Source organism: Somniosus microcephalus, chromosome 14 (genome assembly GCF_052327205.1).
Source record: "Somniosus microcephalus isolate GS21.2 chromosome 14, FLI_Smic_1.0, whole genome shotgun sequence".
Classification (NCBI taxonomy): domain Eukaryota; kingdom Metazoa; phylum Chordata; class Chondrichthyes; order Squaliformes; family Somniosidae; genus Somniosus; species Somniosus microcephalus.
The window spans coordinates 112837971-112945154 of NC_141000.1; the positions used below are offsets into that span (position 1 = coordinate 112837971).

General features: G+C 47.8%; 1 protein-coding gene across 1 annotated transcript; it reads right to left on the reverse strand.

Annotated features, from left to right (window-relative positions):
• Positions 1 to 37222: 37222 nt before the first annotated feature.
• ripk4 (receptor-interacting serine-threonine kinase 4) lies at positions 37223 to 98798 on the reverse strand. The gene is made up of 8 exons (XM_086007214.1): positions 98504 to 98798; positions 55547 to 55838; positions 53607 to 53752; positions 52336 to 52385; positions 49877 to 50035; positions 47318 to 47427; positions 44460 to 44718; positions 37223 to 42417 (listed from the first exon to the last, which is right to left on the reverse strand). The coding sequence occupies exons 1-8, from the start codon at positions 98683 to 98685 to the stop codon at positions 41213 to 41215; spliced, it is 2403 nt and encodes an 800-aa protein (XP_085863340.1). The 5' UTR covers positions 98686 to 98798; the 3' UTR covers positions 37223 to 41212.
• Positions 98799 to 107184: the final 8386 nt, after the last annotated feature.

The following is a 107184-nucleotide window of genomic DNA, read 5'->3' on the forward strand; positions in this document are numbered from 1 at the left end:
GGAATAAATGCTGGAAACACTCAGCCGGTCAGGCAGCCTCTGTGGAGAGAGAAACAGAGTTAACGTTTCAGGTCGATGACCTTGTGGTAAACCACTGTTATTGTTGTTCACCGTTGTTGTTGTTGTTGCACACTGTTGTATCTATGCATGCCTCAGCTGGCTCCGCCCCTGGCTCCACCCACATGCCCAGGTACAAAGGTGACTGCTCTGCAGCCCCCTGCCTTCTTAGAAACCAGTCAACCACGAGAGGCATGCTCTGTTCTTTGCTAATAAAAGCCTTTTTGTTACTCTCCTAACTCTCCGTCTTTTATGAGTAATTGATAGCGCATCAGACCTGTCGCCAGTTGTTGTTTTCGCAAGTGGTTGTTAAACAAACGTTAGGCCCTTCATTAGCTTTGGCAAAGGGGCCCAACACCTGTTTCAGGCGGCTGCCAGGGATGCCTGAATAACGCTTAAGCCAATATCTGATGTACCTCAGGGGCCCTTGGGACGCAGGATCATAGCCCCGCAATTGGATTTTATTTCACCCCCCTCCCCTGTTTTGGGCCCAAAAAACATGCAACGAGTTCCAATTTCTACCCCTATAGATATACAGTGATCAAGTGAAAGATTTAAAGAATGTGTGACCCCATTTAAATGCTCCCAATAAAATGAACATTAAACAGACCGGCATGTATATAATTGTTCTGGTATGTTAATATCACTAACATCAAGGGACATATTCCAGATAACAAATTCTCAGTCAGTAACATTATTAGCACTCTGTGTACATTCCTCTGAGGACGGACACGCCCTGATAAACTTTGTATTTTTACATGAGAGTTCAGAGCAGTGAATAGCCCCGCTGCTGGTTAAATACCTAAGCGTCCAGTCAGCAGTTGTAGAGCAGCTGATGGGCGAAGAATTTTCTGACCAAAAATGGGTCACAGAATCATCCCACTTCTTTTTATGCTTCCGGGACACTAATCCTGCTATCTTCCAGTTGCGCCCAAGGCTTTTCACAGAAGCGTTATCAAACAAAATTTGACACCGAGCCACATGAGGAGATATTAGGACGGGTGACCGAAACCTTGGTCAAGGAGGTTTTAAGGAGCGTCTTAAAGGAGGAGAGAGAGGTAAAGAGGTGGAGAGGTTTAGGGAGGGAATTCCTGAGCTTAGGGCCTTGGCAGCTGAAGGCACGGCCGCCAATGGTGGGGCAATGGAAATCGGGAGGCGCAAGAGGCCAGAATTGGAGGAGCGGAGACATCTCGGAGGGTTGTATTGCTGGAGGGATTTGAAAACAAGGACAAGAATTTTAAAATTGAGTCGTTGCCGGACCGGGAGCCAATGTAGGTCAGCGAGCACAGGAGTGATGGGCGAACAGGACTTGGTGCGAGTTAGGAGACGGGCAGCAGAGTTTTGGATGAGATCAAGTTTATGGAGGGTGGAAGGTGGGAAGCCGGCCAGGTTAGCATTGGAATAGTTAGATCTAGAGGTAATGAAGACATGGATGAGGGTTTCAGCCATGGATGAGCTGAGGCAGGGCGGAGTCGGGCGATGTTACAGAGGTGGAAGTAGGCGGTCTTGGTGAGGACGTGGATATGTGGTCAAAAGCTCACCTCGGGATCAAATACCACACCAAGGCTCAACATTGTATGTGAATAGGGTTGCCAGCCCTCCTGGAGTCTCCAGGAATTGAAGATTAATCTCCAGGAAACTGCCGCAAGCAACTCCGGGAAAAAAATTGTGTTTTATTTTTCTTTGAACATTTTCATTTAGTATTACATCATATATACAGCACAGAAACAGGCCCAACAGGTTCATGCCAGTGTTTATGCTCTACACGAGCCTCCTCCCACCCCTCTTCATCTAACCCCACCAACAAATCCTTCTATTCCTTTCTCCCTCATATGCTTATCTAGCTTCCCCTTAAATACATCTATGCTATTCACCTCAACCACTCCCTGTGGTAGCAAGTTCCACATTCGCACCACTCCCTGAGTAAAGAAGTTTCTTCTGAATTCCCTATTGGATTTACGAGTGACTATCTTTTATTTATGGCCTCTAGTTCTTTTATAACTAATACTTTATTAGTTATAAAAATATTGGAGAGGGGGGAGAAAGAGGCTGTTTCACACAGTGAAAATGAATCCAATTAGGTAACAAAGAGCCCGTTCCTTTTCCAATTGGCCATGGGATGGTAGCGCGCCTGGATGATGGACCAATGGTGGGGGTGTGGGGGAGGGGCGGGGTGGTTTGAAGTGGGCGGTCATGTGATGAGACATCCAGGAATACACCCAACCAGAGATAGCAACCCTATGTGAAGGATAGCATCTCTGCCAATCCTGTAATTCCCCAGTGCTGCATCTATATATATATAATAAAACAGTCTGTCTCTCTGTCTCTCTCTCTGTCTCTCTGTCTCTCTGTCCGGCTATACAATCAAAAGTTATAGAACGTACCTACACGTTATATCAAAAGAAAGCTTATCATTAGGGGACTCTCGTAGGCATATTTACTTTTTCGTCACACAAAAATTGTTATGACAATATACAAAAAAGGCTCAAAAACCCTACCTGTCATTAGCGTTGACGGACGTGCTGCTTGACCAATCCTACAGTTCACTCACCTGATGGTTGACCAGTGCGTCACGGGCGGGTCCTAATCCTCCAGTCTCCCTCAACTTCGCCGCCATTTTTTCCATCCCCACAGGAACAGCAGCACCAAAACAAACCCCCACATTCCGGCTCCCGATCCTGCCCCGCCGGAGCGGCAGGTAAGTTGGGCTCACTCAGGCCGTGCCTCGCAACCGCTCAGCCCGACACACACAGCGGTCGGGGGAGCGGCAGCGGCCGGCCATCAGCCGCGCAATCCGCCGGGGAGCTCAGCTCGGGTCCGTCTCGGCCCGACAGCCCGGCCACGCCTCAACCGCTAGGCCCCGCACGGCCGCTATCACAACGGCACCGGGCCTCAAGCGCTAGGCAGGGAGCGGGGAGGGAGGGGGAGGGGAGGGAGGGAGAGGACAGCACAGGGAGACCAGGAGAGGGACAGAGAGGGGGGACACACAGGGGCACGGAGAGCGCGCGGCCCAAAATTGCCCTGGCAACGCCGGGCTCCCCTGCTAGTGTGCATATATATGCTGACCCCACAGATCCGCCAGCTTCCTGCCCCATTAGCCCAATGTCCAAAATTCTATTTCAGCAGGGGTACGGATGAGTTATCCGTCCGCTACCACCACCCGTCCCTCCCTTACCTCCAGCATCAGCTTGGAGGCGTGTCTTGGGACATTCTTAGCTACCCCAGGCATCGCGCCCGACTCGCCATCCTCAGGCCCAACAGAGCCTACACTTGCTGGGAGCGAGCATGGGTTCCTTACTGGGCCTTCCGGAGGCCCAAAGGTGTTACAGAGCAAAGGTAATCCCAGAGAATGCAGGCTAGGGCTGCCAACCCTCCAAGATTGCCCTGGAGTCCCCAGGAAGTAAAGTTTAATCTCCAGGACACTGCTGTAAACAACTCAGGAGAAAAATCATAGGGGCCGTTAAAAAAAAATGGTGTTTTTAAAATTTTCTTCAAACACTTTTATAAAAATATTGGAGATGGGGAGAAAAAAGGCTGACAGCCAAGATTCATCCAATCAGGCAATGACGAGGGTTCGCTTTCCAATTGCCGTGGGAAGGCGGGCGCCGTGAGAATGGGTGTGTCAGGTGACCAACGGCGGGCGTGATAAGACAGGAGGTCATGTGACGAAACTGCTAAGAATACAGCCAATCAGAGTTGGCAACCCTAAGGCAGGCCCTGGTTTCCCTGCGGTGAATTATTCATATTTTTTCTTTCCCTCATCAGCCCGTTCAGGGTTTCAAGCTTTCTCCCCATTGCCCTTCTGATTTTCGCATTGCAGCTTGAGGCAGGTTCTTCTGTTGCACCTCTCCAGGCACAGGTCGCCTGTCCTGAATATCAATGCGAGCCCATCCCCCGGATTTAGCCGTGGGCTCAACTATCTGGACAGCCGACAGACAGAAGTTCCACCCCCTCAGGCTAATAGAATAGCTTAATCCTGAGCACTATTTCAAGTCAAACTGTGGCTGAGGACAAGGGTCGACAGGTCTATCAACCGACAAGTTCAAGAGCAATGACAGCAAGAACTTCTTCAACACAACAAGGAGCGATCAACACTTGGATGGGATGGTGGAGGAAAAACTTTAGTCCTTCAAAAGGCAGTTCCACGCAGTGATGGGGGGAATCATAGGTTTAGAGGGAAGGATGAGCTACACCGACCACATGGCCTTCCGCATCGCCACTAATCTTTGTGTTGCACTGTGAAGAACAAGGGAGAGCAAACAGGTTCACTGGACGCACATGGTTATGCAACTTGAGCAGCACCGTATCGTGGAAGTCTACATACTTTGATGAGTACGAGCTCCAGCTTAGTACCAAGTGACATGAATCAGTCATTCATGAAAGAAAGACTTATGAAATAATACTGAGCGGCCTACGGGTTGCGCTGTCCAGGGAGAGTATAAATACTCGGGCACGGGCCCAGCTTGTGCAGGACATTCTTAACAGGAACTAGTGAAGGACACAACTAGACCTCCATGTTGTAAAACAGTTGATTAAAGCTTTGTTTAACGCTTAGACCAAGTGCCTAGTAGTTTTCTTACGTCACCAAGAATAATATATATTTTTTTAAACTGCATTACTGACGAAGGGTGCCACCCAAGATTTTAATCTACCTTGATCTTTCAGGTGATGAATGACCTACTGTGCATTTCCAGTATTTTGTTCTTTTACCTCTGATTTCCTGCATTCACATTTTCGCCATTTATCTCTGAATATCTAACTCTGGTTAGTTAGATTGCAAAGAAACAGATATAAGCGGCATGATGGTCCAAACACCTTCACACTCACGTCAATACATTCACAATTACAGTCACGCTGGTGAAGATTTGGCAAAACCTAGGGATTTCCTCACAATGAAGGGAACATTGAGAGCGAGAATCATCCTCAGCCAGCATTAGACAACACCTAAAGGCAGCGTTCCTAGCCGCACTGCTGATGGCCAGCAAAAATATTAGTCTTCAGCCCTCTTGTCAGGTGGCATTTTAGGGAGAAAGACAGAAGAAAGAAAGAACTTGCATTTAAATAGCGCCTTTCACAACCTCAGGATGTCCCAAAGCTCTTTACAACAACAACTTGCATTTATAGAGTGCCTTTAATGAAGGAAAACGTCCCAAGGTGCTTCACAGGAGCGTTATCAAACAACAATTTGACACCGAGCCACGTAAAGAGATATCAGGATGGTGACCAAAAGCTTGGTCAAAGAGGTAGGTTTTTATGAGCACCTTAAAGGAGAGAGAGAAGTAGGGAGGCGGAGAGATTTTAAGGAGGGATTTCCAGAACTTAGGGCCGAGGCAGCTGAAGACACGGCCGCCAATGTTGGGATGATGGAAATCGGGGTGAGCAAGAGGCCAGAATTGGAGGAACGCAGAGATCGCGGGCAGGGGGCTGTTGTAGGACTGGAGGAGATTACAGAGATAGGGAGGGGGCGAGGCTATAGAGAGATTTGAAAACAAGGATGAGAATTTTAAATTTGAGGCTTTGCTGCACCGGAAGCCAATGTAGGTCAGTGATCACAGGGGGGGTGTTTGAACGGGACTTGGCGCGAGTTGGGCAGCAGAGTTTTGGATGACCTCAAGTTTACAGAGGAGGGGAGACCAGCCAGGAGAACATTGGAATAGTCAATTTGGACATAAAAATGGCATGGAGGAGGGTTTCAGCAGCAGATGGGCTGAGGCAGGGGCGGAGTCGGGTGATGGAAGTAGCCGCTCTTGGTGATGGACAGGATATGGGGTCAGGAGCTCAGCTCAGGATCAAACAGGACGGCGAGGTTACAAACAGTCTGGTTCAGCCTCAGATAATGGGAATGGAGTCAGTGGCTAGGGAATGGATGTTGTGGCCAGAACCAAAGACAATGGGGGAAAAATTCAGTTGTTTGCGCCTCCCGTTAGCACCTTAAGAGGGCGCCAATTGGGGCGCAAAGCAACTTGAGGCCGGGCACGGCGATGTTTGTGCCGCTCGCAAAATTAACTAGACATTTTGCGGTGGCGCTAAACACTTCCACCACGATCTCTCTGCGCCGGCAGATCGTGACATCATTCGAGTGTGCAACGCCCGTTAGCGCCCCGGACCGGATATTGAGTGGCACCCCCGCCTTACCGCCTGCCGCTAGCAATGACAGGTTGAGGGGAGCGTTTTGCAGTCAGAAAGGGACTGGGGGAGCGCTATTTAAAGGCGACCGCTTCCTGCCTTTTTTTGTTGGTGACATTTTTGCACCACGCATTCTGAGAGAGAGAGAGAGAGACTTCTGGAGAGATTCAACGCTGTGTGAAAGAGTTTTGAGTACTGAGCAGCACTTTGCAGGTTCATTTTGATTTGCCCTTCCTTGCTTCGCCAACGCTCTGAGGTAGCGCTTCACTCCTCGGCGTTTGTGCCTTAAGACAGGTGTGAAGCACCTGATTTAGTGCTCCAATCACCTCCAGGGGCGATAAAAGCCAAGTTTGCTGTCGGAGGCGATAATTAGCGCCAGGCGCTAAACTTTGCGCACGGCCAATAACGGCGCCCCAAACGGGGCGATACTGAATTTTTCCCCCAATGACTTCAGTCTTGGCAATATTTAATTGGAGGAAATGTTTTCTCACCCTGGGCTGGACATTGGACTAGCAGCATGACAAATCAAAGGCAGTGATGGGGTCAAGAGAGGTAGAGCTGGGTGTCATCAATGTACATGTGGAATCTGACATAATTTTGGATGAAGTCTCCAAGGGGCAGCATGTCGACGAGAACTAGGAGTGGACCAAGGATAGATACTTACGGCAGCCAATTAGCAAACTGTAAGGTTCCACAAACAGCATTGTGATAATGATCAAATAATCTATTTTAGTGATGTTGATTGAGGGGTATATATTGGCCAGGGCACTGGAGGTGCAGAAAAGATTTACAAGAATGGTTCCAGGGGTCAGGGACTTCAGTTAAATGGATAGACTAGAGAAGCTGGGGTTGTTCTCCTTACAGCAGAGAAGGCTGAGAGGAGATTTGATGGAGGTGTTCAAAATCATGAGGTCTCTAGACAGAGTAGATAGAGAGAAACTGTTCCCATTGGCGGAAGGGTCGAGAACCAGAGGACACAGATTTAAGGTGATTGGCAAAAGAACCAAAGGCGACATGAGGAAAAAAAAATGTACACAGTGAGTGGTTAGGATCTGGAATGCACTGCCTGAGAGGGTGGTGGAGGTAGATTCAATCACAGCTTTCAAAAGGGAGTTGGATAAATACCTGAAAGAAAGAAAATTGCACAGCTATGGGGAGAGGGCAGTGGAGTGGGACTAGCAGAGAGCCAGCACGGGCTTGATGGGCCGAATGGCCTCCTTCTGTGCTGTAACCATTCTATGATTCTACAACACCAGGGAGAACTCCCCTGCTCTTCCTTGAATCGCGCCGTGGGATCGTTTACATCCACCTGAGAGAGCAGACATCTCACCTCCGATGGTGCAGCGGAGGCTCCCTCAGGACTGCTCTGAAATGTCAGGCTGAATTTTGTGCGCAGGTCTCAGGAGCAGGACTTGAACCCCCAACTTTCTGACTCAAGAGGCAGAGGGTGTTTCCACTGAGCCGTGGCCGACACCGAATAACTAAAAATAAAAGCGGATATGTTCACAAAAAAAAGGCTGTAGGTGACATAAACAAAACCATACCCCATATCATAGAAATATATGGCACAGAAAGAGGCCATTCTGCCCATCGTGTCTGTGCCGGAAGGTATCTATTGTTCAGTTGTAAACTTGAGGTCATCCAAAACTCGGCTGCCTGTGTCCTAACTCGCACCAAGTCCCGTTCGCCCATCACCCCTGTGCTCGCTGACCTACATTGGCTCCTAGTTGAGCAACGCCTCGATTTCAACATTCTCATCCTTGTTTTCAAATCGCTCCATGGCCTCGCCCCTTCCCAGCTCTGTAATCTTCTCCAGCCCCACAACCCCCTGAGATATCTGTGCTCGTCTAATTCTGCCCTCTTGAGTGCCGTGCCTTCAGCTGCCTAGATCCTAAGCTCTGGAATTCCCTGCCTAAACCTCTCCGCCTCGCTACCTCTCTTTCCTCCTTTAAGACGCTCCTTAAAACCTACCTCTTTGACCAAGCTTTTGATCACCTGCCCAAATTTATCCTTATGTGGATCAGTGTCAAATTTTTTTGTCTTAAAATACCCCCGTGCAGCGCCTTGGGAACGTTTTACTATATTAAAGGCGCTACATAAATACAAGTTGTTGTTGTAGTCTGCTGCTGAAATGGGTGATGTTGGAGCCTTGTTCACTTATTAGTGATGTCTGACATTCATATAACCCCTTTTTCTACTTCAACAAAGGTATGGATGCATACTAAATGATCATAGTTTGAGAATGGGTTTTAAGTTATTGCTCTCTCAGTTTGACAAGCATGGACTAGCTGTGCTTTTTATTTCTTTGTGTTGTGACAGTTGCTACAGGCACTGTCCCCACTTCGCTGATGGATAGCTATGTGAAAGACAAAAAGCTCCCGTCAGTGGGTGGATTTTCTACTTGAACACACACAATGCCACATGTGTGCGCGACAAACGTGCCCCTTCGCTACACCGCCCGAGTTCAGCGAGTACACGCTGCAGCTGAAAACTGACAGGGTCAGAGCTTGTTTTTTGGAAAAAGACGGAAGCACTCTCTGGCTCTGTGGTGTAAAATCCAGTGACATTGTCAACGAGCTTTAATCTGGTCGTAAAAGGAAACATGGATTATTTTGGTCAGATGCAGTCAAATCTTTTTTATTAGAGATTGCCTGAGGGGAAAGGTTGAGACGGACGGTGGGTATAGAGCACCTTCCATGCATCCCAACCTGCCTGCCAGCCTTTTCTTCCCAGCACCTCACACTGGGAGAATCCCCATTGGGGAAATCCATTGATGGCTGTAAATGGTGCTGTGGGGAAAAAAATAAATGAAAACAATTGGCACCAAGACGTTTGAGAACCCATGTTCCAGGAGAATATTTTTTTCCAATTATATAAAATGGGCCAAAAATGGTACTAAAGCTACAAAAAAAAGCTTCCTTTTGATCCTGTAAATTTACTTACCTGCGCTGCTCAGTGTTTAGGCACAATGGGGGAAAAATTCAGTATCGCACCGTTTGAGGCGCCATTATCAGCCGTGCGCAAAGTTTAGCGCCTGGCGCTAATTATCGCCTCCGACAGCAAACTTGGCTTTTATCGCCCCTGGAGGTGATTGGAGCGCTAAATCAGGCGCTTCACACCTGTCTTAAGGTGCAACGGCCTAAGCCGAAGAGCGAGGCGCTACCTCAGAGCGCTGGCGAAGCAAGGAAAGGCAAATCAAAATAAACCTGCGAAGTGCTGCTCAGTACTCAAAACTCCTTCACACAGCGTTGAATCTCTCCAGAAGTCTCTCTCTCTCTCTCTCTCTCTCTCTCAGAATGCGTGGTGCAAAAATGTCACCGACAAAAAATGGCAGGAAGCGGTCACCTTTAAATAGCGCTTCCCTAGTTCCTTTCTGACAGCATAACGCTCCCCTCAACCTGTCGTTGCTAGCGGCAGGCGGTAAGGCAGGGGGCGCCACTCAATATCCAGTCCGGGGCGCTACCGGGGCATTGCGCACTCGACTGACGTCACAATCTGCTGGTGCAGGAGATCGTGGCGGTAGTGTTTAGCGCTGCCGCAAAATGTCTAGTTAATTTCGCGAGCGGCGCAAACATCGCCGCGCCCGGGCGCTAGTTGCTTTGTGCCCCATTAGCGCCCTCTTAAGGCGCTAACGGGAGGCGCAAACAACTGAATTTTCCCCCCATTGATTTCAGGTACTGTAGACGAGTAATTAATGGTGAAAAAAGATGCAGAGGTATCATAACATAACTAGGTGTCCAGTGAAGAGACAGCACAGACATGGGACTCCTGTACTGTAAACTTCCAAAGCACCTCTTGTTCGCTTCAAGCAGGAGTTCCTTCCACCATCTCCACCCTGCTGGCAATATACAGGGTGAAGTCCCAGCATTATTTGGCAAAAGAACCAGAGGCAGCATGAGGAAGCATTTTTTTTACACAGCGAGTTGTTGTGATCTGGAATGCGCTGCCTGAATGGGTGGTGGAAGCAGATTCAATGGGGATTCCCTTTCAAAAGGGAACTGGAAAGATACTTGAAAAGGAAAAATTTGCAGGGCTGTGGGGAAAGAGCTTGGGGAGTGGGACTATTTGAATAGCTCTACCAAAGAGCCGGCACAGGTATGATGGGCCGAATGGCCTCCTTCTGTGCTGTATCATTCTATGATTACAGGTCTCCTTTTATTCCACATTCTAATGTCTCATGAATTGGTGCACACAGGGTATCGGGATGAGGAGAATCAGGCCCTAACAGTCATTTCTAGTCAAGCACTGGACCCATGTTTGGAAAATCAGCTTTAAACATTTCTCTTGGTTCTGATGAAAGACAGCACCCAATATTGTGAACTTAACCTTTCTCTTTCAGATTCGAATTGGCTGTTCATTCCCAGCACTTATTTCAGATTTCAGTCTTCACACTTTATCATCTTGGCCATTTGAATTTGATGACTCATTGTGGATAAGTCGCCTCAGAGGAAGGAGAAGCTGTCAGGGAGATCTGTCCTGATCAAATGGCACAGCTCCCATCAGTTGATGCCAGGTAGCAATGAGGCCACTTCTAGAAAGGTCCACAGCCCAAACATCCTCTTGAGTAGAGAAAAATGAGGAAAGTATTCTTTTTTTATTATTCGTTCATGGTATGTGGGCGTCGCTGGCAAGGCCAGCATTTATTGCCCATCCCTAGTTGCCCTGGAGAAGGGGGTGGTGAGCCGCCTTCTTGAACCGCTGCAGTCCGTGCGGTATTCAAAAAATACAGAGACATGGGCCATGTACAGCAGGCACCTCAAAGCACTGGAGAGGTACCACCAACGCTGCCTCCGCAAGATCCTGCAAATTCATTGGCAGGATAGGCGCACCAACGTCAGTGTTCTTGCTCAGGCCAACATCCCCAGCATCGAAGCTTTGACCACGCTCGATCAGCTCTGATGGACGGGTCACATTGTCCGCATGCCCGATACGAGACTCCCAAAACTAGCGCTCTATTCGGAGCTCCGGCATGGCAAGAGAGCCCCAGGTGGGCAGAGGAAACGCTTCAAGGACACCCTCAAAGCCTCCTTGAAAAAGTGTAACATCCCCACCGACACCTGGGAATCCCTGGCCCAAGACTGCACAACGTGGAGGAGAAGCATCTGGGAAGGCACCGAACACCTCGAGTCTCTTCACCGGGAGCAAGTGGAAGCCAAGCGCAGGCAGCGCAAGTCAACCCAAGCACCTCGCCCATCCGCCCCTTCAACCACCGTCTGCCCCACCTGTGACAGAGACTGTAGGTCCCGCATTGGACTCATCAGTCACCTGAGAACTCATTTTCAGTGTGGAAGCAAGTCATCCTCGGTTCCGAGGGACTGCCTAAGAAGAAGAAGAAGATTCAAAAACATAAAATGCTTTAGCAAAGAACCATCACAACAAGATGTCCTACATTTCTATGGTTTTATGATGAAAACGACACTTTCAAAAATAATGCCAATCACAACCATCTTATTGTGGTACTGAAAATGCTGCGGGGCAGAGGTGAGTTGAACCTTAAGAATGATGGACAAAGTCAGAAACTCCACAAAAGCACATGGGCAGGAAAAGTCCTCGGAACTGCTCCCGGTGCGCCAGCGTAAACCTCTCAATCGGGGAACGGAGCTCGGTATGGAGGGGAGAGGGAAAGAGCTTGACAAACCGCACTTCCATGAGTGAAGGCAGGAGGCGTCCAGCACAGCGACAACAAGAAGCCTGGAGTCACAAAGTGATGACTGCCTACTGGCAGTGCCCTCAAACTAAAGGTGAAGGAAGTCAGGTGTGTGAACCAAACAATTGTTAATACATAGCAGTAAGGAATCTTAAGGAGGCATTGTCAGCTGTTGAAATGTTGCACAAGGTTTGTAAACATCGATAAAGTCGTATTGCCACATCATCCATTTGCCATTTCCTCATCTGTTCCAAGAGCTCAACATGCCTGAATCAAACTCACCTGTATAAGAAAGCACCAGGTTTTTTTTTTAAATTAGAGGCAATTGCCCGGAAGTTCCTGTTCCTGTTCCCACTCCACGGCTGTAACTTTGCCGGAAGTGTGGCGTAAACAGGGTTAAGTTCCCCCCCCACACAGTACCTGGTGTGATGCTACAGTAGAGTGAAGTCCGGTATTCAGTCCTTGGGCTGTGTTGCATTAGATAAACTCAGCTGGGCTGTCAATAGGATGTAGTACAATTGTTGCTGGCTGTTATGGTGGCTCCTGTCCACAACACGGTCAATAACTTCCTTTCCACCCTGTTATTTCTGACCCATAAAAAACACAAAAACTGAATTCTGTGTTTAAGAACTGGTACAATGCAATTGTTTGCTTAACTAATCTATCCGGTGACCTCTTGAACTTCTGCAACGTAATAGAACATAACATAACTTGGAATGATAACATTTATAATTAATTAAATAGAATGTCCAAAATCCAACTAGATGCCACTAGCAACACTTTCCATCCATCTCCAGAATAGAAACATAGAAAAACATAGAAAAATAGGAGCAGGAGTAAGCCATTCGGCCCTTCGAGCCTGCTCCGCCATTCAATATGATCATGGCTGATCCTCTCTCTCAATACCATATTCCCGCTCTCTCCCCATACCCCAAATAGATTCCTCTAATGTTTTTCTTACCAGGCTCCCTCCTTCTGCCCTTCACAAACTCTAATTCAGAAATCCAGTACCCAAATCCTCTCCTGTAGAAAGTCTTATACTCCCTTTACTCCTGTCCTCGCCAAGCTGCGCTGGCTATCTGGTCCCCCAAAAACCAAAAACAAAATTCTGATAGGACTGGACAGACTAGATGCCGGGAGGATGTTCCCAATGGTCGGGGAGTCCAGAACCAGGGGTCACAGTCTAAGGATAAGGGGTAAGCCATTTAGGACAGAAATGAGGAGGAATTTCTTCACCCAGAGAGTGGTGAACCTGTGGAATTCTCTACCACAGAAGGCAGTAGAGGCCAATTCATTAAATATATTCAAGAAGGAGTTGGATATATTTCTTAAGGCTAAAGGGATCAAGGGGTATGGGGAGAAAGCAGGGACCGGGTACTGAATTTGGACGATCAGCCATGATCGCATTGAATGGCGGAGCAGGCTCGAGGGGCCGAATGGCCCACTCCTGCTCCTATCTTCTATGTTTCTATGTTTCTACATCATTCTTCTCTGCAAATACCTTCCAGGACTTACCTGAGCATTCTCCCCCAGCCAACTGCCCCAGCACATATTGTCCACTTCTCGAACCCTGGATTACCACACTTCCCTCACCTCCTCTGTTCCACCATTGGCACTTATTGGTCAGTCACTATTCCCCTGCTAGTTGGAACTCCCTTCCAAGACTACTACATCTCACTAACCCCCCCCTCCCTTCAGTTAAAAGCTTCTTAATATTGTAAGTGTTGCTTTGGGTCCACCTTCCCTTAACCCTACCCATCTTCTACTCTGTCCTCCTTACCCTCTTGTAAAGCGCTGTCAGCTGCTCTAATATTATAAAAAAAGATACAAATTGTTAACGTTAAAAATGGAAACACTCAGCAGGCCAGGCAGCATCTGTGGAGAGAGAGAAACAGAGTTAACGGCCCAGAAATTCGGGTCGGAGGCTTCCCGCGGGTGCAAGCCTCCGACCTGCACTTACCTAGCGCGCTGGCCGTTGTGCTGTGGGCCCATGTGGGATTCCGATCCTGGGCCTCCTCCAACTGCCGGCGCGCAGTGCTTGCGTATCCCAGGGGCGCAGTTAGTTCAATGCGGCCCCTGGGATCACGTGGGCCATGGGGAGCTAATCGGAGCAGGGAATGCTTCATTCATAAGTTTGACAGGAAGGGCTGTCAAACTTATAAATACTACAAGCCCCAAAACATCACTAAATCTTCAAATAAATTTAAAAAAAACATCACCTTTTTTAAATAAACTATAAATTACATGAAATAACTATTTTAAACAATAATTTAAATTTTTGAAAAAATAATTTTATTTTCTAACGGGACTAAAAATAAACTTACCTTTCTTTAAAGTATTTAAAAATAATAAACCTGTAGAAAAAATGTTTTAATTTTAATTAATTCACCACTTACCTTGTAAAAAGCAGGCCTTGCGACTGCTTTTTATATGTGTAACTTCTGGAGACTTACCCTCCCAGGAAAACCTGCAAAGAAAACGTAAGTTCGATGCGCACGCGCAGCCTCTCCTGCACACGCGTTCCACCTCTGAACCCCTTCTTTCAGGGGAACGGAAGTGCCGGTTTCCCGCGCATGCGCAGTGCATGCAGGAAACCGGCACTTCCATTGGGCTTACGGGTGAGTACCCCGTGCGTACTCACCCGTGGAGACCTGAATTTCTGGGCCATTGTTTCAGGTCGATGACCCTTCATCAGAACTCTTATAAGTTTCAGGTCAGGAGTTATAAGTTCTGACAAGAGGTCATCGACCTGAAACGTTAACCCTGTGTTTTTCTCTCTCTCCACAGTCGCTGCCCGAGCTGCTGAGTGTTTCCAGTATTTCCTGTTTTTATTTCAGATTTCCAGCATCTGTGGTATTTTTGCATTCTGCCGAGTTGTTGGTGGCGTTGAGAGGCACTTCTGTCAAACCCGACTGCTGCTGCCTCACAGGCTGGGCAGCATACCTTTGTAAATGCGTATGGTGCAGCTGTTATTTCCAGTAATCAGAACTACAGTGCTTACAGGAAGCAGTGAGTGTGCAATTCTTTTTCTCAATGTCTTTGCTAAGCGCTGCATTTTGTCCTAATTCAACTTATTAAAATATACAAAAAGAAAATACTGCCGATGCTGGAAATCTGAAATAAAAACAGAAAATGCTGGAGATACTCAACAGGTCAGGCAGCATCTGTGAAGAGAGAAACAGTTAACGTTTCAGGTTGATGACCTTTCGTCAGAACTGGAAAAAAGCAGGAAATGGGACAGATTTTTAAGCAAGTGTGGGAGCTGGGAAGAGGGGCAGGGGGTGAATGAACAAAAGGGAAGGTCTGTGATAGGATGGAAGGCGGAAGAGGTTAAGAGACATTAAGAGATATTCAAGGCAAAAGGAGATGGTAACGGGACAGGTAAAGAAACAAAGGATGACGCCAGATGAAGTGTAAATTGCGCTGGCAGAATGAAAGACAGCTGCCATGTGGGGGAGAAGAAAATAAGACACAGACAAAAAGTGTGGATAAAAATATATATATATATGATAGGGGCCGAGGTTATGATCTGAAATTGTTGAACTCTATGTTGAGTCCAGAGGGCTGTAGAGTGCCTAATCGAAAGATGAGGTGCTGTTCCTCGAGCTTACGCTGAGCTTCCGTGGAACAATGCAAGCGGCAGAGGACGGTGAGGTCTGAGTGGGAATGGGGCGGTGAATTAAAGTGACAGGCAACCGGAAGCTCGGGGTCCCCCTTACGGACTGAACGGAGGTGTTCTGCAAAGCGGTCACCCAATCTGCGTTTGGTCTTCCCAATGTAGCGGAGACCACATCGTGAGCAGCGAATACAGTATACTAAATTGCAAGAAGTACAAGTAAATCACTGTTTCACCTGGAAGGGGTGTTTGGGGCCTTGGACAGTGGGAAGGGGGGAGGTATAAGGGCATGTGTTGCATCTCCTGCGCTTGCACGGGAAGATGCCGGGTGAAGAGGAAGGGGTGCTGGGGGTGGTAGAGGAATGGACTAGGGTGTCGCGGAAGGAGCGGTCCCTACACAATGCTGAAAGGGGAGGTGAGGGGAAAATGCGTTTGGTGGTGGGATCACGCTGGAGGTGGCGGAAATGGTGGAGGATGATCCATTGAATGTGGAGGCTGGTGGGGTGAAAGGTGAGGACAACGGGAACTCTGTTGTGGTTCCGGGAGGGAGGGGCAGGGGTGAGAGCAGAAGTGCGGGAGATAGAACGGGCACAGTCAAGGGCCGTGTCAACCACGGTAGAGGGGAAACCTCGGTTGAGGAAAAAGGAAGACATGTCAGAAGCACTGGTATGGAAGGTGGCATTGTCATAGCAGATGCGGCGGAGACAGAGAAACTGGGAGAATGGAATAGAGTCTTTACAGGAGGCGGGGTGGGAGGAAGTGTAGTCCAATTTACACTTCATCTAGAGCCATCCTTTGTTTCTTAACCTGTCCCATTACCATCTCCTTTTGTCTTGAATATCTCTTAATGTCTCTTAACCTCTTCCTGCCTTCTATCCTATCACAGACCTGCCCTTTTGTTCTTTCATCCCCTCCCCCATTTCCCAGCCCCTACCCTTGCTTAAAAATCTGTTCCATTTCCTGCTTTTTTCCAGTTCTGACGAAAGGTCATTGACCTGAAACGTTAACTCTGTTTCTCTCTTCACAGATGCTGCCTGACCTGCTGAGTTTCTCCAGCATTTTCTGTTTTTATTCAAATATACTTGTGGGTTGATTTCATTTTTTGTCCTCACAAGCAGTGAGAGAGACCAGCACTGGAGAAAGAAATAGTTTTCCAACTGTGGCATTGAGCCCCACCCAGGACAGATAGAGCACAGGTTAGATGGAGCGGGTAGTTGTCTTTGCTCTGCTCCAGTGTAATTAAAAAATATAAGCAAACTGGAACAGATAAGCTCAGATAACACATGACTTAAAGCATTATTTTTTTTCCCCCACTGGTTCTCCACTTGCCAGCTCTCTCACTACTGCCGAAATTGTTGGGATTTCCTGTGTTTCTTAATTCGTTAAAAGTTCCAATTTGGAGTTTTGCTGGTCTCGCCAAGACAGTGAAATCTGTAGAACTGTAGCGAGCTCAAGAGTGATTCAGTCTCAGTTCGTCTTGTGTAGTGCAACTGTACCCTGAGGGAGACTGACAAGTCAGTACCGATCTGTGCTGAATTGTGCACAGACTTGAGCCGTGGCCCTGTACCAAAGAGAAGCTGCCTAAACTTGTACTAAGGCCTTTACAGTCATTGTTCGGTGTCAGCCTTGGCTCAGTGATAGCACTCTTACCCCTGAGTCAGATGGTTGTGGGTTCGCATCCCATGCCAGAGACTTGAGCACATAATCTAGGCTGGCACCGCAGTGCAGTACTGAGGGAGTGCTGCGCTATCGGAGGCGCCGTCTTTGGGTGAGATGTTAAACTGAGGCCCCGTCTGCCCTCACAGGTGGACATAAAAGACCCCCTGGTACTATTGAAAGAAGAGCAGGGGCGTTCTCCCTGGTGTGGTGGCCAATATTTTATCCCTCAATCTGCGTTATTAAAACAGAGGGCTCGATTTTAATAGCCCTGAGGAGGCGGGTTAGCAGCGGAAATCGGACAAAATGGCTTCAGACACCCAACCCGCCCTCACGCGATTTTCGTGAGCGTCAGGTCTACCACTCCCAAACTGACTGGACTGGAACCGATGGGGCAGGTAGTGAAGGCAGTTAACAGCCTGTTAACTGCCTTGCTAATCCTATTTTTATAGTGGTTTCCCATTTTCATAGGAACATAAAAAATAAGAGCAGGAGTAGGCCATATGGCCCCTCGAGCCTACTCCGCCATTCAATAAGATCATGGCTGATCATTGACCACAATCCACTTTCCTGCCCGATCTCCATATCCCTTGATTCCCCTAGAGTCCAAAAATCTATTTATCTCAGCCTTGAATATACTCAAAACTTAGCATTCACAGCCCTCTGGGGCAGAGAATTCCAAAGATTCACAACCCTGTGAGTGAAGAAATATCTCATCTCAGCCTACCCCTTATCCTGAGACTATGCCCCCTAGTTCTAGACACTCCAGCCAGGGGAAACAACCTCTCAGCATCTACCCTGTCACTCCCCCTTCAGAATCCTGTTTGTTTCAGTGAGATCACCTCTCATTCTTCTAAACTCCAGAGAGTATAGGCCCATTCTACACAATCCCTCCTCATAGGACAGCACTCTCATCCCAGGAATCAATCTAGTGAACCTTCGCTGCACCGCCTCCAAGGCAAGTATATCCTTCCTTAGGTAAGGAGACCAAAACTGTGCACAGTACTCCAGGTGTGGTCTCACCAAGGCCCTGTACAATTGTAGCAAGACTTCCTTACTCTTATACTCCAATCCCCTTGCAATAAAGACCAACATGCCATTTGCCTTCCTTATTGCTTGCTGTACCTGCATGCTAGCTTTCTGTGTTTCTTGCACGAGGACACCCAAATCTCTCTGAACACCAACCTTTGAAAGTTTCTCACCATTTAAAAAATATCCTGTTTTTCTATTCTTCCTACCAAAGTGAATAACCTCACCTTTCCCTACTTTATACTCCATCTGCCACCTTACTGCCCACTCACTCAGTCTATCTATATCCCTTTGCAGACTCTTTGGGCTCGATTTTCATTGGGCCGTGGAGGCGGGATTGGAGGCGTGTGGGGGGTTAAAATCCCAAAATCGGGGGGCACGAACCCATCCCGCCCCCAACCCGCCTCCATGTCCGTTTTAAAGGAGGCGGATACCCGACCTGTGCTGGGACCCGCCTCCCCGAGACGGGAAGGAGAATAGTGCCAATTAACTGCCTGTTAACAGGTAGTTATCAGGCAGTTTTTAGCCTAATCCCTATTTTTATTCCTGAAGTGTGGGATTCCCGAAGGCTCCAAACCATGCCAAGTTAGCGAGGTGGACCGTCGGGCTGAAAGGCTTGGAGGGTTCGAGATGTCCGGTGTTCAGGTGAGTGATGTGTGCATGAGTGCAGAGGTAAGTGTGTGTAAAGTGTTTAAATAAGTTTTACTTACCTTTACTTACCTTCAGGTCTTGGGAGTCCCTCATCTCACCGGCACAGAAAGCAGAATGGCCGCGAGCTGTCAAAAGTTGCAGCATTCAGCTTTCTGTTCTGGAGAGTTCTCTAAATCAGCCTAAGAAGGAATTAACTTGGAGTACAGATTGTCAGTGTTTGACAGCTTCAAAGAGCTGTCAAACGCTGATATTTCATCTGTCAAATGCTCTTGACAGATGAAATGTCAATCTGTGATGTCACCTGTTGCTGGGTGGCCCTTAATTGGCCTGCTGAGCCCACTGGGTGGGCTCAACAAGGCCAATCAAGTCAAAATCGCCTGGGTTGGCCAAAACTCGATGGAGGTGGGCTACAACCCCAAAAGTTGTAGTCCCGCCTCCTACATCAAAATCCAGCCCTTTGTGTTCTCCTCACAGCTTACTGTCCCACCCAGCTAGGCCATTAATATAGATTGTAAATAGCTGAGGCCCCAACACTGATCCTTGTGGCACCCCACTAGTTTTCATGCTTCTGGCTCCTGTTTCCCATCTTGTCAGAAACAGGCCAGCTGCAAAGAGGCAAGTTGCTGGAGGTCATGATTTGTAGTCATTGGTGCAGCACTTTAAAAAACACTCCTGTAACATGGCTGAAATTCAAATGGAACAACCTTGTTGTTGGAGGTTTGGGATAAGATTTTGCAAATCTCTTCTTCTGAGGCAGTCCCTCGGACTTGCTTCCACGTTAAAAATGAGTTCTCAGGTGACTGATGAGTCCAATGTGGGACCAACAGTCTCTGTCACAGGTGGGGCAGACGGTGGTTGAAAGGGGCGGGTGGATGGGGTGCTTGAGTTGATGTGCGCTCCTTGCGCTGCCTGCGCTTGGCTTCCGCTTGCTCCCGGCGAAGAGACTCGAGGTGTTCGGCACCTTCCCGGATGCTTCTCCTCCACTTTGTGCGGTCTTGGGCCAGGGATTCCCAGGTGTCGATGGGGATGGGGATGTTACACTTTTTCAAGGAGGCTTTGAGGGTGTCATTGAAGCATTTCCTCTGCCCACCTGGGGTTCTCTTGCCGTGCCAGAGCTCCGAGTAGAGCGCTTGTTTTGGGAGTCTCGTATCGGGCATGCGGACAATGTGACCCGTCCATCGGAGCTAATTGAGCGTGGTCAAAGCTTCGATGCTGGGGATGTTGGCCTGAGCAAGAACACTGACGTTGGTGCGCCTATCCTGCCAATGGATTTGCAGGATCTTGCGGAGGCAGCGTTGGTGGTACCTCTCCAGTGCTTTGAGGTGCCTGCTGTACATGGTCCATGTCTCTGAGGCATACAGCAGGGTGGGTATCACTACTGCTCTGTAGACCATGAGCTTAGTGCCGGGTTTGAGGTCCTGGTCTTCAAACACTCCCTTTCTCAGGCGACCGAAGACTGCACTGGCACACTGAAGGCGGTGTTGACAGTAGGCTCCCGAGGTAGAGGACCTTTGTCTTACGGATGTTTAGTGTAAGGCCCATGCTCTCGTACGCTTCGGTGAAGGTGTTGATGATGGTTTGGGGTTCGACCTCCGAGTGAGCGCAGACGCAAATGTCGTCTGCATACTGTAATTCGATGACAGAGGATGGGACGACCTTGGATCTGGACTGGAGGCGACGGAGGTTGAACAGTTTCCCGTTTGTTCTGTAAATTAGCTCCACTCCAGTGGGGAGCTTACTGAGGGTGAGATGGAGCATTGCAGCAAGGAAGATCGAGAAGAGCGTTGGTGCGATGACACAGCCTTGCTTGACCCCGGTTCGTATGTGAATTGGGTCTGTGGTGGCACTGTTGGTCAGGATCACGGCTTGCATGTCATTGTGAAGCAGGCGGAGGATAGTGACAAACTTTTGAGGGCAGCCAAATTTGAGGAGGGCACTCCGTAATCCTTCACGGTTGACAGTGTCAAAGGCCTTTGTGAGATCAAAGAAGGCCATGTACAGCGGTTGGTGCTGTTCCCTGCATTTCTCTTGTAATTGACGTGCGGTGAAGATCATGTCCATTGTGCCCCTTAGTAGGATGACAGCGCAAGTCAACCCAAGCACCCCACCCACCCGCCCCTTCAACCACCGTCTGCCCCACCTGTGACAGAGACTGCAGGTCCCGCATTGGACTCATCAGTCACCTGAGAACTCATTTTTAATGTGGAAGCACGTCATCCTCGGTTCCCGAGGGACTGCCTAAGAAGAGAAGATTTGCGCTCAGTGTCTCCACCAACATTCTACATGGGATTCTCCCTGAGCCCTCACTCTTGAACTTCCAATTCCCAGAACACAGAGGTCACACTTTAGGTGATCTCAGCAGATCATTAAACCTTTAACAGCATGAACCCATGTGCATCTGCACACAGACCTCGAACTCACCTCACACAGGATCTCCACAGTGCAGATAGAGGCCATTTCGGCCCATCGAGCCTGCACCGACACATATCCCACCCTATCCCCGTAACCCCATGTATTTAATCCCCTAACACTAAGGGTCAATTTATCATAGCCAAATCAACCTAACCCGCACATCTTTGGACTGTGGGAGGAAACCGGAGCACCCGGAGGAAACCCACGCAGACACAGGGAGAATGTGCAAACTCCACACAGAGTCCGGATTTGAACCCGGGTCCCTGGCGCTGTGAGGCAACAGTGCTAACCACTGTGCCACCGTGCCTCCTCAGCAATTTGCAGCCAAGCTGCCTTGGTTTGATAAGGAGGCCTCCTCCTTGCATTTCCAGGGAGGAGGACCTCCTGACGTCCTCTAACTCCCTCCACAAGAGCATGGAGGGAGCCCTCATTGAACCTGGGTGCAGCCTTAGCTTTTAGGACTGCCATTCCTGCAGCCGCCAGCACCTTTAAGAGGAAAAACCTAATGCTTTTAAAAGGGGACATGGCCTCTTTAAAATTTTACCTGAAACAACGCGTCATCGGAGGCGAGAATCTGACGCGCTGCAACCAATTGCCTGGTGGAACCCGCCCGGCGGCCGTAACGAGGCCAATCGAGCGATAATGGCAACTGCTGGGAGGCGGCATCTGGGAGCGGGTCCGAAAGCTGCCGAGCAGCGAGCCTGCCCTCAACCCGCCTCCTCTATAAAGATGGCGACCAGATTATCTGATCATTATTTCATTGCTGATTGTGGGACCGCGCTGTGCGCAAATTGGCTGCCGCGTTTCCTTCATTACAACAACGACTACAGCCTATTCAGTACTTTTTGACAACACGGCAAAAAGTACTTAATAGGCTGTAAAGCACTTTGGGACATCCTGAGATCGTGAAAGACGCTACATAAATGCAAAGTCTTTCTTATTGGAGAACGCCGTGACTTTCATCCCATTGAAAGATATCAAGAGGTGAAAGGACATTGTGCTAACCCAGTTCACAACCTCGATTCTCCACTTTGAAACTAGGTTGTTTGTTGTGTTTAATACATTGTCCAAGGGGTAGTGTGATAGGGTGAAGTGTCCTAAAGGTCACTGCATCAGAATGGTAAACAGAAGGGTAATCATTGAAGCAATTACGTCATTTTAATATCCGTTATGTCTGCCCCTTAAGCTAAAATAAAATCACTGACAGTTTTACATTCCTCAACCCTGTAAAATTTAACTTCTTCATGGTTCATTGATTTTCAAGAACCTACCGAGGAAACATAAACAACACATAGTTCTTTGAACAATCTTGAATTGTACTGCTAAACGATTGTAAAACAGGTTCTGAATAATTATGCTTTATACCATAACATACCTTATCTACAATATTCCAATTGTCCTAAAAAGACATTTTTAATAAGCGCACAATCTGTTGCAAGCTTCATAGGATGAGCCTAAATCAATCTTCACCACCACAATGTCACATTTAACAGCAAATAGGATCCTGGGTTATATTGCCAAACCACTTGAGTTCAAAGTCCTTGAGGTTATGCTGAAGCAGTACAGTGCTCTGGTCCAGTTGTTTGACGGAACAGTTTTTAAAGGGGGCGTAAAGGACATCGAGTCAACTGAACTGGCCAAACATTAGAGCAAATGACTTGTTGTAACAAGATATCAGTGGCAAATTTTCAAGAGTTTACATTCCCATGGATTCCCATGTGTCAACTTAGCTCAGCTGGTTGAAGTCTCATTTGTGTCAGAAGGGCGTGGTTTCAAACCCCACTCCAGGATTTGAGTGTGCAACCCAGGCTGATATTTCAACGCAATACTGAGGAAGCGCCGCACTAATGAGGCGTTTAACAGAGGCCCTGTCTATCTGCTCAGGGAAAGATCCCACTGCACTATTCATAGAATAAGCAAGGAATTTCTTCCAGTGTGCTGGCTGAGGTTCTTCTTCAACAATGCCACCAAAAACACAAGGCTCATTGATCTCATTGCTACGTGTGGGATCTTGCTGTGCCCACAACCACAGTAGCCGCACAATGTAATTCATTCCATGTGAAGTGCTTTGGGCTGTCAGAGAAACGCAATAAGCACTGTACAAATCCACAGCTTCCTTTACTCATTGTGTGTGGGGAGATTTGCTGTCCAAAGTCACAATTGTGCGTCAAGCAGTGAAAATGGTGGTTGGGTTTCTGAGCAATAACAAATCACTTCATAACCCTAGTTTTTTTTTTAAAAAGGAGACAACTATAGATTTACCTCAGTCACATTACTTGATGCTGTAGAACTAAAGGAGAGATATACCCTAGAAGCAAATGTTTTTTTTTTGGCTGGAACTCCTCCATCAGGTGATGTGACAGAACATTCCTCTCCAATGAAATCAATGTTTCCCACAATTTACTGTTTCCATAACGAACGTTACAGGAGCGGAACTTTATTATCTCACACGAGGGGACAGGACTAGACAATGTTTTACGGAAGACTTCGGTTTTCCAGCTTGTTATAAAGGACGACCGAGGCAGTGGGAAGTTGAGGATCTCTCCATTGATACCATTGGGTGACAGTGCTATAGAATCCGTTAACACATTGAATTAGGGTCGCCCATTCCCATCAAGTGGAGCAGCTACCCCTCTCCCAAAGAGTCATTTGCCCCCTCATTACTGTGGGCAAATTTCCTCAGGGCCGCCCATCTGACATGAATGGGAGGAAGATTTATTCGTTCTGAGGTGGACGCGTCCAGTATTGGAAGAGGGAGCAATGAAATAAAAGAAATTGACATCAGCAGTGCCTCCCACTTATAAGCACCCCTCATCTGCGAAGATAATTAAATTACAAATCGATCCCAATACTTATATTAGTAATGAATAGTGACACCATGCAGCTGCTTCTGGTTTCGTGGGGGGGGGGGCGTGCAAACACAGCCGTCTGCTCTCTCAGATGGATGTAAAAGATCCCATGGCACTATTTCTTGGCCAATATTTATCCCTCAAACGACATCACTAACACAGATTATCTGGTCATTATCACATTGCTGTTTGTGGGACCTTGCTGTGTGCAAATTGGCTGCTGCATTTCCTACATTACAAGAGGGACTACACCGCAAACTTACTTCATTGACGGTAAAGCGCTTTGGGACATCCTGAGGTCGTGAAAGGTGCTGTATAAGTACAACACTTTCTTTTATACTTCAGCAACCAAGTTTACTTCCTTAAAGCTAACAGTTTGTGTACTGAGTAGAGCTCCACGAGCACCGGCAGCAAGTGGTCATTCTTCAAGTGAGAGTTTCTAGACAGTGAGCGTCAGGCGACTATTTTGAGCATGGAGGACATCGCAGCCAAGCTTGGTCCTGTCCTCACCCGACATCCACATGCCTGAATAAATGATCAGAAGTGGGAACTCCTGGGCCGCGAAATTCGGCTGCTTTGCGCCTGCCGTTAGCGCCTCCGTGGGCTGCTAACGGGGCGCAAATGGGTTTTTGCGAGTTTTTGCGGAGGCGCCGCTTCTGTAGGTATCGCCCCGCTCGGCCGCCCCCAGCAATGATGATGTCATCGCCATGCGCAGCACCCCGTTATCACCCCGAATGCAAAATTCGACCGCGCCCCCTCACTTACCGCCTGCCGCTAACAACGACAGCATCAGCTGTCGAGTTGCAGTCGGGAGTCAGCTCTGCACGGGCTATTTAAAGGTGCCATCTTGGGGAAACTTTTTTGTTGGCCATAACTCTGCTGAAACATTGTCAGACCAGCTGCTGAACATATCGCTGCGATTTTAGCTCCAAGGGCTGTCGTGAGTGTTAACAATTGCTGTATTTAACTCAGTGAATAGTTGTGAAAACAATTTATACACTTTAATGGAGGCTCCGTTGGCAGTCGACGATCTGCTCCATCGTGAACGTCGGAGGCTTCTTAGGAGGAGAGCACTGCAGGGACAAAGGCCTGGAGATATGCAGGGAGAGGAGCCTGGAGATATGCAGGGAGAGGGGCCAGGAGATATGCAGGGAGAGGCGCCTGGAGATATGCAGGGAGAGAGGCCTGGAGATATGCAGGGAGAGGGGCCAGGAGATATGCAGGGAGAGGCGCCTGGAGATATGCAGGGAGAGCAGCCTGGAGATATGCAGGGAGCGAGGCCTGGAGATATGCAGGGAGAGGCGCCTGGAGATATGCAGGGAGAGGGGCCTGGAGATATGCAGGGAGAGGGGCCTGGAGATATGCAGGGAGAGAGGCCTGGAGATATGCAGGGAGAGAGGCCTGGAGATATGCAGGGAGAGAGGCCTGGAGATATGCAGGGAGAGGGGCCTGGAGATATGCAGGGAGAGAGGCCTGGAGATATGCAGGGAGAGGGGCCTGGAGATATGCAGGGAGAGGAGCCTGGAGATATGCAGGGAGAGAGGCCTGGAGATATGCAGGGAGAGGGGCCTGGAGATATGCAGGGAGAGAGACCTGGAGATATGCAGGGAGAGGCGCCTGGAGATATGCAGGGAGAGCGGCCTGGAGATATGCAGGGAGAGAGGCCTGGAGATATGCAGGGAGAGAGGCCTGGAGATATGCCGGGAGAGGGGCCTGGAGATATGCAGGGAGAGAGGCCTGGAGATATGCAGGGAGAGAGGCCTGGAGATATGCAGGGAGAGAGGCCTGGAGATATGCAGGGAGAGGGGCCTGGAGATATGCAGGGAGAGGTGCCTGGAGATATGCAGGGAGAGAGGCCTGGAGATATGCAGGGAGAGGGGCCTGGAGATATGCAGGGAGAGGGGCCTGGAGATATGCAGGGAGAGGGGCCTGGAGATATGCAGGGAGAGAGGCCTGGAGATATGCAGGGAGAGAGGCCTGGAGATATGCAGGGAGAGAGGCCTGGAGATATGCAGGGAGAGGGGCCTGGAGATATGCAGGGAGAGGGGCCTGGAGATATGCAGGGAGAGGGGCCTGGAGATATGCAGGGAGAGAGGCCTGGAGATATGCCGGGAGAGGGGCCTGGAGATATGCAGGGAGAGAGGCCTGGAGATATGCAGGGAGAGAGGCCTGGAGATATGCAGGGAGCGAGGCCTGGAGATATGCAGGGAGAGAGGCCTGGAGATATGCAGGGAGAGGGGCCTGGAGATATGCCGGGAGAGGGGCCTGGAGATATGCAGGGAGAGAGGCCTGGAGATATGCAGGGAGAGAGGCCTGGAGATATGCAGGGAGCGAGGCCTGGAGATATGCAGGGAGAGAGGCCTGGAGATATGCAGGGAGAGAGGCCTGGAGATATGCCGGGAGAGGGGCCTGGAGATATGCAGAGAGAGAGGCCTGGAGATATGCAGGGAGAGGCGCCTGGAGATATGCAGGGAGAGAGGCCTGGAGATATGCAGGGAGACAGGCCTGGAGATATGCAGGGAGAGGCGCCTGGAGATATGCAGGGAGAGGGGCCTGGAGATATGCAGGGACAGAGGCCTGGAGAAAGACAGCAACATGTGGCCAGAGGGAGAAGGCGCAACAGGGCTGGCAGCTGGAAACCTTACCCTCCCAGGGTATTGCGGCAGCAGTTCTCATCCATCCATTTCACTGAGGAGCAGTGTTTGCGAAGGCTGCACTTCAACAAGGAGGTGGGAACAGAGCTCTGCCACCTTCTCCAGCCAGACTCGAGCCTCGGACCAGGGTGAGGACGGCTCTCTTAGCGGCAGCGAAGGTAACCATCGCACTCAACTTCTAAGCCAACAGTTCATTCCAATGTGCAACAGGAGACATTTCCAACATCTCCCAGAATGCCGTGCCTCGCTCCATTCGAGGTGTCATGGATGCACTGTATCGAAGGAGAAGGGGATACGTCTGATGAAAGGGAGGAACTGAAAGAAATCAGTATTTGTAGGGAAATGGTGTTAGGGAAATTGACGGGATTAAAGGCCGATAAATCCCATGGGCCTGATAATCTACATCCTAGGGTACTTAAGGAACTGGCCCTAGAAATAGTAGATGCATTGCTGATCATCTTCCAACATTCGATAGAATCTGGAACAGTTCCCATGGATTGGAGGGTAGCTAATGTTACCCCACTATTTAAAAAAGGTGGTAGAGAGAAAACAGGGAATTACAGACCGGTAAGCCTGACGTCGGTAGTGGGGAAAATGCTAGAGTCCATTATAAAAGATGTAATAGCAGAGCACTTGGAAAACAGTGACCGGATCGGACAAAGTCAACATGGGTTTACAAAAGGTAAATCGTGCTTGACTAATCTGCTGGAATTTTTTGAGGATGTAACTGGTAAAATAGATAAGGGAGAACCAGTGGATGTGGTGTATTTGGACTTTCAAAAAGCTTTCGATAAGGTCCCGCATAAGAGATTAGCGTGTAAAGTTAAGGCACATGGGATTGGGGGCAAGGTATTGACTCGGATAGAGAACTGGTTGGCAGACAGAAAGCAAAGAGTTGGAATAAACGGGTCTTTTTCCGAGTGGCAGGCAGTGACTAGTGGGGTACCGCAGGGATCGGTCCTTGGACCCCAGCTATTCACAATATATATTAATGATCTGGACGAGGGAACTAGATGTAATATCTCCAAGTTTGCAGACGACACAAAGCTGGGTGTGTGTGTGTGCTGTGAGGAGGATGCCGAGAAACTCCAGTATGATTTGGACAGGTTGGGTGATTGGGCAGAAGCATGGCAGATGCAATATAAGTCGGAGTATAAATCAGGAAATAGTTGGGGCTTGTAATAAGGGAACAGCTATAATCATGGGGGATTTTAACTTTCATATTGACTGGAATTGGGCAGGGCAGCCTTGAGGAAGAGTTCATAGAGTGCATTAGGGACGGGTTCCTTGAGCAGTATGTTACTGAACCAACCAGGGGGCAGGCAATCTTAGATCTGGTCCTGTGTAATGAGACAGGATTAATAAAAAATGTCCTAATAAAGGATCCCCTTGGAATGAGTGACCATAACATGGTTGAATTCCAAATTCAGTTGGAGGGTGAGAGAGTTGGATCTCAAACCAGCGTACTAAGCTTAAATAAAGGAGACTATGAAAGTATGAGAGCAGAGTTGACTAAAGTGGACTGGGAAAATAGATTAAAGTGTAAGACGGTACATGAGCAGTGGTGTACATTCAAGGAGATATTTCACAACTTTCAAGAAAAATATATTCCACTGAGGAAAAAGGGGCGTAAAAGAAAAGACAGCCATCCGTGGCTAAGTAAAGTAATAAAGGATAATACCCGACTGAAAACAAGGGCATATAAAGTAGCCAAATCTAGTGGGAGGATAGAAGGTTGGGAAGCATTTAAAAGCCAGCAAAGAATAACTAAAAGATTAATTAAGAAAGGGAAGATAGATTATGAAAGTAAACTAGCAAAAAATATAAAAACAGATAGCAAGAGTTTCTACAGTTATATAAAAAGAAAAAGGGTGGCTAAAGTGAATGTTGGTCCCTTAGAGGACGAGACCGGGAAATTAGTGGTGGGGAACATGGAAATGGCAAAAACGCTGAACAAATATTTTGTATCAGTCTTTACAGTAGAGGACACTAAAAATATCCCAACACTGGACAAACAGGGGGCTATAGGGGGGGAGGAATTAAACACGATTAAAATCACTAAGGAGGTGGTACTCGGTAAGATAATGGGACTAAAAGCGGATAAATCCCCTGGACCTGATGGCTTACATCCTAGGGTCTTGAGAGGAGTAGCGGTAGGGATTGTGGATGCATTAGTGGTAATTTTCCAAAACTCCCTGGATTCAGGAAAGGTCCCAGCAGATTGGAAAACTGCTAATGTAACACCCTTATTTAAAAAGGGAAGTAGACAAAATGCTGGACACTATAGACCAGTTAGCCTAACATCTGTGGTTGGTAAAATGTTGGAGTCCATCATTAAGGAAGCAGTAACAGGGTATTTGGATAAGCATAATTTAATCGGACAGAGTCAGCATGGTTTTATGAAGGGGAAGTCATGTTTGACAAATTTGCTCGAATTCTTGGAGGACGTAACAAACAGGGTGGATAAAGGGGAACCAGTGGATGTGGTGTATTTGGACTTCCAAAAGGCATTTGACAAGGTGCCACACAAAAGATTACTGCACAAGATAAAAAATCACAGGATTGGGGGTAATATACTGGCATGGGTGGAAGATTGGCTATCTAACAGAAAATAGAGAGTTGGGATAAATGGTTCATTCTCAGGTTGGCAATCAGTGACTAGTGGTGTTCCGCAGGGGTCAGTGCTGGGACCCCAACTCTTTACAATCTATATTAACGATTTGGAGGAAGGGACCGAGTGCAACGTATCCAAGTTTGCCGATGATACAAAGATGGGAGGGAAAGCAGTAAGTGAGGAGGACATAAAAAGCCTGCAAAAGGACATAAACAGGCTAAGTGAGTGGGCAGAAATTTGGCAGATGGAATATAATGTTGGAAAGTGTGAGGTTATGCACTTTGGCAGAAAAAATCAAAGAGCAAGTTATTATCTAAATGGAAAGAAACTGCAAAGTGCTACAGTACAAAGGGATCTGGGGGTCCTGGTGCATGAAACATAGAAGGTTAGTATGCAGGTACAGCAGGTGATCAGGAAGGCCAATGGAATCTTGGCTTTTATTGCAAGGGGGATGGAGTATAAAAGCAGGGAAGTCTTGCTGCAGTTATACAGGGTACTGGTGAGGCCACACCTAGAATATTGCATACAGTTTTGGTTTCCATATTTAAGAAAAGATATACTTGCTCTCGAGGCAGTTCAGAGAAGGTTCACTCGGTTGATTCCGGAGATGAGGAGGTTGACTTATGAGGAAAGGTTGAGTAGGTTGGGCCTCTACTCATTGGAATTCAGAAGAATGAGAGGCGATCTTATCAAAACATATAAGATTGTGAGGGGGCTTGATCGGGTGGATGCGGTAAGGATGTTTCCACTGATGGGTGAGACTAGAACTAGGGGGCATAATCTTAGAATAAGGGGCTGCCCCTTTCAAAACTGAGATGAGGAGAAACTTCTTCACTCAGAGGGTAGTAAATCTATGGAATTTGCTACCTCAGAGAGCTGTGGAAGTGGCGACACTAAATAAATTTAAAACAGAGATAGACAGTTTCCTAGCTGATAAAGGGAATTAGGGGTTACGGGGAGCGGGCAGGGAAGTGGACGTGAGTCTAGGTTCAGATCAGCCATGATCCTATTGAATGGCGGAGCAGGTCCGAGGGGCCGTATGGCCTACTCCTGCTCCTACTTCTTATGTTCTTATGAACGTGGATAAATGCGAGGTTATCCACTTTGGCGTCAAAAACAGGAAGGCAGAGTATTATCTGAATGGCAATAGATTGGGAGAAGGGGAAGTGCAATGAGACCTGGGTGTCCTTGTGCACCAGTCGCTGAAGGTAAGCATGCAGGTGCAGCAGGTGGTTAAGAAGGCAAATGGTATGTTGGCCTTCGTAGTGAGAGGGTTTGAGTACAGGAACAAGGATGTCTTGCTGCAGTTGTACAGGGCCTTGGTGAGACCACATCTTGAGTATTGTGTGCAGTTTTGGTCACCTTATCTGAGGAAGGATGTTCTTGCCATGGAGGGAGTGCAGCGAAGATTCACCAGACTGATACCTGGGATGGCAGGAATGACGTATGTAGGATTCGCAAAAATCCAGGAAAATACAGTCTACATTGTAAAACCCCTGAAATGGCCACATTTTATGAACACAAGATGGAGTTGGCAGATCACATGACTCATTTCAGAAGGACATACCACTGCTGTATCTTAAAGAAACCTGAGTCACCACCGATTAGAAGATTCCAGAACTGACTGCAATTGATATGGTAAAATGGTTACAGTAGTAACGAAGTCAAAACAAAAGTATTTACACCTCAAGGTGTGTTAATTGCTAGCAAAACGCAAACCCATCTCTGAAATCGCAGAGCACAGACAAAACCTATTATCTGTACCAAACTCAGAGGGACACAGGACAGATCCCATTAGTTTCATTTACAAGACATTAAAATAAAGTACCCGCTTTTGTCAAAGCAGCCTGCCCATTACTTTAACAAAAGAAAACCCCTGATTTGGCGCCAAGATAAGGGCAAGAAAACAGTATAACTGTTGGGGGAAAAGAGACATTTAAAAAAACAACACACAGTTTCACACAGACACGAGGTCAAAGGCAGAGCGAGTGGAGAGGTTCGATTACGGTTCGAGGAGCACGGAGGGCCTACAAGTTCAAGCAGGAGAGCAGGTTCAGGAGCCGGTCCCATAAGGAAGATTGGAGATCCCGGACGATACAGGAGCACCAAGGTCAAGGACAGTTTTAAAAACCCTGGTGAGCATAGAGGCCCAACTCCACCTAGCTGATCTAGTTGAGGTATACTGTAGAGATGGGAGGGTTTTTAATATTAAGGGCTTTGTAATTCGGGAGTGTTATTCATCCTTCGTTGTGCCGTGCGCTTTCTCCACCCCCGTTTTATTATATCGCTGATCTAGAATTGATGTATTATGATAGTCAAAGTAACTCTTGTGTGTTAAATTTTAGTTCCCATTGAGAGGCGTGTTCATGATTTTTGTCTGCATTGTTTCTTCATTCTCTATGTTTTATTCTCCTTACAAATAAAGATACCTTTGATTTAAAACTTACCTTGTCTCACCTGATCCATTTGTCTTCCGAGTCACAAGTTGGGCCAACACATCAAGGTGGTCTGGCAATAAGCCCAGTGTCTAGAATCGGTGAGGGGGGAGCACTTCGGAACCGCTCACAAGCAGTGTGAAATCAAAAACCGATCTCGCACACCACAAGCTCGTTAAAACGACCCCTTACACGTATGAGGAGAGATTGGGATGATTGGGCTTATACTCGCTGGAGTTTAGAAGAATGAGAGGGGATCTCATTGAAACTTATAAAATTCTAACAGGACTAGACAGACTAGATGCAGGAAGGATGTTCCCGATGGCGAGGGAGTCCAGAACCAGGGGTCACAGTCTAAGGATAAAGGGTAAGCCATTTAGGACAGAGATGAGGAGGAATTTCTTCACCCAGAGAGTGGTGAACCTGTGGAATTCTCTACCACAGAAGGCAGTAGAGGCCAATTCATTCAATATATTCAAGAAGGAGTTGGATATATTTCTTAAGGCTAAAGGGATCAAGGGATATGGGGAGAAAGCAGGGACAGGGTACTGAATTTGGATGATCAGCCATGATCTCATTGAATGGCGGAGCAGGCTCGAGGGGCTGAATGGCCTACTCCTGCTCCTACCTTCTATGTTTCTATCCCCTTCCCTATGATCAGAGAGAAGCAGCACGAGCGTACATGCAGATTTGTCAGGATAGCAGGCTTCCCAATGGTGCAGGGCGCCATTGACTGCACCCACGTTGCCTTGCGGGCATCTCAGAACAATCCAGAGATATTCCACAACCGAAAAGGCTACCACTCGCTGAATGTTCAGTTGGTGTGTGACCACACACACAGATTCCTAACTGTCAATAACCGATATCCTGGAAGTAGCCACGATGCTTTTACCTTATGCCAGACCGGTGTGCCAGATTTTTTCCCGCCACCACATCAAGCTCGCGGATGGCTGCTCGGCGACAAGGCCTATCCGCTCTCCACCTGGCTGATGACTCCCCTACGCAACCCAAACACTCCTGCCCAGCACTCCTACAATGACAGTCATGCCGCCACCAGGAGCGTGATTGAGCAGGCGATAGGAGTGCTGAAACAACGGTTCCGCTGCCTTGACCGCTCGGGGGGATTCCTCCAGTACTCTCCTCATCGGGTCTCACTATGCGTCTGCTGCATGCTCCACAACCTCGCTATTATGAGGGCACAGCCATTGCCACCAGGCAAAGATGCGCCACCTGAGGAGGAGGAGGAGGAGGAGCAAGAGCAGGAGGAGAACGTGGAGGAGGATGAGGAGGCACAGCAGCAGCAGCGACGGAGGAGGCATCCAGTCAATAGGGATTCTGCAAAATCAGTCCGCCACCGTCTCATAGCAGCTCGGTTCAACTGAATGCCATCCCACTCCCATGTTCCTCTGGGCTTCCCCAAGACCACATCAATATGGCCTTCCATAAACAAGCTCCATAAGTTACATGAAACACAACAGTAAACATTTAGCTTTCCAATTTAAATTTATGTTATAACATTTGATTGTATAATAAAAAATGTATTTAAGAATCACCCTTATGCATTTCCTTATATCCCCTCTTTGGCTTAACTATTCTACTGCTCCTCCGCCGTGTCCCCCCTGTGGCTGCAGCATGGCTGGTGGAAGGTTGCTGTGTGTGAGGGCCAGAGACTTCAGATGGCCTTGCATGACGCCCTCAGCCAGCTCTGGGCCTGGAAGGCACGGCTGTAGACTGCACCACCTCAGGCTGGGCGGCGGCAGTCTGGGTGACAGGCAGCGACAAGGGCAATGGCGGAGTGCCAGTGGTGGGATCAGGAATGCTGTCCTCCTGAGAGAGGACTGCAGGTTCCTGCTCCACTGATCTACTGACATTGCCTCGGGGCAGCACCTCAGCATCCCTACCAACCTGCTGGAGCACAGATTGGTGGGCTGCTGGGACACCATGAGATCCGTGGTGGACTGTGGTGGACCCAGCGGCAATGAGAGCAGTCAGAGCACGCGTGGCATCCAGCTGAGACTGGATGGAGCAGTCTGAGACTCGATGTCACCAAACATTGTCTCCATTACAGCACTGAGATGTTGCGTTGCTTCTGCCTGTGCTGCAGTGGAAGCTGCCACATTGCCCGTGACACGTGTCATGAGGTCTGGATCCGCAGTCTCTCTGGGAGTCCACCATCATCTGTAAACTGCAAATGTTGGGCTCCATGGTGTGCGCAGAGCTCTGTGCAATGATGGAGGCGGACTCCTCCACGCTCCTTACCATTGCTGAGAGGCTCTCAGACACCCTTGCCGTTGCACCTATCATCTCGGAGTGCATGGCCATCACTGTTCTTCTAAAGGTCTCCCCATTGAGGTCCTAATCTGAGTCCTGTGCAGCAGAACTTGCGCGCAAACTCTCCCTCCGGGGAGCTGACTCCCGAATGACCCTTTCCCCTTGACCTTGCTGCAGCCTGCTCATCCCCGGTGCATCGCCCAGTGCAGACCCCTGTGCTCAGCTAACCTCTAAGGAACACGTAGTGCCATTCTCTGAGCTGGTGCCTGCAAGTGAGAAATGCAGTGACGCAGCGCTTGATCCTCCTCTTCCTCTCCCTCCTGAGTGTGTTGGGGAGACTCAGGTACAGGCTGCACATCTGCTGGGAGATTATCAGAAAGCATCAATGGCACAAGACTCGTGTTAAGGTGAGGGCAGGGGGGCAGGTACGGAGCAAGGAAGGCAGACAGTATCAGGAGGTGGAAAGTGATAAATGCTTCGGCTTTGACGGGGACGTGGGTTGAGAAAAGGAGAGGGGATAAAGATACCATTGTTGCCCCCAGCTGGGTCGACGTCTCCACTGGCCATGGCGCCCACCACCTGTGAGCCAATGAGCCTTAGCACTCTTTCCTCAAGGGAGGCCTCGCAGTTGAGGTTCTCCCCCTCCAGTCCACTGTTGCTCCCTCGTATTATGTGCCATCGTGGCTTGAAAAAGAAAGTGTGAGTGACAGGCCAGCTATGTCTGCGGAAGATATGCCTGCCGTGGTTGAATAGCTTTGAATGTAGGCAAGGCGTGGGATAAGGATGTGAGTTTGAGTAGATGCAGATGCTCGGTGGTTGAGTGCTGGGGAAGTGGTGGTTTGTACAGTGTGCACAGACAGAGGTTCAGAGGCTGGTATGTAGGAGGCCTGCAAGCTTGTACTTACCTCCACCACCCGACTGAGGTCGTTGGATTTCTTCCGGCACTGTGTACGGGTTCGGTGTATGACCATGCTGGTCGACACCTCCTCGGCCACTTCTCGCCAGATGGCCCTGAGTATCTGTGGCGATGGCCTCCTGCCAGATGAAGGGAACAGCAATTCCCTCCTTCTCTCCACTGCCCCCACCAATGTCTCCAATTCCACATCGCTGAATCGAGTAGCCCTCTCCCTCTCCCTTGCAGCAGCCACGGCACAAAGCTGTCTCAATAGCTGAGAGAGCAGCAATGCTGAGAATGAGCAGCTGCAGCTTAGAAACATAGAAACATAGAGATAGGAACAGGAGTAGGCCATTCGGCCCTTCGAGCCTGCTCCGCCATTCAATGAGATCATGGCTGATCTTCATCTGAGATCTTAGCTGATCTTACCAGTTCAGTACCCCGTCCCCGCCTTTTCTCCGTAACCCTTAATCCCCTTAGCCTTCAGAAATATATCCAATTCTCTCTTGAAAATATTTATTGAATTAGCCTTCACAGCCCTCTGTGGCAGGGAATTCCACAGGCTCACCACTCTTTGAGTGAAGAAATTCTTCCTCATCTCTGTTTTAAATGATTTGCCCGCTATTTTTAGACTGTGGCCCCTGGTTCTGTGCTCCCCTGCCATTGGAAACATTCTCTCTGAATTCAGCCTGTCCAGGCCTGCCATACTTTTATATGTTTCGATGAGATCCCCTCTCAATCTTCTAAACTCCAGTGAGTACAAGCCCAAACTATTCAATCTCTCCTCGTAGGTCATTCCCGCCATTCCAGGTATCAGCCTGGTGAATCGCCGCTGCACTCTTTCCATGGCAAGAACATCCTTCCGCAGATGGGGCGACCAAAACTGTACACAATACTCCAGATGCGGTCTCACCAGCACCTTGTACAGCTGTAGTAAGGTATCCCTATTCCTATACTCGAACCCCCTTGATATGAAGGCCAACATACCATTTGCCTTCTTAATCGCCTGTTGCACCTGCATGCTCTCCTTCAGTGACTGGTGCACAAGAACACCCAGGTCCCTCTGCACTTCCCCATCTCCCAATCTATTGCCATTTAGATAATAATCTACCCTCCTGTTTTTACCCCCAAAGTGGATAACCTCGCATTTATCCACATTATAGTGCATCTGCCACGTATCCGCCCATTCCCCCAACCTGTCCAAATCGCACTGTAGCCTCCTGACATCCTCATCAGAGCCCACCCCTCCTCCTAGTTTAGTGTCGTCAGCGAATTTGGAAATATTGCATCCAATTCCCTGATCCAGATCATTTATATATATTGTGAACAGCTGGGGTCCCAGGACAGATCCTTGCGGCACCCCGCTGGTCACTGCCTGCCACTCCGAAAACGAGCCGTTTATTCCAACTTGAAATGACCTCCCCTTTAAGAGCTGGAATAAGCTGGAGTCAAGGCTTGAAGGCTGATTGCTCAGATTGGGTGGCGCTCTGGCAATAGCGCCCCTGCAGCTCTCCACTGAGACCATCAGCGCCTCATTTACCGCCCGCTTCACTCCTGGGACCAAAACAACTCAATTTTGCAACATTTTTCAATGGATTTCGCCGGGCGCCAACTTTTCAAAAAGTTATAAGTTAGCGGCCATTTCGCGCCCACGATTTATTTCCCCACACCAACCCCCCCCGCCCCCTTGTTCAGTGGCTCTCTTGCCAATTGCAGTGCCCCCCAATGGAACCCTGTGTGAATGCTAACTCAGCTCAGATCTAACCTGGTAGTTTCATGCTTGGCTTCACCAGGGTGCTGCAATGATACTTCATACCAAATAGTGGGGAAAAAGAAAGACTTGCATTTCTATAGCACCTTTCACGACCACCGGACGTCTCAAAGTGCTTTACAGCCAATGAAGTATTTTTGAAGTGGAGTCACTGTTGTAATGTTGGAAATGCGGCAGCCAAGTTGCGCACAGCAAGCTCCCACAAACAGCAATGTGATGATGACCAGATAATCTGCTTTTTTGCGATGTTGATTGAGGGATAAATATTGGCCAGGACACCGGGGATAACTCCCCTGCTCTTTTTCGAAATAGTGCCGTGGGATCTTTTACGTCCACCTGAGAGAGCAGACGGGGCCTCGGTTTAACGTCTCATCCGAAAGACGGCACCTCCGGCAGTGCAGCACTCCCTCAGTAGTGCACTGGAGTGTCAGCCTAGATTTATGTGCTCAAGTCCCTGGAGTGGGACTTGAACCCACAGCCTTCTGACTCAGAGGCGAGTGTGGAAAGAATCGCAATACTTAAATATGGAGCAACAGGAGTGCCATTATTTGTTTATTAGTGAATAACAATGTTAGTTACAATGAGGATAATTAGTAGTCTACGACAGTACAAAACAAAACATTGCCTCTTACAAGATGTACTAAAGCGTACATATTTCCATTAATCGCATAGCAATTAAGATAACTGAAAACTTAAAAGAAAAATGAACAATACCACCTGAGACACTTTAAAATGTTATACAAACAATGGCCCACATACTGATGTGTTGAATTACTATTTACACCTCAAAATAAAGTACCCCCACTTCCTACCCAGCTAATCGCCATCTACACTGGTAAGTGTGAAATAGGAAAGAGTCAGGACTTCACTTACTGTGTTTGACACCTACAGGCAGTAGAGCATTCTAAACAAGTGGCAGCCAAGCAGGAGACCATCGGCCGTGACGAACGGGGATTCCTTTTCCCATTTGCACATGTTAATACAAAGCTACATTTAATTGCCATCCGCTAATGTGGAAACATTCAGACTAAAGTTCACCTGTAAAGAGGCAGAGATGTCCTTTCGACAAGATTTTGGAACAGGCCACATTCCTGATAAAACCCTCCTCCACATTCTTTCAAGACACCAAGAAAAAGAAAGACTTGCATTTCTATAGCGCCTTTCACGACCATCGGATGTCCCAAAGCGCTTTGCAGCCAATGAAGTGCTTTTTTTGAAGTGGAGTCACTGTTGTAATGTGGGAAACACGGCAGCCAAGTTGCGCACAGCAAGCTCCCACAAACAGCAATGTGATAAATGACCAGATAATGTTTTTTTAGTGATGTTGATTGAGGGATAAATACTGGCCCAGGACACCAGGGATAACTCCCCCTGCTCTTCCTCGAAATAGTGCCATGGGACTTTTTACGTCCACCTGATAGAGAGCGGACGGGGCCTTGGTTTAATGTCTCATCCAAAAGACGGCACCTCTGACAGTGCAGCGCTCCTCAGCACTGCACTGGAGTGGCAGCCTAGAATTTTGTGCTCAAGTCCCACTCCTTCTGACTCAGAGGCGAGAGTGCTACCCACTGAGCCACAGCTGACACTACAAGTGATCCACAATGTCTTATTCTGCTGCTAAGGCAGGGCTGTGTATAGCCGGTGGAGGGGGAAGGGGAAAAGGGGGCTTGTTCCTTTAAGGCTATAGGGCTAAAAATTGAGTAGGCGTAGCGCCCCGGAAAAATTAGTGTCCCTGTGCCGGAAATTAAGTGGTTGCGCCCCAAGAGGGAAGCGGGGCACTACTGGAGGTGCCCCGCATCCCTCTTGGGGCTCTGTGAGTCAATATTGCGGCGTTATGTGCCACAGCGCCACACGCTGCGGCACGTCGCGCCGCGGTATTGCAGGCCTTCCTCCCCTTCTTAAAGGGGAGGGGCCTTGTGCAGCACGACCTGGGGCCCAGCTGGGCCCCCGGGGATCGGGAGTGCAGGCAAAAGAGCCCGGCACTCAAGAGAAGTGCCGGGCTCTTGGAGCGCAGCTGGCACTCCGCGTGGGGGGGTGGGAGGGGGCGTTTCAGGAGGTCTAGGACAGGAGCGTAGGCAGGTGGCCAGCAACAAAAATGGCCGCCCCGCACCTCGCCTTTAAATTGCGCCTCCCCAGCCGCAGGTACGCCCCCCTGACCCCGTCGGACATAGCGTCCGGCGGTAAGTCAGGGGGCATTCCCAAAGATCGTGGCCGGGGCATGAGCGGGGCGCTGCACACACCAATGACGTCATCGCCAGCGGCGCAGCGCCGCAGCGCGCTACCGGTTAGCGCCACCACTAACCTCCCGCTGAATTTTGCGGGAGGCGTGGGCAGTGCCGCGCCCAGGCGTTAGTTGGTTTGCATCCCGTTAGCGCCCTCTTAAGGCGCTAACGGGAGGCGCAACCAACTGAATTTTTCCCCCATAAAGTCTTATTGACGAATGTAAACATCCCACTGGTCAAGTTACAGGTTAATTGCTGCTGGTGAGGGAAATTTACAAATTGGCAGGTGCTTGTAAATTTCTGGCTCCAGGTTAGAAGAAGCAGGCCTGAATTTAAAAAGAAAATACTTCTGGCGATCTAAAGTTTGACGTACACACTGGAAACCTTTGCATACACTGTCACACTGGCCACTGGGGGAAGTTTGCAGTGACTCAGGTGCGATCTGTTGTTATTTCACGGCCTTGTGGTTTATACAGAACTGTAATCATTTTTTTTAAATGAGGCATTTTCCTTCTTGCACACAATGCTATTCTTAGCCCGGTTACTGGGGTGCAGTTCCACAGGGCTGGTAGCATTCCAGTACCTCGCCCAGGTGGCTAGTCATTACATGTAAAGCTGGGGACGGCAAGATATTTGACCGTTGAGGCCATCACATCCAAGACCAATCCTGTCCTCACTCCATCGTCTGCAGATCTACACTTTCTAGCGAGGGTCGCTGCAGAACACTCGGGCGTGGTAACCTGGGCTGATTTCTCCCCTTTCCCTGGTCTGAGGTCAATTGTAGAAACCCCCTTGCTCTCCCAGATAAAAACTCTTAAAGGGCCATTGATGCAAAAAAAGAACTGGCGAGTTAATAGTTCATGCAATCTTCAGAAAAGGTTTCTTTTCAAAGACGACCTCTACAGTAACTGTGTGACAAGCAGAACGCTAGCTGCCCAGTTTCATTACCAAACTCGACACAGGGTTCCCGCTTTGGGGTCATTTTCCTTTATAACACTTACCAAAGATAAAATTCCTGAAAATTACATTACTTGCAAGCAAAAATGCCAAATATCATGTCAAAGGGAAAGGTTGGAATTGAAGTCCAATCGTACATGACCAGTAAGGCTAGTAATACAGTTCTGGCAATATGGCATTTGAATTCATGACCCCTTGGCACTAATGTAAGGTTAGATAGTTGAAGGTCTTTATATACAATAGACTTGCTTGTTACATAATAATTGGTCCAAGGAACATAAATCATTCCTCACGTGCACGCTACCACATAAGTAATTTCCTTATGGTGCAAGGGAAAACATCTAATTGTATTTAGACTCAGTAAAGCGAGTTCCTGCACATCCAGGGTCAAGCACAACAATGCTACAACTAAGAAATCACAAAACTAGTATAAATGTGTGTAATGGAGGGATGACAAAATAGTTATCCCACATAATGTCTCTCTGCTATATAGCACGTGAAGGCGACCGATCAAATGTTGCTGTTCATTTTTGTCTTAGAGATTTAGTAGACAAACCTCCTCACTTAATCATAGAATCATAGAATAGTACAGCACAGAAGGAGGCCATTCGGCCCATCGAGTCTCTATCGAAGACAAATCAGACGCAAAAATGAATCTGACAACAGTTTGTTGTCCAGCATAGAGGCAACATTTCTTGTGGCACAAACCATGACGCTCAGTGATATTGCTAAGCAATTGCAGGTTAGCGTCTTTGGAGATCTGCTTTTTAGCGATCCCACCGAGTAATATTGTGAGCAAGGTGCAGTATATAAATGATTAACGCCCCTCATTCGAAGTGCAGCAGATAATGGCTTCTCCACACCACGGGCCCCAGTAGGATTAGGCACTGTCAGTAAATACCTGCAGTGCACAGGGGGATGGATGGCTGCCATCAGAGAGGTGGTTGGTGTGAGAGCGGCAGTTCGGAATTGATAGCACATCACCGATCGGCATGCTGTCCATTCAGCAGCTGTGTGAACAGTGATAAAGATTACAGAGTGCAAGGAAGATGCTCCGTCCACTAAAGCTCACTATTGTTTCGGAGAGTGTAGAGGGGTTTAGCAATGCTGAGGCACACTGTACAACTTCTAAGTTTTGAAATCGGAGTAGGAGCCACCTTGTCCTTCACAATCTCAAGACGCTGATGGAAAGTCCTCAGCTAATTTCCTGTTACATTAAATGGAGGATCAACAACAAGAAGGTAAAATAGTCTTCAGTTCAAGCAGTTCTCCACCTCAGGTAGTCTCGGGCAATAACTCAGCAGGATTTGAGGTTTTCTTTGTTGCCAACTGTCTCGTGTTGTAGCCGCCTCACAATATTTCTACATCCGAATGTGTCAGGCACTGAAGGGCATCAATGACTAAGCTGTTCCCAGTTCCTTGAGCCAGGCTTAACGGAGTCTGAAACTTTTTGCAGCGTAAGTTATTATCCGCGCCATGAGCAAGGAGGATCTCAACACATTTCAGATGTCCACACTTTGCCGCCAAATGCAGAGGCGTCAGCCCTTCGTCATCTTTGGCGTTTATATTATCCGTGCTGCCGAGAAGCTCCCTGAGCACTTCACTGTGCCCTTTGTCTGCAGCTAGATGGAGGGCTGTCCTCTGGAGAGAACCCCCGGCCTCAACGTCGGCCCTCTCATCCACCAACATTTTCACCGTCGGCAGATGCCCACGGCCGGAGGCTAGGTGAAGAGAGGTCCAGCCTTCCCCTGTCGCTGCGTTGATGTCCCCGCCGTGCTTGACCAGGAGCCTGGAAGTGCTGGTGTGCCCGGCCTCGGCAGCCAGGTGAAGAGGCGTGTGCCGGCTCAAGCTCTTCCCATTCACGGTGGCCTTGAATTCCAAAAGGATACGAGCTGCTCTGTACTGCCCTCGCTGAGCTGCAAGATGCAGCGGGGTTCTTCCATCAGCTGTGAGCACATCCCCACTCGTCCCAGCCTGCTTGATAAGGAGCTTTGTGATGGTGTGGTGGCCTTGCCACGCAGCGAAATGTAAAGGTGTCCAGTTGTCCTTCCCTCTGGCCTGGGCGTTAACCCCCCGGCTCAGAAGAACGCGTACTACATTTTCATGGCTGTGTTGGCAAGCGACGTGCAGCGCTGTCCGGCCCTCAAAGTCCACCTCATTTGTCGAAGCATTTCTGTCCAGTAGTAGCCTTAAAAGGGTTTCTTCGCCACTCTGTGCCGCAAAGTGGAGCGGAGTCCACTGATCTTCATCCTTGGCATTTATATTTGCCTTTTTCCCCAGAAGCAGCTCTGCAATGACCTTTAGGTTCTTCTCTGTGGCCAGGTGAAGTGGCGTTGACCCTCGCTTGTTGGCTATGTTGGGGTTGGCGTTGTACAAAAGCAACAGGCGGACAGCTTCCTCGTTGCCCAGCTGGACAGCGTAGTGGAGGAGGCTCATGCCGTCCTCCAAGATCAGGTCCACATCTTGAGGCTGCAGGATTTTCATCAACTTCCCAACATCTCCTGACATGATGGCTTCATAGAGTTTCTTCTTCGGTATGTCCGAGACTGATTGCTCTGGGAGAAAAAGAAAAGCAAAGACAATCAATGCTTGTACTTCATGCAGGAAATTTTAAAAAAAGTGTACAGATAACATATCAACCATTTTAGAAGTGGAAAAAGGATTAGATAGCAAGGGGATAAATGTTCCCTTCATTGACCATGAATGGGCAGAAAAATTGAGCAATTGCCTTAAAGGCACCTACTTAGTGATACACTCTAAATACATGAGTTTTACTATTGTCCCAGAAATTCAGGTCTCCACGGGTGAGTACGCACGGGGTACTCACCCGTAAGCCCAATGGAAGTGCCGGTTTCCTGCATGCACTGCGCATGCGCGGGAAACCGGCACTTCCGTTCCCCTGAAAGAAGGGGTTCAGAGGTCGAACGCGTGCGCGGGAGAGGCAGCGCGTGCGCATCGAACGTACGTTTTTTTTGTAGGTTTTCCCGGGGGGGTAAGGCTCCAGAAGTTAGACATGTAAAAAGCAGTCGTAAGGCCTGCTTTTTACAAGGTAAATGGTGAATTAATTAAAATTAAAACATTTTTTCCACAGGTTTATTATTTTTAAATACTTTAAAGAAAGGTAAGTTTATTTTTAGCCCCGTTAGAAAATAAAATTATTATTTTCAAAAATTTAAATTACTGTTTAAAATAGTTATTTCATGTAATTTATAGTTTATTTAAAAAATGTGATTTAAAAGAAAAATTATTTGAAGATTTAATTATGTTTTGGGGCTTATAGTATTTATAAGTTTGACAGCCCTTCCTGTCAAACTTATGAATGAAGCATTCCCTGCTACCATTGGCTCTCCATGGCCCACGTGATCCCAGGGGACGCTTCGAACTAACTGCGCCCCTGGGATACGCAAGCACTGCGCGCCGGCAGTTGGAGGAGGCCCAGGATCGGAATTCCACGGGGGCCCACAGCTCAACGGCTGGCGCGCAAGGTAAGTAGATCAAAATAGATCAATGCTGCAGTTTTAACTGCATGATGTTAATAATAGCCAGAATTTGGAAAACCACAGTAACTTAGTGTTCTACACCGACAATAATTACACTTCAGAAGGTAAAAGTCCATTGGGTCACAGGGCAAGAGTTTAACGATGGAAAGATTGCTGCTATGACAGTCACCTCTGACAAACAAACAACAACAGCAACTTAAACAGGTTTGATGTTTTAGACGGCATAGTTCAAAGTGACAGACTGTTCTTACCAAAGTTACACTGAGTGTTGCCATTTGGCCTGAAGCCTCCAGTGTGAATTGTGTTAAGACCAGCGTCAAAATCCTGGAGCTTCCTCCCTAACAGCACTGCGGGAGTACCTTCACCACACGGAATGCAGCGGTTCAAGAAGGCGGCTCACCACCACCTTCTCAAGGGCAACTAGGGATGGGCAATAAATGCTGGCCTTGCCAGCGATGCCCACATCCCAAGAACTAATTAAAAAAGACAGTTGAAAGAGCCAAACTGTAGCTGTTGATACCGGTAACCATGGTTGCCAAAACAGATTGTTTGCCAAATACCAAACGTGCCCGATTGGACGGCTATGAAAACAATGAATTTCTACCCTTAGGGTTCATTCAGATTGCAGCTTAAGCACCCATGATAGCTTGGTGGGTGAATGCACCGCCGGGTGTGGTACCGAGCCACACAAAGCCGAAGGTTCCCAGTTTGATTCCTGGCCATCTTGGTTTGCGCTGAGACCATTGGGTGACACAAGTGGCTCCAAGGACGTCCAGGCTAGTGAAGGAGAGAAAAAAAACCAACAGGTAGCATTCCCACTCCTGATCACTATCTGTGACCTCCCCCATGGGGAACATGTGCGTGGACAAGATGAGTCAGCGATGATACCTCCAAATGGTCAAATTCCCTGCCAACACTCACAGCCTAGGCTCATATGGAGAATAGTGCCAGAGGGCAGCTGGCACCCTTGCAGCCAGGCCCCAGCCATGAGTCAGCACCTTCAGGGGATACAATATGACTGATGGGAACCAGTGCAATGGCAGTCCAATAGCAAAGCTGACTAAGCATCACCTCGTTGAGACGATTAATAAGCTTACCGATTCCTCCAGCTTCCTTCCCAAAAGACAACGATATGGATCCTTGGGATGAGAAGGCAGAGTCAATGGACGAGATCCCCGACAGTCTCTTTTTGCTGTCGGCCAGCTCCCCGGTCGCTGGGCATTCATTGCCGGCCGATTCAAAGCCTTGCGACAGTCCTGAGTCTAGCTGGGACAGCAGTTGGGAAAGGCTGCATTCTTCACTGTCAGAGACCCGCTTGTACTTCTGCACCGGCTGGTCAACTTCTACTGGTGGTTCCTGAGATTAGAATAAGAACGCGTGTCATTTCGTACATAGACAGGATGAAAGTCGGACAAAGAGTGCATTGACTGTGCACGGTAGCTATATTCTCTCCCTCTCTATAGCTAGCAAAACTAGGCAGGGCCGTGCTTGAATATAATTGTATGAGAATATTACTGGAAATAATGCTTGACTATTGTAGTGGAACTGTGACTGAGCTACCCTTTGCTGTTGCAAGCAGTGTACAGTAATTATGGTGTGTTGTTACACCCATTTCTTTCCTTTAGTAAGTCTTTGATTCCTCTTAACAGTAGCGGAAATGAAAGCAAAACTTTAGAACAATGTGTTTCTATTATGTATAATTGGGCAGCAGTTCGAGCAACACTGTGTACATCCTTTAGAAATCCGCTCAAGTAGGGATAGGTTTGCCCAATCTTATTTTACATAGGATCTGTAACTATCAGTCAAACAGCCTTTTTCCCCATCTCCAATATCTTTGAACTATTCTGTTTATTAGTTATAAAGAAAATGGAAAAAAACACAATTATTTTTAAGGCCCCTATGATTTATCCCACCAAACTGAGCTGATTTGAACCCAGGGTAGTGAGGTAACCACCCAATTAAGACCACTCTTAAAAAATGTGATTAGAAAGTACGCTCTCCAAAGACAATTAGCCAACAAGAAACAAGGCAAGTGTCAGATTTTAAAAAAATCATTCACCTCCATTATTCCCTCATCTAGAACATGCTTGTGCTATACGGCTTCTCCAGCGGAAGGCTGCCAGTGTAGCTGTGACGCCAGCCATTAGGAGCCAACCAGATCTCTGATTTTCGCTCTTCTCATCTGGGAACGAGGTCGGCCTCCAATCAGCACCTTCCTATGGCTGGATGTGGCAACAAAGTTTGTGGGGATATTACTCTCCCACTGCATTACAACTGCAGGTGAATTTAGAATAGGGCAAGTATGAACTATGTAGAACCAAATATCTATTATCTGTGCTCCTGTTGTCCGTCTTCCCAATTATCCCACAGAATTTTACCGGGACAAAGCCTTGTGCCACCTCACTGCACAACCTCTCCTGTGAGGCCAAGAAGAGATAAAATCCACTTTGTTATTTGTCTTGTGTTTGACTCGAGTCCAGATCTTGGGTTATTGCTAGACCATACAAGCAAGGTCTTAGGGATTCTATCATCTCCCAATTTCCATTATTTACTTGGCGGGTGTGGTAAACCACTGTTTGTATTCCACTGTGTACATGCCTGGACATGCCTCGGCTGACTCCTCCCACAAGTCCTAGTATAAAGGTGACTGCTCCCCAGCCCTTTGTATTTCTGGACCGGTCGACCACTCGAGGCAGACCTTCATTCTTTTGTTAATAAAAGCCTTTAGTTACTCTCTTAACTCTCAGTCTTTTATGAGTAATTGATAGCGCATCAGCGGGACAGCAATATTCCCCTTCATTATGGCAGATAATAGACGTTCCCCTAGACCTGAGGTGTTTTGCTCAACCCCAAAAAGTCTTTTCCCTTCAATCGATCTGATTGACCCGCTGTGCATTTCCTGTTTCTCGTTTAGGTTTTGTCAATAACTGCTGTACACAAAGATTTGGTTATTTGCCAAATACAGGAAACTTTGGTTTATCTGGAGGTTATATGTCTGGAATACTCGATCTAACGGCAAAAATCAGGAGCCGTTTTCTATATGTTTTTTTAGTTCTCGTTGCTTTTTTTTCCCCAGTCAAGCACTGCAAAGTCTGTAGCTATAGCAACAGCTTCAGCTACAGACGCTTGCAGCTGCAGCCGACTGTTTTGAAGCTGTAGGGTTTGTTGATTCACACGGAGCTTCTCAGTTCCGTATGTTTAAACATTAACTCTGGTATGTCCGGCACTTTTGATGTTACAGCACCAGCTCGGTCCTGTCAGTGCCGGATATCAGAAAGTTTCCTGTACTACATTGATGATTAAATTACAATGTTAGTAAACTTGATTGCTTCAGGAGCGGGGAAGAAAGTTCCCAATCCTGAGCATTATTTAGCAGCCCCTCCTATGAGGGTGTGTTGGGGTGAGTGCGAGTATCTCTATTTAGCAGCCCCTCCTATGAGGGTGTGTTGGAGTGAGTGCGAGTATCTCTATCTAGCAGCCCCTCCTATGAGGGTGTGTTGGGGTGAGTGTGAGTATCTCTATCTACCCTGATTGTCTAAGCTGACACATGAAGAATGGGTACCCGAGCAAGATATCAGAGGACCGCTGGCATCTATTGTACTCTGTCAGGAGGCAATAATGCCTTGAGGAAAAAGGGGAGAAAATTGGCAATGAGAGAGAATTTACAATTGATTCTGAAATTCGAATGTCTTCATCAAGCCAACCAGTCAGTCAATGATGATCTCAGGTTTTAATAAACGATGTATTTTGTCTCTGTGCAGGTTGTCTCTGTACTCCTGACTAAGCAGGAAGTAGCATTTCCCAATCTAGGTTGGTGCACTGGGAGATGCCTAGCAAGTTACGCCATCAGGTTTGGGATAAAGTCTTGGGAATGCAATCTCAGCAAGTGCTTCTATGAGCCATTCTAACTTGATTCAATTGCCCCCTTTAAAGCAGAAACACAAGCAAGTTTTACCTTTCTGTTTGCCTCATGGGTTTGGCCAGAATCCAAAGGCTGCTCTCGTGGTTTCTCTTGTGCCATTTCTTGTGGTTTGGTACTAAGTTCTTCAGTTTCTGAAGTGATTTCTTTCAAGACAAAATGACTTGTGTTATTAGTCTTCTTTGCATATTGTGCCTTTAAAATTATAACATTTATTTTAAAACATGGTTGATAGGGAGAAATCAGAGGGGAAATTCATTGGGATAGGTTGGGACAATGGGCAAGGTGAAAGTATCCCAACATACCTTTAACCTCCGAGACCAGGGCAAACTAGTGGGTTAGAAATGTCTCTTTCTCAGTACATACACACACGCACACGCATGCACAAGATGGGCCTGCCACAGCTCACTTCTTATTGGGCACAAGTGCACAAAACAAAAACATCCATAATTGGCATTAGTGAGTCTTGCTCACATAGACCAGAAGGATGGTTGGCGTCAGAAATTGAAACAAGACACTGGTGCAATAAGGAGGGGCTGATCTGAGGCTGTTCCTAAACTGGGCATCTAACATGTACCTGCTCTGGGAGTGCTGGATGTCAATTCTCAGAGCAGTAGATAGAAGAACAGTTCTACTGTCCAACATCAACATCTCTGACCTTCCAACACCCAAAGAAATAGTTTACTGGCAGGAAGGGATGGCGTGGCTGGGGGTGCAGATTATTTCCTGTAGTGCTGTTTGGCTTGTGCGTTATGTATGGCCAATGACAATACTCCTGAAATATATTTTTAGCAACAGAAGTTTTCTATAGGCATATAAATAGTAAGCATGTTGTAAGAGGAGGGGTGGGGCTGATTAGGTACCGAAATGGAAACCTACGCAGTGAGGCAGAGGGCATGGCTGAGGTTCTAAATGAGTACTTTGCATCTGTCTTTACCAAGGAAGAAGATGCCGCCAAAGTCATAGTGAAAGAGGAGGCAGTTGAGATACTGGATGGAATAAAAATTGATAAAGAGGCGGTACTAGAAAGGCTGGCTGTACTTAAAGTAAATAAGTCACCAGGACCGGATGGGATGCATCCTAGGATGCTGAGGGAAGTAAAGGTGGAAATCGCAGAGGTACTGGCCACAATCTTCCAATCTTCCTTAGATATGGGGGTGGTGCCAGAGGACTGGAGAATTGCAAATGTTACACCCTTGTTCAAAAAAGGATGTAAGGATAAACCCAGCAACCCAATCAGTTTAACCTCGGTAGTGGGGAAGGTTTTAGAAACGATAATCCAGGACAAAATTAACAGTCACTTGGACATGTGTGGATTAATTAAGGAAAGCCAGCACGGATTTGTTAAAGGCAGTAACTTGATTTGAGTTTTTTGATGAGGTAACAGAGAGGGTTGATGAGGGCAATGCGGTTGATGTGTACATGGACTTTCAAAAGGCTTTTGATAAAGTGCCACATAATAGGCTTGCTAGAATAGTTGTAGCCCATGGAATAAAGGGGACAGTGGCAGCATGGATACGAAATTAGCTAAGTGACAGGAAACCGAGAGTAGTGGTGAACGGTTGTTTTTCAGACTGGAGGAAGGTACACAGTGGTGTCCCCCAGGGGTTGGTACTAGCACCAAATTTTTCTTGATATATTTTAATGACTTGGGCTTGGGTGTACAGGGCACAATTTCAAAATTTGCAGATGACACAAAACTTGGAAGTATAGCGAACAGTGAGGAGGATAGTGATAGACTTCAAGAGGACATAGACAGGCTGGTGAAATGGGTGGACGCATGACAGATGAAATTTAATGCAGAAAAGTGTAAAGTGATACATTTTGGTAGGAAGAATGAGGAGGGGCAATATAAACTAAAGGGTACAATCCTAAAGGGGGTGCATGAACAGAGAGACCTGGGGGTATATGTGCACAAATCGGTGAAGGTGGCAGGGCAGATTGAGAAAGCAGTTAAAAAAGCATACGGGATCCTGGGCTTCATAAATAGAGGTATAGAGTGCAAAAGCAAGGAAGTTATGATGAGCCTTTATAAAACACTGGTCCGACCTCAACTGGAGTATTGTGTCCAATTCTGGGCACCGCACTTTAGGAAGGGTATGAAGGCCTTAGAGAGGGTGCAGAAAAGATTTACAAGAATGGTTCCAGGGATGAGGGACTTCAGTTACGTGGATAGACTGGAGGAGCTGGGGTTGTTCTCCTTAGAGCAGGGAAGATTGAGAGGAGGTTTGATAGAGGTGTTCAAAAACATGAGGGGTCTGGACAGAGTAGATAGAGAGAAACTGTTCCCATTGGCGGAAGGGTCGAGAACCAGAGGACACAGATTTAAGGTTATTGGCAGAAGAACCAAAGGTGACATGAGGAAAAACTTTTTTATGCAGTGAGTGGTTAGGATCAGGAATGCTATGCTTGAAAGGGTGATGGAGGTAGACTCAATCATAGCTTTCAAAAGGGAATTGGATAAGTACCTGAAGGAAAAAAATTGCAGGGCTACGGGGAAAGGGCGGGGGAGAGCTGGCACAGGCTCAATGGACCGAATGGCCTCCTTCTGTGCTGTAACCATTCTATGATTTATTCTATGATTCTATGTTTTACCTTGAAATGTCGGGCGGTCACTGGGGGCCTCCTTCCAGCATCGTTGCATTAGTTTCAGTAAACTCTTGCACGCTGGTGGCCTCGATTTTGGAATCGCTGATAACTCAGGACGAAGACCGCTGACTACTTTGACCATAATGTGCAGAATATTTGTTTCAGCTGAAAATTGAAAAGCAACGTAGTACGTCAGTACAGTTAGTAATGGCAATCTATCACATCTCAAAGTATTTCATATTTGAAGCACAGTAACGGTTATGGAGAGAACCAGGAGCCATTCTACATCTGATCGCACTAACAGCAAATGAGACAATTGACCAGCATTTTCCGGGGCATCAGTGGAGGGTGGAATCCTGGCCAGGACATTGGAAAAACTCCCTGCTCTTCTTCTGCTAGTTCCAACAAGGCAACACCCTCAGTACTGCACTAGAACAGCAGCCCAGGTTGTAAGTACTAATCCCTGACATGGGGTTTGAACACACTGCCTTTTGATCTGGAGGCAAGAGTGCTAACAACTGGGCCAAACAGATATAATTAAAAACGTCAGAATGCCTGGGAACGCATGAAGGCTACTGCCATCATGTCCCCCACCGGAGACTTGAGCACAAAAATCTAGGCTGACACTCCAGTGCAGTGCTGAGGGAGCGCTGCTCTGAAAAAGGTCGAGGTCAATCTGCCAGTAGGGTTCAACACCAAGCTAGCATTTTGAAAGTATAAAGGTTGTCGGAGATATTTAAGAATTCCACAGGTGTTAAGTCCTGGAAAAAATGAATTCAAGTAGGATGAGTCCTGGTTCCAACAGAGAGAGGAAGAGAGTGTAGGATAGCACGTTTACAGAATGTGAGTGTGTGAGAGAGAGAGGGAGAGAGTGTCAGAGAGAGAGACAGAGTGTGAGAGTGTGAGAGAAAGAGAGTGTGGGATAGCACGTTTACAGAATGTGAGTGTGTGAGAGAGAGAGGGAGAGAGAGGGAGAGTTAGTGAGAGAGCGAGAGAGCGTAGGATAGCACATCTACAGATTACAACGTGTGAAGAAAGGTCAGTGCGTGTGCGTGTGAGGTTAGAGCGTGTGCGTGTGACCAACTGAGAGAGATAGAGAGGGTGAGGGAGTGTGAGTTAGTGTGTGAGTGAGAAAGTATGTGTGAGTGACAGAAAGAGAGTGTGCAAGAGTGAGTGAGTGTACTAGGAGTGAGTGAAGGGTCACCCATCAGACAACAATCTTTTTCTAAGCTGTCCAGGTGTGCTAAACAGTGTTAGAAGAATCTTCCAGATATGGAAACAATATTCAAATTTTGGATAGACTTAGGCATTGTAGTTAGGAGCTATTGAGGGAAAAATAAATATTTGGTACAAAGAAGAAACTAGAGTTTTTGCTGGTTTTTGGCCCTTTAGTAATAGAGGAGATATGAGAATTCCATTTTAGATAAAAGAAGATTGTGAGGCTAAGAATGTCAATTGATGAGGAAGTAAGGGTGGATTTGACAAGGGCATGAGGTGGGAGCTGTTGGCAGGACTTGCGAGAGACAGGACTTTGTAGAGTTGAAAGAAGGAATATTTCTATAACTTTTTTTGAAAGGCATGAGGAATTAAGGAATTTACAACACAGAACCGGCCATTTGGCCGAACTGCTTGGTATTGGTGTTTAGCCTTCACACGAGCAGTTGTCCTAATCCCACGTGCCTGCTTTGTTCTCGTATCCCTTTATTCCCAGAAGATCAAGATGTAGTGATTCAGGAAAATTGTACAGTAGTGTAGGGTTCTTTAGTGTTGGACTAGCAACTCGGGTTGTGGGAAGTTGTGAAAGTCAATAAAGTTGATAATTTATGAGATGGCAAAGAACAAAATTGACCATGAAAATTGGTGAATTGTCATTAAAGCCCAACCGTTAGGAAATCTGGCACTCCTCCCCGCTCTGGCCTATATGTGACTCCAATCCCACACCATGTGGTTGATGCTTAATGGCCTTTCAAGTGGGCTAGCAAGCTACTGCGTTGTAAAAACAATTGCTACCAAGAACAAGGCCACCATCACCTTCTCAGGAAGACTAGATAGGAATGATTGCCCACATTCCAATAGTAAGAAAAGTATCGGGATTGTAAGAGGAATGAAGGTTGTGTGCGCTCAGAAGACAGTTGGCAAAGGTAGAGTGGAAACCGCAGCAAAAGACCGAATACAGAGCGGAGAAGCTTATTGTTATGAAGGAGGAAACGAAACAGGAGTCAGAACAGAATCTCTTTCAGAGTTAATGGAAAGAAAGGAGGCGTCATCAGACACAGCACAGATCCCAGATAATGAGAAAGAACCTTTCCACTCAAAGATGGCAATCTGTCTTTTACATAAACAACATGGTTTATTTCATTGAAATTTATGTTTTTTTAAAAACAGGATGTGCCCGCATCACTGGAGCAAGGCTCTTTCAAGCTCAGGTACATCTGTGGAAAAAGGGAAGCTCTCGCGGAACGTACCTGCAAAAGGCTTCTTCTGTGTTAAAATCCCCCAGATGACGATTGAAAAGCTGCAAGAAGAAAAGAAACAATTGGAGAGCCGTTTGAAATATCTTTAAGAGAACTGTCAAAGAAGAATTTGGCACCGAGCAAAGCTACAAGTGGAGATTAACTTCCTCTCTTTTGAACAGAGCAGGGGGAATAGCAACACTTCCTGCTAGCTGCACCAGCACTTCTGATATCTTATCAGAAAATCTTCCCAAGCATCAGTGCTCAGGGGGCTAAATTCGGTTGATTTGCACCTCCCGTTAGTGCCCTAAGAGGGCAAATCAACTAGCGCCTGGGCGCAACGCCACTAACACCTCCCGCGAAATTCAGCGGGAGGTTAGCAGCGGCGATGACATCATCGCCGTGAGCAGTGCCCCGCTCGCGCCCCGGCTGTAATATTGGGTGGTGCCCCCCTGACTTACCGCCGGATGCTATGTCCGCTGGGGTCAAGGGGGCCTACCTGCTGCCGAGCTGGCGCTAGTTAAAGGGAGGAGGCGGGCGGCCATTTTTGTTGACCACCTGCCCGCGTTGCTGCCCCCCGGCCCCCGTGAAGCCCCCCCGCGGGGTGCCAGCTGTTCTCCTCTTGAGTGCCGGGCTCGTTTGCCGGCACTCCTGATCCCTGGTGGCCCAGCTGGGCACCGGGTCGTGCTGTGCCAGGCCCCTCCCCTTTAATAAGGGGAGGAAGGCCTGCAGTACCGTGGCGCAACGTGGCTCGCAGCGCCCCAAGAGGGATGCGGGGCGCTTCCAGTGGCGCCCCTCCTCCCTCTCGGGGCGCTACCTGGGAAAATCGGCCGCGGGGGCGCTAACTTTATCGGAGCGCCGGCAAAGGCAGTGCCCCAAGGGGGGCGTTACCCAATTTTTACCCCACAGTTTTTAATTTCCACTGGTCTAACAAGACAGCTGCTGGAAACAAGGGCAGTTACTTAATAAAATTGACCCCGTTGTTAGCTGAGAAAACCGCCCCCAACCCCGGCCAGGGAATTTGTGCTGAGATTTGCTAAGGACCATTCCAGACCGCTGGAAACAGTTAGGATCTTTTTAGATAATCTTCTGTTGGTAGAGGACCTGTACAGGATAGCACTGTGGAAAAGCCACATGTGCTTGACTCACCTACAGCCAGAACAAAATGATGGCCCTAACACAAAGTGCCAGCACTGCCAGCCATCTTTTTCCACCTGCGGCAATTTCTGTGTGACCAGTTATTACACCAGCCTTCATTAAGGGTGAAGGGGAAAGTGTCTCACCTGTATACGTCATGCTTAATGTCAGAGTTCCTCTTCTGCCGTAAACGTTCTGGAGGCAGGTATGCGATTGTACCACAGAAACCGTCCATACTGATGTCTTGCGTGTTAGACAATCCATTCCACCTCGCCAACCCAAAGTCTGAGATCTATGCAGAGAAAAGGTTCAATGTACAACATCACAAACCACTTACAGATTTCATGAAAGCTGAATAAAAGTACTTGGCATTCCTACAGCAGCAAGCTCAGGTCAACTTTTCCATAATCAATATTAAACGGAGAGTATTATATAATTATCATCATTAACCCTTTCTCACAGCTGAGCGGGTGAGAAGATTGGCTCATTCTCTCGACTGTTTTACTGCCATCTGCTCTTTATTCTGTTTCCCCTCAGGAATTTTTTTAAAAATTCTTTTGATGGGAAATTGAAAGGCTCTACAAAACATTTTCAAGTGGCAATGCTGGTGGTTGGTGCTTCAACACATTATGCCACAGAATTCGAGGACTCAGATGGGACTAGAGAGGCTGGGATTGTTCGCCTGAGAGCAGAGAAACTTAAGGGGAGATTTAATGGAGGTGTTCAAAATTCTGAGGGGTTTTGATCGAGTAAATAAGGAGGAACTGTTTCCACTGGTAACCAAAGGACACAGATTTAAGATAATTAGCAAAAGAACCAGTGGGGAGATGAGGAGAATTCTTTTTACGCAGCGAGTTGTTATGATCTGGAATGCACTGCCTGAAAGGGTGGTGGAAGCAGATTCAATAGTAACTTTCAAATACATAATTGGATATGTACTTGAAGAGGAAAATTTTGTATGGGGAAAGAGCAGGGGGAGTGAGACTAATTGGATAACTCCTTCAAAGAGCCGGCACAGGCACGATGGGCCGAATGGCCTCCTTCTTGTGCTATATAATTCAAACCAACGATTTCTCACAGAGCATTTTCTCAATCTCAGCTTTATCACTGGGGAAAGCACTGAGCAGAGACCAGGCCACTGGAGAGGGAATCTCGTACACCAACCAGTTAGAGACCACAATCACATTGAGCAGATAGATGGCTGCCTCCAGTTGTCTGTGGAATGATGTATGGCATTGGATTACACAGCGGGAGGAGGGAGAATGGGATTGGATAACACAGCAGGAGGAGGGAGAATGGGATTGGATAACACAGCAGGAGGAGGGAGAATGGGATTGGATTACACAGCGGGAGGAGGGAGAATGGGATTGGATAACACAGCGGGAGGAGGGAGAATGGGATTGGATAACACAGCGGGAGGAGGGAGAATGGGATTGGATTACACAGCGGGAGGAGGTAGAATGGGATTGGATAACACAGCGGGAGGGGGGAGAATGGGATTGGATTACACAGCGGGAGGAGGGAGAATGGGATTGGATTACACAGCAGGAGGAGGGAGAATGGGATTGGATAACAGCGGGAGGAGGGAGAATGGAATTGGATAACACAGCAGGAGGAGGGAGAATGGGATTGGATTGCACAGCGGGAGGAGGGAGAATGGGATTGGGTAACACAGCGGGAGGAGGGAGAATGGGATTGGATTACACAGCGGGAGGAGGGAGAATGGGATTGGATTACATAGTGGGAGGAGGGAGAATGGGATTGGATAACACAGCGGGAGGAGGGAGAGTGGGATTGGATAACACAGCGGGAGGAGGGAGAGTGGGATTGGATAACACAGCGGGAGGAGGGCGAATGGGATTGGATAACACAGTGAGAGACAGGAGAATGGGATTGGATAACACAGCAGGAGGAGGGAGAGTGGGATTGGATAACACAGCGGGAGGAGGGAGAATGGGATTGGATAACACAGTGGGAGGTGGGAGAATGTGATTAGGTTACGTGGCAGGAGCAGGGAGAATGAAGAAAATCAAAAGCTATACAAAAGCAGAAAAGAGGACTATTCTGTTCGGGTTTCGGCACTTACCTTGACATGATGGTGTGCGTCCAGCAGTATGTTTGCAGGCTTCAGATCCAGGTGCAGTAGGGGCGGGGACATGCAGTGAAGAAAATTCATGCCCACCGCCGTCTCGTGGATGATACGGAAACGTAGTTCCCATGGTAACAGTTCTGAGGCCAGCAGTTTTTCCAGAGAACCGGTCTCCATGTACTCCATGACCAGTCCCACTGGATCCTTGCAGATCCCATACACTGGGAGTATGTAACGGAATTTTGCCATTTCCATCTTCTTGGCTTCTTCCAGCAGCTCTGCATTCTCTCTGCAAAACAAAAGAAGAAAACAATCTATGATTCCGATCTGCTGTTTTGAGTAGCACATGGAAGAGACGTGATAGAAAACATGGTGACCTTAGCAACCAGGCACCTGTTTTGGACCAAGAAATGAACTTCAAAGCCATTGAAGGAAGTTCAAGAACAGGCTACAAAGGACTCATTGGGTATGGCGGAAATATTAAATGAGTACTTTGCATCAGTCTTCACCCTTGAAGATGATGCTCAACTATTAGAATTTAATACAAAAGCAAAATACCGCAGATGCTGGAAATCTGAAATAAAAACAGAAAATGCTGGAAATACTCAGCAGGTCAGGCAGCATCTGTGGAGAGAGAAAGAGTTAATGTTCTGACGAAGGGTCATCGACCTGAAACGTTGACTCTGTTTCTCTCTCCACAGCTCCTGCCTGACCTGCTGAGTATTTCCAGCATTTTCTGTTTTTATTTCAGATTTCCAGCATCCGCGTTATTTAGCTTTCATAAAAAGGTCATGTCTTACAAATCTAATTTGTAAGTTACAAAGTTGGTGGATGAGGGAAGTCCAGTAAACATTGTCTACTTAGACTTCCAAAAAGCTTTTGATAAGGTACTGAACAAGAGGCTTCTCTGTAAGATTGAAGCCTTTGGTATTAGTGGTAATATATTGAGCTGGATTGAGAACTGGCTGGCAGGACGTAGGCAAAAAGTAGTTCTAGATGGATTTGGATCTGTTTGGAGACCGGTCACCAGTGGTGGCCCACAGGGATCAGTGTTGGGACCGTTGCTCTTTACTATTTTTATTAATGAATCTGGATGTAGGTGTTGGGGGGGGGGGGACGATCTGCAAATTTGCAGATGATACCAAGATCTGTGCGAGTGTCAGGACTGTAGATGATGCTCGTCTGCTTCAGGCAGATCTTAATGTGTTGGGAGATTGGGCTCATGACTGGAAAATGATGTATAACGTAGATAAGTGCAGTGTTATGCATGTGGGCAGGGCAAATGTTCAACATTCATACACCCTTCAGGGAAAAGCATTAAAGAAATAGAAAGAGCTTTGGGCATTCTAGTGCATACATCCTTAAAGATACATGAGCAATGCCGTGAATTGATAGCTAGAGAAAATAGGGCGGTGAGGTGTAGCCATAGGACAATTAAGTATAAGACGAGGCATACTGTTTTGTCCTTGTACAAGACCTTAGTCAGGCCGCACTTGGAATACTGGGTCCAGTTTTGGTCGTCTCACATGGTGGGTGATATTGAGGCTTTGGAAAGAGTGCAGAGGAGGAGCCACTAGACTAATTCCCAGTCTAAAGCATCTCAGTTATCAAGATAGGCTAAAAGAGTTGGGACTCTACACTTTAGAGAAGTGTAGAAGGGAATAGATTGTGTTCCAGTTGACAGTTTGTTCCTCTTAAATAGGTTGGGGAGGACCGGGGGTCACAAATTTAAGTTGTGTAAGGCCGGATCTCGGTTAGATGTCAGGAGGCGGTTCTTTTCCCCGAGAATAGTGGGCCTCTGGAACAGGCTGCTGTCTCGTGCGGTTGAGGCTGATTCGCTGAATTCCTTCAAGCGAGAGCTGGACCTGTTTCTGGCTGGGGCGGAGATCACCTCTTACAGAAGGTGGGTACTGCAGGGAATTATCAGGGCCAGAGCGATCTCCTGGATTAGTTTTCATTGCCTACATGGGTCAGAGGGGAATTTCCCAGATTTTTTTCCCCAAATTGGCCTTTAATCTTTTTTTTGCCTCTCCCAGGTACTTACGTGTCGGGTGGGGTGGAGTGTATATGTTGTGATACACAAGGCATTGCAATTGTGTGGTACAGGCTCGATGGACCAGAGGGGCTTTACCTGTCCATCATTGTTTGTATGTACAAAACCAGATAGAAATCGATGCAAACTGGTTTACTTTGGGTTGTACTTTTCCCAATTTACCTGGTTTTGGTTCATTTGGAATTAGATGCAAATAATTCAACCAAGTTGTAGCCGAGACAGTAAATATCAACAGGGTATTCCACAGGATATATTACCCTTGAGGAGTGTTGCAGCGCAGATTCACCAGAATGATACTGGGGCAAAAAGGGTTAAATTATGAGGGCAGGTTGCATAAACTAGGCTTGTATTCCCTCGTGTATAGAAGATTAAGGGATAATCTAATTGAGGTGTTTAAGATGATTGAAGGAGTTGATAGGGTAGATAAGAGAGAAACTATTTCATCTGGTGAGGAAGTCCAGAACAAGGGGGGCATAATCTTAAAATTAGAGCCAGACCATTCAGGGGCGATGTCAGGAAGCACTTCTTCACACAAAGGGTAGTGGAAATCTGGAACTCTCTCAAATAGCTGTTGAGGCTGGGGGTCAATTGAAAATTTCAAAACAGAGATTGATAGATTTTTGTTAGGTAAGGGTATTAAGAGATATGGAACGAAGGTGGGAAAATGGAGGGAAGATACAGATCAGCCATGATCCAATTGAATGACGGAGCAGGTTCGAGGGGCTGAATGGCCTCCTCCTGTTCCTAAGTGGGGCTCCACAGCAAAGTCTACTCCCGCCCCACCTCATGTTCACACTTTCCAGCAGCGGTCACTGGAGAGAGAATATGTGCGGGAGTTGATTACCCCCATGTCCTGAATGGATTTGCTGAGGCTAGTTGTAGTGCCCCACTCCCCCAGCCCCACACTAAATGAACTAATACAGGCTAGGCCGAGGATTGAACCGGACCTTTTTTTTAATATTCGTTCATGGGATGTGGGCGTCGCTGGCAAGGTTGGCATTTATTGCCCATTCCTAATTGCCCTTGAGAAGGTGGTGGTGAGCTGCCTTCTTGAACCGCAGAGGGCAGTTAAGGGTCAACCACATTGCTGTGGGTCTGGAGTCACATATAGGCCAGACCGGATAAGGACGGCAGATTTCCTTCCCTGAAGGACATTAGTGAACCAGTGGGTTTTTACGACAATTCGGTAGTTTCATGGTCACCATTACTGATACTAGTTTTTAATTCCAGATTTATTTAATTAACTGAATTTAATTTCCCCAGTGGCAGGATTTGAACTCACACCACTTGGATCATTAGTCTAGGCCTCTGGATTACTAGTCCAGTAACATAACCACTATGCTACCGTACTTTGGCTGGTGTGAAAAAAATTCTGCTATAGTAAACATAACTAATGGTTTACTGGGTAAAGTACCGCTCCGTTTAGAACTGAGCCACGCTGAGCAGAAAGTTCCACATTCTATCCTCGGTAAGTGTGGGAGCATCGACTGGAATGCCACAATTGGCTCCTTTACCTCTGATTTGGGGGGGGGGGGGGGCGGTGGGGAAATGAAAGGGAAAGCCACCAAGATCCTGGTCACTATCTGGCCGCCCCTACTGCAAAGTGCCTGTCTGGACTTTGGGTACGGTCAAAATTGGACTCTACCGCAACGCTCCTCACACGGATTCTGCTGACACTACCAGTCTAGGACCGTACCTGAAGATGCTTACTTGGGTAAGAGGTCACAGAATGGCCGGCACCCATGAAATGGTCATCCAAAGAGTTGACCCGTTGGGTCAAAAGTAATTTGTGCAAGCACGGAATTGCATAACTCTTGTTTATAAAGACTCTGATCTTCACAACATACCTTCACACATGAATGACACCTTGGAGATAAACTAAAAAGCAAGAACTGTGTCTATAGTAGAGATAATACAGAGACTGTCTGGAGCCAGAGGAAGGGAAGTCAAATCTCCAAGAGAAATATTGCCACATTAAACAAAAACAAACATTCATAACAACTGCAACTCAGCACTCTGGGCAAAAATGAGTCCAATAAATTAATCTCATCATCATCAGGTGTGTCAGTACAGAAATCTGTGCGCCTTTGGCATCTTGTACTCAAACCTGTTCTGTGGGATTGGCAGGGCTATTCATTTCAGGAAATAATGGGAATAATGTTGCAGTCATTCCCTTGCAACATTAACGGTGTTGCTTGCTGTAATGCGGGTAGCTTTTAACCATGAATGCGCCATTTATTGCTAATAAGGGGATGCAAGTGCCTTGTTTTGCACACAAATAATATACTGACAAAGAATGATCACAACAACATTTATGATGCGCTCTTTTGAAACAGTTCAAAAATCTGCAACTGCAAAAAATAAGGATCCCAATGTCGTCCCCATTCTCAACATCCCAACATGTCAAACCTCAAACAAAGGTAAAGCTCAGAGACTTTTCCTCCCCCTTTTAAAGGCATGTGAGTTAAACTCCAGCATGTTAAGCCAATTTTATGGAGCATACAGTTCAACTCTGCTGCAATCTACAGGTGACAAGTCCATAGTCCCAATCACCATCACGTTCCAAAGAGAACGGGACCATCTATGTCCAACCGCATCTTAGCTTTTTCACCTAGCACAGCCTTTGCCTCCATTTTTTCAGCTGGCAGCTGTTGATGATTCTGCCATTCCCATTTACACCTCTTCTACACCATCTTTTGTTTCTTTACTTATCCCATTACCATCCCCTTATGCCTTGCACCATCATCCCTTTTGTCATTTAATCACTCCTGCCTTCCACCCTGTCACAGACCTTCCTTTTTTTTCTAACATTTTTCCAGTTCTGATGAAAGGTCATCGACCTGAAACGTTAACTCTGTTTCTCTCGCCACAGATGCTGCCGGACCCGCTGAGTATTTCCAGCATTTGCTGTTTTAATTTCAGAGTTCCAGCATCCCCGGTATTTTGCTTTTGTAATAGTCATTCCACCTGTGGGACCTGGGTTCATATCCAGACCAGAATGGTGGAATAAAGGTTTCTTGACTGCTGGTGGCAAGGGTCCTGTGTGAAATGAGATCGGGCAGTTTCGGTCCATGTGGGCACCTCAGAACAAACGGACCCTCGTCTTCCACTAAATTAGCAGACTCAAATCAGAAAGGCCACAGGTTGACTGGTGTAGTAATAGAGAGAAATGTCATACAGGTGCCCTTCTGAAGGTTGGGCTAAAGAGCATAGTTTGGGCAGAGTTGAGGGAGCTTTACTCTCTATCTAACCTGACCTCGGAGTTTATGATGCTGACACAGGATATCCGACATTGAAAGCTTCCCATGGTCCAGCACCGACATGCCTTACCTGGATGAGCATAACATTTACAGGAGAACAAAAAGAATATAAACTATTGCTGGATTTTAATTCAACCCAAACTGGATCAAGAAGCCAAAAGCTCTTTTCTCTTATGGCTGTAAGGGACCTACTAGGGATAATGACTTTGAAGTCATCTCACCACAATTCCTGCTGGACCCAGGCTCCCAGCCAACGCTGCATAATACAGGTACACTATCCCTCATCTGAAAGCCTTGGGACCAGCTGAATTTCGGTTTTCGGAATTTTTCGGATTTCAGAAGGTATTTTATAAGACTGGGAAATTTGTCGGGGGTGGGGGTCAGCAGGGGGTGGGGGTCGGCGGGGGGTGGGGGTCGGCGGGGGGTCGGGGGTGGGGTCGGCGGGGGGTCGGGGGTCGGCAGTGGGGGTCGGGGTGGGGGTCGTGGGGGGGTCGGCGGGGGGGGTCGGGGGTCGGGGGGGAGAAAAGAATATCGGGCGGGCTGCGGTTCGGGTCGGGGGGGTCGGGTCGGGTGGGAGGGGGGAGAAAAGAATATCGGACGGGTCGGGTCGGGTGGGGGGTGGAGAAAAGAATATCGGACGGGCCGTTGTATTGTTGGGTTCACTCTCCCGGTATCTCCTTCACACTGCCCGGCTCGGCCTGCAATCTCCTACCCAGGAGGGAACTCTGTGACCCTCTGCCCTGCTCAGCGTAAGTCGTGCGCCACTCTGGTCATGTCGTGCGCATGACTTACGCTGAACGAAAAAACTTTCGGTTTTTAGAGGTGTTCGGAAGTTCGGATAAGGGATAGTCTACCTGTATAGCACAAATTGGCTGCAGATTAGTGATCACGTTCAGAGAGGCCACAAGAATGACTGCTGAGGGAAATGGAAATGTCACATTGGGAGCTAGTCTTCCGAGGCTAAAGCTAAGGAACGTTACAACATCACTGTAGAGGGAACTATCACAGAGTGCAACAAGTTCTACTTCCCCATGGGTACTTTACATTGAAAGTGCTTTAACCTCCTACTTTGTGCGTCCCCTACCCCACCACCACACAAAGCAGTGGTTTCCTTTAAGGCTGAATATCAAGGAACATCACAGACAAAATGTACATATACCTCACATAAACGTTTACTTCCTACACATGACTTCCACTAATGGCCTATTTGATAAACGGACTGCCTTGTGTGAAATTGAGGCATATCAACCAGGCAGATGCTAGGACATATCCCTGTTTCTGTGTTTAGTTAGCACATCTCGCCTGAATCTGCCACTCGCCCCAGCACCCTTGGGCTAGGGAGCCATAAATAAGCCAGGCTTCCTGCTCCTGAAAGTTAACCTTCGACTTCAGCTGGAAAGCCCACATCTTATACCCCATGACTTGTACCTCAGATTTTAGACAAAGATGGACATTTCTGTGAACATTCGAGTCTTTCAGTTGTCAGAGAGTGAATGCTGAATCCTCCCAAGAAAAATGTCCTTTTATGTTCACACAATATCCCGGCTCCTTTTATTCAGAGGCCAACTTAATTTTCCATCTTCTTTTAAGAAGGCATATCCAGTTTAGTGCTCATATTACACACCACTTCCCATAACCTGCTCTCATCAAACCACAGTCAGCACCTGATTTTCAATAGGCATTTTCCCAGAGAGCAGAGTGACAATCTCGGTCTTTTCCCGTTGCCAGATTATGTAATTTATTGGCTTGTTGACAGCACACAATTATTATCAGTGTTTAAACACTGTGCGCACAATCATTAACTTACCAAGACCCAGTTGTGAAGAGGACTAGTTTACTATTGTAAGCTATAATTTTCCGACCATTTAATGAATTGTATTGCTCATGGTCTTTAACTTTTTCTCATTTGCATGTGGCGGGCAGGGAAGAGATGTCCAGCAGAGGAGGGAAGTTCAGGTCAGGGCGGTGTGATGGCAATAGGCCTTGCTGCCTGATTTGCTCTGTTGTGCCACTCAATTTTGGGATGGGATAATGGAAGAAAAGCTAGGCCTCACATTTGAAAAATAGGCAGCCTGACTGCCAGCACCTATAGAACCCTACACCGGCAGGAGTCAACACTTCAGTACAGAGGGGAGAAAATTGAAAAGATGATTTGGTCATCTAGGAACAGCCCTACAAAAGCAACGTATCGTGTGCTGTTTTTTCTTGGTCAACACTTTTGAATCACACTAAACAGCGACCTAACATGATAGGAATGTCATGGGGACATCATCCCCTCCAAGTCACACACCAACCTGACTTGGACATATATCACCATTCCTTCATCGTTGCTGGGTCACAATCCTGGAAATTCCCATTCATGGAGCACCGGGACTGCTGCGATCCAAGGAGAAGGCCCACCAGCATCTTCTCAGGACAACTAGTGACGGACAACGTGAGCTGCTTCTGCCCCAACCCACACAGGACAGGTTAAAGCAGCCATGGAGAATGCTTACTTTGCAATAGTGAAAGAAAGTTGCAATCCTGCTCTGTATCTGACAAGCCCTTCATGCCCCATTTTAAATTCGGAGGCAATGCTGTGCTATATACATATAGGGCATCACACGTGCCTCAAGAGGTGATTGCGTTCCCTGCTTCTGGGAGCAGAATACCTTAACCACCTAATGTAAATGCCATTAGAACCCAGTATTGTAAATCAGAATTCTCTGGCCCTGATGGACCAGTATGTGATTTTCACACTGATGGACCTCCCGTCCCTCCCTTCACCAATAGCAGGGGAACTTTGTAATCCCACGGCACTTTTCAAAGAAGAGCAGGGGAGTTATCGCCGGTGTCCTGGCCAGAATGATAAAAGCTGAAAATCGTGACTTTAGACCGCACGTGCAGTCGTTCCAGTAATACTGACGGATGAATGGCCTTCCTCAACTTTATCTAACTTGTGACGACAGAGTGCATCACCTACGTGGATAGTCATAGAACATGGCGTGACTCGTGTTATTGAATGACACGGAGCTATTTTTAAATTTTGGTGGGCATGGTGGGTTTCAACTTTTGGATAGCAGCAACTTGATTGGCCCAGTGCCACCTTGCTTCTGGAAGCGCACTTGCTTGGCTGGGGTCTAACAACTTTGACATTGACAATTTTCCACTGCTCCTCTCCGGAGACAGCAACCTCCATGTGTAGCCCCGCCATGGCCCGCCCAACACCCCCGCCTTTTAGATTTCAGCCAGCTGCCATTCATGTTGGGTACCACGGTGCAGTACACAGACCCTTAAACTTGTGTGCGTAAAACAGGGGCAAGTACACTCATTTTTTGTCCACACACAATTGGTGGCCATGCCTGCCGCACCCTAGGCCCCAAGGTCTGGAATTCCCTCCCTGAACCTCGCCGCTTCTCTCTCCTCCTTTAAGACGCTCCTTAAAACCTACCTCTTTGACCAAGCTTTTGGTCATCTGTCCTAATATCTCTTTATGTGTGGCTCGGTGACAAATTTCGTTTGATAATCGCTCCTGTGAAGCGCCGTGGGATGTTTTACTACGTTAAAGGCGCTATATAAATGCAAGTTGTTGTTGTTAAACATCAGGCGTTTAGACTCGACTTGAGTGCAGTCGACAGCCGCAAACCCTCACATCACCCGTCAACTCCACTCCTGTATTTATAAAAGCACCTCCCCATTAGAAAACAGCACTTAAACTTTGGCACAGGACCAAGTACACACACGTTTTGCCCACACAAAATTATTGCCATCGGCACAACAGTAGCTTTGCAGAATCCTCGACTAAATTGCATCTAATTGGCTTTTTGATTACCAGCTACTACAATCAACAGCAGTCACGCACACAAGTTTAATGTGAAGAATCCACCCACTGATATATATCGATGCTTCCTGTTCCGACTTGCCTAATCTCACACTCATCCCCATTAAACTTTGGCTGCTGTTCCTTAATGCAAACTGCTCGAGTGACTCAGGTTCCCAGTTTGCATACATCAACTAGTGTTCGAAAAACTTGGATCCACCATGGCTCAGTTGGCAACAGCACCGCCGGTGTAGGAGTGAGCCAGACAAAGCATGAACGTTCCGAGCTTGATCGCTGATTTGCACTGAGGTAACCAATCACAGGCGAGGTGGCAAAAGGGTTGCTATGTTGCATCTCATCTCCCCTTTAAAGAAAAAAGAAAGACTTGCATTTCTAGATAAGGAGGTTAAGAAGGCATACGGGATACTTGTCTTTATTCGCCGAGGCACAGAATATAAGAGCAGGGAGGTTATACGTGAACTGTATAAAACACTAGTTAGGCCACAGCTCGAATACTGCGTGCAGTTCCGGTCACCACATTACAGGAAGGATGTGATTGCACTAGAGAGGGTGCAAAGGAGATTTACGAGGATGTTGCCTGGGCTGGAGAATTTTAGCTATGAGGAAAGATTGGATAGGCTGGGGTTGCTTTCTTTGGAACAGAGGAGGCTGAGGGGAGATTTAATTGAGGTGTATAAAATTATGAGGGGCCGGGATAGAGTGGATAGGAAGGAACTGTTTCCCTTGGTAGAGGGGTCAATAACCAGGGGGCATAGATTTAAAGTAAATGGTGGAAGGTTTAGAGGGGATTTGAATGGAATTTTTTTCACTCAGAGTGTGGTGGGGGTCTGGAACTCACTGCCTGAAAGGGTGGTAGAGGCAGAAACTCTCACCTCATTCAAAAAGAAGTTGGATGTGCACTTGAAGTGCTGTGACCTACAAGGCTACGGGCCAAGAGCTGGCGAGTGGGATTAGGCTGGATAGCTCTTTGTTGACCGGCGTGGACATGATGGGCCGAATGGCCTCCCTCCGTGCTGTAAATTTCTATGATTCTATTGTGCCTTTCACAACCTCTAGGATGTCCCAAAGCCCTCTACAGCCAATGAAGTGCTTTTTGAAGTGTTGTAATGTAGGAAACGCAGCAGCCAATTTGCACACAGCAAGCTCCCACAAACAGTAATGTGATATTGATTGAGGGATAAATATTGACCAGGACACCGGGGATAACTCCCCTGCTCTTGTTCGAAATAGTGCCATGGGATCTTTTACATCCACCTGAGAGCGCAGACGGGGCCTCGGTTTAACATCTCATCCGAAAGACGGCACCTCTGACAGTGCAGCACTCCCTCAGCACCGCACTGGGATTTTTGTGCTCAAGTCTCTGGAGTGGGACTTGAACCCACAACCTTCTGACTCAGAGGCAAGAGTGCTGCCCACTGAGTGCCAACTCTGGCTCGTGTGACAACCAGTCCATCTGACATCTACCCACAGTTTGCATATTTGCATTATTGCCCATGGTTTTAATTGCATCCTACGCAAGCCGGTGATGCACACACATTGTAAAATTTATCCAATTGTTATTTCATCTTTGATTCTGATTTTGAAACTCAGACGTTGATTACACATGAGAGTAAATACTTGGGGTCCAGCACCTCAGTAACAGAATTATCTTTCAAAATGAAAGAAACAGTGTTGTCAGTTAATCAGGCTGTGCAATTTCAATGCTATGTTTAATTTATTTCCTGCTATCCCAGAGCAGGATTAACATTCTCAGCCATTACTTCAATTAGTTAAGAGGCCATTAAACCACAATGAGTGCAAAATGAGTGTTATTGCAGGTGAGACCTGATTGGCCAGATTTCTGCTAGTAAGGGTGAAGAAATCCTCGTGCAAAAGGGAACGGTAACAGAGTGGTAGGCCCCGATTTTCGGCTTGTGTGGGAAATGGTCGGATTTCCCCGAATGTGGGGTTTCTGACACACGTAAAAAATGTCAGCCAGCCCCACGCAATTGTCCCTCAATTGGCCAATTAATTCCCAGCATGTGGGAAGCCTTGCTAATTGTCTAAATTGAGTCAGAAATCCCCACAGTATGATGTCATCATTTGTGGTGCTTTCAAGGTCCATAGCAAGCACTGCATCCTCTGAAGGCTTCCAAATGAACCATACAGGATGGCAGAGGAGCCTGCAGCAGCTGTGGCCAGTGCCAGACCCCGAGCTGCCTTCAAATTCGACGAGGCTTCACTGCAGGCATTATTGGATGGGGTTAGGGCCCACAGGGAGGTCCTCTTCCCTAGGTCAGGGAGGAAGAGGCCTCCCACTGAGACCAATGCTGCATGGATGCAGGTGTCAGCAGATGCCAACTCGCTGGGAGTCACCAGAAGAACCTTGGCATTACATCTCTAACTCCTTCCTTTACTCCCCCACAGTACCATCCAGAGCCCCCGTCCTCACTGCGGAGGAGGAAGAGGCTGTGCAGCCAGACTCCTCCGAGGAAGCTCCAACCTCTGAGGGTGCAGCGTCAGCAGAAGTAAGCGCACCCAGCACCAGCGCAGACACTCACACCTCGGGGGGACCTTTGGGACATAGAGTAGTGTTGTCACCTGGTGTTTCACAGCTCACAAGTGAGCCTCAGCAGATTCTGGAGACAGGGACAGCAGTGGAGAGTCCTCGTCGGAGGGCGCAGGGCTCTGCCAGCTCAGCTCAGCTGCACTGCATCTCGACCCTCTGCCTCTGGGTCCATCCACAAGAGAAGAGGTGATGGATCTCCATGCACAGATGCAGGAGTCTCTGGCAGGTTTTGTCTCCAGGGTCGCTGCGAGTGTGGAGCGAATGGAGGAGTCCATAGCGACCATGAGCAGAGCCTTTGTGGAGTCATTGGTGCATGAACGCAGCACCATGGAAAGGTTGGCAACCTCCATGGAGGAGATAACTCGCCAGCATACGGAAAACATGGTGAGTGCTCATAAGAGAATGACATCTCTTGAGGAGCATTGGCCATCTGTTGAACAGAGAAACCAGATCTTCATGGAAGTCCTTCTGAGTAGGACTGCCAGTGCAGAAACGGGTCCCACTGGCCCCCTAAAGCGCAGCAAGGTGCTCTCAAGCCACTTCCAAGCGCTGGCCCCTTCTGGCTTGTGCAGCTTCAGGTGAGTAAGCAGCAGCCTGGTGCTCCTGGTAATCATCCTGCTGTTCCTGGTTCTGCTGCTGCCACCTCTGCTGTTGGAGATCCTCTAATGCCAGGAAGGGAAGGTGCCAAAGGCCTCCCATGCTTCTAGCAGATGCCTCGGTTGAGGAGGTCCTGAGTTAGGGTGGTGAGAGGGGCTTCCCAGGAGCTCACACTGAAGAAGTGTGTGAGGCTCCAACTTTCTGCAGCTGCTCCTAAGGCTTCAAATAGTTCCCCCAAGCCTTGATCAACAAGGTCCTGCAGCCTGCAAATGCTGCCTCTTTAAATATCTTCAGCCCTCAGCGACCTGCTGCTGCAAGCAAGCAAGCCAGCTGTTTTCACACCAGCTCTCATCGGCGGGATTCCCTGCAGGCGGGTTTCAGGTGGGGAAAGCCCCAAAGTCGCAACGGCACGGGAAAATCGTCCTTAACAAGGTGATCATTGTTGATTAGTGCTCCGACGAGCAGTCCTGCCAGCGGCGGGCGGGACTGAAGCGGGGCGCGCGGAAACGGCGGTCTGAAAGTCGGACGGGGCGGGGAATCAGGCGGGGGGGGGTCCCGACCCGCTTTTTCCGCGATTTTCGGACCACGGCCGCATGAAAAGCCGCCTGACAGCTGCCCGAAAATCGGGGCTGTTATGTTTTGCAGATGACACAAAACTTGGAAGAATAGTGAACAGTGAGGAGGAGAGTGATAGACTTCAGGAAGAGATAGACAGCCTGGTGGAATGGGCGGACACGTGGCAGATTAAATTTAACGCATAAAAGTGTGAAGTGATACATTTTGGTAGAGAGAATGAGGAGAGGAAATATAAACTAAATGGTACAATCCTAAAGGGAGTGCACGAACAGAGAGACCTGGGGGTTTATGTGCACAAATCATTGAAGGTGGCAGGGAAGATTGAGAAAGCGGTTAAAAAGGCTTATCGGATCCTGGGCTTCATAAATAGAGGTATAGAGTACAAAAGTGTGGAAATTATGATGACCCTTTATAAAACACTGGTTCGGCCCCAACTGGAGTACTGGGTCCTATTCTGGGCACCGCACTTTAGGAAGGATGTGAAGGTCTTAGAGAAGGTGCAGAAAAGATTTACGAGAATGATTCCAGGGATGAGAGACTTCAGTTACGTTAATAGACTGGAGAAGTTGGGGCTGTTCACCTTGGAGCAGAGAAGATTGAGAGGAGACTTGATAGAGGTGTTCAAAATCATGAGGGGTCTGGACAGAGTAGATAGAGGGAAACTCATCCAATTGGCAGAAGGGTCAAGAACCAGAGGACACAGATTTAAGGTGATTGGCAAAAGAACCAAAGGCGACGGAAGAAAAAACTTTTTTACGCAGCGAGTGGTTAAGATCGAGAATGCACTGCCTGAAAGGGTGGTGGAGGCAGACTCAATCCTTTCTTTCAAAAGGGAGTTGGATAAGTATCTGAAGGAAAAAGAATTGCAGGGCTACGGGGAAAGGGCGGGGGAGTGGGACTAGCTGAGAGTCGGCACGGGCTCGATGGGCCGAATGGCCTTCTTCCGTGCTGTAACCATTCTATGATTCTATGAAACGTTAACCCTAACTTTCTCTCTCCACAGATGCCGTCTGATCTGCTGAGCGCTTCCAGCATTTTCTGTTTTAATTTCCGATTTCCAGCATCGGCACTATTCTGCTGGCTGAAGAAATCCTATAGATGGGGGTTTTCTCTCTCACAGAGTTAGTCGCTGAGCCAGTAGAGGGTTTAGGCAAAAGACAGTCATTTTTATGATCTAAAAGAAAGATACATTTGCATTTATATAGCGCCTGTCATGACCTTAAGATGTCCCAAAACGCTTTACAGCCAATGAAGTACTTTTTGAAGTGTAGTCACTGTTGTAATGTAGGAAACGCGGCAGCCAATTTGCGCACAGCAAGGTCCCACAAACAGCAATATGATAATGACCAGATAATCTGTTCCGAAGATGTTGATCCCCTGCTCTTCTTCGAATAGTGCTTTTTCGTCCACCTGAGAGAGCAGACGAGGCCTCGGTTATCCAAAAGATGACAGTGCAGCAGTCCCTCAGCACTGCACTGGAGTGTCAGCCTAGACTTTTGTGCTCAAGTCTCTGTAAGGGTAGAACTAGGTTGGATGTTGGGCAGTTCTTCTTCCCCAGAGAATAGTGGACCTGTGGAACAGGCTGCCAGCTCGTACGGTGAACGTCGATTCGCTGAATTCATTCAAGCGAGAGCTGGACCTGTTTCTGTCTGGGGCGGACATCACCTCATGCAAAAAGGCAGGTTTCCTGTAACGTAGAGCCAGTGTGATCTCCTGGACTAGTTTTGATCGCCTATGGGGATGAGAGAATAATTTTTCAAACCCCCCACCCAGTTAGCCTGTTTTTTAAATCTGTTTTTCCCAAGTGATTACATGGCTATGGGTGGGGTGGGGAGTGTCAGTATTGTGATGCATGGAGCATCACAACTGTGTGGGGCAGGCTTAATGGACCAGTCTGTCATTTTCGTATGTGCGCATATAGATAATACAGCACTAAGAACAACAGAGTGCCCTTTCCTAAATACCTGTTAATTTGCCCATTGAAGTCTTTAGCAGACTCTTGAAGAAAACCTTTACCTTCTTTTGCCAATATATCCTTTCTAAGGTGTGGTGACCAGAGCTGTGCACAGTGCTCCAGATGTGGTCTAAGCAGGGCTTTGTACAGCTGTAGTTAAACTACCTCCCCTTTATATCTTAGCCCTCTAGTTATAAAGATTAGCCTTTTTGATTATTTTTTGTACCTGAGCACTATATTTCAGTGATCTGTGTACGTGGACCCCTAAATCTCTTTGGACCACCACTGTTCCTAACTTTTCACCATTTAAAAAAATACTCTGATCTATCCTTTCATTTAAATGCTCTTCTACAACGCTTAAAATTTTTGAAATGTAACATTTTCCTATGACATTATAAGTATATTCAATGCATTCAGTGGATTTTTTTGATATGCAAGGTTTCAACTGACTAGTTATTTGCTGTCAAAAGTGTGGCTGTTGAATGAATGTAGGAATGGGAGTAGGCTATGCAGCCCCTCAAGCCTGTTCCTCCATTCAATTATATCATGGCAGTCTAAGGATAAGGGGTAAGCCATTTAGGACAGAAATGAGGAGGAATTTCTTCACCCAGAGAGTGGTGAACCTGTGGAATTCTCTACCACAGAAGGCAGTGGAGGCCAATTCATTAAATATATTCAAGAAGGAGTTAGATATATTTCTTAAGGCTAAAGGGATACGGGGAGAAGACAGGGTACTGAATTTGGATGATCAGCCATAATCTCATTGAATGGCGGAGCAGGCTCGAGAGGCCGAATGGCCTACTCCTGCTCCTATCTTCTATGTTTCTATGTTGATCTGTACCTCAAATCCATTTACCCGCCTTTTGATGCATATCCCTTGATACCCTTACCTGACAATAATCTATCGACCTCAGTCTTGAAAGCTTCAATTGACCCATCATCCACAGCCTTTTGGAGGAGGAGTGTTCCAGATTTCTACCACCCTTTGTGTGAAAAAGTGCTTCCTGATTTCACGCCTATATGGCCTGGCTCTAACTTTAAGATTATGCCCTCTTCATAGAATCATGCAGCACAGTTTATATGTACTTCCAGAAGGCATTCAATAAAGTTCCACATAAGAGACTGTTAGCTAAAATTAAAGCTCATGGAATTGAAGGCAAATGATTGGCCTGGTTAAGAGATTGGTTAGGCGGTAGAAGACAGAGAGTAGGGATAATGGGTGTGGACTCGAATTGGAAGGAAGTGACTAGTGGTGTCCCACAAGGATCTGTGCTGCAGCCTCAACTATTCATTATATTTATTAATGACTCAGATAACATAATAGAGAGCCATATGTCCAAGTTTTCCGATGATGCAGAGATTGGCAGCATAGTCAGTAGTGTAGACAGGAGCATAAAATTACAGAGACATTGATAGATTAAGTGAGTGGGTAAAACTGGCAGATGGATTTCAACGCAGGTAAGTGTGAAGTCATCCATTTTGGACAAGAAAGGATAGATCAGTGTATTTTTTTAAATGGTGAAAAGCTAGGAACAGTGGCGGTCCAAAGAGATTTAGGGGTCCACGTACACAGATCACTGAAATATAGTACTCAGGTACAAAAAATAATCAAAAAGGCTAATGGAACATTAGTCTTTATAACTAGAGGGCTAAAATATAAAGGGGAGGTAGTTTAACAACAGCTGTACAAAGCCCTGCTTAGACCACATCTGGAGCGCTGTGCACAGCTCTGGTCACCACACCTTAGAAAGGATATATAGGCTGTGGAAGGAGAGCAGAGCAGATTCACCAGAATGTTACCAGGGCTCCAAGGGTTAAATTATGAGAAGAGATTACATAAACTAGGCTTGTATTCCCTGGAATATAAAAGTTTAAGGGGTGATTTGATTGGGGATTTTAGGATTTTGAGAGGAATCGATAGGGTAGAGAGAGATACTTTTTCTGCTGGTGGGGGAGTCTAGGACGAGGGGACATAACCTTAGAATCAGAGCCAGGCCATTCAGGAGAGAAGTTAGGAAACACCTCTTCACGCAAAGGGTGGTAGAAGTGTGGAACTCTCTCCCACAAAAAGCGCTTGATTAATGATTTTAAATCTGAGATCGATAGATTTTTGCCAGCCGAGGGTATTAAGGGATATGGAGCCAAGGCGTGTGGATGGAGTTTGGATACAGATCAGCCATGATCTCATTGAATGGCGGAACAGGCTTAAGGGGTTGAATTAGGAGGCCATTCAGCCCATCATACCTGTGCCAGCTCTTTGAAAGAACGATCCAATTAGTCCCACTCCCACTGCCATTTCCCCATAGCCCTGTAAATTTTTCCCCTTCAAGTATGTATCCAATTTGAAAGCTATTACTGAATCTGTTTCCACCATCCTTTCAGGCAGTGCATTCCAGATCATGCTGCGTGAAAAAATTCTCATCTCACCTCTGGTTCTTTTGCCAATTACCTTAAATCTGTGTCCTCGGGTTACCAAACTTTCACAGAATCACAGAACCACAGTGCAGATAGAGGCCATTTCGGCCCATCGAGCCTGCACCGACACATATCCCACCTGATCCCTGTAACCCCACGTATTTAATCCCCCTAACACTAAGGGTCAATTTATCATAGCCAATCATCCTAACCCGCACATCTGTGCTGCCACTGGAAACAGTTTCTCCTTATTTATTCTATCAAAACCCTTCATGATTTTGAACACCTCTATAAAATCTCCCCATAACGTTCTCTACTCTAAGAACAACCCCAGCTTCTCTAGTCTTTCAAGGTAACTGAAGTCCCTCATCCCGGTACCATTCTAGTAAATCTCTTCTGTACCCTTTAAAGGGCCTTTGTAGTGTATGTACCTTTAAGAGAGAACTACTTTTACAGCTCCTGTATACTGTAGTACTGGCAGTGACCACACCTGTATATAAGCCTTGAGCATGCCTCTGTACCCCAGTCTTGAGATTACCCTACTCCAGTAAATATCTGTTGATTGTTCAGTTACAGCATCCGTGTGGTTATTGAAAAACATCATACTCTCAGAATCACGGATCTAACAGTGGTGACGAGTGTCGATTCGAATCTACCTGCAACTCTGCATTTCCCTTCGAGGATTCGCTCCGGGAGGGCGGTGGAAGAAAGTCGAGGCCAAAAACACGGGCGTCGACCACGAGCAACCGCCCAGTCGTCCGGCAGAGAGTGAACATCGCAGGGGAGGCTGTGGAGAGCCGGGCTTGGTTCCCCAGCCACGACGATCAGCAATAGACTGACGACAGGTACAGCGCAGACCCTTCCCGGACAGCAGCGGCTGGAGCCGACCGACGGCGGAGAGAAAGCTGAGCAGCGTCGACGGAGGAAGACAGAGGGTGAAGCGCACAGGGCGCAGCCGGGGGTTGAAAACCGAGCGGCGTCGAGGAAAAACAAAACGGAGAGAGAGAGGGTAAAGCAGCAGCCGGGTTCAGGACCGAGCGGCGGAAACGGGACAGGCGCACAGAGAAAAAAAAAGAACGCGCAGAGCACAGCCAGGGCTCAAGGGCTGAACAGTGTCCGTGGGGAGAAGAAGGTAGAGCGCGGGAGATGCCATTGAGCCGCGGAGAAGAAGGAAGAGCGTGGGAGACGCCATTTTTAGAAGCCGCAGCGGAGAAGAAGGGCAAGCGCGGGAAGGAAGGAAAGCGCGGGAGACGCCATTTTGTGCCAGCGGAGAAGAAGGGGAAGCGCAGGAGACGCCATTTTTGACAGTTAAATCACACCCAGGGATGCCGAAGAGTGGCAGTATCTCTACGTTCGACAATGAAGTCGAAGATTGGGCGACATATGTGGAACGTATTGAGGTGTACTGCAGGGCGAATGCAGTGCCAGATGCTAGGAAAGCACTGGTTCTGTTAAATTCCATGGGTGCAAAAACTTATGGGTTACTGCGAAACCTAATAACCCCAGAGAAGCCGGTGAACAAGAATTTCGAAAGCATAGTAGAAATCCTACAGGACCACTTAAACCCCACACCGCTGCTGATAGCAGAACGATTTAAGTTCCATAAAAGGAACTAGCACAAAGACGAAAGCAATGCTGAGTACCTAACGGAACTGCGCAAGCTATCGAAACACTGCCAGTTTGGAGCGGGACTAGCAGATACGTTAAGGGACAAGTTTGTGTGTGGGCTGCAAAGTGAAGTAGCCCAGAAACGGCTTCTATCAGAAAAGGATCTTACGCTGGACAAGGCTTTCAGTATGGCAGTATCACACGAAGCAGCCGCAAGGGGCGCTGCAGAGATACAACGGAGACCGCAAGAATATGGCACCAATGAAATGTCCTATGGAACAGGGAAGTGCTATCACTGCGGCAGAACAACACATGACCAGAAGGATTGTTGGTTCAAGGACCAAGTGTGCAGACAGTGTGGAAAAGCAGGACACATAGCAAGAGTCTGCAGGTCTGGGAAGAAAACCAACAGTAAGAAATCTCCACAGGAGAAGTACAAAAAGGTACACCAGGTGATGGACAGTAGTTCAGACGAACAGAAAAGTGACACAGACTCCGGAAGCAAGGAGCTGGGTTGTCTGAAACTACATAAGGTAACCAAAATGGAGGATCACCAGACTATCTGGGTTACACTCAAGATAGATGGAGTCCAAGTGAAAATGGAATTGGACACAGGCTCAGCCCTAACAGTCATAAACTAAAGGGACTACAAGCGGCTATTTTCACATATACCCTTGAAAGCTACAGGGATTGTCTTGAAGACGTACACGGGGCAAAAAGTCTACCCCAAAGGAAAAATAAGGGTGAAAGTGATATATAAAGGCCAGGAAATACCTAAAATGGATATATATGTATTGCCAGATGGAGGACCGCCACTGCTAGGACGTGAATGGATCCGGAAGATACAATTAGATTGGCATTCCATACAGGCACTGAAGGTTGAGGCCAAAAAGGATGACGACGTCACACCTGGACGACTGTCAAAAATGCTAACTGACGCAAAAGAAGTGTTCCAGGAGGGACTCGGAACACTAAAAGACATAACAGCAATGATTAAAATAGAGGAAAATGCAAGCCCAAAGTTTCTGAAGGCCAGACCAGTGCCTTATGCGATCAGACCAGCTGTCGAAGCAGAGCTGGAAGGGTTGGAACGTTCAGGAGTACTGTCCAAAGTAGACTGGAGCGAGTGGGCTACACCCATCGTTCCTGTAATGAAGAGGTCGTTGAGTAATACGCCTGGGGAACCAAAGAAGGTCCGCATCTGTGGGGATTTTAAGGTGACAGTGAACCCAGTCCTTCACACGGAGCAATATCCACTTCCACGAATTGAGGATGTTTTCGCCTCGCTATCTGGAGGTAAACGCTTCACCAAAATTGATCTAGCCCAGGCGTACTTGCAAATGGAGGTAGAAGAAGCCTCGAAACAATACCTTACGATTAACACTCATAAAGGTCTTTATCAATACAACCGGCTGGTGTTCGGGGTAGCATCGGCTCCGGCTATTTGGCAAAGGGCGATGGATCAAGTTCTGCAAGGGATTCCAGGGACCCAGTGTTATTTGGACGACATCCTGGTCACGGGCGAAAATGACAGTGATCACCTCGCCAACTTGGAGAAGGTGCTCACCAGATTAAAGGAATATGGGCTACGAGCTAATCGCCACAAGTACAAGTTTTTCCAGAAGCAGATCTCGTATTGTGGCCACGTCATCGATGAAGAGGGGTTACATAAGTCCCCTGAAAAGATTGAGGCAGTAGTCAAGGCTCCAGCACCGGAAAATGTGTCACAACCGAGGTCGTTCCTCGGGCTGGTAAACTACTACCATAAGTTCTTACCAAATTTGTCCACGGTATTACACCCGCTGAACACCCTACTGCAAACAGGGGTACCATGGAAGTGGAATGACGAACGTAGACGAGCTTTCCAGAAGTGTAAAGAATTGATCACATCAAAAGAGGTGTTGGCCCATTTCAACCCAGCACTACCAATTCGGTTGGCATGTGAAGCATCACCCTATGGTATTGGAGCGGTGCTGTCGCACAAATTCCCAGACGGGTTGGAGAGGCCAGTAGCCTTTGCGTCTCGGTCACTAACCTCAGCCGAGCACAACTACGCCCAGATTGACAGGGAGGCCCTCAGCCTAGTATGGGGAGTGAAAAAATTCAACCACTATCTGCATGGGCAGAAGTTCACCTTGTTGACTGACCACCAACCACTTGTCTCCATCTTTAATCCTAAGAAGGGTGTTCCAGTGATGACGGCACAACGGTTACAAAGATGGTCCCTGTTTCTAGGGGCGAATCAATATGAAATAGAATATAAAGGCACGAAACAGCATGGAAACGCTGATGGGCTATCGCGCCTGCCACTGCCTACTGTGGAGGAAGCACCAGCAGTGGACCCTATCGAGATACTTTATTCGTCAATAATTGAACGATTGCCAGTAACGAACGCGGATATATAGAAGGAGACCCGCAATGATCCGATGCTGTCTCGGGTATATGATTTGACGGTGAGGGGATGGCCAACACATGGCGACTCACTGTTGCCAGCATTCTCATCCAGAAGAGAACAGCTGTCAGTATGCCAGGGGACAGTGATGTGTGGATCCAGAGTGGTGATTCCACCCAAGTTAAGGGAGAGAGTGCTAAATGAGCTACATGAAGGTCATCTGGGGGGAGTGAAAATGAAAAGCCTTGCTAGGGCTTATGTGTGGTGGCTGGGAATCGATCAACAAATCGAAGACCTAACCAAGAGCTGCTCAGGATGCCAGAAGGTCCAAAATGCACCACCACATGCCCCTCTACACCCATGGGAGTGGCCCTCCTCTCCATGGCAACGGGTGCATATTGATTTTGCTGGTCCATTCATGGACTCAATGTTCTTAATAGCAGTGGATGCTCATTCGAAGTGGCCTGAGGTGATAAAAATGTCCTCAACCACTACAGAGAAAACGATTGCAGTCCTACGGACCATATTTGCCAGAAACGGCTTGCCAGAGCAGACTTGTTCTGATAATGGACCACAGTTTGTGTCCGAAGAGTTTCGGAAATTTATGAGAAGGAATGGGGTAAGGCATTACACATCCGCCCCGTATCATCCAGCCACAAATGGATTGGCTGAGAGGTTCGTACAAACCTTTAAGAAGGCGATAAAGGCCATGTGCGACGATGAAATTCCACTGCAGCATAAGGTGGACAATTTCTTATTAGCCTACCGAAACGCGACACATGCAGTTACCAACCAGACCCCGGCCATGATGTTCTTTAACCGAAGGTTGCGATCTCGTCTGGACTTGCTTAGACCAAATGTGCAAAGAAATGTTGAGGATAAACAATTCCAGCACATCAATGAGAAGCCGACAAGGAGCTTCAATGTAGGACAACCAGTCTTGGCCCGTGACTACCGAACAGAGAAATGGCAACCCGGAACGATATGCACACGGCAGGGGCCATTAATGTACACAGTGGATGTCGGGGAGAACATTGTGAGACGCCACGTTGATCAGATCTTAGCATCACAGGAACGAGTCAACCCCATGTCTTGCGTACCTGGGGATGAACCCGACATACCGGTAGCATCTACCTCCGAACCAGTAGCAGTGGAACCCGATGAACTAACCGATGAAAAGGGGCCAGAATCGCCTCCGCACCAAGAACAAGAACCTCAGGAAAGGCGCTATCCCGAAAGGATCAGGAAGCCGCCCCAAAGACTGAATCTATAAATGGACTATTGTTGTTTAATGTACATGTTAAAGTGTTAATTGTTATTTGAATATTATGGGTACTACTAATCTAAAAGGGGAGGAATTGTAGTGTATGTACCTTTAAGAGAGAACTACTTTTACAGCTCCTGTATACTGTAGTACCGGCAGTGACCACACCTGTATATAAGCCTTGAGCATGCCTCTGTACCCCAGTCTTGAGATTACCCTACTCCAGTAAATATCTGTTGATTGTTCAGTTACAGCAACCGTGTGGTTATTGAAAAACATCATACTCTCAGAATCACGGATCTAACAGCCTTGACATCCTTCCTAAAGTGCAGTGCCCAGAATTGGATGCAATACTCCAACTGAGGCCTAACCAGAGTTTTTATACAGGTTTGGCCTAACTTTCGTGCTTTTGTACTCCATGCCTGTTTATAAAGCCAAGGATCCTGTATGCTTTTTTTTTAAAACAGCCTTCTCAACTTGTCCTGCCACTTGTGTAGGTACACCCCCAAGTCTCTCTGTTCCTGCACCCCTTTTAAAATTGTACCAATTGTTCTGGTTTCCCCAGCAGAGGAAATACATTCTCTATACCTACCCTATCGAATCCCTTTGTCATTTTAAACGCTTCGATTAGATCATCCCTCAACCTTCTAAACTCAAGGAAAAACAACTTATTAAATTTACCAGTTGACATACAAACAGAGCCCCTTCTGAAGCTGCGCACTTGGCTCCTCTAGAGTGGATAGGGCATATTCTAGCGTGCAATGCATTCCGGTCAGGTACATCCCCCATTAACTCCCAGAATTGCGGAAGGGACCCGATTAAGATCATAGCGTTTGGAGCAGGGAATCGATAGGTTGAATTAACTATTACAGCGGGCTGCAGTTCAGGCCCGTCGGTGACCCTCGGGAAGTGAAAGCGGACAGGCGCAAACCGCGAATACAAAGTACTTTTCTCCCGATGTGGCCAACAGCAGTGCCCGGGAGACCAATCCTTCATTCCAGGAGACTCCCAGACAATCCAAGAGGGTTGGCAAATGGCAACCCTCCCCACCCCCCTCTCCCCACCCCTCCCCGCTTTATGTGAGGACAGGAAATTAAAAAATAAACAATCAGCCAGGGTTCCTGCTCCAGAAGCCTGCTGGAAAGTGTGCTGTGTGTGTGTGGACGGAAAACAATCAGCCTCTGCTGTGATGTCCTCCTCTGTCACCTGCCTGCTGACACACACGGTCTCGGTCCACCCTCAAGAATAATCACTGGGTAACACTGTAGAGCAACCACTCCCGTGTAACTGTATCCCAGCATGTGTACAGCCCAATTCAAATCAGTAACTTCAGAAACTGTCACCATTTTCACACACTTAGGCGTTTAATTTTATTGTGGAACTCCATAACAATTAATTCCATTGATGGTGCTCCCCCACATCAGACTCCAGACTGCCCACTCCCCCCCACCCCCTACACCAGACTCCAGACTGCCCACTCCCCCCCACCCCCACACCAGACTCCAGACTGCCCACTCCCCCCCACACCACACCAGACTGCCCACTCCCGCCCCCCACCCCAGACTCCAGACTGCCCACTCCCCCCCACACCACACCAGACTCCAGACTGCCCACTCCCCCCCACACCACCCCAGACTCCAGACTGCCCACTCCCCCCCACCCCAGACTCCAGACTGCCCACTCCCCCCCACACCACCCCAGACTCCAGACTGCCCACTCCCCCCCACACCACACCAGACTCCAGACTGCCCACTCCCCCCCCCGCCACACCAGACTCCAGACTGCCCACTCCCGCCCCCCACCCCAGACTCCAGACTGCCCACTCCCCCCCACACCACCCCAGACTCCAGACTGCCCACTCCCCCCCACCCCCTACACCAGACTCCAGACTGCCCACTCCCCCCCCCGCCACACCAGACTCCAGACTGCCCACTCCCGCCCCCCACCCCAGACTCCAGACTGCCCACTCCCCCCCACACCACACCAGACTCCAGACTGCCCACTCCCCCCCACACCACACCAGACTCCAGACTGCCCACTCCCCCCCACACCACCCCAGACTCCAGACTGCCCACTCCCCCCCACACCACACCAGACTCCAGACTGCCCACTCCCGCCCCCCACCCCAGACTCCAGACTGCCCACTCCCCCCCGCCACACCAGACTCCAGACTGCCCACTCCCCCCCGCCACACCAGACTCCAGACTGCCCACTCCCCCCCGCCACACCAGACTCCAGACTGCCCACTCCCCCCACACCAGACTCCAGACTGCCCACTCCCCCCCACACCAGATTCCAGACTGCCCACTCCCCCCCCCACCCCAGACTCCAGACTGCCCACTCCCCCCCCACACCAGACTCCAGACTGCCCACTCCCCCTGCCCCCCGCCCCAGACTCCAGACTGCCCACTCCCCCCGCCACACCAGACTCCAGACTGCCCACTCCCCCCCACCCCCTACACCAGACTCCAGACTGCCCACTCCCCCCGCCACACCAGACTCCAGACTGCCCACTCCCCCCGCCCCCCACCCCAGACTCCAGACTGCCCACTCCCCCCCACCCCCTACACCAGACTCCAGACTGCCCACTCCCCCCGCCACACCAGACTCCAGACTGCCCACTCCCCCCGCCCCCCACCCCAGACTCCAGACTGCCCACTCCCCCCCACCCCCTACACCAGACTCCAGACTGCCCACTCCCCCCCAGCCCCTACACCAGACTCCAGACTGCCCACTCCCCCCCACCCCCTACACCAGACTCCAGACTGCCCACTCCCCCCCACACCCTACACCAGACTCCAGACTGCCCACTCCCCCCACACCACACCAGACTCCAGACTGCCCACTCCCGCCCCCCACCCCAGACTCCAGACTGCCCACTCCCCCCGCCACACCAGACTCCAGACTGCCCACTCCCCCTACACCAGACTCCAGACTGCCCACTCCCCCCGCCCCCCTACACCAGACTCCAGACTGCCCACTCCCCCCGCCCCCCTACACCAGACTCCAGACCGCCCACTCCCCCCCACCCCCTACACCAGACTCCAGACTGCCCACTCCCCCCACCCCCTACACCAGACTCCAGACCGCCCACTCCCCCCACCCCCTACACCAGACTCCAGACTGCCCACTCCCCCCCACCCCTTACACCAGACTCCAGACCGCCCACTCCCCCCCACCCCCTACACCAGACTCCAGACTGCCCACTCCCCCCCACACCAGACTCCAGACTGCCCACTCCCCCCCACCCCCTACACCAGACTCCAGACTGCCCACTCCCCCCACCCCCTACACCAGACTCCAGACTGCCCACTCCCCCCACCCCCCCACCAAACAACAACTACTTGTATTTATATAGCATCTTTAATGTAGTAAAACATACAAAGACGCTTCACAGGAGCGATTATGAAACAAAATTTGACACTGGGCTACATAAGGAGATATTAGGGCAGGTGACTAAAAGCTTGGTCAAAGAGGTAGGTTTTAAGTAGCGTCTTAAAGGAGGAGAGAGAGATAGCGAGGCGGAGAGGTTTAGGGAGGGAATTCCAGAGCTTAGGGCCTAGGCTGCTGAAGGCACAGCCGCCAACGGTGGAGTGAAGGAAATCGGGGATGCTCAAGAGGCCAGAATTAGAGGAGTGCAGATATCTCGCGGGGGGGGGGGGGGGCTGGAGGAGGTTACAGAGATAGGGAGGGGCGAGGCCATGGAGGGATTTGAAAACAAGGATGATAATTTTAAAATCGAGGCGTTGCTTAACTGGGAGCCAATAACATATGAAAAAAAATCCAGGCACGTCACAGAAGCGTAATTGGACAAAAATTGACATTGAGCCAAAGAAGATATTAGGAGGGGTGACTAAAAGTTTGGTCAAAGTAGGTTTTAAGGAGGGTCTAAAAGAAGGAGAGAGGAGAGGAGGCCGAGAGGTTATAGGGTTTTCAGTTCTATGTTATTTTTTTGAGCTATTTTTGAAGTTGATCAGCTTTTCTGAGTTTTGTAGGTTGGCGTGTATAGGAATCGGATGATGGCGGTCCCATGACATGGCTGCTCTTGCCTCGCTCAGTGGAGCAGGGTGATGCAGTCAAAGTAAGCTTGGTGAGTTATTGTAGTGCACCCTGTAGATGGTACATACTGCAGTGTGCCAGTGCTGGAGGAGAATGGGTGTCGAGTCCAGGGGCAGGACACTGGGAGAACTGCCCGGTCTTCTCGAATAGGGCCACGGCGTCTTTAATGTCCTCCTGAGTGGGCGCACTTGGGTTAGCAACTCATCCAATGCGCAGCACCTCCAACAATGCAGCACTCCCTCAATACTGCACTTAGTGTCAGATGGAGAAAGCCCAGTGACAGCACTGACCACTAACTTTCTCTGTAGCCTGAAAATCACTGTCAGCAATGTTCTTGTAACGAACACTTAAACGCATTTGCATCAAATTCCTCTTTTAATGGAGGTGTTACCTCATTTCATAAAGAAAGAAAAAAGAAAGACTTGCATTTCTATAGCGCCTTTCACGACCACCGGACGTCTCAAAACGATTTACAGCCAATGAAATACTTTTGAAGTGGAGTCACTGTTGTAATGTGGGAAACGCAGCAGCCATATCGCAGACAGCAAGCTCCCACAAACAGCAATAAAACGGTTAACACCTCAGTCAAAATAGCAGAGGGGGGAATTTTATACAAGTGCGTCGAGCATTCATACCACCGTATCACTAACAGTAACTTCCAGGCTCGTGCCTTTAAGAATTAGAATCTCACCATCAGGACACTTTTGGGGGAGGGGGCAGGGAGTGGAAATAGTTGCAAAGAATCCTGATTAACAATGTTTTACTTGGGGGTTGGGGCCACCTTTTGTTTCAACAATCAGTACTGATGCTCTAAAGCTGCCATGAGTCACTGATCAGACAGCGAGTTAGGGGAATTGACATGACCACCAGGTACAATCATCACCTGGCTTCAGCCAGCCAGTGTGTCATTCCCACTGTGTGTGTTACTTTAGCTTCCTCACTCTGCTGAGCTCAGTAACCCCACCCAGGCAGCACGCTGTGTTACTGACTGCATCTGTACTGATGCTAACCCTAAAACTGCCGAGTCCCTTTATTAGCCCAGTGGGTAAAAGGCACTGCCAAGTGAAGAGCAACTCACACAGACTGTGTCAGCTGTGGAGTCAGAAGGTTGTGGGTTCAAGACCCACTCCAGAGACTTAAGCACAAAAATCCAGGCTGACACTCCCAGTGCAATGCTGAGGGAGTGCTGCACTGTCGGAGGTGCTGCCTTTCGGATGAGACATTAAACCATCTGCCCTTTCAGGTGGGGAAGTTGCTGGGATACTCTATGAGATAAAAATAGATAAAAGAGGTAGGAGGAAAGTTGACAGTAATTAAAGTGGATAAGTCACGCAATCCGGATGGGATACATCCTAGGTTGCTGAGGGAAGTAAGGGTAAAAATTGCAGAAGTGCCGACCACAATCTTCCAATCCTCCTTGGATACAGGGATAGTGCCAAAGGACTGGAGGATTGCAAATGTTATACCCTTCTTCAAAAATGGGGAGAAGGATAAACCTGGCAGTTACAGGCCAGTCAGTTTAACGTCGGTGGTGGGGAAGCTTTTAGAAACAATAATCCGGGAGAAAATTAACAGCCACTTGGACAAGCATGGACTAATAAAGGAGAGCCAGCACAGATTTGTTAAGGGCAAATCGTCTTTGACGAATTGATTGAGTTTTTTGATGAGTTAACAGAGAGGGTGGATGAGGGGAGTGCAATTGATGTTGTGTATATGGACTTTCAAAAGGCGTTTGATAAAGTACAACATAGTAAACTTGTTAGCAAAATTGAAGCCCATGGGATAAAAGAGCCTGTAGCAGCATCGATACAAAATTGGGTAAGGGATAGAAAACAGAGAGTTGTGGTGAATGGTTGTTTTTTCAGACTGGAGGGCGGTATACAGTGGAGTTCCCCAAGGTTCAGTACTAGGACCACTGCTGTTTTTGATATACATTAATGACTTGGACTTGGGGGTACAGGGCACAATTTCAAAATTTTCAGACGACACCAAGTAAATACTGAAGATGATAGTATTAGACTTCAAGAGGACATAGACAGGCTGGTGGAATGGGCAGACATCATGGCAGATGAAAGTCAACATAATGAGGTGATACATTTTGGTAGTAAAAATGAGGAGAGACAATACATGCTAAATGGTACAATTTTAAAGGGGATGTAATAAGAGAGCTGCAAAATCTTTGAAAGTGGCAGGACAGGTTAACAAAGCAGTTAATAAAGCATATGGGATCCTTTATAAATAGAGGCATAGAGTATAAAAGCCAGGAACCTATGCTAAACCTATATAAAACACCAGTTAGGCTCCAGCCATGACTCAGTTAGTAGCACACTCGCCTCTGAGGCAGAAGGTTCTGGGTTCAAGTCCCACTCCAGGGACTTGAGCACAAAATTCTAGGCTGACACTCCAGTGCTGTGCTGAGGGAATGCTGCACTGTCAGAGGTGCTGTCTTTCACATGAAATGTTAAACCGAGGCCCTGTCTGCTCTCTCAGGTGGACATAAAAGTTCCTCTGCTTGAGTACCGGGCTGATCACGCTGGATCGCGGCTGCCTTGGTGGTCCAGGTAGGTACTCTTTCTATTGTAGAGCCTGCAGCGATGGCCCTTCGCATTAAGGGAGGAAAGGGGCCTTTTTGAATGTGGCGACGCTGCACGGCCCAGTGTGCAGCGCTGCTGAAGTCTCCGCCCCGCCTGCTGCCTGTTGTGCTCCAAGAAGGAAGTCGAGCCGCTTGATTTAACAATCCACTTCCTTCCTGGAGCGCAAAACCAATTTTTTTTAAAGTTTAGAAACATTAGCGCTAACTTCCCAAACTTTTAAAATTTAGCGCCCCAAACAGGGCTATATTGAATTTCTCCCCATTATCTGGTCATTTTCACATTGCTGTCTGTGGGAGCTTGCTGTGCACAATATGGCTGCTGCGTTTCCCACATTACAACAGTGACTCCACTTCAAAAAGTGCTTCATTGACTGTAAAGCGCTTTGGAACGTCCTGAGGTCGTGGAGGCACTGTATCAATGCAAGTCTTTCTTTCTTTCAAGCCACTTGGTTGAAATACAAGCCTCTCGTGGGATTTATTATGAAGCAGTCTTACCTACCATGCTGGTAAAATTCCAGATGTGTCCTCACTGCACTATGCACTTTTAACCCTGGCCTTCAGAAGACCATGTTTACACTGCAGTCTGGGATCCACACAGTTCATAGAGTCATAATGGCACAGAAGGAAGCCATTCAGCCCATCGAGTCCGTGCCAGCTCTCTGCAGAGCAATCCAGTCAGCCCCATTCCCCCGCTCTATCCCCGTAGCCCTGCAAGTTTATTTCCCTCAAGTGCCTATCCAGTCTCCCCTTGAAAACATTGAGTGTGTCCACTTCCACCACTTCCGTCGGCAGCGAGTTCCAGGGCCTCACGTCCCCCCTGTATCTCTTGCCCAAAACCTTATATCTGTGTCCCCTAGTCCTTGTACCATCAACTAGTGGGAACAGCCTTTCCCCGTCTAGCCTATCCAAACCCGTCATAATCTTGTACACCTCTATCAAATCACCCCTCAACCTCCTTTGCTCTAATGAAAACAAATCCAGCTTCTCCAACCTGTCCTTGTAGCTAAGATCCTCCATCCCCGGAACCATTCTGGTAAATACTCCAGTTGTGGCCTAACCAGCGCTTTATAAAGGTTCAGCATAACTTCTCTGCTTTTGTACTCAATACCTCTATTTATGAAGCCCAAGATCCCATATGTTTTGCGAACCACTCTCTCGATATGTCCCGCCACCTTCAGGGACCTATGCACATTAACTCCCAGGTCCCTCTGACCCGGCACACTCTTTAAAACTGTGCCATTAAGTGTATATTGCCTCTCCCTGTTCCTTCTGCCAAAATGCATCACCTCACACTTCTCTGTATTAAATTCCATCTGCCACTTATCTGCCCATTCTGCTAGCCTTTCTATGTCTAGCTGCAGTCGATTGGTATCATCCTCACTGTTTGCCACACCCCCAAGTTTGAGGTCATCGGCAAATTTTCACTTCAGCAGTTCCCGTGCGATGCGCTCCGAGAACACCCGCGCCACTTGCACACCAGTTGTTGCGTCGCAGCAAGATACAGTTCCCACTTCACTGCCACGCTAAAGTTAGTGTGTAAATGCACCCGCAGCTAATCTCAGCTGGGCGAGATACTACGGAAAAATTAACCTCCAAATATCAGCCAGGCTTTCCGCTCCTGACTGCTGACCCCCGACCCCCCCCACCCCGCTCGAAAGTACACACTGGGCGAGAAGAGGATCGGGCTTCATTATGATGTCCCAATAATCTGCCAATACTCGCTGTCCAAGAATGCCCACTTGGGTGAAATGCCAGGGAGCTGCCTGTCGATTTGTACCTGAGCAAGAGTCAATATAGATGAGCTGTGAGGTGGTACATTTTTGGTAGGAAGAATAAGGAGGCCACATACTCCTTGGAAAATAAGAGTCTAAGTGGGATAGAGGAGCAGAGGGATCTGGGGGTACAGATACACAAATCACTAAAAGTAAAGACGCAGGTTAATAAGGCCACAAAAAAAAGGCCAGCAAAGCACTGGGGTTCGTTTCTAGAGGAATAGAATTGAAAAGCAGAGAAGTTATGTTAAACTTGTATAGAACCTTGGTTAGACCAAACCTGGAGCACTTTGAACAGTTCTGGTCTCCATATTATAAAATGGATATAGAGGCACTGGAAAAGGTGCAAAAAAGATTTACTAGAATAATACCAGAACTGAGAGGTTATACATATCAGGAAAAATTGAACAGGCTGGGACTCTTTTCTCTAGAAAAGAGAAGGCTGAGGGGTGACCCGATAGAGTTCTTCAAGATTATGAAAGGGTTTGATAGGGTCGACGTAGAGAAGATGTTTCCACTTGTGGGGGAGACCAGAACTAGGGGCCATAAATATAAGATAGTCACTAATAAAGTCAATAGGAAATCCAGGAGAAACTTCTTTACTCAGCGAGTGGTGAGAATGTGGAACTCGCTACAAGGAGTGGTTGAGGCGAATAGTATCGATGCATTTAAGGGGAAGCTAGATAAACACATGAGGGAGAAAGGAATAGAAGGATACATTGTTTAAGGTTAGATGAAGATGGGTGGGAGGAGACTCGAGTGAAGCACGGAGCAGTTGGGCCAAATGGTCTGTTTCCGTGCTGTAAATACAACGTCATACTGCTACGTAATATTATGTAAGAGACGTGTGTGGCGGGGGGGGGGGTGGCGGTGGGTGGAGCAAAGAAACTGTTTTTGACAAATTTCTTACAATGTCAACAGTTCCAAGCAGATCCTCACCTCCCTGGACTGATCGCTTGAGCTGATCACAATCTGATCATAATAAAGTTGCCCAATCAGATATAGACTTGCATCTTCCCTCGTGTATTCGATTTGTACCAGACAGATTCCTGCTGTTGCAGTTGCCTAAAAGAAGCTCCCTCTATTTTGGGAGGGAGCCCAGTGTTCAGTACTGAGGTTAAACTATGCGACCGTGATGTTATTCACAACGAAAGCAGCCAAGCTCTGAGGGGTGCAGACTGTTAAAAGAGGTGAGACAACACGAGAGCACCTGTTTTAATGGGGCATCAAACCACGAACCTTTGTTTATCTCTAATATAAAGAACTGTGTACAGGTCTTTGTGCTTTTAGCAGGATCTAATTGGCCTAGTAATACAAAATCTATTTGAATGTGTGATATATTCTGTCCGACACTCTTCGCTCCTTCCTTGGGAACAACGTGCTATTAAGAACATGGTCGGCCTTGAATACTCATGGTATTGAAATCAAGGTTCAAGGTAGCACGGTCCTCTCTAATCCATTCTTCTGCAGGAACTAGCAACTCCAGAACTGGTGTCACATTCTTGCGCTAGGTACGTTCCTCAGGTCCAATATCTCAGACTACTCCCATAGGCAAGCTCTCGCGAAAGGAAGAAAAAGAAAGAAATTGCAATTATATAGCGCCTTTTACGACTGCAGGATGCTTTACAGCCAATGATGTACTTTTGAAGTGTAGTCGTTGTTGTAATGTAGGGAATGTGGCAGCCAAATCGTGCACAGCAATGTAATAATGACCAGATAATCTGGTTTTCTTTTTAAATGATGTTGGTTGAGGGATAAATATTGGGCAGGACACCGGGGATAACTCCCCTGCTCTTCTTCGAAATCGTGCCATGGGATCATTTACACCCACCTGAGAGAGCAATTGGGGGCCTTGGTTTAATGACTCATCCGAAAGACGGCACCTCTGACAATGCAGCACTCCTGCAGTGCTGCACTCAAGTGCCAGCCTGTATTACGTGCTTGCCTCTGGATTGGGCTTGAACCCAACCTTCTGGCTCTGAAGCAAGAGTGCTCCCATTGAGCCAGAAGAAGGAAAGACTTGCATTTATATAGTGTAACCTCAGGATGTCCCGAAGGCGTCGGACACCTTTGGTAGACAGTAGAATAATATTCACCAGATCATGGCTTAGGTTAAAAAATGCTGAACAGTTTTATTAACCAGTAATCGGAAAATTGAACAGAAGCAATGGCACGATATAAATTTATGTAAATTACTTAACCAACCCTCCTCGGAAGGTAGAAAAATATAATACACAGCCGTTGTGCTACACCGCAATGTGGATTGGGCTGGACAGAAATGTGCTGAATATTAGCCTTCACACAGCAGTTTGTTGCTGACCATTCACAGTGTCTGTTAAGTCTGTGTGTTATAGTGAGAATTACTACACAGACCACAAGAGTAAATTCAACAGGTCTTTACTGGTTGGAGGTCGGACTATACTGAATACAATATTATTACACTGTGCTTATATACCGGTGTGGTCACCACCGGTATTACGTATACAGCAGCCAAAGAAAGTAGTACCTTTCTTAAGGTGGACCAGGCTTAAGTTCTCTTAAGGTGGAACAGGTTACATACACCACAATCCTCCCTTTTTAGCTTAACAGTCATATCCCCCAAATAAACATAACATATATACATATATAACTTCAGGTATAACAGTTCAAAGGTTCAGTCTCTCAGGAGGCTTTCTGATTCGGCTTGGATAACGCCTTTCAGTGGTCTCTGATTCTTGTTGTTGAGGTGCCTCCTCTAGTTGGTTGCCAATGTATTGGGTGTCATCATCATCAAATACATTCTCGGCCGAGGTAGATGCTTCAGGTTCATGAACGTCTTCCACAGCTGTCTCTGTCACAACCATGGGTTCGACCCTTGCTCTCGACTCTACCAGTTGATCCGCATGACGCCTTATCACATTATGACCAATATCTACGGTGTACATCAGAGGTCCTTGTCTGGCCCGGATTGTTCCGGACTGCCATTTGTCGTTTCCATAGCCCCTTGCCATCACTGGTTGTCCTACGTCGAAAGTTCGAGTGGTCTTGCTGTTAATATGCCGAAACTGTTTGTTTTCCACTTCCCTCCGCACATTTGGTTTTAACAAGTCCAACTTGGACCGCAACCTCCTGTTATAAAACATCATAGCAGGACTTTGGTTAGTCACAGCATGATCGGCGTTTCTATATGACATCAGGAACTTATCGACCTTGTGTTGCAGCGGAATCTGATCGTCATTCATGGCCTTAATAGCCTTTTTGAATGTCTGGACAAACCTTTCAGCCAACCCGTTTGTCGCCGGATGATATGGGGCAGAGGTATAATGTTTAACTCCATTCTTCTTTAAGAATTGTTGGAATTCTTCCGATACAAACTGTGGTCCGTTGTCCGAACAGATCTGTTCTGGCAATCCGTTCCTTGCGAATATTGTTCTTAACACCGCAATTGTCTTTTCTGAAGTAGTGGTATTCATCTTGATGACTTCTGGCCATTTGGAATGTGCGCCCACCGCGATTAGGAACATGGAGTCCATGAATGGACCAGCAAAGTCAATGTGTACGCGTTGCCATGGGGCTGAAGGCCATTCCCATGGGTGTAGCGGTGCTATCGGAGGTGCATTTTGCACTTTTTGACACCCAGCGCAGCTTTTCGTTAACTCCTCAATCTGTTGGTCAATACCCGGCCACCATACGTAAGCCCTAGCAAGACTTTTCATTTTAACTCCCCCCAGATGACCTTCATGTAGTTCTTTTAAAACTCTTTCCCTTAACTTGGGAGGAATAATCACTCTTGTCCCGTACATCAAAGTACCATGGCAGACGGACAGCTGGTCTCGCCTTGCCGAAAATGCCGGTAACAGAGGATCACCCCGTGTTGGCCATCCTTTCACTGTCACCTCGTAGACTCTGGACAGTGTCGGGTCGTTCCTGGTTTCTCTTTCAATACTTGCGTTGGTGACAGGTAAACACTCGATAATGGTCGAATGAAATAACTCAACAGGGTCAACTTCCGTCGTGTCTTCATCTTCAGGTAGTGGCAGGCGCGACAGGCCATCAGCATTGCCATGCTGTTTCGTACCTTTGAATTCTATCTGATATTGATGTGCCCCTAAGAAAGGAGACCATCTCTGGAGACGCTGGGCTGTCATCACCGAAACACCCTTCTTAGGGTTAAAAATGGACACCAACGGTTGATGGTCCGTCAGAAGTGTGAATTTTTGGCCCTGTAGGTAATGATTAAACTTCTTCACTCCCCATACAAGGCTAAGGGCCTCCCTATCGATCTGCGCATAGTTGCGCTCAGCGGAGGTCAATGATCTGGATGCAAACGCGACTGGCCTTTCCGTGCCACTTGGCAATTTATGTGAGAGTACTGCCCCAATACCATATGGAGAAGCATCACAAGCCAACCGAATAGGCAGTGTCGGGTTGAAGTGAGCCAACACTTCCTCTGAGGTGATCAATTCTTTGCTTTTGCGAAATGCCTTCTTACAGTTTTCGCCCCAGTCCCATGGTACCCCTTTCTGTAAAAGAGCGTTCAACAGATGCAGCACCGTGGATAGATTTGGCAGAAATTTATGGTAGTAGTTAATTAATCCTAGAAACGACCTCAACTGAGAGACATTCTCCGGAGCGGGAGCCTTTACAACTGCCGCTATCTTGTCAGGAGACTTATGAAGCCCCTCCCGGTTAATGACATGACCACAGTACGAGATCCGCTTCTGGAAGAACTCACATTTCTGCCGATTTACCCTAAGTCCATACTCTTTCAGTCTGTTGAGCACCAGTTCCAAGTTAGCGAGATGCTGTTCATCACCATCACCTGTGATCAGAATGTCGTCCAGGTAACATTGTGTGCCTGGAATTCCCTGTAATACCTGCTCCATGGCCCTCTGCCAAATTGCTGGAGCCGATGCCACACCAAAAACCAGCCTATTGTACCGGTACAAACCTCGATGCGTGTTGATCGTGAGGTATTGGCGTGACTCTTCTGCAACATCCATCTGCAAGTACGCTTGCGCCAGGTCTATCTTGGTGAAGTGTTTCCCGCCAGACAGTGAAGCGAAAATATCCTCAATCCATGGAAGCGGATACTGCACCGTGTGAAGCACCGGATTAACGGTGATCTTGAAATCTCCACAGATGCGAACCTTCCCTGGATCTCCTGGCTTATTGTTCGCAGGACGTCTCATAACGGGAACAATGGGCGTAGCCCACTCACTCCAATCTACTTTAGACAGTACCCCTGAACGTTCTAGTGCTTCCAGCTCCGCTTCAACCGCAGGTCGTATTGCATAGGGTACCGGTCTGGCTTTAAAAAATTTTGGTTGTGCATGTTCATCAATCTTGATGTTTGCCGTAATTCCTCTCAGTGTTCCCAGTCCCGGCTGGAACACCTCTTTAGCCTCATCCAATATTCTGGACAATCGTTTAGGTTTGACAGCTGTTTCCCCGGAATCTACCGTTAGTGCTTTCAAGGAGTGCCAGTCCATATTCATTTTCCTAATCCACTCCCATCCTAGTAGTGGTGGACCTCCTTCAGGTAGCACATATAAGTCCATTACTTGGCTTCCTTCGCCCTTGTGGACCACTTCTACCTCTATTTTTCCGATGGGGTACACTCTTTGCCCCATGTACGTTTTCAATATAATCTCCGTATCCTGTAAGGGAATATGTTGGAATAACCTTCTGTAATCTTTCTTATTCATGACCGTCAATGCCGATCCAGTGTCCAATTCCATTTTTACTTGGACTCCTGCTATCTTAAGAGTGACCCAAATTGTCTGGAGGTCTGTATCCTTACCAACGTTGTGTATTCTTAAGCTATCCAGTTCATTACTGCTAGCGTCTGAATCTGACTTCTGTTCAGTCAAACTGTTCTTTGTCACCTTGTGTACCTTTGCATATTTTCCTTGCGGTGACTTTTTGTTGCTGGTCTTCTTTCCTGACCGGCATACTTTAGCTATGTGGCCAAACCTGCCACACGTTCTGCATTCTTGGTTTTTAAACCAACACTGGTTCTGATCGTGCGTTGTCTTTCCACAACGATAACATTTGACAGAACTCAAACCCAATTTGTTTGTACCGAGTTCCGGTGGCCGTAGCTGCATTACTGCCGTGCCTCTCGCTGCGGCCTCGTGTGCTGCTGCCATAGTGACCGCCTTCTCGAGAGACAGCTCATTCTCCTCGAGCAGTCGCTTTTGTGTATCCTGTTTAAATAAACCACACACAAATCTATCTCGAAGTGCCTCTGTCAGTCCCGTTCCAAACTGACAATATTTTGCTAGCTTACGTAATTCCATCAAATATTCAGCATTGCTTTCATTTTGCAGCTGTCTTCTATCGTAAAATTTAAATTGTTCCGCTAGCATCAGCGGCGTGGGGCTAAGATGATTTTTTAGGACAGTAACAATCTGTTCGAACGTCTTATCCGCCGGTTCATCTGGTGATAACAGGTGTTTCAATTGCCCGTATGTCTTCGCACCCATTAAGTTTAGTAATGTTAGTGCTGTATCTGTCTCAGGAATTTTATTTGCCTTACAATAGTTTTGTATGCGTTCTACATACATAGCCCAGTCTTCTATATCACTGTCGAAGGCATTAATGTTCCCATGTTTAGGCATCGTAGCAATTTATCGTATTTTTAATGTTATCTAAGATGGCGGCTTCCCGCTCTTGCCGTCGTCCTCCGCCCACAAAATGGCGGTTTTCCCGCGCTTGGCGGTCTTCACCCATTCCCCCGACGCTGTCTCCGCTTCACCGCGGCTCTCGCGCCTTCAGTTTCCCCAGACGCGGCGCCTTTAGCCCGAATGCGGCCCTTATCTCCGGTCGCGATCGATGTCCCGCGCTGCGCCTCTCGCTCGAAAGCGGCCCGGCCCTTATCTCTGGTCGCGATCGACCTCACCGCCCTTATTCCTCCGTCTTCCCAGCCCCGTCTGTACAGCCAACGCGGTTGACTTTCTGTCGCGTCGCTGCCCGGCTTACCCACCACGAGGTAGTAGAAGAAGCTGACAGTCGCTGATGGAGGCTTCGAGGTCAGGATGTCTTCTGCACTCCGGTTGCTCGATGCCTGCCGCTCGACGTGTCTTCCCGTAGGTGATGAGGGTGGAAACCTCTCTTCGACGTCCTGTCTGTGGACGAAGTCGCCGTGGAAATTACTGCAGCAGGGTAAGAATCGGACTCGTCGCCACTGTTAAGTCTGTGTGTTATAGTGAGAATTACTACACAGACCACAAGAGTAAATTCAACAGGTCTTTACTGGTTGGAGGTCGGACTATACTGAATACAATATTATTACACTGTGCTTATATACCGGTGTGGTCATCACCGGTATTACGTATACAGCAGCCAAAGAAAGTAGTACCTTTCTTAAGGTGGACCAGGCTTAAGTTCTCTTAAGGTGGAACAGGTTACATACACCACAGTGTCTCTTGCGTCTATCCTTCTCCCTCTGGTCACTTTTCAATTTTAAACAAGGCAGACTGAGAAATATCAGAACAACTGAAATTTAAGTGAGTCTGTTAACCGCCGAAAGAGCTGCCAATCGAGCACATGTGCACCAATAAATCCCATGAGAGGCTTATATTTCAACCAAGTGGCTTGAAAGAAAGAAAGATTTGCATTTTTACAGTGCCTCCACGACCTCAGGACGTCCCCAAAGTGCTTTACAGTCAATGAAGCACTTTTTGAAGTGGAGTCACTGTTGTAATGTGGGAAACGCAGCAGCCATATTGTACACAGCAAGCTCCCACAGACAGAAATGTGAAAATGACCAGATAATGGGGAGAAATTCAATATAGCCCTGTTTGAGGCGCTAAATTTTTAAAAGTTTGGGAAATTAGCACTAATGTTTCTAAACTTTAAAAAAATCGGTTTTGCGCTCCAGGAAGGAAGTGGGGTGTTAAATCAAGCGGCTCCACTTCCTTCTTGGAGCACAACAGGCAACAGGTGGGGCGGAGACTTCAGCAGCGCTGCACACTGGGCCATGCAGCGTTGCCGCGTTCAAAAAGGCCCCTTTCCTCCCTTAATGCGAAGGGCCATCGCTGCAGGCTCTGCAATAGAAAGAGTACCTACCTGGACCACCAAGGCAGCCGCGAACCCGCGCGATCAGCCCGGTACTCAAGCAAAGTGCCGGTCTGATCGATTGCGGGCAGGAACCCGCGAAAAAAGCGGAACAAGAAAGGTAATTTTTTTTTTTACTTACCTCGACCGCCTCGCCTTTAATCATTGCCCCCAAAGCGGCCGTCCGTCCGATGCATGCCTCCTGCAGCTGTCGATGTTTTCGCCCGGCGCTGCTGCAGGGGATGGAAGTCAACTTCGGGTCCGGGGCAATGCGCACAGCGATGACATCACGATCTCCGGGCGAAGGAGAGCGGGGCGCAATGCCGTAACGCCGCTGCAAAACTCCCGCCGAGTATGGCGGGAGTCGATGTCAGCACCGCGCCCGGTCGCAAAGCCATTTGCGCCCCATTAGCACCCCCAATTTCGCCCCCAATCAGTTTAGTAATGTTGATTGAGGGATAAATATTGGCCAGGAAATCGGGGAGAACTTCCCTGCTCTTCTTCAAAATGGTGCCATGGGATCTTTTCTGTCCACCTGAGAGAGCAGACAGGGCCTCGGTCTAACATTTCATGTGAAAGACAGCACCTTGGTGCTGCACTGGAGTGTCAGCCTAGAATTTTGTGCTCAAGTCCTTGGAGTGGGACTTGAACCCACAACCTTCTGACGCAGAGGCGAGTGTGCTACCAACTGAGTCACGGCTGGAGCCGAACTAGTGTTTTATATAGGATTAGTATAGCTTCCAGGCTTTTATACTCTATGAGCTGGATTTTCATTGGGCCGTGGAGTCGGGATTGGAGGCATGTGGGGTTTTAAAATCCCGAAATCGGGGGTCCCGACCCCATCTCGCCTCCATGCCAGTTTCAAAGGAGGCGGGTACCCGCCCCCCACTGGGACCCGCCTCCCCGAGGCGGGAAGGGGATTAGTGCCAATTAACTGCCTGTTTTCATTGTTGAAATGTGGGATTCCCGACGGCTCCAAACCACGCCAAGTTAGCGAGGCGGGCCGTCGGGATGAAGGGCTTGGAGGGGTCAAGATGTCCAGTGTTCAGGTGAGTGATGGGTGCATGAGTGCAGAGGTAAGTGTGTTTGGTCTGTGTAAAGTGTTTAATGAAGTTCTACTAACCTTTACTTACCTTTACAGCCTTCCTTCCTTCAGGTCTCGGGAGTCCCTCATCTCACCGGCACAGAAAGCAGAATGGCCGCCAGCTGTCAAAATCTGCAGCCTCTGCTTTCTGTTCCAGGGAGATCTCTAAATCATCCTGAGAGGAAGGAATTAACCTGGAGTACAGATTGTCAGTGTTTGACAGCTTCAAACAGCTGTGGAACGCTGATATTTCATCTGTCAAAAGCTCTTGACAGATGAAATGTCAATCTGTGACGCCACCTGTTGCCGGGTGGACCTTAATTGGCCTGCTGAGCCCGCTGGGCGAGCTCAACAAGGTCAATCAAGTCAAAATCGCGTGGGTTGGCTAGAACTCGATGGAGGCAGGACTACAACCCCGAAAGTTGTAGTCCCGCCTCCTAAATGAAAATCCAGCCCTTTGCCTCTATTTATAAAGGATCCCATATGCTTTATTAACTACTTTGTTAACCTGTCCTGCCACCTTCAAAGATTTTGCAGCTCTCTTATTACATCCCTTTTAAAATTGTACCATTTAGCATGTATTGTCTCTCCTCATTTTTACTACCAAAAAGTATCACCTCATTATGTTGAATTTCATCTGTCATGATGTCTGCCCATTCCACCAGCCTGTCTATGTCCTCTTGAAGTCTAATACTATCATCTTCAGTATTTACTTGGTGTCGTCTGAAAATTTTTAAATTGTGCCCTGTACCCCCAAATCCAAGTCATTAATGTATATTAAAAACAGCAGTGCTCCTAGTACTGAACCCTGGGGAACTCCACTATATACCTCCCTCCAGTCTGAAAAACAACCATTCACCACAACTCTCTGTTTTCTATTCCTTACCCAATTTTGTATCGATGCTGCTACAGGCTCTTTTATCTCATGTGCTTCAATTTTGCTAACAAGTTTACTATGTTGTACTTTATCAAACGCCTTTTGAAAGTCCATATACACAACATCAACTGCACTCCCCTCATCCACCCTCTCTGTTAACTCATCAAAAAACTCAATCAATTCGACAAAGACGATTTGCCCTTAACAAATCCATGCTGGCTCTCCTTCATGGCTGATCTTTGAACTCAACTCCACTTTCCTGCCCGACCCACATATCCCTTGATTCCCCTAGAGTCCAAAAATCTATCAATCTCAGCCTTGAATATACTCAATGACTCAGCCTCCACAGCCCTCTGGGGTAGAGAATTCCAAAGATTCACAACCCTCCGAGTGAAGAAATTCATCCTCATCTCAGCCTTAACCCTTATCCTGAGTCATAGATCCCTTATCCTGAGACTATGCTCCCTAGTTCTAGCCTCTCCAGCCAGGGGAAACATCCTCTCAGCATCTACCCTGTCAATCCCCTTCAGAATCTTATATGTTTCAATGAGATCACCTCTCATTCTTCTAAACTCCAGAGAGTATAGAGTTGTTGATTGGAGCAGTGGCATAAAGAAAAATAAACAGAGAGGAGGACGGCACATGGCGCCTGGGGGCGGGGAGGGCCCTCCAGTTCAATGCTGCTTCTCCGCCAGGATCCCCATGACAATGTAAATGTTCTGTGAATCACTGCTGTCTCGCACTGGCTATAGTTAACAGATGAAGGGGGGTTGTTGTCTATAATGTAATCAACTGGAATCTACAGAGGTCTGGCTGAGATGAATACTCGTTAATGGGATGTTTTGTTCAATGTTTCTCTGTAGCATGAGACAGCCATCTCCTTCATGGTGTAACCCTTAGACCCAGAGCATACACAATAGAAGAACGAAAGAAAATGTAACAAGCTGGCAGCGAAAGAGTTAAATGGACATCATTGCCGCCCCGAATGGCCGAGTGAGTTAAAGGCCTGGGGTAATACAGCAACAACATGCATTTATATAGCGCCTTTAACACAGCAAAACATTCCAAGTCGCTTCACAGAAGCGTAACCAGACAAACATTGACGCACAGGGAGATATTAGGACAGGCGACCAATAGCTTGGTCAAAGAGGTAAGTTTTAAGGAGCGTCTTAAAGGAGGAGAGAGAGAGAGAGAGAAGTAGCGAGGCGGAGAGGTTTAGGGAGGGAATTCCACAGCTTAGAGCCCAGGCCGCTGAAGGCATGGCCACCAATGGAGGAGGGTTGAAAATCGGGGAGGCTCAAGAGGCCAGAGTTGGAGGAACGTGAAGATCTCGGAAGCCGTATAGATCATAAGGTCCCAGGTTCGGTCCTGTGCAAAGTTAACTGCTTTGGAGGGGGCGTGGGAATAGTCAGCTCAGAGACCATATTCCGTGACTCCTGCTATGAATACATGTATATCCTCGGGGTAGGACAGGATTAGGCTTGTCTCGTTAGCCCCTCCACAGTTGAATATTTGCTTGACAATCATTTCATGTACGAGCTCAGACAGGCTGCCAACTTGGCCAGATACCAGATGAAACAGCGTCTGACCTGGGGTCAGCGCTTTGGGGAGAGGAGTGATAGACTGCGGGGGATACGCTTGCAGATGTCGGAACAGATCCAACAATCATTAATGGAATTTTTATTTCACGTCGCTCCATGATATGAATCTCACGGGAAACCATTCCCTTCATACCGTAAACTTCAGACCCAGTGCACACACGCGCGTACACACACACACACACACACAAAACAGCAGAAACAGAAACAGCAATAAACTAAACAGACAGGGGAAGAGTTAAACTGAATGTCATGCTTCGCACTGCCTTTACGTGCAACATTCTCACTTGGTGCAACATTCTCACTTATTACTGTCAGCAAGGCGGGCGACTATTTTGATTTTAAGAGCGTATTATCAACACGGCAGTTTAACAACTGATGCACCCGCTACCAGGAACTTTCAGCTCTTCAGCCGTGAATGCAAGACTCAAGTCGGCAACTTACTTTTCGTCTACGTGGAGACTCGGGGGACACTTGATGGCCAGCCATGTTTTCCAGTTAACGTGACGAACCTTGTAAACCTGCCCAAAACCACCAGATCCAACTTTTTCCCAGCTCACAAACTCATCGGAATTAAAGGTCTTCAGCAGTCCCATTTCCCAGGGGGACCTCTCCTGTTTCTCCATAGTTTAAAACGTCCCTTTTTAGGTTCCCCCCCACTCGCAAAAACAAACCCTCCTTCTCCTCCCTTCTGGTGTGTGAGTGTATGCGTCTGTCCGCCTTCCTCCTTTTCCACAGCAATAACTGCTACACAATCTGTCTGGTCAGGTGTTCAAGGTGTGTTCATTAACTCAGTGCTAACATCACTTCCTGTTGCAGCACGAAGGTTACCCACCCTTCAGGAATTCACAGGCCTCTCCAGTCTGTTTTAACCCCTCCCCCCCCACAAGCTCCCAGCACTGTACACTCAATTCAGCAGAAGCACACATATTCAGTGCTTCCCAAATCACAGGCGGGCTTTCCCTGCATAATATGGGAGCAGATTTTCCTTGGGCCAGGGCAAAGTGCATAGACACTCCTTAAAACCTACCCCTTTGACCAAGGTTTTGGTCATCTGCCCTAATCTCTCCTGATGTGGCTCATGTCAAATAACACTCCTGTGAAGTGCCTTGGGTCGTTTTACTACATTAAAGGCGCTATATAAATGCAAGTTGTCGTTCAGGACAACTGGGGAAGAAGGGTCACCACAGCCATAATGGAGCCCGTCGATTTTTCATCCATTTAAGATATAAATGGGACGTCGGGCAGACTCCATACCATTCCAGGGGTGTGAGCCCCACCGAATTTGACTCAGTGCTCAGTCCAAATTGTTATTTACAACCAAGCATTGAGGGGAAAATCTAGCCCTATCCCCCCCACACCTTGTTAAGTTCATTCCTCACTTTTCCTTTGTACAGACATTCCAATGTGAGGAAACATTTTCAAGGATGAAGGCTTGAGGTGTAACCAAATTCACTGGAGATTCAGGGGGGCCCCCCCTGTGTACTCAGACTCAGCAAGAGGAGCAGGGAAGGGCTTCCTTGATGACTCAATCAGCTTCTTATCCTGAAGGCTCAGGGTCAAATGCCCATACAGCGCTAAATTAGCTGATATTTAATTGGGGAGGCAGGAAAGGCAATGCAGCAAGACAACTGGAGGGGACATTGGTGCCTGGACAGACTCTGTTAACAGCAACCTCTATTTTAGGGGCTATAAATATAAGATAGTCACTAATAAATCCAATAAGGAATTCAGGGGAAACTTCTTTACCCAGAGAGTGGTGAGAATGTGGAACTCGCTGCCACAGGGAGTAGTCGAGGCATTTAAAGGGAATGTAAGTAGATAAGTCAGTACATGAGGGAGAAAGCAATAGAGGAATATGCTGATAGGATGAGATGAAGTAAGTGGGAGGAGCTCGTGTGGAACATAAACACCAGCATAGACCTGTTGGGCCGAATGGCCTGTTTCTGCTCTGTAAATTCCATGCAATTTTGAGGTAAAATCATAGAAACATAGAAATTTACGGCACAGAAGGAGGCCATTCGACCCATCATGTCTGTGCCGGCCAAATAAGAGCTATCCAGCCTAATCCCACTTTCCAGCTCTTGGTCCGTAGCTTTGAGGGTTACGGCATTTCAAGTACACATCCAAGTACTTTTTATATATGATGAGGGTTTCTGCCTCTACCACCCTTTCAGGCAGTGAGTTCCAGACCCCCACCACCCTCTGGGTGAAAAAAGTTCTCCTCACTCCCCTCTAAACCTTCTCCCAATTACTATAAAATATGCCCCCTGGTTATTGACCTCTCTGCTAGGGAAATAGGTCCTTCCTATCCACTCTATCTAGGCCCCTCATAATTTTATACACCTCAATTAAATCTCTCCTCAGTCACCTCTGTTCCAAAGAAAACAACCCCAGCCGATCCAATCTGTCCTTATAGCTAAAATGCTTCAGTCCTGGCAACATCCTGGTAAATCTCCTCTGTACCCTCTCGAGTGCAATCACATCCTTCCTGTAATGTGATGACCAGAACTGCACGCAGTATTCTAGCTGCGGCCTAACTAGTGTTTATACAGTTCAAGCATAACCTCCCTGCTCTTATATTCTATGCCTCGGCTAATAAAGGAAAGTATCCCGTATGCCTTCTTAACCACCTTATCTACCTGTCCTGCTACCCTCAGCACTCCATGGTCCCTCTGATCCTCTACGCTTCTCAGTGTCCTACCATTTATAGTGTATTCCCTTGCCCTGTTAGTCCTCCCCAAATGCATTACCTCACACTTCTCCAGATTGAATTCCATTTGCCACTTTTCTGCCCACCTGACCAGTCCATTGATATCTTCCTGCTGTCTACAGCTAACATCCTCACTATCAACCACACGGCCAATTTTTGTATCATCTCCAAACTTCTTGATCATGTCCCCTACATTGAAGTCTACATTGACGGTGCTAATGTGAAATACAGGGGCAGGTATGCCTCAAATTTCAATGTAAAATACTAATGTATTTACATATGGCCTCCCTGATGGGATACTGATACATACAGATCAGCAGGTCCCAGGGTTTGAATCTTGGCCTATGCTGAGTTAACTCAGCTGGACAAGCAGTCGGGAATTCATATGGCATGGTGCCCCTGGGCTAGGGAAGAGTAAAATATCAACAACGGTTCTTGCTCCTGATTGCTATCCAGTGTTGAAAAGTGCTTGTATCAACACTAAGTAAGGGCAGGATTGGGCCCAAAACTCAAAGTCTAGACTCACATTTAGGTGAAGTACTGGAGTTGCGGCTGGATCCCGTGGAACTGCACTCCAGCAATAATTAGCAGCAGTGATTTGCATTTATATAGCGCCTTTAATGTAGGAACATGTCCCAAGGCGCTGCACAGGAGCGTAATCGATGAAAATTGACACCAAGCCAAAGAATGCAGGTGACTAAAACCTTTTTTAAACAGGTAAGTTTTATCGAGGGTTTTGATGGAAGAGAGAGGCAGAGAGGTTGAGGGAGGGAATTCCAGAGCTCAGGGCTTAGATGGCTGAAGGCGCGGCCGCCAACAGTGGGGGCGAAGGGAGTGGGAGGTGCACAAGAGGCCAGATTTGGAGGAGCGCAGGGATCTCGGAGGGTTGTAGGGCTGGAGGCGGTTACAGAGATAGGGAGGCGGGGGTGGGGGGGAGGCTACGGAGGGATTTGAAGCAGATACCTTCAGGAACACGAGGGACAAAAAGCAGGGGGCGGGGGAGGGGGGGAAACATGTGTAAGAATAGAAAATTGCTGTGTCGGTACAGTGTTTTATATTTGATCAGATACTGTAAGTGGCGTTTTCCTTAAAAAATTTGTTGATTAGGATGAACAATAAAGATATAAAAGGCAGACGCATTTTTTGCTGATTTCAGAGAAGAACAATTGCCCTTAATTGGACAACTCCAGATGATATTCACATTTGTGTTATTGCAATATCCCAATTGTTAGATTTTTATCCAGGACTGCCCGACCAGTTTGACAATTGTAATCCCACATCCAATATGTTGTTATTATTTGTATAAATGTAGCGACACCCATATTACTCACTCTCACCGCATTCTAACCGATTATAATAAATTAGGGACTTAAAAAAAATCAGCCAATCAGAAAACCAGGGATAGCTAAAATTCAGTGTTTAGTCTGTTCCTATCAACGGTGCATCACACCTATGGATATTGGATAAATATTTGAAGAGGAAGTATATAAAAGAAGTTAAGGGGAAGGTGAAGGAAATTGGTTGAGAATAGAGAGCTCGAATTGATTGGCCTTTTGATCTGTAATTTCTATGATAAGGAGAAGCTCGATAAACTCATGAGAGAGAAAGGAATAACAACTTGTATTTATATAGCGCCTTTAACCTAGTAAAACGTCCCAAGGTGCTTCACAGGAGTGTTACAAGACAAAAATTTGACACCGAGTCACATAAGGTTAAATTAGGACAGATGACCAAAAGCTTGGTCGAAGAGGCAGGTTTTAAGGAGCGTCTTAAAGGAGGAATAAGAGGCGGAGAGGTTTCAGCAGGGAATTCCAGAGCTTAGGGCCCAGGCAGAATTAGAGGAGCGCAGATATCTCGGGGGGGAGGGGGGGGGGGGTTGTGGGGCTGGAGGAGATTACAGAGATAGGGAGGGGCGAGGCCATGGAAGGATTTGAAAACAAGGATGAGAATTTTGAAATCAAGGCATTGCTTAACCGGGAGCCAATGTAGGTCAGCGAGCACAGGGGTGATGGGTGAATGGGACTTGGTGTGAGTTAGGACACGGGCAGCCGAGTTTTGGATGACCACATGTTTACGTCGGGTAGAACGTGGGAGGCCAGCCAGAAGTGCGTTGCAATAGTCAAGTGATAGGGTTAGATGAAGTAGGGTTGAAGGAGGCTGGTGTGGAGCATAAACACCAGCATAGACTGGTTGGGCCGAAAGGCCTGTTTCTGTGCTGTACATTCTATGTAATCGCTACGATAAATTTGCTAATGTATAGTTTAATAATAATAATAATAATAATCATCAACTTTATTGTCATTGTTAGTGCACAAGTGCAGTACAACGAAATGTAGGCTTGCGGCTCCCGAGAGTGTACATTTAGATTAAGACATTTAAACATTCAACATACATTTGGCTTGTAATACATTAACATAAACATAACCATAATAAAGTGCATTGGCAGATGTGCAGGCTTTAGAGTTTATTTGTGGAGTTCAGTAGGATGACAGCCCTGGGAAAGAAGCTGTTCCTAAATCTGGTCGTTCAGGTGCGAATGCATCTGTAGCATCTCCCAGATGGCAGGGGGGTGAACAGACTGTGGCTGGGGTGGGTAGGGTCTTTGATGATGGTCCGTGACCTCCGTAAACAGCGTTTCTGGTATATGTGCTCTATGGTCGGTAGCCGGGTGCCGGTAATGCGTTGGGCAGTTTTGACTACCCGCTGCAGGGCTTTCCAGTCATAGTAGCTACAGCTGCCATACCATACTGTGATACAGTTCGTCAGGATGCTCTCTATTGTGCAGCGGTAAAAGGTAGAGAGGATCAGGGGTGACAGGTTACATCCCTTCAGCCTCCTTAGGAAATATAGGCGCTGCTGGGCCTTCTTCACCAGAGAGGAGGTATTGAGGGACCAGGAGAGGTCTTCCGTGATGTGGACTCCGAGGAACTTAAAGCTGTCCACCCTTTCCACCACAGCCCCATGGATGTGGATGTGACTTCCGCCTTTAGACTTCCTGAAGTCCACAATGATTTCTTTGGTTTTCTTGATGTTAAGGGCCAGGTTGTTATCGGTGCACCACTTCACGAGATGCTGGACCTCCTCCCTGTAGGCTGACTCATCGTTGTTGGTGATCTGGCCTACCACCGTGGTATCATCCGCAAACTTGATGATGGTGTTGGAACCATGAACAGCCACACAGTCGTGGGTGAAGAGGGAGTAGAGGAGGGGGCTCAGCACACATCCTTGTGGGGCCCCCATGTTCAGGGTCAGGGTGGGGGGGAGGTGTGGTTACCTAATTTGACAGACTGGGGTCTGTTGTGATTTGCAGTTACTGCCCTAATGGTTCAGTAGTAAGTGTTCTACAGTGTTATACTTAGTATAGAGGCCAGGAGGTCACTGGTGGGGCTACAATGTCAAAATTCATAATTGAAGGAATCGATGCTATTAGATTAGCTATTGAAAAGGACAGGGAGCAATCTAGAGTAAAAAAGTTTAACTGGGGGAAGGCCAATTTCAGTGGGATGAGAACGGATCTGGAAAAAGTTAGAGATGTAACAGGTTTTAAGCAAGTGTAGGAGCAGGGAAAGGGGGAGGGGAGGAAAGAACAAAAGGGAAGGTCTGTGATAGGATGGAAGGCAGGAGAGATTAAATGACAAAAGGGATGATGGCGCGAGGCAAAAGGAATGAGACAAGTTAAGAAACAAAAGATGGGTCTAGAAGAGGTGTAAATGGGAAAATCAGAATCATTACCAACAGTTGCTGGCCGAAAAAATGCAGACAGTGGTTATGACCTGAAAATGTTGTGTCCGGAAGGCTGTAAAGTGCCTAATCGAAAGATGAGGTGCTGTTCCTCGAGCTTATGTTGAACTTCATTGGAACAGTGCAGGAGGCCAAGGACAGAGAGGTCAGAGTGGGAGTAGGGCAGAGAAATGACAGCGACCGGAAGCTCGGGGTCACGCTTGCGAACTGAACGGAGGTATTCCGCAAAGCGGTCACCCAATCTGCGTTTGATCTCCCCAATGTAGAGGAGACCGCATCGTGAGCAGCTGACTGTACCACTGTTTTACTTGCTTCTGCTATTATTAGTGAAGGGGAAAATATTGCCCTGTGTATGTGGATCTGGTAAATGCTCACATGTACTCACAAGTATCAGTCAAAATTTCTTAATTAATTAATTTCTTAATTTTAATTGAATTTCTCTTGTGTTTGTAACTGGGTCACAATGTGCTGTCAATTTAAGAGCAGGAAAACCCCACACATACAAAGTATTACGTAGAATTTGCAGCACAGAATCAGGCCATTCAGCCCAACTGGTCTGTGTCAGTGTTTATGCTCCACACGAGCCTCTTCCGACCTTACTTCATCTCACCCGATCAGCATAACCTTCTATTCCTTTCTCTCTCGTGTTTATCTAGCTTCCCCCTCAAATGCATCTGTGTTATTCGCCTCAACTGCTCCCTGTGGTAGCGAGTTCCACATTCTCACCACTCTCTAAGTTTCTCCTCACTCTCTAAGTTTCTCCTGAATTTCCTATTGGATTTATTAGTGACTATCTTATAATTATGACTCCTAGCTTTGGACTCCTTCAGCGTAAATGAAATAAGTCAACAACATCCATTCCTAATCAACGCCGAGCCATTTACTTGATTTAAACAGTCCAGTATGTAAGGGATGGGGTGGAAATACCATGCAACAGGTTTGATGAGAGATACTGGACTGGGCATGAGTAACATTTTTCTACTTTACAGTATCAGCTGTCACATGAATAGAAATTGCATTATGTACAACTGTCGTTGTGAATTAACTGGCACAAAACTAGCCTGGTAGGTAGTACTGGACTGGACTTGGATGTCTAGAAAGTCAATGTAGCAGTCACGTGACAAGCTGTCCCCTTCTCCCTTGGTAAAGGAAATGGCCATCATACAGCTGATGAGGAGACGCTGTGACTTGGGGCGAGGCCTGTTGGAAGCCATTAGCCGGAGGCCAGGTGCGAGAAGATGCTTTCGCGTTTGAGGGTTTGCCGCCTGCAGTGATCGGGCTGTGGAGAGACTAACTCTTGCACCTTGAGGTGGTGGAACCACCATTCAGTGGGAGATGGGTGTCTTCATTCTCCGGTCAGGAAGACAGGGGTGGTGGGGGGGGGGGGGGATGGGGGGGGGAGGGCAATGGAGTGATATAGCTTGCGGTGAAACAGATACACACGGCGGGTCATTCAGCATCTGTGGAGAAAACAAGACGAGATATCAGTTTGGGTGCAGAGCCAATTTTGAAGGAAGTCCTCACCCGACCTGTTAACTTGTCTGTTCTCTCCAAGGCTTGCATCCTACTAGCATTTCTCCCCTCCTTTCCTGAAGGCGCTGATTATTGTTGTGCTACGGCTACACGGGCATCAATGGCGCTCCCGCACCTCGCGCAGGTGGCCATACTTTATCAAGGCCGGAAGTAACGGAGGACTATTCAACTGTAGGGGGAATCTCAGCTCAGGCCAATGCCGTCTGCGTCCGATGTTCTCACAGGCATGCACGCTTCAGTTAAGGGTTTGCTGGACAACAGTCAGGAGCAGGAAACTCTTGACTGATTTTACCCGTCCTAACACATGGGGTGCTCAGGCCAGGGTTGGGCGAGCTCAGCTCAGATCAGCAAACTCAGCACTGACTGTGGCTTGAACCCGAGGCCCCCCCGGTCTGTATAACTCATCAGGTCAACTTACTTAGCAATTGGGGAGCCTTATATATTGTGGCGAAGCAGAAAGAGAAACACGCATTCAGCATTTGTGGCGAGAACAGACAAGATAAAGAAAGAAAGATTTGCATTTATATAGCACCTTTCACGACCTCAGGGTGTTCTAAAGTGCTTTACATACAATGAAGTATTTTTTGAAGTGTAGTCACTGTTGTAATGTAGGAAATGGGGCAGCCAATTTACGCACAGCAAGCTCCCACAAACAGCAATGTGACAATGACCAGATAATCTGTTTTAGTGATGTTGGTTGAGGGATAAATATTGGCCAAGGCACCACGGATAACTCCCCTGCTCTTCTTCAAAATAGTGCCATGGGATCTTTTACGTCCGTCTGAGAGGGCAGACGAGGCCTCGGTTAAACGTCCTACCTGAAACACGGCACCTCCGACAGTGCAGCACTCCCTCAGTACTGCACTTAGGAGTGTCAGCTGGGGTTTTGTGCTCAAGTCTCTTACTGAAGTGAGATTTCATGCTAAAAGGCTGCAGGGGAAAGGCAATCCTAGAGTACGTGCGAGTATCAGCAAGTCTGCGGACTACACTGAGGTTTGAGGGCGAGCAAAACAACCGGTTTTAATTTCCATCTCTTCAACTTCATTTCAGAGGGATGGTTCATCTGGGTGGGAATGTATAGGGAAAGCATGGCCACTCCTGAAGACTTATATCATGGGCTCTAGGGCTCTTTGAAACC

Bases quoted from the DNA above. Each gene is read 5' to 3' on its own strand.
- ripk4 (XM_086007214.1), bottom strand. From the start codon at position 98,685: ATGGAGAAACAGGAGAGGTCCCCCTGGGAAATGGGACTGCTGAAGACC. The intron at 47,428-49,876 runs GTAAAACATAGA...TTGTCTTGAAAG, and splicing joins TGACCGCCCGACATTTCAAG to AAATCACTTCAGAAACTGAA. The intron at 44,719-47,317 runs GTAAAACTTGCT...TTCTAATCTCAG, and splicing joins CCCATGAGGCAAACAGAAAG to GAACCACCAGTAGAAGTTGA.